Raw genomic sequence first — 144,179 nt, 5'->3', positions numbered from 1 at the left:
TTCACTTATCCAACGAAGGTCAACAAACGATTTATATAAACAGAAAAAAGGATATATTTATAATTTATAAAAGAGCTCTGCTTTAATAATGACCAAGGGAAATTGCACACAGTTCTAGAAATAAAATTAACGCGTTTAAATATTTAGAAAGAACCACAAAAGCTTTGTCATTCAAATAAAGCCAGTATTGGCTACAAAATTTACTTCCAAAAACACGTTTGCGAAGTACCTACATTCTCACTGGGCCCTGTAACATAACAGTTTCATAACAGCCAAACGACCACCCAACAAAAATATATGGAATGTAGTCCACGGAAATTATGTAAATAAGTTTAGTAAAATTTTGAAAACTACCGGAGGAATAGCTTTATTTAGAGGACATGTTTGAGGATGATTTATTGTATGGGTTTTTCTCACGTAATTGGCGGCAATAGAGAATTAGCATTCTGGCGTGACACCAGAGCAATTAGGCGTTAGATACTTTCATTAGACCTGACGCAGTGCGTTTATAAGTGTAATAAACGGTTTTAAAATGACTAGTTCAGATTGATTGGCCTGATTTAACTGCAGCTTCGTGATGGCTTAATGAGATCTGAGGCCAGCAAGAGAATAACTTATTCTGCAGTTTCCTAAGCAAACGATGGGTTCAAACCCTCAAATTTCTCTTCTCACCAAACGTTAAATTTAATCTAATTGCCAGGCAATTTCCTTAGCCTATTATGTTTCTTGTTTACTGTATGGAAGTCGTGTTTTTATCGTATTTCGTTGTGTTATTGTACACACTAGTTTGAGTTCCGTTGTCGTTTCTTTCTTATTTTCTTATACATACCTAGAAACATGTATTTATCGCTAAACAATCCGAGCGCTTGTTAGACTGCAATATAGTAGGCCCACGCCAAATGTTTGTTCTGTGTCAGGCGGCCCCCTGTAAGGGAAGCCATTGCCAACTTGGACCAGGCCAAACGGGACAAGTTTTTTCCTCATTAAATTGCTGCAATTCGAGTTTTTGACACACAGCTAGTGTCTTAATCTTTTCGAGAAAAATATATGCCCCCTAACCAAAACCACATTTTCTTATGTTTACCTACTTCCTTCGGTAGAACAAAACGTGTTCGCGTATCTCAAGTGATCCTACCAGGCGCTAAAATAGCTCCACAATTAGTGATTAAAAAATTAAATTATTATAAAGTTATTATATTATTATAAAAGGCAAGTGAGGCTCCGATAACCTCGGTGGAAGGCAAGTGTGGATTAGATAACCTCGGTGGAAGGCAAGTGTGGATTAGATAACCTCGGTGGAAGGCAAGTGAGGATCAGATAACCTCGGTGGAAGGCAAGTGTGCATTGGTATATAACCTCGGTGGAAGGCAAGTGGGGACCAGATAACCTCGGTGGAAGGCAAGTGTGGATTAGATAACCTCGGTGGAAGGCAAGTGAGGTTCAGATAACCTCGGTGGAAGGCCAGTGTGGATTAGATAACCTCGGTGGAAGGCAAGTGAGGATCAGATAACGTCGGTGGAAGGCAAGTGAGGCCCAGAAAAGAAACGGGCTCCCCATTTGAAAGCCACCCTGCAAGGTTTTTTGTTTCCAACCACCGTCTCTTTGGTAGCCTGACTTGTTGCAAGGGATTTTATTCCTATCAGGGAAATGCAGCCATTTACCTGAGACAATCCGCCTTGGAGGAGCCGGGGCGCGAACCCGGGTCCTACAAGTCACAAGGCAGGTGCTCTACCCCAGAGCCAGAATGGTAGAGCGGCGACCTTAAGTCTTATGAACACTGATATGATGTTATTCACACGTGATTATTTCTGGCAGTTGATTTAGGAAGTATGTACTTACCTACGTATGTAGGGTATTAAAAAAATCACGTGAGAGAATGTTTTTAAAACTCGCCAGTGATGTGTAACGTCTAACTTCGGTAACCAGCAAATTCATATGTTCTCATTTTGCAAATAAAATAAGAATACGAAAATCTGACGTGAAATGTAACGCAGAATTCTTTAAAATAATGCCGAGCGTGATAAATTTACACAAATGTGTTTGCATTTCTGGACGCAAATCATATGTAGTTTCCGCACCCGCGTTCCGATAAAAGCGACAATACTAATCCCGGCTATGGACCTGATTTTTGACAGTTAATTTTATTTAAATTAATTTATTAAATTCGAACAGTTAATTCTAACAATTTTCCCTTGCCATCCAACACAGTGTCGAATTTCCGTTCAATTCACGAAATTACACCTATTAAATGCCGTGTGCCGTCAGCTAAGAAGTTAAAAATCGACAGCATGAAAAAAGATTACTTACAAATAATAATTATATACGTGTTTTTAAATATATACTTTAGTGATTTAAATTGAACACTGGTCCATATAGTTAAATAAATTTATTTATTGCTTATATTAATTATATAAATTGTTTTATAAATTTTTAAATTATATATATGTATATAGATATATATGTGTGTATATATATAAATGAGGTTATGTTCCCTCGTGTACTTCAATGTCCGGTTGCTTGTAAGCTTCCATTTTCGCTGGCAGGGGGTGTCTGTGGAGGGTTTAGTAGTCGCCTGGCAGTTTTCATGGGAGTGTTTGTGAGGTTATGTTCCCGTATGTGTAATTTATTTGCATTATAAATTATTATTTAATATATAATTAGAATTAACGAATTAGGATAACATTGACATATTATTAGACTTTCAATATTAATTAAAATGTATACACATTTATGTAAAAATTTATAACTAAGTATTAATTTAACATTTTGTTACTTGAATTTATACTTTCCTAACCGTCCTATTATTATATTATTTATAATTATTATTTGCACGCAATACGAAAGTTAGTTTTTTTAATACGCCACTATACGCACCCATTTCTAAAAGTATTTTATTATTTTTAGATACGAGATTGGTTTGATGACTGTCTCTGTAGTTGGTATTTTTCAAATTTCTTTATTTTATTTGATATGTAATTTATCAATACTACACTTCATTTAAACGACTGCACAGGCTACAATTGATATATGACTTCTTATGTGTATGTGTATATGTAAACACATTATAATTTCATTATTTTCTATCAGAGATGGCAGCAGAAATATAACTTGCTAAAAAATAAAATTTTAAATATCTACTATCAACTAAATTATAATTTAAAGGTAAAATTTACTATTCTGACTACGAACGCGCCTAAATGAAATGGAAATTATATATGAATTGTCTATTTCATAAAAGTCGTTGTGGATATTTGGTTTTTAATGCAGATTTTTGTAACATTTGTTTTTCAATCATTTTCACTTCAAAAGACAGATAAAAAACTAGTTTTTGGTTTGAATCGATAATATATCAAAGTAAACCATAAATTCTGAAAAAAAAGGGCGTCTGAAATTGTTTTTAATGAATTTGTTTTTAATACTATCTGATGTAGTAACGTCTGAGAAACTCTTCACCTAACAATCGGATTTCTCACTCCAAATCTTTGTCGCATTTAGTTTTCTCAGTCTTGTAAATAGCACTAAACTAAAACCTTCACTGTTCATTTCATTGTAAACCATTTTGAATTTTGCACCATCGGAGACTTCGGAAATAATATTTTCTAAGTCTATGACAGAATCGACTTCAGTACACATGCTCGCCCTCGCATATTTGTTATCTAATTTTTTAAAGCCAACTCTGGCTTTGTTCCCTTTAGCCACTTCATTGTGGCATCTTTCTTCCCCTCCCCCCTCCAAGATTAAAACAAACGTTACCATCACAAAAATTCGCCAGTGCGCGACCCCATTTCCACTGTGACCCTAGCCGTGAACACCCTCCTCCCCCCCCCCCCCCCTCCGCCCAATTCAAGAGAGTGCCGCGACCAATCCCAGCGCGCTTCAAGGGCCAGCACGCGAGTCAACCTAGGGTTTGGAAACACGCACCCCGGTTTTTGAATCGGAGGGTGGGGGGAGTCTAAAAAGAAAGTTTAATGTGTACTTTATATATTTACTTGAATGTGTTGGAACACAAATAATTTTTTAGGGCAGATGAACTGTTTGGAAAAATAAATACACTTATATCGTCAAATAATAAAATCCATCTCAGTTTATGCTACATTTAGATAATTAATGTATAACAAATGCATATGCATAATTACTTTAGTGATATACTTAGCAAATATATCTGTTACAAATATGCATGTGGATAAAATGTTTAAAGATATGCCAAGCATATTTTTATAGTACATATTTCAGCATACGTATAAGTGTATTCACGGAGCTGGATTTTTGGGTTTCATACCTTTTGTCCGAATGACCATTTCTCCGAGCCCTGAAGGGTGGATCATGTTCCCCACCTGTCTTACCGTGCCGCATCTTTCCCCTCTTTTGGGGCCAATGAGCACAAAGGAGTCTAGCCGCGAATCAACGCTAGCATTTCTTTTTTTTTTTTAAGTTTTACTGCGAGATAAATGAAAATATTACCGCGTCATCTCCGTACATAAAGCAGCTAAGTGCAAGCAAAAAATAAGTATCGAACAATTTATATTGAATGAAGGTAAATTTATTGTGAAAAAATAAATATAATATTTATAAACACCTAAATGAGACAAAGCAGGTATTTAATCCGGCGGAAAACACTACTTAGTTCGTTGGATCTATTCTCACAAATGTTAAGTTTTTCTTGAGCATACCTAAAAAGTTACCTATAGACCAAACCATTATATTTCATGAAAAAAAAATATAATATAAATATCTGGAATATCAGATACAATACCTAAATATTATTCAGTACCTATACAATTGTGTGTGTGTGAAATAAATGGAATAGGGTGTAACTAACCTCACGTTACGCCTAAGGGCCTAAGTTTGAGTTTTTAGTCGCACGCGAGTTGGAAGTTACGTGATATTATTTCGAACAGAACGCAGTTTCGGTTTGCTGGAGCCATTCGAGTTGAGTCGTGTATGACTTAAGCGTTCGTATATGAAGTCAACTGGTCCGCACTGCGGAAAATAAAGAGAGCTGTTTCAAATAATAGATAGAAATAGTTTAAATACAGGCCAGAGTATTTTAAAAATGACAATTTGTTGAACTATTCGGCTGAATAACAGTTCTTCTACGAATTTTGTCTACGTTCTGAGATAAAGAATAGATACGATTTCCATGTTTACCCCTTTATAGTTCGTTGCATTTATATAGTTTATATCCTTAACTAATTGTGTTCTGTGAAGAATATATATTTTTTAAATATCATAATTTTTATGTTTCACCATATACGAGATCTACATTCATATTCCTTCATTCGTACGCTGAATAAAATCTGGCCCTTATGCCTATTTTACTTTTGGGAGTATTTTTTTAGAGTAGCGGCTTCTGAGTAAAATAAATGATAAAATCCCGAAAAAAAAAAAAAGGTATTTTGGAGCACTGATTATTTTTTTCGATAATTCTGTAGAGCGGCAGTGAGAGTGTTGTAGTAATTTAAATCCAAAACGATTGATATTTTTATATTTGTAAGTTATTTTAAAAACAATTATCTGGGTATTATTATATCACGTTTTTTATTGGGATCGATTTTTTTATTTGGATGATATACCGGATTTTCAAGATAGTGACCAAAAGTCAAAATGGCGGAATCTGTGTGTATGAATCACATTTACTGTCATCAGAACTGAAGAAGTATTTGAAATTTCAGCTCTCTGTTTCAAACGGAAGCGGTTTGAATTTAACTTGCAAGATTTGAACTAAACAGACAAACAAATATGTGAAGTTAAAATGAAATACTGTAAAAAAATGTTGCCTCAAAAGCTTTATAGGTGGATTTTTGTTTTCCTTGTTTGCAGCACATTGCAGTTACAGTACTGTAATTGACGAACGCGGTGGAAGACAACAAGAAAACATGCAATCAACGGCCATGGGGCAACTTGCGAGGAATAAAAGACGCTCGCCTCGCTGTGAAACAGTTTGGCCACGACATGAAAATAAAACGGGCCACACCAAGACAACTGGCTCTCGAAGACGAGTGGTGAGAGTGCCGAGCGTGGTGAGAGTGCCGAGCGTGTACTGGTTCGCGAGTTCACGCTCTAAGCGACTGGAAGCCGACGTCACATGTCCGAGACACAGGAGTTTCAACACTGGTAGCTCAGAGAGCATGTATGTCTAGTTCAAATAGCACTTTTTTGACGTGACGTCTAATAAATCAATGAAAGCCGGCTGCACGCACGAAAAAGGATGACTCATTGTCCCGTTACGATCATTGTCCCGTTACGCTCATTGTATGCTTGCGCAGCATCTATCTGTCTTCCACTCGATTGGAACAACCATCGATTTGACTTTTTCGAGGCACATTCAACTTGAAACACTCCCATTCGTTTCCTACTTTTCCTATCATCGTCCTATCCTTAACAGAATAACACAGACTGGAAGAAGTTAAATAGCAAACATGTATAAACGTTATAGTTAAAATAATCTGTTCGTTAAAGTAATAAACATATTTGAATTAATGAGTGCAAATAAAAGTAAATTTATCAATTAAATTGTAGATTTCATTTCACTCCTTCTTTGTATCCATACAAAATAGTGATAATTCAATAAAAATGATTTAATTTTATTCATAAAACTATGCAATCATTTCATCAATGTTTTGTTATGACGTTGTCACGTTTAACTATCGTCCGTAAACCGACTTTACAGACAACCAATTTTTTTAAATAGCTAAATCAATTTTGCAATCTTCTCCATTTAAATAATTGTAATAATTTTAAAATAAATTGTTATCCCATATGGCAAACAGGCTACTTTCAACCCAGCTGCAAACAGAGGCGTCGCGCGGGATGAGCGGAGACACAGAGATCAGAAGCACAGCTTCGCGCTGTGCAGTTGCATCGGTCCATCCTCCAGTTCTCGCATCACACGTGTCTGTGTCTGTGCATGTACTTAGTGCTTTTATGAGATACCTGCGCTGTGCACTCCAGGGGAAACAGTCGAAAGAATATTCAGCCAGAAAGTTTCTGCTGATGTTTATTTAACTTGGTTTTGGCTTCTATTTATGTAGTTCTTGTCTGACGAAACAACACATGACCAAGACGACTCTGTTCTAGTTCACAGTAAAATGTTTCCCTGAAAAGTCGATTTTTATTAAAGAGATGATTTTTTGTATTATATTTTACAATTTTTGGCTACATTGCTAATAAATTTACACACAGTGTGTTTTTATAACTTACCCGTACTTACATGTAAAAATACACCTATTTCAAATGTTGAAAATTTTTTTTTTTTTTTTGGCAATGTATCCAAGGGGGATAAAAGTGAGTATTAATTAACACTTGTTGATAGTGTTTTAAAAATGCACACTGTTTGTGTAAACTCACAAACACATGTTGGAGTATTAGTATAAAAAAAGTTTTATTTTACTACATGTCCTAAGTGTAATTTTAATTCACATTTTGGGTGTGAAACAATCAGAACAATCGTTGATTTACAAAGCATTTTTATATCAATGTTTCATTTTAAGAAAATACGCCTACATTTGGTGTAAAATTACACTGCATTTTGGTAATTTTGCTCAAGGAATGTGTAAAATTACACAAACTGTATCATTTTTTTTAAATACAAGACACAAGAAGTAAAAATACACCTACACAGGCTGTGTTATTTTACAAATGTTTCGGTTACAGTTTATGTATGTAAATCACTCTACATTTAAACTGTCTGATTCATCTTGTGGAGTAGCTTTTATTTTAAATGTAGAGAATAACCGCTGGTTAGATCTTGCTTAGCCTACGTACACGACCATGAAGGCTGGTCTTGAAACAAAGTAAATTTTGCAAATTGGCTGTGTCCCTGATCCAATCATCATTCCTTTCTTATTGACAACATTCCTTAAAGGGATATGTGATTTGAGAAACCTTTTACACGCTCCAGGGTCTTGGTTAAAACCTGTTCTCTCTCTGGCAGCCCTTCGTATCTGGACCACGCTATTGATTGCGGTGGTTCGCATGTTCGTGTGTTAGTGTAGTTTCTGTGGTTTTCCACCCCCCCCCCCCCCCCCGCCCCACATTAGGACGGTGGCTGGAGATCGACGTCCCCGCTAAAGTCGCTTTCTTTTCCAAAAGTGCAGATCCGGCGTCTGTTTCGTGAGCACACGTTTGGACCACAATACCACATTTCTAATATATTATTTTCCAATGCATTTTCATTTAAATTGGACGGATGTGATTTTGAAAATCATCAGGATTTGTTAGAAAAAATGTTTGGTTAAATATATTAACTTCAAATCACTACACTTGTTCTGTTACAACACAATGTAAAATACTGTTAAATCTCAAACAATACACCTATGTATGCTGCTTTACATTATTATTTTGTAATTTTGAAAATACAATATAAAATTTGTTTAATTTTAGGGAAATGATTCTAAAAAACCTAATTGTACATTAGGTTTCGGTTTAAATAAGCTAGAGTTTAACTTTTGTAACATTAATTTACGTGTTAAATTTTACATTTGGATGTATATATGTAAAATACACATCCGATGAGTGTTCAATTAATAGAAGTCTTATATTTTATGACTACACTGCAGTTTTAAAAACATTCTTTCGTCATTGTAAACGTGTAACTAATACGTCAATTTATATTTTCTACGGTAAATTAACTGTTTTTTATATGTCGCTAGCTAAACACGCAGTTTTAAAACTTTTATTGCAATTACTTAGTAATTTTTTATTGCGCGAGATATTCGAGAGATCAAGTAATTTGACTGACAATTAGTGAGTCATGGGTTGGCCGCTCCAATAGTTCACTTAGTTTATAGGAATTGTAAGGTCAATCGTTAATTAGTGATTAAATAAAATATGTTTATATTTCTAAACAACATATAATTAATAACAGTAATGTCACAATATATAAACTATTCGTTCGTATAAATTTTTAGTTTATTTTTTCTAAACAAACTAGCAGTTTTTCAGTTTTTTTTAGCTAAAACATGAATTAGAAAAGTAAATTTGTATGCCAAAGAAAAAAAATACACAAATATATATGTAAACATTAATAAAATCATAGAAATTTTTTTTAAAAGTTTTCGTGGTATTTTATTCAAACGCAGAGTTAAAAAAAACATGAATATATGTTAAAGAAAAAATACACTATGATTACTAAAAAACACATCTTACATATATAGGTCTACTTGTGCAAAACTACGCCAATTTTCGTTTTACAGTGCACAATAAGTTGTTACACAACGGGCGAGGTTTATTTGGATCGGCAGAACGAAAATAATACTTCACACAAAATGAAAATACCAAGATCCTGCTACTGTAATAATTAAACGCAGATGAAACATCAGTAGAGCCGCCTGCAAGGGATTTTTTATTCGTCAGTATCATCCTGTTTTTGATCTTTTTCTTTTTGCTCGTGTTAGGCCTGAATCTACAACTGAAAAGGGAATCGAAGCACTACTTGAAGGCCCATTAGGACGTGTCCATACATAACAGTTGGTTCACACAGGTAGTAAATCTGGGCGTGGCTCTGAAGATGTAGAATCCATCTTAACTTGTTTACAACAAGATTGTAACGTCTGGTCCTCGGAAATGGAAAATTTTCGTTAATGTTTCTTATGTAAAACTTGTGAACTCATTTAAAACTACTCCAATTCGACCGAAGTTGTTTGGGATGTTTTGGAGGCATCCGAAATACCAATAAAAACTTTACATTTAAAGGATCAGATTATTCGTGACATATTCAAGCCTGAGGAAGGTTATTTACAAATGTAACAACTAATAAAGGAATTACGGTGTTTGTAAGGAACAAGCGAATGTATATTTCAGTAACTAGTTTTTTTTTTCTCTCGCTATTAGTTTCATAAGTTAAATTTTGTTGTGAAAAACAAGGAGATTAAAATTAAAAAAAAAAAAGATTGTCACATAAGTAATCTTGTTATTTTCCATTCTTAGTAGTATATTTTTCAAAAAAAAAAAAAACACATTTTTAATGCAAAATGAAATAATGGGGGCGAGATCCGTGGCTAATAGACAACTCAGTCGCTTCCTTCTTCCTGCAGTTCTCGATCTATTGTGGCATTGCGTGCTCCCTGTCTCGATAGTCGAATTTGTTTACTTCTCTGTTATCCTTTGTACGGAACAGGACACTGCCTGCAAAGAGAAGAAATAAAGGACAGAACTCATCCCGAAAACGCCACATAACAAAAACCTACCCCCCCCCCCCCCACCATCAGCCGGGGGCGAGCCCGTTCAACCTGAACGCGCTCTACAATTTCCACCCACTTTCCTTTCACTCACTTCACGAATCTCAAACGGACTGCTTGCAGCCCCGGCCTCAATACACCGCCGAGCACAAAAAGAAATCTTTTGGACAGTTCCAGTGCGACAAGGGAGGATCAGGATTTCTAAGATAATTGGGAGCAGAGCGCGAGGGTGCAGGGGAATAAATTCTTTTCTCCGCGGCGGTTCATCACATAAACCTATGAAGTGAATTTCTTGCTTCAGATTCGTTGAAGCGATCGGTTTTATGCTCGGAGGAAGAAATTTCACGCGGATAGGAATGACGGGAGGATGCGACTGCGCGAGGGACGGGGTCTCCGCTTTAGTAAAAAACCTCTTGATTTAGAAAAGAAGGGAGGTGGAGTCGATGTTGCATTTAGAAACGGCGCGCACCGCTCAGAAACCCGAGTTATGTGCGATTTCATGAGAATATTTCATTCGCAAATCACTATGCCTGCTTGGTTACCGGATGATAACTTGAGACAGGAAAAATTCGCGGGTTAATTTCGCGATAGGCTAGAATCCAAGTGCGTGTAACTTATTGCCGCTTCAGTGATTGGAACACAGTTTGCCTGAAGGACTGTGAGCCAATGAATGACCCTCAACGTAAGAAGTATCGAATCATAAGCATCCCAGTTAGCAGGTGTCACGAGTCAGTAGCCAATGAGCTGGTGTAATATTCCCGCGCACATAGAGGATCGTGGAGTCCATCCTAGAGGTCATTCAAACCGCGAAATTTTCCAGTCCCTACATATAATCACTATCCATATTTATGAAATAATTCAATGGGCATGTGTACGTTGAGTGCATTAATATGTCTTTGAATTTTTTAAGTATGTGAATGCAATCATTTGCATGTTTACGCACATTAATGTAAAATAATTTACATGTATACAAAGGTCTGATAAAAATCTTATTTGCGTACACAATGTTTTTCTAAATATCGCTAGTGAAAATACTTATTTAAATTTTAAGCCAAATATTTTTCAGGGTTGGTGTTTTATTTCAAAATCACGACGTGTTAACATAAGACATGCGATGGTTTTGCCCTCCAATTGTAGCCTAAACATTTCAGTAACGTTACAAGCACTTCTTCAGAGTTTTAATAAGTTTCCAGATAAAACTGATCATTGACATATAATAACTTTCTTAAATTAATAATTCCAAAATGGCTGCAAAACACAGTGAACTCAAACTGGAGAGTTTTCGCATAATGAAAGGACCAAATGCAGAATATTCTTAGTTTCCCCTGAGTGTGAAAATGTTGACAGTGAAAATGGTTTCTGTGATTTAGTTTAAATTTTAAAGTGTTTCCTAACGATTTCCCTTCCAAAAACCGAAGGTATATTTGTGCTCTAATGTTAAACTCTTAAAACTTTGTATTATAATTTTAAAAAAAGTCTGCACATTAATTTTGTATTTTTTTGCTTAACCTATTGTTTATTGCTTGTTCATATGACTAAGCGCTGCATGGTTATGCAAAAAGGCTATGAACGACCGTACCTAGAAAAATTGTAATTGGAACTGAAGTATTTTTTTTTGTAAAAGTAAAAATTTGTATACAAGTTAAATTTTTTTTAAAAAATGTAAACCCATGTCTTCTGTGAGATTACAATAAAAGTGAAGGTAGTAGCAATTCAAATATATTTATTTTTGTATTAATTCAGATTTTCTTTAAGCGCTCATACCACGGTCATGGACTGGAGAAGTAGCGGTCACAGTCGATCACTCTTCATTATAAATACAAGCCAGACAATTATTGTATTGTACTTAGTATGGACTTAGTAGGTGTGACGTGTGCTTACTGAGCGATGCAATATTCTCCGGATCATACTTTAAACGATTTATGCAATAGGGAATTTTGAGTCAGTACAATTTCTTGAACATATGCCATTGCAGTTTGGCACTGTTTGTCATGGAAAAAATTCATAAAAGCAAAATAATAAATTAAAAATCAGAAATGTTAGTACATAAGGGATCGTCCATTAATCACGTGAGGCTCGAAAAGGGGGGGGGGGGGGGTCGGTAAAAATCACAAAATATCACAAGGGGGGAGGGGGGTGTAGAGAGATAACACGTGTATTTATTTTTTCGCGCGATTTCTACTAAACCAAAAAGCGATGCGTGACCTTGACTCGCCGTAGCCAGGCAACAATATCCCCGCCCGCCGCAACATGAACCACCCGGCTCGGCTTGCCAGTCGCCAGTTAGACTGTGATTTTGGCGCCGAATACATACGTAAATCGTTGCCGCGAATGTTATGCTTTAAAACAATGCAACGATGTCTAAACTAGGAAATCTGTATAAAGACCCATTTGCAGAGTATAAGAAGGGGAAAAAACCTAGCGTGGCTCAGAAAGAATTTAAAGAGTTGTGGGCTAACGCGAAACAAGAATATACCACGAAAGAAGAATTTTCGTAAGCATCAGGCAAAGAAGTTTTCCAACATTATCTATTACTGTTCTACTCCTAAACAGGTGAGTTAAAACTAGTATATATTTAAAATACAGCTTAACGTACTTATTTAAGTATTAATCAGAAAATTATTTTTTTCTATTTTTTACGTTACAGAAAAGTTTTTAGTTAATCTCTTAATAGGTTTTTAATATTTTAGCTCGATGTCGGCGCACATGAATGTATACCTCTACCTCTCACCTCTCTGGAAATTAACAAAGTAGTTATATTGAACTAAACCTCGTCTACGCGGCATGGGTTTATTAAACGTAAAAAACAAACAAAGTAAACAAAAGTAGTGGTGGTTGTGAGATAAAGGTATAGTTTTTGTAAACATTATAACGATTAATAAACACTATAAATTTCTAGTGTGCGCGAAAAAGATGCCGCCGAGTGGCTTGAGACCGACGTTGATCTTCAACAAAGCACAGTGCCAACACCTGACTTGCAAGATTCTTATCCACTTGTTTGTGTTGAAGAAAGTCTCACTAGTCCGTGGTCCGAGGACAATTTCCATTAAATATATCCATGTACCAATTTAATTATTAAGTTATATGTTTTTTCACATATAAGCCTTTCCTTTATTATTTTTATGAAAGTGATAATAAACCTGCAACCTTAATGTGTGTCTGAACTTTTTATCACTGTGCTTAATTTTCCAGAATTAAATTATACCTATATTTAAAGATAATATTCTGAAATTTTTAAAAATATTTTGTACCAAAAAATACACGTGATTTATTGGGGGGGGGGGGTGTCTAAAACCTCACCACAAATCACTAGGGGGGAGGGGGGGGGGGGTAAAAAATTTGCTAAAAAAACATCACGTGATTAATGGACGACCCCTAACACGTGTTTAGGTTTATCTGTTTGACATCAGCCGATTTAGGCATGTTTTATTTGGGTTTATGTTCTCATTTTAATTTTTTATTTTGCTTTTAACAATTTTTCCCATGATAAACAGTGCAAAACCGCAGTGGCGAATGTCCAAAAAATTGTTTTAAATCTCCGGCTCATGTTATTATATGTTTTCCTAGTAAGTATATGCCGAAAAATAAATTTAGAGTTTTGTATGCATATATTCCCATGACAAACTGATGAACCGAGCTCCCAGTACATACAAGAGAAGCAGCTTGTTCGTCATTGCCAGAAGGTTGCTCCCAGGAATGGCTTCGCAAACGATATTACCAACATAACAAAACATTGCCCGCAGAGTTCATGAGCAAGTGGTGGGCTTCACAAGTTCATTTCGAATATCATGTTCCACGGTTTGAATTTCCTGAGTTGTTTCGACAACTGAAACCATACAAACAACTTTGTGGAAATGCACCTTTCATTACCTTCGTATTTCCCCAGTAATTACCCATCACTAGGGGCATGCATATTTCGCGAAATGATTCCGCGACTAGTTGAAAGTTATAACACCGTAACATCATCTGAGTTTCGTGGTTGGGTGAGTTTATTTCAGTTCCACGTTGATCGTTACAGCACCAATAACTAGGGGCAAGCATTTTTCGCGAATAAATCTGAGCGCCTTTTAGACTGCAACAAAGTATACCCGCACCAGTGGTTTCTTCCTTGTGATTGGCGGCCGTCTGCGAGAGAAGTTATTGTCTTATTTGACCGGGCCAATCAGGACTTGTTTGCTTCCGCTTTGACTCACGGTGATTGGTGTTGTAAAAATCTACATTGACCTGAAAGAAACTCACCCAATTAAGAAACACATATTATGCTACAGTGTTTTAACTTTCAGCTAGTCTCGGAATATTTTCGCGAAATTTGCATGCCCCTACCAATAACAGTAGTTGAGTGCGGAAGCGAATGCATTCTGAGCGGCCGTGTCAAATAAGGCAACGACTTCTCCCGCAGACGACAGCTAATCACAAGGAAGAAACCGTTGGTGCAGGTATACCTTGTTGCAGTCTAGTAGACGTTCAGATTTATTCGCGAAAAATGCCTGTCCCTACGGCCATTACTGTAAAAATAAAAAATTGGAAACAGGTTTACAACATGAAATTGTACATTTTTATAATGAAAGACTAACCTCGAAACTAACTGAATGTTGGTTTCAGACCGCATTAGAACTATTTGGTTTCCAAAGCAACTGTTGTAACGATGTTATGGTCACGGCGTGCCGTAATTTGGCCAGACACTAGCTCTGCGAGCGTGGATGAAGGCAGGTGTTGCTATTGGTTCATCTCTGGAGATGGCGAGAGTAGGGGAAGGCAGAATTAATGTTTGTAGTATTTTTATTCTATATTTGTGATTTGTATTTCCTGTAATTAATGAAGACTCATGGTTTTGTAATCATTACTGTAATTTCTGCAACTCTTAATTATGATTTTGCTTATTAATCATTGGGATTGTAATTTCTGCAGGTTTTAATATTGTATATTAATCACGTTTGTAATATCCAGGGCTAATTTTTGAATTGTTCATACGATTTACTTTGTGTCTGCTGTGCAGATGTGCTCTATGTGCTGCAGCATGAGTTATAACCTGTTATCAGAAAATATGAAGCTATTTGCATGGAACCCTTTTTGTTTCCTTACAAGCAACTATGAACTAGATTGAGTCCTTTGTGGCTCATTTCTAGAGTCCCGGAAATTTCGCGGATTCCTCTGGCCTCAGGATAGAATTCAAAGTTATAGGTGTGCTCGACCCATGTTAACTTTCCCATTGGTTGATTTCTTAGCGAGAACATTTTTATCCTTGTTATTTGGCACTGCCTGATTCGCTTACTTCTCACCTAGCTGGACATCGTTGGCTCACGGTCGTAGAGGGGCGTGTCCAGATAACTGCGGTCCAATCACGAACACAGTGCGACAGTGTGGAGGTTTGCACTCTAGCTTGCGACTTAATGAATGCGCGAAAATTCCGTGGCTCTACCCATTACTATGGTTATATGTGAATCAGGGAGGGCGTTAGACTGTACTTTCGTTCTTGTTGTTTTGGCCATTAATCCCTTCGCTGGTTCAAGGCAGACAGGAACCCGGGTCTCCAAGTCAGGCCACCTCGCCCGACACAGCGGAGACACAGGACCTCTGCGCAGCCGACCAATCAGACGACTGCTAAGTGGGTGCGTGGCTGTAAGGCTACACATGGCAGCGGGGTCGTTAGCCCCCCCCCCCCCCCATTCCCCCCAAAACACGCCGAGTTGTGTCCGCACGGCAGCTGTAAGCCCAGCCAAACAATCGCTTCTTCTTCCTGCCCTTCCTTTCTTTTCTGTCGTCGTGGAAAAATAAACCCCCCCGGACACAATGCATATCGGAGCTCACCTCCAGCCTTCGCCAACTGGCGGTGTAATTTCCAGCCTGCGGTTTCCTTAACTTCCAGTTCCGCGCTCTCGCCAACATTCATTTACGTGTTCCTGTTTAGGGGAGGGGGGGAATGTTCGTGAACCACGGCTCCTCTGGCATGTGTCGTCCCACGACAGTTGTGGACTCCCGCCTCTAGCTCGCACCCGGTTATCACGAGTTCCCACCTGCCTCGCACTCTGATCTGTGGCTGCTACGCAACCCGCACCCGCTCAACTCGACCGAATCATCTTGTGTGTAGTCAATTTTACTACATTTTACACAATTCCTATCTAAAAAGCTAATTTTATCAAAACAAAAAAAAATTGGTTGTCTGTAAAGTCGGTTTACTGACGATAGTTTAACGTGACAACGTCATAAAAAACATTGATGAAATGATTGCATACTTTTATGAATAAAATTGAACCATTTTTATTGAATTATCACTATTTTATATGGATACAAAGAAGGAGTGAAATGAAATCTACAATTTAATTGATACATTTACTTTTATTTGCACTCATTAATTCAAATATGTTTATTACTTAAACGAAGATATTATTTTAACTATAACTTTTATACATTTTTGCTATTTAACTTCTTCCAATCTGTTAAGGTTAGGACGATGATAGGAAAAATAGAAAACGAATGGGAGTGTTTCAAGTTTAATGTGCCTCGAAAAAGTCAAATCGATGGTTGTTCCAATCGAGTGGAAGAGAGATAGATGCGGCGCAAGCGTACAATGAGCGTAACGGGACACAGCGTAACGGGACAATGTGCGTAACGGGACAATTTTACGGCGTTCATCGATTTATTAGACGTTGTCACGTCCAAAAAACAAACCGACTTCAAAAAAAACTATTCCTAAACAAATTAATATGCAGTAAAATATAAAAAAACTAATAATAACAACTTACTAATCAACTTACTTTTTCTACTCATCAATATGTAGGTATGATCTATGTGTTTACCACGCAAGACGGTAGTAAGTAATATAATGTGGTTACAATAGTATTGTAATTAATAATACTTAATGGAAATTTAAGACTTATATGGTTTTCTCATGGATGTCATTGTCAGAACTGGACCAAATTGAAATGGGACTACACGGGAAGCACCAGATTTCAAATAAAAAAAGAATCATCAAAATCGGTTCACTCAGTCGAAAGTTCTGAGGTAACAAACATAAAAAAAATTGTTGAATTGAGAACCTCCTCCTTTTTTGAAGTCTGTTAAAAATGCACGTTTACTGTGAACCGAAATTGTCTTGAGTAGTGGTATCATTGCTCAATTACAATAAGTAAGCACCAAGCTGTTATATATAGTTCAGGGCCCTTTTTGATCTTGAATTACATCATTGATTTTGCCTAAAATATTTAAAAAACCATAGAATCATTTAACACTTAAATAATCTCGTACGGAAAAGCAGTGAGAACTACTGTATCTGAAAAATAATATTATTTTTGGCCAAATTAAAAAGCAATCATAGTTCAAAATTCTGACACTAAAACTTTCAAATGTAACCTATAGATTTTGTTAAATTAATTATATATTACATTAAAACAATTAGTGGTAACGCTCTTAGTTTCAACTAATTATATATATAAATAATCAGAGGTTATTGACGGTGCAATTAGACCAAAACGTTACTGTATTGATGTATAAAAATTTTTAAATGGTTCTGTAAAAATAAGAATAATTGGTTTAAATATGGTTTTGCTAATGAATTTTTTTAAACACGTTTCCGCCACATGTTTATACAGATTGATTTTCAGAGGAAAAACTGCTGAATTTGACAAAACTAATTTGTAGAATTTATTTATTATTTATTTATTTTTGTTTCTTGAAGAATATTACAGTTTTAACGTTAAATTGTTAACAAAAATATACTGGCGTAAAAAACTAGAGAAAAAAATGGGGAAAAAGTATTTATCACGCGTGAACCTGTGGTGCAGCCAGTAATCTATTTCGGGAGGATCTAGGGCATTTAGCAGGGTGGGAACCAGATACTGAGCCAAACGTGGACAATGGAAGCCGTGGTAAGTCACGAGTAACCGGCGTACTCACATCCCTGGCATAAAATATTGCGCGAACTGTGTTTTTTTACAGCGCAAAGTGAGTAACGTGACGAAACTTGTTTTCTTTATTTATTGCCTGTCTTATGGTTAGAGACCGGAAAAATTCGCGGTTTCGATGGCCTTCAGGATAGACTGCACATACCCCTGTACACTCGGGCAAATAACGCAAGTTCATTGGCTGCCGACTTGTAAGTCGTCTCAGCTGGTTTGTCTGTGATTCGATCCTTCTTTGGTTGAGGGTTTATAACTGGTTGAGATTAGACCAGATGAACAGTAAGCCAATAGCAAAATAATCTAAGAGGTATATGTGTTTGAATTCTAGCCTATCACCGAATGAATACGCGAATTTTGCAGGTCTCTACTGATAACATACCTGTTCCATATCTGATACCACATGTCAAAAAAACGGCTTGAATAAATACATTCTAGAAGATGTACGCTGAAATAAACGTAGAATTACGGAATTTTCAGAGATAATTGATAATTGTAAATAATCAAATTTAAAAGAATAAACTTACTTTAAACAATCAAAAATATAGATTGACTAATTGACATAATCTTACTAATTAAAATTAGTCTACGGTTTAAAGCATGCTAGTTAAAAATATCGTTATACAATTTGTATCCCTACATACACTTTAGGAACACGATGATTAATGTTGCAGTTTTGAGCAGAATGTATGTCATTCATATGACACTCCGTAAAAAATAACCTGTTTGAATGCTATTTTCCATTCGGCCATCTTAAGCTTAACATCACAATACGAAAAAAAAAAAAAAAGTTCTTTTTCAATTTTCCAGTTCTTATTGATTGGTTCGTTTTAATTGATATGGTCAAATATAAGGTATATTTTTAACAGGACACAACTGTACGATATACAAATGGAGTTGGATCCAAGTCTAATGTGCAAAAATTACAAACAATTATAAAATCTCGAATAATTTTAATATATGTTTTAACTTGGGTAGCCTATGCATACATAACTCTTCACTGAACATGAAAAATTTTTCAAGACGTTTCATAACATTTTATTCTACAGCACGAAAATTAACCATTTTATTTATTTCAGAAATCATTTAAACACAATAAATGAAATTTATTCATGGTCTGCCAATAAATTATTAAATTAAAAAAATACCTTTAATATAACCTCCATATTTTATTTCTGATAATTTTTTAAGATAACTACACAGAACGCATAAAATTATAACAAAACTTAAATGAAAAAAAAAATCATACATTTTTAACTCACACCCGTATTTTAAAAGTTATAACTTATAAGGGACCAATATTCAACACAAAAAATGGTTCTGTCATTGTTCATGAACTCTTGGAAGTTTACCTGAAACATATCCAGTCTATTGACACTTTTATTAATTAAATTTAAAATTAAATTCTTAGGCGTCAATAAAATATATTCTACAAACAAAAATGTCATATTGAGACGCTTTAACAACCGAATTAGGAATGTTTTCTTCATAGATATCGTTAGACTCCACATTTTTATTTGTTTTACTAAACAATTTCAGTTACTTTGTATTAAAGTTGCCACTTATATATTTCAGCTTTCAGTATTTCAACGTGTAGTCTTTCTTGTGATATATTCTCTATCTCAAATGTACCAGTAAACAAAAATAATGTATTCATGTTATTTGAGATATTACTCATGAAGCTAACCCAAACTAAGACTAACGTTCTTTCAATAATTTCATTACTTTTATTTTATGTCTTTCTTCAGCTTTTCCTAATTACTGCATTCGGAAAGACTAATATTCGGGTTCTGCAGATATTATAGCCTCTAATTTTCTTTACCCTTTCTTGTATGAGTTTAGTTAATGTCCTTTTTTTCCACCTTGCTATTTTGTTTGTTCTTTTTTCTTTTACTTTTTTGCAATATTATGTTTTTTTCTACCTTTTGTCTTTTTAAATACTTCTTTCTCTTCTTGGATCGCAAATTAATTTTCTCTTTTTCTTCTGCTTTTGCTTTCTCTTCTCTTCACCCCAACAAAACGTTAAATGGGTTCAAACATTATATTCAACCATATTATTAAAATAGGATTCTTGAGTTCAAACAATATGAGAATTTGTTAAAAAAATTTTAATACTAAGTGGCTGGTTTAGTTTTGATTTTAAATTTTATTTTATTTTTTTGAAGACACATTATTAATGTTGCGAAGCTGTGCAGTGACATATAAATAATTACGTCATAATTTTTAATACTTACCTGATTCTTAGGAATAAATTTTTTGTTTGTGCTGGATTGATGATCTTATAATAAAACTGGTTCTGGTAAACAGTCTGCACATTGAATGAAATTACGTATTAAACCTTTGGAAATGACAAGAACGTAATTTATAACTTAAATACATAGTTTTATAAAATCTCACTGTTTGAATGTTTTTTCCGGCATCATTCGAAAGCTTATCACACGAGGGTCTTGAAATAAGACTAACTTCGAGGAAAATTGATTAATATGGTTTAAAAATATTTACTGATATATCTTAAACTAACAAATAGGAAATTTTTGGATTATTTGTAATAAATATACCAAAACTGCTACCCTCTTTACAAAAATTCTGCAAAATTTTGCCCTAAGTGGTGTTACAACGGGGTAATTTTGTTTTATAATATTACATAATATCTCCGAGGCAAATCAAGCAGTTGATAAGAAATGTATTTAGCATAACCTGCTTATTTAGCTTCATAGCAGGTATATAATATTTTAACATCCAGTCCAAAGGGGGTAAAGATGGTAAGTGTTTTATCTTAAATATCATATCTAAGAAGCTATTCAAGTGGAGCTAAAGTGGATCGATTGATTTTAAAACATTCAAAGTCTACCAACTATTTTTTACAATTTTCTGGAATTCTACCTCTAAGGGTGTGAAGATGTCAATTTGGTTTTATTACAAAAATGAATTTAAGGTATTGCTAGTGACACCTACGTTCTATTTTTCAACGTTTTTCCGAATTTTATTTTAAAAGTTGTAACAGGGATGTAAAAACTGGTTGTGTTTGGCTTCGTTTGTTTGGTGATTAATAACGCTGTGTTTAATTAATCTGTGGTTATGAATTTTCACATATTCATGTTTGTGAGGAAAAAGAAGTGAGAAAATTTTGTTTCTTAAATTTAAATTATGATAAGTATAACTACTTAGCTACTAATACTTAAGTAAATGAATTTCATTCTTGAATTATATATTTCAAATAAAGATAGATTTTTAAATTTGATAATAATTAGAAATATTGTGGGTATCAATAATGAGGTGAAACAGGGTAAGTTTGGTTTATATAATTTTGAGCTTAAAACAACTTATTAAAATAATTGAACCAGAAAAAGAGTTTTTATTGTGAACGATCTGTTTAAGTGATTATGTTGAGCTAATATAGCGTGGAGGGTGTTAGTGATTTGGGGGATCTCACTTTGTATTTTTGACAGTCTTGTAACAAATTGTTAAAAAAAATTATATGCTTTGGGAGTTATAGATTTATAAAAGTCTAATCTGAGGGGCTAACAAATATTTACCATGATAAATATGTCGCGCACCTTTTTTTACACAGTTCTGTAATCAAAATTTTTAATTGATATTTTATATACAATTTAAAAATGAAATTAAATATATAAAAATAAAAATGAAATAATATAAATTATAGTTATTTGAATAATTTGTTAGTAGTCGATACATTAATTATCAGATTAATTTAAGGATTTATGTAAAATTATCTAATAACCTTCAAAGTTATAAATAAATATAATCTTTAAGCTTTAGTAAAATCAAATCATTTTAAATTTGCAAATTAATATCACGTGATGAACTAGCTTAAATCCCGCGTTTTCGCACCCGCAATTAAAGAGCATATCTATAATCTTGTCATTTAAAGAAAAGTATGTGATTTATTCCAAACAATTTACTTAAACGACAGAATTAAATTTTTTAAAGTGGATATGTGAAGGACTTATTAATTTTTAGTATAATGTATAATTTTAAAACATCGGTTTTAGAATGTTCGAGTATATATTTTACCTTGATGAAATTACACTACCGTCTTTTAATTTCATGTGTTAACAATTTTAAAAAATGTTAATCAAGTACCTTTTTTAAAAACTATGTTCATGCCAAAGTTTACAGTCAAAAAATCTATGCTCAAAATAATTAAATAGTTAAATAATTTCACGTTATTACAAATGCCTCCCATTATTTAAGGATGGTTATTTATTTATCGCATCTTTGCTTGAAATATAGAGTACGATATCAAATGTTTTATTTTTCGTAATAGTTGATTCTTAGTTTACTTAGTATTATTCAAATTCACCCAATTTGTTACCCCTCTCCTCTTTTCGCACTCGAATGCCAATGTAAAAATTCATAACAAAATACATATGGCATTTACCTTTAACCAAAATAAAACCAAACTGATTACGTTTTTTCTTCTATTTTACCGCAGATGATAATTACAAAATGACTATAATAAACTTATATCTATAATGAATTAAAATTATCTCGCCAATTTTGATTTAATAGGTTTAATAATTTTTGTATTTTTTTAAAGTAATATTAACCCCTGTTGCAACTTTTAAGAGGTTAAGCTGACCCGGCAGACTTCGTACTGCCTAATTAAATTGCAATAAAGTCCTGTCAAAATGATTTGTAATGTGACATTTTTTTCCTACATATTTTATAGTCGGGGCAAAAAATTCTCCTGAACAGAACTGTCACCCTGGTGATAGGGTGTTGTGAATAAGAAATATAATTATATAAAACATATAAATAAAATGATAAATAAAAAAATAAGTAATCTCTTTATTGTTAATCATGTGAAACATAATAATTTTTATTTTCATTGTAGTGCATGATTAGATCGGTAATTAGCTTGGTTTGTAGCATTTCGGGTTCTTCTACCTAAATTGATTCGTCTAATAGGAGGCATATTTTCTAAATTATAGATTATTTTGTCACATGCAATAATTAGCGATCATAGGTAAATAATCACTGCACAAATCACTATATATGTAAGAATTTGTTTCGTGTATAAGTTGAAAAAAGCAAACTCATTAGGGTAGGTAACCTAAAATCCAAGGAAAAAAAACCACTGATATTGACAGTTTGTTGTTGTTTCAACTTTTTTTTTAATTTGATATGACTTGGAGTGAAATCCTTCAAGCCGTATTTAAAATAGGTAAAAGAAATAATAAAAACTTAAACTTATGAAATACTTTTGGTAACGCTGGTTTTGTTTGACTGATGTAATGACTTGAAAACTGATGCATTTTAAAGTAAAACAAATGAAATAATATCGCGAAGCCGACCAAATTGAACTATTCGATTTCGGTTTATTTTTTTATTTATTTATCTGTGCTCAAACGCACACTGTTTTGATAGATATAATTGAACGTTGTACAGAGGTAATAAAGTGCAATTTGACTCTTTGACGTTAGGAACATACCTACATTGTTTAAACAACAATGAGTGCTCGTTTTAGTTAGAAAACGTTTGTATGGGAAAACGAAAAGGGCTGGTTTTAGGGTTTTTCCGGCAATTATTCGAATTTTTCTCGCCGTAAAAACCATCTTTAAACTTCAACGAACATTTAAAAAAAATTGGCCAAATTGGTCCAGGCGTTGTTGAGTTATGCGTTTACCAACACATTTTGCGATTCATTTTTATATTATAGATATTCATCATTTCAAGTATATTAAATTGAGTTTAATTTGATCAAAACATATTTTTTAATGTTTAAAACGTATTTAAAATACTTCTACTTTAATAATTACAACTTTATAAATTATAAAAAAGAGTTGGTAAATATTGAATGTTTGTACGTCATACCACATAACTTACATCCTGCTTGATTATATTCAGAGATACGACTTTTAGAATCAAAAAAGTTACAGTTCTCTCACCCCTATGCGGGTGAATATAGAAAAATGGTAAACGTAATTTACGTAATTAAATATATAATAATAACGTTATCTAAGCTAAGATTCTTACATCCAGCTTTGCTTTCTATGGAGATATATATTTCTTATGATAAAACATAACCTACTGCCTTTTATCATCTGGAAAAGTTAAAAAATATATATAATTTGGATATGCTTAATGTTCATTTTTATTCTAACCGTTAGAGCTAGGAGATTCGGAAATATGCATTTTCTTCTTTAAACCAAACTTAACCCCTTTACTCCTTGACGGAGCGGAATCTTGCAAATAAGACATATAATAATGTAAAAGTTAATTTTTTACCGTTAATTTACATCCGCTTTATTAGTTTTGGATTTTTTAATTAAACAAATATATCCCGTTTTCACCCCCCTAAAATGAGAATTTAAATAAACGCAAAAAATTAGCAATACTTAACCTAGATGCAAATTTTTTTTTAGTTTCTAACTTCTTCTAACTGAATTTGGATTTTTTGATTTGTTTTAAAAACACACCTAACCCTTTCACTAACTTAAAGGTTGGAATTTTGAAAACGGGTAAAATTGTGGTTGGTAATTTTCGTATGTTTATTATTGTAAATTATTATGTTTACCCATAATAATTTACTATGTTAATTTATTTCAAAACTATAATTAGTAATCTTAAAATCATACTTACCCATTTTCACCCCTAAGGAGTTACATTTCGCAAAATGGTAAAATAATGTTATCTTTGAAAGATTTATGCAATGGGTGTGCATGACTTGATGTAGGCAATGGCGTATGTCCAAAAGCCTACATCAAGGTAAAATTATGGTTGGTAGATTTCGTATGTTTATTATTGGTCCCTTATATATTTTGCTATGCTTGGTTAGTTTAGGAGATATAATTAACTATCTACATCTTTTTACTCCTTAGGAGTTTAATTTCACAAAATGTTAATATTGTGGTTGTAAATTTTTGTATGTTCTTTATTGGTACCAATAAAATTTAAAACTTTTATTAAATTCGGAGATATAATTAATAATGTTAAAAATTTTATTATTCCTTTTTCACCCTTTAGTGTAATAATTTCAGAAAATACAAACATTTTTATTGGTAGTTTTTGAACATTTATTATTATTATCGGTAATATAATAACGATTCTTTAAAGCTATGTTAAAATGAAAAACAGGTGTGATTTCATAAAGGTAGAACATATCTCTGAACTCAATAAAATGGGGTTATAACACTATATTAAAAATCAAACAACCTTAAATATTACAACGTTGAAAATTGATACCTTATACAGGTTTTATGATCGAAAACTTATTTTTACTTTATATAAATTTTTATTTTTTTTAGAAAAACTATTTGGAGTTATTTACAAAGTGTGTTACAGTACAATATTAGCAATATTATTTAATTGCCACGAGTGAAGTCGTGGCTATTAAGCCAGTATTATATAAAATATTTAGTGATTTCAATATTACGTTTCGCTATCAGTCTTTTATTAGTTTTTTTTTTAAAGATACCGCAAACGTTTTATTACTATCCAGACAGTAAATAACCAAAATTAATATTTGGAATCAACCAATGTAAGCAATTCTTTATGAAATTGATGTTTGCACTAATATATATGTATATATACTTTTTTGAAATGTAGTATCGGTTGGATAATTGTTTTGCAAATTTAATGTATGGTTTTTGACACCCATTAAAATTCTGTGGATTTTACGAGTTCAAATACGGTTACAAATAAAATTTATTTTTGTATGGGCGCCAGAACAAAAACATGAACTTCTTCATCTGTGTCTTACTGTCTTTCCTCATGGCCGTCTCTGCAAGAATAAAGGGCGTTCGAGCTAGACGTCTGTGTGCGAAACTCTGGGATCCGTCAATACAGGAAGACTGCCGTTCCCATCTCAACGAAGCACGTTTCCGCGTTCCCTAGCAGCGGTCGATGACAAAGGCTGCTCATTCCGTTATTTACCCTCCCCCCCCCCCCCACTCGGGTCCCCTCCGACCTGACGAGGGAGCTAGAGGGGGGATTGACAATCCCTTCTCCGAGACTTAATCACATTAGCGTGTGAGCGTGCGTGTTGACCAGAAAAGATGGTATCGCCAGGAGGTGAAAAGATAAGTGATTCTCCGTGGGAAAAAAAAAATTCCCTTGCTGCTACAGTCTGTTCTCGCTACTAACTCCTTTATATTCATCTGCAAATTTGCGTTCATATTTCCAAAACTCTGGTATGGTTATTTGGAAATGCTGTTTCAAACGACATTGCAAAGATATTGGTCTTTTGTTTTTGTAGTTTCTTTTTTGGAATACAACATGTTGTTGGTACGTTAGTAAAATGTCATTATCCTAACACCTGACTTGATGACGAGCCGTTAGAGACCTGTTAGTGGATGTCGCTAGCACAGGCCACGCCAGTGATGACAGCCATGTGCTTGCAGAGGCAGGGTGGTTGCGCGAGGGGTTGTCACTGCCTTCAGCAGGATGAAGGTGAAAGGGCCATCACTGGAGAACCGAAAAAATTCGCGATTTCAAATCCCTAAAGGATAGACTCCATGATCCTCTATGCACTCGTGCAAATTACATCTGCTGATTGGTTACCGACTCGTAACACCTGTTGACTGGAATGATCGTGATTCGGTCATTCTTCTCTTAAAGATTTTTCATTGGCCCAGAGTCCTTCAGATGAACTGTGGCCCAATCACTGAAGCAAAATAATGTCAAAAGTATTTGGACTCTATCCTATCCCGAAATAAATCCGCGAATTTTACAGGTCTCTAGCCATCACAAACAGCCAGTCCTGAACCAAAGGAGAGGTTTTGAAAAATCGCCTCCCTCGGGAATCGAACCCGGGTCCCTTGACCCACCAGCCAGACCCACCAGCCATCAGACCTGACTCCAGCCGGCTCGAATCACTCAAAGCAGACAAAGTTTCTTCCCTTAATCCGTCAAGACGTGCTAAAAACTGTGATTCTTAGAAGGGGATGATTTTTCATAAATACATTACCTTAAAATATAACCTACCTAAAATATATGAAGTATAAAAATTATCAACCATATCGGATGCCAGACGATTACAGAGACCGATATTTTGAACCGACAAAACATTTTAAAACAATTCTTTTCGTTTGTAGGTTTTAACATTATATATATATATATAAATCTTCAGTTTTACTCCGAGTTTAATATAACTTTCCACTCTTGACCTTAGAAACAAGAGGAAGGCCACTATCTACATGATATTTCGAAAAACCAGCCATATTCCCCTTTTCCACCCATAAAATCTGAATTTTAACCATTCTTGATGAAATTTTGCACATGTTGTGTTCAAACTAAGGGAAAAAATACTGTCTTCAACTAACTTATGAAAAGAGTAAAGTCACTGTCTGCCTGGATTTTCGAAAAACCACGCCATTGCCCTTTCCCACCCATTAAAGCAGAATTTTGGTACTTCTTGATGAAAATTGGCACACATGACTTTTAAAATAAAATTATTTTACTGATAAAATATGATTTTAAAAAAAGAAGTATAAGGTCACTGTCTAAATGAAATACATTCTCCTGTCCATTTAAAATGTCAAAAAACCGCCCAATACCTTTTCAACCATCTCTTAAAGCAGATTTGTAGTACTACATTATGACAGTTTGCCACACTTCGTCGTTAGACTGACGAAGTGGCGTAAGCGCCAAATGTGCAAAAATTGAGATATTAAGCGTGGGTGTCTGCTATGTGTTGATCTATGACCTGACGAAGTGGCGTATCTTCATCTCCTTTCTATTACTGTGGGGGGCATTCTGGTTTTTAGCGTAAGCGCCATATTTCCACGATTCTTGGACACACCAAGGGGCGTAAGTGCCAGCAACTATATTTACGCCACTTTGTCAGTCCTCATTTGTCACTATTCTTGGACACACCAAGTGGCGTAAGTGCCAGGAATGGTATTTACACTACTTTGTCAGTCCAAATAGGTCTTATATTGGTGAATACATCACTATGCTAAATTATTTCCCGAGTAGTTAATGTTTAATTAAGAGTGTATTGTATGTGACACTTTTCTTTTTGTGAGTGGTTTGTGTCTTTATAATTATTTATAATTAATTGTGTGTATGCTTCAGTGATTGAAGAGACATAGAAAACTATGGATATATTAGAGAAGTGGACAAATGGCGAAAAAAAAACATTGTTTCATCAAATGATTTAGTTACGTGTGGAAAACACAGTAAATTAAATATAGGCGTGGAAGTGAAGATGTACTGGCCTCCTGAAAACAAATACTACTATGGAACTGTTCTTCAAATGGAAGTTGAGGAATGTGAAGGTAGTAGCTCTGAGGACATTCCATTGATACAACTTAAAATCCTCCTTTGCTGTATACGGATAACACTTCAGAAGATAGATACTTTGGCGAAGATGGAACAAATAGAGTTGACATGATACACGAAATTACATGAAGAAACTGAAAACCTTAAGGGAAATGAAGCAGGCAAAGAACATTCACCAAGTCTTGTGGGTCAGGTAGATGACAGAAGAGATGAGGTACCTGCATAGACAAAGAATGTTGAGACAGATAACCTCGAGACAGATATCGTTAAGACAGAGGAAAATGAAAGGGCTTGTTATTGGAATGAGGATAAGGTAAAAAATATGATGATGTTAAGGAAACGGAAGGAGATGACAGTATTCCATGAAAACGAAAGCGAGACATGGCATGGTGAAGAAGAAGGACGAAGCTGTTGATTCCGATCGCGATAAAACCTACATACCTACATATGACGAAAGTAAAAACGATAGTGAAGAACACCAAGTAGACAACGAAGACGATTTGGGACCTAAATCAAAACAACAACGATTTATAACTCTCCATGAAAGAAAAGCTATAGGCCTACCAGGCACCTCAGCTGCGCCAGATGTCACCATCCTGTTTCCAGTAGAATGGAGCCCCTCGAGAATAACCAAGACAAAATAAGAAAAAACGAAATAAGAAGAAAGTAGCCCATGAACTTAAGTATAGAGGACAAGCATATGTAAGCCCATGTACAGGTAAAGAAGCACCAGCTCGATGCTTAAGAGAGCGGTGCAATGGCGATGCCTGTGGGAAAAAATCTAAGCAGTGTAAAGAAATAACTGACGACGAAATTTGTTTGATATGTAATAGTTTTTATGGAACTAATTGTTTACAGTTGCAAAGAGAATATATTGCTAGGTACGTTAAGAAAGGTAAAGTTAAGAGAAAAAGGACACACAGCAGAGAATCACGAAGGTCTGCCACACCACACTACACTCTTCCAAAAGGCAATGACTCAGTTCATGTGAGTAAATCAATCAGTTCATGTGTGTAAATCAATGTTTTCGAATACATTGGGTATTTTAGAACGGACAGTGAGGACTTGTTTGGAGAAGATAAATGCCCAAGGAATGGTAAAGCCTGAAAAACGCGGTGGACGACAAGAATCATTAAAAATAAGAGATGACATTTTGAGGACCTCTGTTAAACATCACATTGACAAGTTCCCAAGGGTTGAGTCACACTATTGCAGACAGTCATCTACCCAAGAGTATATATATATATTTTTTAGTTCGGTGCTGCAAAAGTGGTAACAAAAACTAGTGCTATAGTTATGTGTTAATATTACATTTCACATATAGTGTACACATTGCTGAACTATGTTGATTTGTATTCTTCTGCATAAAAATCGTTAATTCAAAGAAAATACAAATTGACGTAACTGCCAAAATGGATACAATACCTTAACCTTCAGGACCGTCGAACTGGCGTATCTCCATTTAGGCCAATTTACAAAAAAAAATGGCGGCAGCTATTAAACTTTTAATCATATTTTCGGAAGGCGCACCAATTATACTATTTTAATGAGTCATTACTTTGCGCACAGCTCTATAAAATATTGCTCCAGTTCAGTGAGTTTGGTGCCAATTTTCTTTAAAGTGCTTTCCTGAAAAATTGTCCTTACGGCGCTTACGACACTACGTCAGTCTAACGACGACTTGACTTATAAAATAAGTGGAAATTTCTCTATACATCTTATTTAGAAAAACTACCCCATCCACCTTTTACATTTTAAAACAGAATATGGGAACGAATGTATTACATTTTCAACAATTGACATTCAAAAGAAGAGGAAAGTTACTGTCTAGACGTGATTTGGGGGAAACAAAGATAATTGTCTACATGGGATTTTGAAAAATCACTTCAAATCACCTTTCCCACTCCTTAAAGCAGAACTTCGGTAGTTATTTATGAAATTTTGCATTACTGGCTTTATACATATGATATTATAAAAAACTACCTATTTTTTTTATTTACTCCTGAAAGCAGAATTTGGATACTACTTGATAGAATTTTGCGATATTGGTGTTCAAAATAATGGGAACATAACTGTTCACATCTGACTTGGAAAAAGTTAACTCCATCCCTCTTTCTTGCAATTTCAATCAGAATTTCGTTCTAATTAATAACATTTTGCACGACTGACGTTGAAAATAAGTGTAAAATTTTGTCTACATATGATTTAAAAAAAAACTATCCATCCTCGAGTCTACAATGTGGTTCTAAAAACCACCCTATCCCTCTTTACCACACGTTAAACAGTTTTTTGTACTAACTGAAGGAATTTAGTAGACTTAAAATTCAAAATAATAAGAAAGTAAATAATTTCATATCATTTCAAAAAAATACTATCACCACGAGATTTGGAAAAATAACCCTAACCCCTTCACCTTTTAAAGCAGAATATTACAATACTTCATAAAATTCTTATACTAGAAAACCAATGTTTACATCTGATTTCGCAAAAATATATATCCATCCCGCACCCTTAAAACATCAAGTTGCGACTTAGTGAAATTTCGCACATCTGACGTTCAAAATTAAAAGAAAGTTAATGTCTCCATCTAATATGGACAAAAATAAAACTATCCCCTGTTCCTTAAATCCTCAGATGTTTATTGGAGGCTTGCAAATGAGGAATTTAAGTCTCTTTGAGGAATTATTTTAAGCCTATGTATATTGAGGTTTTTCGAATTCCTAGTTTTTGAATTTTCTATGAACTTTTTCCTTCTAAAATGGATTTATTGAATTTTCAAATTTTTTAAATATTTTTTGGTGGATTTCCCCTAAAAAAATGTAAATTTTGCCGAATTTTTGGCAATTTTTGAGTCTTTTGGGCAGCTTTTTGAAGTGTTAGGTCAAAGTTCATGGTCAAGGTTACTCAAGATGGCCCCCGTGACGTCACAATCCAAGATGGCGGACAGGGCACCAGGCACCTCGCAACAGCACCAGTAGCAGGAAATACACTCTGTTTATTAAAAAAAAAAATCCTTCATTTTCCAAAAAAAAAGTGTTTGTGGGAAGAAGTCGAAGCAAGGTGAAAAAATTCCACAATCGACTTGCAACAGTCTATGACGTAATTTACACAAATTGCAAGAGAAGAACATTTAATTTTTGCTGCTGACTGAAATATGAAATTGGTTTTCATGCGAGAAGCGTGTCGCAGATAACTGTTGTTAGGCGCTTCCGCCCGAAGAGGCCAGTCAAGGCCGGGGGAATAAAGGCCGGTTGTTCGCCGTGCGAAACAGCACGCAGTCCACTCGTGAGTGGGGCTCATGGTTACGGGCGGGACCATGGGAAATGGTTAATTCAGTAACAATCCAGCGACTTTGCCAATATTTAGTTAAAGACATCACAGACCAAAAAAGGGGGTTTCCTGTAACGTCGGTTTACGGACGATAATCTTACGTGATAACGTCATAGAAAACATTGAAGAAAAATTGCATACTTTTTAATTTTGAAATATTATTTACAGTTTTTTGCAAAATTTAATTTAAATAATTTGTTTAAATATAATCACGAACAATTAGTTATAGAAATAAACTGAAATCAAATCAATGTCAATAAATTGTTAATTTGAAATGACGAAATTGGACATATAAATCAAATTTTTTTATATTGCTGCTTTTAAAAAGCCGCCTTAACATGTTTGATATTACAGAAGATTTTCTCGCACGGTGGTTTGGCCGGTTCTTGTACGCTCGGCTCAGGCGGAACGTGACAATGAGTCATGCTTTTTCGTGCGTGCAGCCGGTGTACATCGATTTATAAGGCGTTATCATGTCAAAAAAAATGTTATTGGCTTGGAAAATCCTTCAGTTAAACTTTTCTTCTTGGCCGAACGAAAAGTACAGATGCCACGGGTTAATACGAGCAGGTTTCACACGTAGAGATTATACTGCTGAGTAATATCCTCTCGGCATTTGGTAGGAGTTATTTCATGGAAATGGAACGGAAGTCGATGAGAGGTAATGTGACTCAAAGATGGCGGACCCACGTGAAGCAAGCATAAACCCGTAAATAGACACGTAAATATCATGGTACACACCAAACGTATTCGCGTGCCAAATGAAACTTTAAGATAGTGTAACCACCCAGGAATATGTTTGGTAAACTGAAATAGTCATAGTAAATAGAAATCGCTAAGAAAATCGGCATTACAATATGTATAATATATATTCTCTTTACCTTATCTCAGTGGTGTCGGTGGAATTCTGCGTTAATGAGTGAGAAAGAGAGATTTGGGCCTCCATAGCGCAGTCGGCAACACACTGGCTCTGGGTTCGAATCCCGGGTAAGACATGGATGCAAATAGTTTTGTCTTAATACACAAACAACCACAACTACAATTTCACAATGACTAAGGTGACATAAAAATACATAGAGACAGGAAAAATTCGCGGGTTCATTTCGCGATAGGCTAGAATCCAAGTGCGTGTAACTTATTGCCGCTTCAGTGATTGGAACACAGTTTGGGTGAAGGACTGTGAGCCAATGAATGACCCTCAACGAAAGAAGTATCAAATCATAAGCATCCCAGTTAGCAGGTGTCACGAGTCAGTAGCAAATGAGCTGGTGTAATATTCCCGCGTACATAGAGGATCGTGGAGTCCATCCTAGAGGTCATTCAAACCGCGAATTTTTCCAGTCCCTAACAATAACTGATCCTACTAGAGACCCCGAAATTTCACGGATTCTTCTGGCCTCAGGATAGAATTCAAAGTTATAGGTGAGCTCGGCCCATGTTTACTTTCCCATTGGTTGATTTCTTAGCGAGAACATTTTTATCCTTGTTATTTGGCACTACCTGATTCGCTTACTTCTCTCCTAGCTGGACATCGTTGGCTCACGGTCGTAGAGGGGCGTGTCCAAACAACTGCGTTCCAATCATGAACACAGTGCGAGAGTGTGAAGTTTTGCATTATAGCTTGCGACTAAATGAATCCGCGAAATTTCCGGGTCTCTACAACGCTAACCATCTAAATAACCAATTATTCAATCGGAACCATAACTGGTGTTGGAAAATAACAATTTTTCTCATCCATAGCTGCTACATTCTTTTGATGGTGGAAAGCAACGTTTGCGATCCAGGCGGCGGGAAACTTTGTTATGTACTTGAAAAGCTAATATTTTACAAATCAATATATTTAACACTCTCGGCATTATTGACGTGACAACGTCTAATAAATCGATGAACGCCGGCTGCACGCACGAAAAAGTGTCCCGTAACGCACATTGTACTGTTACGATGTGTCCCGTTACGCTCATTGTACGCTTGCGCCGCATCTATCTCTCTTCCACTCGATTGGAACAACCATCGATTTGACTTTTTCGAGGCACATTAAACTTGAAACACTCCCATTCGTTTTCTATTTTTCCTATCATCGTCCTATCCTTAACAGAATAACACAGATTGGAAGAAGTTAAATAGCAAACATGTATAAAAGTTATAGTTAAAATAATCTCTTCGTTAAAGTAATAAACATATTTGAATTAATGAGTGCAAATAAAAGTAAATTTATCAATTAAATTGTAGATTTTATTCATAAAAGTATGCAATAATTTCATTAATGTTTTGTTATGACGTTGTCACGTTAAACTATCGTCCGTAAACCGACTTTACAGACAACCAATTTTTTTCAAGAATTCTACTAAAAACTTCGTGTCCGAGTTACATATTATAAGTTTATTTGTAACATGAACAAAATTAGAACACTTTTATGTGTTATCTTTAAAAGATTTGTGCAATGGGAGTGCATGACTTGATGTAAGTTTTTGGACATACGCCATTGCTAAGAACTTTTTCTGTTGAAGAAAAACTAATAAATAAAATAAATAAATAAAAATAAAAATACTCCAAAAAAGATACAAAAAACACACAAAATTAAGCAAACAATTGCTGTTGTCAACAAGGATATGAACACCACAAAATATTCCGAAACAGGAATATGGTCAGCAAACAAAGAAAAAACAAAGAAAAATGTACTAAGAGAACGAAAAAATCCCCACAAATGATGACAACACAAAAATATTGAAACCCAAAATAATTCAGCACAACAGTTAAATCGAGACAAAAAACATGACAAAATGAAAAAACAAACAAATACAATAGTTTTACCTAAACAGAAACAAGCGACGTTTCGGGAACTGCTATCTGCTCCCGTCCTCAGGCAGAGACGCACATGGTACGGAAACACAGGTGCGACTGAGAAGTGAGTGTTTTGACTATAGAAATAAAATGATTAGAATCTTTGACAAATGTATCTGTCTGTCCTGCTAGTGGCTCAACAATTTTCAGGAGATATTTTGATAGTTTCTGGCATGGGGAATTACAACAACTGATGATCGGGCGCAGAGGCATGTCGGGTTTATGAATCTTTGGAAGACCGTAAATGATCTTCACTGAAAATAGAAAACAATGATACCCTGGTGAGTTTTGATGTCCAAAGCCTCTTCACTAATGTGCCAGTAGCCGAAACACTCAGCATTGTCAAGGCGATATTGGAAGCTGATCCAACCCTAAAGGACAGAACTATAATACCAATCCCATCCATCATGGAAATGATTACCCTCTGTGTCACCACAACATATTTCCAGTTCAAGGATATTTTCTACAAACAGACCGATGGCATGGCAATGGGCTCTTCTCTTTCACCATTTATGGCCAATATATTTATGGAAAACTTTGAGCAAGAAGCACTTAGCAAAAGTAATAGCCCTCCAAAAATCTGGCTCCGATATGTGGATGATACCTTCACTGTCTGGCAACATGGACCTGAAACTTTGGAGGAATTTGTGAACCACCTCAACTCTCTGAGGCCATCAATAAAATTCACATATGAAAAAGAAACCAAAGGTAGCATTCCTTTCCTGGATGTACTAGTCAGCAGAAAAAACAACAGCCTGGAAACAAAAGTATACAGGAAACCTACGCACACAGGCCAATACCTTAATTTTGCATCCAACCATCCCAAAACAACAAAAACTGGCATAATTCACACACTAACCAACCGAGCTGAGATTATTTGTTCTGATGAGAAATCTATTGCGGTTGAACACAATCATATAAAAAAAGAACTCATAGCCAATGGTTACCCTGTCAACACCATCAAACAGCATTTGAAATCCAACAAAACACTCAAATCCACAGAAACTGAGAAACCTGCAGGAACCCTAGTTATTCCATATGTTCAAGGGCTTTCAGAAAAAATAAGACGCCTAGGAAATAAATATGGACTTCAAACAGCATTCCGTTCTAAATCTACTATTAAAAGTATTGTTACCAAGGTGAAACCAGCCACAGAAAAATTACAAACTCACAACTGTGTGTATCAAATCCCCTGTGAATGTGGCCACATGTACATAGGTGAAACTGGCAGAGCTCTATCCACCCGAATCAAAGAACACAAAAACAACTGCAAGAAGGGTGAAACCCTAAAATCCAGACTTGCTGAACATACATGGGAAAATAGCCACAAAATTCTCTGGGAAGACTCCACACCACTCATACAGGAATCCGATAAAATAAAAAGGAAAATCAAAGAATCAGCCTTCATTATTAGCAATAAAAATATTTTCAGCCAGCAGAGCATTGAATTAAAAAATATGTGGATCCCTTTGATAAAGAGAGAAACATCCCTGCAGCACAAAACAATAGCCAATACTCAACCCACCATAACCAATCCGCTTTAACTACATGGTGCACAGCCAATGGGGAGACAGCTCGTCTGTCATTGGCTGAGCAAGATGTAGCCCTTTCTCTGATAAATACCCTCATTTTCCAGCCCCTTCTCAGTCGCACCTGTGTTTCCGTACCATGTGCGTCTCTGCCTGAGGACGGGAGCAGATAGCAGTTCCCGAAACGTCGCTTGTTTCTGTTTAGGTAAAACTATTGTATTTGTTTGTTTTTTCGTTTTGTCATGTTTTTTGTCTCGCTTCAACTGTTGTGCTGAATTATTTTGGGTTTCAATATTTTTGTGTTGTCATCATTTGTGGGGATTTTTTCGTTCTCTTAGTACATTTTTCTTTGTTTTTTCTTTGTTTGCTGACCATATTCCTGTTTCGGAATATTTTGTGGTGTTCATATCCTTGTTGACAACAGCAATTGTTTGCTTAATTTTGTGTGTTTTTTGTATCTTTTTTGGAGTATTTTTATTTTTATTTATTTATTTTATTTATTAGTTTTTCTTCAACAGAAAAAGTTCTTAGCAATGGCGTATGTCCAAAAACTTACATCAAGTCACTTTTATGTGCTCATTACTAAAGTTAAATGTATGAACATCACTGACGAGGAATGAAAGTCTCGCTCATATTTTTTTTTTACAATCTCTGTTATTTACGCGTTCAATCTAAACTAAAATTTTTGGGTAGATTTCAAATGACTCCTTCAAAACGATAAACTTTCCTTTAAACATTTAATTTATTCACCTCTTTAGAAAAAAATCATTCTTATAAAATGGTTTTACGTCTTCGTCAACAACGTCGTCAACGGGTATGTTCATCAACGCAATTACGCTGTATTTGATAAACAAATAATTGGCCACCAACATTTTACTATGTTGAATAACAGGCCTACCTATCCCAAGATTGGGCTGGAAAGAATTCAAGTAACCACAGGTTACCAAAAACAAGAAGGCTGAACATAAATTCGGAAGAAAAAAAATTGGTTGTCTGTAACGTCGGTTTACGGACGATAGTTTAACGTGACAACGTAATAACAAAACATTGATGAAATTATTGCATACTTTTATGAATAAAATTTAATCATTTATATTGAATTATCACTATTTTGTATGGATACAAAGAAGGAGTGAAATGAAATCTACAATTTAATTGATAAATTTACTTTTATTTGCACTCATTAGTTGAAATATGTTTATTACTTTAACGAAGAGATTATTTTAACTATAACTTTTATACATGTTTGCTATTTAACTTCTTCCGATCTGTGTTATTCTGTTAAGGAGGACGATGATAGGAAAAGTAGGAAACGAATGGGAGTGTTTCAAGTTTAATGTGCCTCGAAAAAAGTAAAATCGATGGTTGTTCCAATCGAGTGGAAGAGAGATAGATGCGGCGCAAGCGTACAATGAGCGTAACGGAACACAGCGTAATCGGCTAATGTGCGTAACGGGACACTTTTACGTGCGTGCAGCCGGCGTTCATCGATTTATTAGACGTTGTCACGTCAAAAATTGGTGTGTTGAAGGACTTCTAGGATCGACACGGTGGTCTGTCCATGCGCGGCCAGGTTCCCCCTGTTCACTGGCTGCTCGTTTGTGTTGATTTATTTTTGGTCCAGAGTCCTCTACATTAACTACAGTTAGCCCATCTCAGACTAAGGCCCAGTGTAAACTCCTTGAAAGTTCAGACCTTTGCAGAAATAAAAATAATCTGTGAATTTCCTTGTTTTTTTTTCATAACTTCAGGGTGAGCACTAGTTCTTTAAAGCATTAATTCTTTATAAATGTAATTCCACGGATGTACAGGTTGTCCTTAATACAATGTCCCAGTTTAAATAGTATATTATAAACATTTAATTTAGACTAGTAACAACAAATCATGCATTGCATTGAAGGTAAACTAACCTAGTTTGTCTTACAAATGTTCAATGTGTGCACCTTTAGTTAAACGACACATACAACCTAAAGTCCAATTCATCCCACACTTTAATCAACACGTCCGGAGAAATGGAAGCAATGGCCTATTCAGTTCTGTGACTCAACTCTTGGCAAATCATTAGGTAGCGGCGGAACGATAACACGATCTTTTATAAAGCCCCAAAAGCTTTATGTCAGGCAAACGTGGAGGCCAGCGAAAAAGAGCTCTGTCGTCTCGACCATTACGACCAATCCAACTGTCAGGTACTTCGACGTTCAACCACTCTCGTGAGAAGAGATTTGCCAAATAAAGCTAATTGGGAAAAAGGGGGTTGTCTGCAAAGTCGGTTTACGGACGACAATTTTACGTGATAACGTCATAAGATAACATTGATGAAAAAATGCATATCTACTTTTTAAATTTCAAATATTATTTACAGTTTTTTCTAAATTTAATTTAAATAATTTGTTTAAATATAATCCCGAACAATTAGTTAAAAGCCAGCCTTAACCTGTGTGATGTTATAGAAGATTTTCTCGCACGGTGGTTGGCAGGTTATTGCACGCTCGGCTCAGGCGGAACGTGACAATTTTTCTTGCGTGCAGCCGGCGTTCATCGATTTATAAGACGTTATCACGTCAAAAAAAAAAACAGAGCAGTGTTATTGAGTATTTGATTGTGCCCTTGAACCAACACTCGACAAGGCTTGCAGATGATGCCAGCGACTAGCAGAGAGGCGAGGCAGCAGCAGACAGCAGTTCCGCCGACCAGCAGGCGTGACGGCGGGGTTGGCGGGCAAACCACAGTGTTCGAGCCGACCAACCAGCGTGCAACGCCGCCCACTCTTCATTAGCGGCGCTACCGGGCCCGCAGCGGGCAGTCATCAGCAGCACGTGAGTCGTGAGTCGTGAGTCCGTGTCCTGGCGACTGTCTCCCTCCCGTCACCACACTTCCTGTCCGCGCCGTCACAAGCCGCGAAGCGAGACGCCATAGCCTCCACCAGCCTGTGCCTGCTCTGTCACATGCCACCTGCTCATTGCCAGCTGACTCGAGAGTCGTCTCGACCGGCCACCATAGCCTCCACCAGCCTGTGCCTACTCTGTCACATGCCACCTGCTCATTGGCTGCTGACTCGAGAGTCGTCTCGACCGGCCACCATAGCCTCCACCAGCCTGTGCCTACTCTGTCACATGCCACCTGCTCATTGGCTGCTGACTCGAGAGTCGTCACGACCGGCCACCATAGCCTCCACCAGCCTGTGCCTACTCTGTCACATGCCACCTGCTCATTGCCTGCTGACTCGAGAGTCGTCTCGACCGGCCACCATAGCCTCCACCAGCCTGTGCCTACTCTGTCACATGCCACCTGCTCATTGGCTGCTGACTCGAGAGTCGTCTCGACCGGCCACCATAGCCTCCACCAGCCTGTGCCTACTCTGTCACATGCCACCTGCTCATTGGCTGCTGACTCGAGAGTCGTCTCGACCGGCCACCATAGCCTCCACCAGCCTGTGCCTACTCTGTCACATGCCACCTGCTCATTGCCTGCTGACTCGAGAGTCGTCTCGACCGGCCACCATAGCCTCCACCAGCCTGTGCCTACTCTGTCACATGCCACCTGCTCATTGCCAGCTGACTCGAGAGTCGTCTCGACCGGCCACCATAGCCTCCACCAGCCTGTGCCTACTCTGTCACATGCCACCTGCTCATTGGCTGCTGACTCGAGAGTCGTCTCGACCGGCCACCATAGCCTCCACCAGCCTGTGCCTACTCTGTCACATGCCACCTGCTCATTGCCTGCTGACTCGAGAGTCGTCTCGACCGGCCACCATAGCCTCCACCAGCCTGTGCCTACTCTGTCACATGCCACCTGCTCATTGCCTGCTGACTCGAGAGTCGTCTCGACCGGCCACCATAGCCTCCACCAGCCTGTGCCTACTCTGTCACATGCCACCTGCTCATTGCCAGCTGACTCGAGAGTCGTCTCGACCGGCCACCATAGCCTCCACCAGCCTGTGCCTACTCTGTCACATGCCACCTGCTCATTGCCAGCTGACTCGAGAGTCGTCTCGACCGGCCACCATAGCCTCCACCAGCCTGTGCCTACTCGGTCACATGCCACCTGCTCATTGCCTGCTGACTCGAGAGTCGTCTCGACCGGCCACCATAGCCTCCACCAGCCTGTGCCTACTCTGTCACATGCCACCTGCTCATTGGCTGCTGACTCGAGAGTCGTCTCGACCGGCCACCATAGCCTCCACCAGCCTGTGCCTACTCTGTCACATGCCACCTGCTCATTGCCTGCTGACTCGAGAGTCGTCTCGACCGGCCACCATAGCCTCCACCAGCCTGTGCCTACTCTGTCACATGCCACCTGCTCATTGCCTGCTGACTCGAGAGTCGTCTCGACCGGCCACCATAGCCTCCACCAGCCTGTGCCTACTCTGTTACATGCCACCTGCTCATTGGCTGCTGACTCGAGAGTCGTCTCGACCGGCCACCATAGCCTCCACCAGCCTGTGCCTACTCTGTCACATGCCACCTGCTCATTGGCTGCTGACTCGAGAGTCGTCTCGACCGGCCACCATAGCCTCCACCAGCCTGTGCCTACTCTGCCACATGCCACCTGCTCATTGGCTGCTGACTCGAGAGTCGTCTCGACCGGCCACCATAGCCTCCCCCAGCCTGTGCCTACTCTGTCACATGCCACCTGCTCATTGGCTGCTGACTCGAGAGTCGTCTCGACCGGCCACCATAGCCTCCACCAGCCTGTGCCTACTCTGTCACATGCCACCTGCTCATTGGCTGCTGACTCGAGAGTCGTCTCGACCGGCCACCATAGCCTCCACCAGCCTGTGCCTACTCTGTCACATGCCACCTGCTCATTGGCTGCTGACTCGAGAGTCGTCTCGACCGGCCACCATAGCCTCCACCAGCCTGTGCCTACTCTGCCACATGCCACCTGCTCATTGGCTGCTGACTCGAGAGTCGTCTCGACCGGCCACCATAGCCTCCCCCAGCTTGTGCCTACTCTGTCACATGCCACCTGCTCATTGGCTGCTGACTCGTGAGTCGTCTCGACCGGCCACCATAGCCTCCACCAGCCTGTGCCTACTCTGTCACATGCCACCTGCTCATTGCCAGCTGACTCGAGAGTCGTCTCGACCGGCCACCATAGCCTCCCCCAGCCTGTGCCTACTCTGTCACATGCCACCTGCTCATTGGCTGCTGACTCGAGAGTCGTCTAGACCGGCCACCATAGCCTCCACCAGCCTGTGCCTACTCTGTCACATGCCACCTGCTCATTGGCTGCTGACTCGAGAGTCGTCTCGACCGGCCACCATAGCCTCCACCAGCCTGTGCCTACTCTGTCACATGCTACCTGCTCATTGGCTGCTGACTCGAGAGTCGTCTCGACCGGCCACCATAGCCTCCCCCAGCCTGTGCCTACTCTGTCACATGCCACCTGCTCATTGGCTGCTGACTCGAGAGTCGTCTCGACCGGCCACCATAGCCTCCACCAGCCTGTGCCTACTCTGTCACATGCCACCTGCTCATTGGCTGCTGACTCGAGAGTCGTCTCGACCGGCCACCATAGCCTCCCCCAGCCTGTGCCTACTCTGTCACATGCCACCTGCTCATTGGCTGCTGACTCGTGAGTCGTCTCGACCGGCCACCATAGCCTCCACCAGCCTGTGCCTACTCTGTCACATGCCACCTGCTCATTGCCAGCTGACTCGAGAGTCGTCTCGACCGGCCACCATAGCCTCCCCCAGCCTGTGCCTGCTCTGTCACATGCCACCTGCTCATTGGCTGCTGACTCGTGAGTCGTCTCGACCGGCCACCATAGCCTCCACCAGCCTGTGCCTGCTCTGTCACATGCCACCTGCTCATTGCCAGCTGACTCGAGAGTCGTCTCGACCGGCCACCATAGCCTCCACCAGCCTGTGCCTACTCTGCCACATGCCACCTGCTCATTGGCTGCTGACTCGTGAGTCGTCTCGACCGGCCACCATAGCCTCCACCAGCCTGTGCCTACTCTGCCACATGCCACCTGCTCATTGGCTGCTGACTCGTGAGTCGTCTCGACCGGCCACCATAGCCTCCACCAGCCTGTGCCTACTCTGCCACATGCCACCTGCTCATTGTCTGCTGACTCGTGAGTCGTCTCGACCGGCCACCATAGCCTCCACAAGCCTGTGCCTACTCTGCCACATGCCACCTGCTCATTGGCTGCTGACTCGAGAGTCGTCTCGACCGGCCACCATAGCCTCCACCAGCCTGTGCCTACTCTGCCACATGCCACCTGCTCATTGGCTGCTGACTCGAGAGTCGTCTAGACCGGCCACCATAGCCTCCACCAGCCTGTGCCTACTCTGTCACATGCCACCTGCTCATTGGCTGCTGACTCGAGAGTCGTCTAGACCGGCCACCATAGCCTCCACCAGCCTGTGCCTACTCTGCCACATGCCACCTGCTCATTGGCTGCTGACTCGAGAGTCGTCTCGACCGGCCACCATAGCCTCCACCAGCCTGTGCCTACTCTGCCACATGCCACCTGCTCATTGGCTGCTGACTCGTGAGTCGTCTCGACCGGCCACCATAGCCTCCACCAGCCTGTGCCTACTCTGCCACATGCCACCTGCTCATTGGCTGCTGACTCGTGAGTCGTCTCGACCGGCCACCATAGCCTCCACCAGCCTGTGCCTACTCTGCCACATGCCACCTGCTCATTGGCTGCTCACTCGTGAGTCGTCTAGACCGGCCACCATAGCCTCCACCAGCCTGTGCCTACTCTGCCACATGCCACCTGCTCATTGGCTGCTGACTCGAGAGTCGTCTCGACCGGCCACCATAGCCTCCACCAGCCTGTGCCTACTCTGCCACATGCCACCTGCTCATTGCCTGCTGACTCGTGAGTCGTCTCGACCGGCCACCATAGCCTCCACCAGCCTGTGCCTACTCTGCCACATGCCACCTGCTCATTGGCTGCTCACTCGTGAGTCGTCTCGACCGGCCACCATAGCCTCCACCAGCCTGTGCCTACTCTGCCACATGCCACCTGCTCATTGCCTGCTGACTCGTGAGTCGTCTCGACCGGCCACCATAGCCTCCACCAGCCTGTGCCTACTCTGTCACATGCCACCTGCTCATTGCCAGCTGACTCGTGAGTCGTCTCGACCGGCCACCATAGCCTCCACCAGCCTGTGCCTACTCTGCCACATGCCACCTGCTCATTGCCTGCTGACTCGTGAGTCGTCTCGACCGGCCACCATAGCCTCCACCAGCCTGTGCCTACTCTGCCACATGCCACCTGCTCATTGGCTGCTGACTCGTGAGTCGTCTCGACCGGCCACCATAGCCTCCACCAGCCTGTGCCTACTCTGCCACATGCCACCTGCTCATTGGCTGCTGACTCGTGAGTCGTCTCGACCGGCCACCATAGCCTCCACCAGCCTGTGCCTACTCTGCCACATGCCACCTGCTCATTGCCTGCTGACTCGTGAGTCGTCTCGACCGACAACCATAGCCTCCACCAGCCTGTGCCTACTCTGTCACATGCCACCTGCTCATTGCCAGCTGACTCGTGAGTCGTCTCGACCGGCCACCATAGCCTCCACCAGCCTGTGCCTACTCTGCCACAGGCCACCTGCTCATTGCCTGCTGACTCGTGAGTCGTCTCGACCGGCCACCATAGCCTCCACCAGCCTGTGCCTACTCTGCCACATGCCACCTGCTCATTGGCTGCTGACTCGTGAGTCGTCTCGACCGGCCACCATAGCCTCCACCAGCCTGTGCCTACTCTGCCACATGCCACCTGCTCATTGCCTGCTGACTCGTGAGTCGTCTCGACCGGCCACCATAGCCTCCACCAGCCTGTGCCTACTCTGTCACATGCCACCTGCTCATTGCCAGCTGACTCGTGAGTCGTCTCGACCGGCCACCATAGCCTCCACCAGCCTGTGCCTACTCTGCCACATGTCACCTGCTCATTGCCTGCTGACTCGTGAGTCGTCTCGACCGGCCACCATAGCCTCCACCAGCCTGTGCCTACTCTGCCACATGCCACCTGCTCATTGGCTGCTGACTCGTGAGTCGTCTCGACCGGCCACCATAGCCTCCACCAGCCTGTGCCTACTCTGCCACATGCCACCTGCTCATTGCCTGCTGACTCGTGAGTCGTCTCGACCGGCCACCATAGCCTCCACCAGCCTGTGCCTACTCTGTCACATGCCACCTGCTCATTGGCTGCTGACTCGAGAGTCGTCTCGACCGGCCACCATAGCCTCCACCAGCCTGTGCCTACTCTGTCACATGCCACCTGCTCATTGGCTGCTGACTCGAGAGTCGTCTAGACCGGCCACCATAGCCTCCACCAGCCTGTGCCTACTCTGTCACATGCCACCTGCTCATTGGCTGCTGACTCGAGAGTCGTCTCGACCGGCCACCATAGCCTCCACCAGCCTGTGCCTACTCTGTCACATGCCACCTGCTCATTGCCTGCTGACTCGAGAGTCGTCTAGACCGGCCACCATAGCCTCCACCAGCCTGTGCCTACTCTGTCACATGCCACCTGCTCATTGGCTGCTGACTCGAGAGTCGTCTCGACCGGCCACCATAGCCTCCACCAGCCTGTGCCTACTCTGTCACATGCCACCTGCTCATTGGCTGCTGACTCGAGAGTCGTCTCGACCGGCCACCATAGTCTCCACCAGCCTGTGCCTAATCTGTCACATGCCACCTGCTCATTGGCTGCTGACTCGAGAGTCGTCTCGACCGGCCACCATAGCCTCCACCAGCCTGTGCCTACTCTGTCACATGCCACCTGCTCATTGGCTGCTGACTCGTGAGTCGTCTCGACCGGCCACCATAGCCTCCCCCAGTCTGTGCCTACTCTGTCACATGCCACCTGCTCATTGGCTGCTGACTCGAGAGTCGTCTCTACCGGCCACCATAGTCTCCACCAGCCTGTGCCTAATCTGTCACATGCCACCTGCTCATTGGCTGCTGACTCGAGAGTCGTCTCGACCGGCCACCATAGCCTCCACCAGCCTGTGCCTACTCTGTCACATGCCACCTGCTCATTGGCTGCTGACTCGAGAGTCGTCTCGACCGGCCACCATAGCCTCCCCCAGCCTGTGCCTACTCTGTCACATGCTACCTGCCCATTGGCTGCTGACTCGAGAGTCGTCTCGACCGGCCACCATAGCCTCCACCAGCCTGTGCCTACTCTGTCACATGCCACCTGCTCATTGGCTGCTGACTCGAGAGTCGTCTCGACCAGCCACCATAGCCTCCCCCAGCCTGTGCCTACTCTGTCACATGCTACCTGCCCATTGGCTGCTGACTCGTGAGTCGTCTCGACCGGCCACCATAGCCTCCACCAGCCTGTGCCTACTCTGCCACATGCCACCTGCTCATTGGCTGCTGACTCGAGAGTCGTCTCGACCAGCCACCATAGCCTCCACCAGCCTGTGCCTACTCTGTCACATGCCACCTGCTCATTGGCTGCTGACTCGTGAGTCGTCTCGACCGGCCACCATAGCCTCCACCAGCCTGTGCCTACTCTGCCACATGCCACCTGCTCATTGGCTGCTGACTCGAGAGTCGTCTCGACCGGCCACCATAGCCTCCCCCAGCCTGTGCCTACTCTGTCACATGCTACCTGCTCATTGGCTGCTGACTCGAGAGTCGTCTCGACCGGCCACCATAGCCTCCACCAGCCTGTGCCTACTCTGCCACATGCCACCTGCTCATTGGCTGCTGACTCGTGAGTCGTCTCGACCGGCCACCATAGCCTCCACCAGCCTGTGCCTACTCTGTCACATGCCACCTGCTCATTGGCTGCTGACTCGAGAGTCGTCTAGACCGGCCACCATAGCCTCCACCAGCCTGTGCCTACTCTGTCACATGCCACCTGCTCATTGGCTGCTGACTCGAGAGTCGTCTCGACCGGCCACCATAGCCTCCACCAGCCTGTGCCTACTCTGTCACATGCCACCTGCTCATTGGCTGCTGACTCGAGAGTCGTCTCGACCGGCCACCATAGCCTCCACCAGCCTGTGCCTACTCTGTCACATGCCACCTGCTCATTGGCTGCTGACTCGAGAGTCGTCTAGACCGGCCACCATAGCCTCCACCAGCCTGTGCCTACTCTGTCACATGCCACCTGCTCATTGGCTGCTGACTCGTGAGTCGTCTCGACCGGCCACCATAGCCTCCACTAGCCTGTGCCTACTCTGTCACATGCCACCTGCTCATTGGCTGCTGACTCGAGAGTCGTCTCGACCGGCCACCATAGCCTCCCCCAGCCTGTGCCTACTCTGCCACATGCCACCTGCTCATTGGCTGCTGACTCGAGAGTCGTCTCGACCGGCCACCATAGCCTCCACCAGCCTGTGCCTACTCTGTCACATGCCACCTGCTCATTGGCTGCTGACTCGAGAGTCGTCTCGACCGGCCACCATAGCCTCCCCCAGCCTGTGCCTACTCTGTCACATGCCACCTGCTCATTGCCAGCTGACTCTTGAGTCGTCTAGACGGGCCACCATAGCCTCCACCAGCCTGTGCCTACTCTGTCACATGCCACCTGCTCATTGGCTGCTGACTCGAGAGTCGTCTCGACCGGCCACCATAGCCTCCCCCAGCCTGTGCCTACTCTGTCACATGCCACCTGCTCATTGGCTGCTGACTCGAGAGTCGTCACGACCGGCCACCATAGCCTCCACCAGCCTGTGCCTACTCTGTCACATACCACCTGCTCATTGGCTGCTGACTCGAGAGTCGTCTAGACCGGCCACCATAGCCTCCACCAGCCTGTGCCTACTCTGTCACATGCCACCTGCTCATTGGCTGCTGACTCGAGAGTCGTCACGACCGGCCACCATAGCCTCCACCAGCCTGTGCCTACTCTGTCACATGCCACCTGCTCATTGGCTGCTGACTCGAGAGTCGTCTCGACCGGCCACCATAGCCTCCCCCAGCCTGTGCCTACTCTGTCACATGCCACCTGCTCATTGGCTGCTGACTCGAGAGTCGTCACGACCGGCCACCATAGCCTCCACCAGCCTGTGCCTACTCTGTCACATGCCACCTGCTCATTGGCTGCTGACTCGAGAGTCGTCTCGACCGGCCACCATAGCCTCCACCAGCCTGTGCCTACTCTGTGACATGCCACCTGCTCATTGCCAGCTGACTCTTGAGTCGTCTAGACGGGCCACCATAGCCTCCACCAGCCTGTGCCTACTCTGTCACATGCCACCTGCTCATTGGCTGCTGACTCGAGAGTCGTCTCGACCGGCCACCATAGCCTCCCCCAGCCTGTGCCTACTCTGTCACATGCCACCTGCTCATTGGCTGCTGACTCGAGAGTCGTCACGACCGGCCACCATAGCCTCCACCAGCCTGTGCCTACTCTGTCACATGCCACCTGCTCATTGGCTGCTGACTCGAGAGTCGTCTAGACCGGCCACCATAGCCTCCACCAGCCTGTGCCTACTCTGTCACATGCCACCTGCTCATTGGCTGCTGACTCGAGAGTCGTCACGACCGGCCACCATAGCCTCCACCAGCCTGTGCCTACTCTGTCACATGCCACCTGCTCATTGGCTGCTGACTCGAGAGTCGTCTCGACCGGCCACCATAGCCTCCCCCAGCCTGTGCCTACTCTGTCACATGCCACCTGCTCATTGGCTGCTGACTCGAGAGTCGTCACGACCGGCCACCATAGCCTCCACCAGCCTGTGCCTACTCTGTCACATGCCACCTGCTCATTGGCTGCTGACTCGAGAGTCGTCACGACCGGCCACCATAGCCTCCACCAGCCTGTGCCTACTCTGTCACATGCCACCTGCTCATTGGCTGTTGACTCGAGAGTCGTCACGACCGGCCACCATAGCCTCCACCAGCCTGTGCCTACTCTGTCACATGCCACCTGCTCATTGGCTGCTGACTCGAGAGTCGTCTCGACCGGCCACCATAGCCTCCACCAGCCTGTGCCTACTCTGCCACATGCCACCTGCTCATTGGCTGCTGACTCGAGAGTCGTCTCGACCGGCCACCATAGCCTCCACCAGCCTGTGCCTACTCTGTCACATGCCACCTGCTCATTGGCTGCTGACTCGAGAGTCGTCACGACCGGCCACCATAGCCTCCACCAGCCTGTGCCTACTCTGTCACATGCCACCTGCTCATTGGCTGCTGACTCGAGAGTCGTCACGACCGGCCACCATAGCCTCCACCAGCCTGTGCCTACTCTGTCACATGCCACCTGCTCATTGGCTGCTGACTCGAGAGTCGTCACGACCGGCCACCATAGCCTCCACCAGCCTGTGCCTACTCTGTCACATGCCACCTGCTCATTGGCTGCTGACTCGAGAGTCGTCTCGACCGGCCACCATAGCCTCCACCAGCCTGTGCCTACTCTGTCACATGCCACCTGCTCATTGGCTGCTGACTCGAGAGTCGTCTCGACCGGCCACCATAGCCTCCACCAGCCTGTGCCTACTCTGCCACATGCCACGTGCTCATTAGCTGCTGACTCGAGAGTCGTCTCGACCAGCCACCATAGCCTCCCCCAGCCTGTGCCTACTCTGTCACATGCCACCTGCTCATTGGCTGCTGACTCGAGAGTCGTCACGACCGGCCACCATAGCCTCCACCAGCCTGTGCCTACTCTGTCACATGCCACCTGCTCATTGGCTGCTGACTCGAGAGTCGTCACGACCGGCCACCATAGCCTCCACCAGCCTGTGCCTACTCTGTCACATGCCACTTGCTCATTGGCTGCTGACTCGAGAGTCGTCTCGACCGGCCACCATAGCCTCCCCCAGCCTGTGCCTACTCTGTCACATGCCACCTGCTCATTGGCTGCTGACTCGAGAGTCGTCACGACCGGCCACCATAGCATCCACCAGCCTGTGCCTACTCTGTCACATGCCACCTGCTCATTGGCTGCTGACTCGAGAGTCGTCTCGACCGGCCACCATAGCCTCCACCAGCCTGTGCCTACTCTGTCACATGCCACCTGCTCATTGGCTGCTGACTCGAGAGTCGTCACGACCGGCCAACATAGCCTCCACCAGCCTGTGCCTACTCTGTCACATGCCACCTGCTCATTGGCTGCTGACTCGAGAGTCGTCTAGACCGGCCACCATAGCCTCCACCAGCCTGTGCCTACTCTGTCACATGCCACCTGCTCATTGGCTGCTGACTCGAGAGTCGTCACGACCGGCCACCATAGCCTCCACCAGCCTGTGCCTACTCTGTCACATGCCACCTGCTCATTGGCTGCTGACTCGAGAGTCGTCTAGACCGGCCACCATAGCCTCCACCAGCCTGTGCCTACTCTGTCACATGCCACCTGCTCATTGGCTGCTGACTCGAGAGTCGTCACGACCGGCCACCATAGCCTCCACCAGCCTGTGCCTACTCTGTCACATGCCACCTGCTCATTGGCTGCTGACTCGAGAGTCGTCACGACCGGCCACCATAGCCTCCACCAGCCTGTGCCTACTCTGTCACATGCCACCTGCTCATTGGCTGCTGACTCGAGAGTCGTCTAGACCGGCCACCATAGCCTCCACCAGCCTGTGCCTACTCTGTCACATGCCACCTGCTCATTGGCTGCTGACTCGAGAGTCGTCACGACCGGCCACCATAGTCTCCACCAGCCTGTGCCTACTCTGTCACATGCCACCTGCTCATTGGCTGCTGACTCGAGAGTCGTCACGACCGGCCACCATAGTCTCCACCAGCCTGTGCCTACTCTGTCACATGCCACCTGCTCATTGGCTGCTGACTCGAGAGTCGTCTAGACCGGCCACCATAGCCTCCACCAGCCTGTGCCTACTCTGTCACATGCCACCTGCTCATTGGCTGCTGACTCGAGAGTCGTCACGACCGGCCACCATAGCCTCCCCCAGCCTGTGCCTAATCTGTCACATGCCACCTGCTCATTGCCTGCTGACTCGTGAGTCGTCTCGACCGGCCACCATAGCCTCCACCAGCCTGTGCCTACTCTGTCACATGCCACCTGCTCATTGGCTGCTGACTCGAGAGTCGTCTCGACCGGCCACCATAGCCTCCACCAGCCTGTGCCTACTCTGTCACATGCCACCTGCTCATTGGCTGCTGACTCGTGAGTCGTCTCGACCGGCCACCATAGCCTCCCCCAGCCTGTGCCTACTCTGTCACATGCCACCTGCTCATTGGCTGCTGACTCGAGAGTCGTCACGACCGGCCACCATAGCCTCCCCCAGCCTGTGCCTACTCTGTCACATGCCACCTGCTCATTGGCTGCTGACTCGAGAGTCGTCTCGACCGGCCACCATAGCCTCCACCAGCCTGTGCCTACTCTGTCACATGCCACCTGCTCATTGCCAGCTGACTCGTGAGTCGTCTCGACCGGCCACCATAGCCTCCACCAGCCTGTGCCTACTCTGCCACATGCCACCTGCTCATTGCCTGCTGACTCGTGAGTCGTCTCGACCGGCCACCATAGCCTCCACCAGCCTGTGCCTACTCTGCCACATGCCACCTGCTCATTGGCTGCTGACTCGTGAGTCGTCTCGACCGGCCACCATAGCCTCCACCAGCCTGTGCCTACTCTGCCACATGCCACCTGCTCATTGGCTGCTGACTCGTGAGTCGTCTCGACCGGCCACCATAGCCTCCACCAGCCTGTGCCTACTCTGCCACATGCCACCTGCTCATTGCCTGCTAACTCGTGAGTCGTCTCGACCGACAACCATAGCCTCCACCAGCCTGTGCCTACTCTGTCACATGCCACCTGCTCATTGCCAGCTGACTCGTGAGTCGTCTCGACCGGCCACCATAGCCTCCACCAGCCTGTGCCTACTCTGCCACAGGCCACCTGCTCATTGCCTGCTGACTCGTGAGTCGTCTCGACCGGCCACCATAGCCTCCACCAGCCTGTGCCTACTCTGCCACATGCCACCTGCTCATTGGCTGCTGACTCGTGAGTCGTCTCGACCGGCCACCATAGCCTCCACCAGCCTGTGCCTACTCTGCCACATGCCACCTGCTCATTGCCTGCTGACTCGTGAGTCGTCTCGACCGGCCACCATAGCCTCCACCAGCCTGTGCCTACTCTGTCACATGCCACCTGCTCATTGCCAGCTGACTCGTGAGTCGTCTCGACCGGCCACCATAGCCTCCACCAGCCTGTGCCTACTCTGCCACATGTCACCTGCTCATTGCCTGCTGACTCGTGAGTCGTCTCGACCGGCCACCATAGCCTCCACCAGCCTGTGCCTACTCTGCCACATGCCACCTGCTCATTGGCTGCTGACTCGTGAGTCGTCTCGACCGGCCACCATAGCCTCCACCAGCCTGTGCCTACTCTGCCACATGCCACCTGCTCATTGCCTGCTGACTCGTGAGTCGTCTCGACCGGCCACCATAGCCTCCACCAGCCTGTGCCTACTCTGTCACATGCCACCTGCTCATTGGCTGCTGACTCGAGAGTCGTCTCGACCGGCCACCATAGCCTCCACCAGCCTGTGCCTACTCTGTCACATGCCACCTGCTCATTGGCTGCTGACTCGAGAGTCGTCTAGACCGGCCACCATAGCCTCCACCAGCCTGTGCCTACTCTGTCACATGCCACCTGCTCATTGGCTGCTGACTCGAGAGTCGTCTCGACCGGCCACCATAGCCTCCACCAGCCTGTGCCTACTCTGTCACATGCCACCTGCTCATTGCCTGCTGACTCGATAGTCGTCTAGACCGGCCACCATAGCCTCCACCAGCCTGTGCCTACTCTGTCACATGCCACCTGCTCATTGGCTGCTGACTCGAGAGTCGTCTCGACCGGCCACCATAGCCTCCACCAGCCTGTGCCTACTCTGTCACATGCCACCTGCTCATTGGCTGCTGACTCGAGAGTCGTCTCGACCGGCCACCATAGTCTCCACCAGCCTGTGCCTAATCTGTCACATGCCACCTGCTCATTGGCTGCTGACTCGAGAGTCGTCTCGACCGGCCACCATAGCCTCCACCAGCCTGTGCCTACTCTGTCACATGCCACCTGCTCATTGGCTGCTGACTCGAGAGTCGTCTCGACCGGCCACCATAGCCTCCACCAGCCTGTGCCTACTCTGTCACATGCCACCTGCTCATTGGCTGCTGACTCGTGAGTCGTCTCGACCGGCCACCATAGCCTCCCCCAGCCTGTGCCTACTCTGTCACATGCCACCTGCTCATTGGCTGCTGACTCGAGAGTCGTCTCGACCGGCCACCATAGCCTCCACCAGCCTGTGCCTACTCTGTCACATGCCACCTGCTCATTGGCTGCTGACTCGAGAGTCGTCTCGACCGGCCACCATAGCCTCCCCCAGCCTGTGCCTACTCTGTCACATGCTACCTGCCCATTGGCTGCTGACTCGAGAGTCGTCTCGACCGGCCACCATAGCCTCCACCAGCCTGTGCCTACTCTGTCACATGCCACCTGCTCATTGGCTGCTGACTCGAGAGTCGTCTCGACCAGCCACCATAGCCTCCCCCAGCCTGTGCCTACTCTGTCACATGCTACCTGCCCATTGGCTGCTGACTCGTGAGTCGTCTCGACCGGCCACCATAGCCTCCACCAGCCTGTGCCTACTCTGCCACATGCCACCTGCTCATTGGCTGCTGACTCGAGAGTCGTCTCGACCAGCCACCATAGCCTCCACCAGCCTGTGCCTACTCTGTCACATGCCACCTGCTCATTGGCTGCTGACTCGTGAGTCGTCTCGACCGGCCACCATAGCCTCCACCAGCCTGTGCCTACTCTGCCACATGCCACCTGCTCATTGGCTGCTGACTCGAGAGTCGTCTCGACCGGCCACCATAGCCTCCCCCAGCCTGTGCCTACTCTGTCACATGCCACCTGCTCATTGGCTGCTGACTCGAGAGTCGTCTCGACCGGCCACCATAGCCTCCCCCAGCCTGTGCCTACTCTGTCACATGCCACCTGCTCATTGGCTGCTGACTCGAGAGTCGTCTCGACCGGCCACCATAGCCTCCACCAGCCTGTGCCTACTCTGTCACATGCCACCTGCTCATTGGCTGCTGACTCGAGAGTCGTCTCGACCGGCCACCATAGCCTCCACCAGCCTGTGCCTACTCTGTCACATGCCACCTGCTCATTGGCTGCTGACTCGAGAGTCGTCTCGACCGGCCACCATAGCCTCCCCCAGCCTGTGCCTACTCTGTCACATGCCACCTGCTCATTGGCTGCTGACTCGTGAGTCGTCTCGACCGGCCACCATAGCCTCCACCAGCCTGTGCCTACTCTGTCACATGCCACCTGCTCATTGGCTGCTGACTCGAGAGTCGTCTCGACCGGCCACCATAGCCTCCCCCAGCCTGTGCCTACTCTGTCACATGCCACCTGCTCATTGGCTGCTGACTCGAGAGTCGTCTCGACCGGCCACCATAGCCTCCACCAGCCTGTGCCTACTCTGTCACATGCCACCTGCTCATTGGCTGCTGACTCGAGAGTCGTCTCGACCGGCCACCATAGCCTCCACCAGCCTGTGCCTACTCTGTCACATGCCACCTGCTCATTGGCTGCTGACTCGAGAGTCGTCTCGACCGGCCACCATAGCCTCCACCAGCCTGTGCCTACTCTGTCACATGCCACCTGCTCATTGGCTGCTGACTCGAGAGTCGTCTCGACCGGCCACCATAGCCTCCACCAGCCTGTGCCTACTCTGTCACATGCCACCTGCTCATTGGCTGCTGACTCGAGAGTCGTCTCGACCGGCCACCATAGCCTCCCCCAGCCTGTGCCTACTCTGTCACATGCCACCTGCTCATTGGCTGCTGACTCGTGAGTCGTCTCGACCGGCCACCATAGCCTCCACCAGCCTGTGCCTACTCTGTCACATGCCACCTGCTCATTGGCTGCTGACTCGAGAGTCGTCTCGACCGGCCACCATAGCCTCCCCCAGCCTGTGCCTACTCTGTCACATGCCACCTGCTCATTGGCTGCTGACTCGAGAGTCGTCTCGACCGGCCACCATAGCCTCCACCAGCCTGTGCCTACTCTGTCACATGCCACCTGCTCATTGGCTGCTGACTCGAGAGTCGTCTCGACCGGCCACCATAGCCTCCACCAGCCTGTGCCTACTCTGTCACATGCCACCTGCTCATTGGCTGCTGACTCGAGAGTCGTCTCGACCGGCCACCATAGCCTCCCCCAGCCTGTGCCTACTCTGTCACATGCCACCTGCTCATTGGCTGCTGACTCGTGAGTCGTCTCGACCGGCCACCATAGCCTCCACCAGCCTGTGCCTACTCTGTCACATGCCACCTGCTCATTGGCTGCTGACTCGAGAGTCGTCTCGACCGGCCACCATAGCCTCCACCAGCCTGTGCCTACTCTGTCACATGCCACCTGCTCATTGCCTGCTGACTCGAGAGTCGTCTAGACCGGCCACCATAGCCTCCACCAGCCTGTGCCTACTCTGTCACATGCCACCTGCTCATTGGCTGCTGACTCGAGAGTCGTCTCGACCGGCCACCATAGCCTCCACCAGCCTGTGCCTACTCTGTCACATGCCACCTGCTCATTGGCTGCTGACTCGAGAGTCGTCTCGACCGGCCACCATAGCCTCCACCAGCCTGTGCCTACTCTGTCACATGCCACCTGCTCATTGGCTGCTGACTCGAGAGTCGTCTAGACCGGCCACCATAGCCTCCACCAGCCTGTGCCTACTCTGTCACATGCCACCTGCTCATTGGCTGCTGACTCGTGAGTCGTCTCGACCGGCCACCATAGCCTCCACTAGCCTGTGCCTACTCTGTCACATGCCACCTGCTCATTGGCTGCTGACTCGAGAGTCGTCTCGACCGGCCACCATAGCCTCCCCCAGCCTGTGCCTACTCTGCCACATGCCACCTGCTCATTGGCTGCTGACTCGAGAGTCGTCTCGACCGGCCACCATAGCCTCCACCAGCCTGTGCCTACTCTGTCACATGCCACCTGCTCATTGGCTGCTGACTCGAGAGTCGTCTCGACCGGCCACCATAGCCTCCCCCAGCCTGTGCCTACTCTGTCACATGCCACCTGCTCATTGCCAGCTGACTCTTGAGTCGTCTAGACGGGCCACCATAGCCTCCACCAGCCTGTGCCTACTCTGTCACATGCCACCTGCTCATTGGCTGCTGACTCGAGAGTCGTCTCGACCGGCCACCATAGCCTCCCCCAGCCTGTGCCTACTCTGTCACATGCCACCTGCTCATTGGCTGCTGACTCGAGAGTCGTCACGACCGGCCACCATAGCCTCCACCAGCCTGTGCCTACTCTGTCACATGCCACCTGCTCATTGGCTGCTGACTCGAGAGTCGTCTAGACCGGCCACCATAGCCTCCACCAGCCTGTGCCTACTCTGTCACATGCCACCTGCTCATTGGCTGCTGACTCGAGAGTCGTCACGACCGGCCACCATAGCCTCCACCAGCCTGTGCCTACTCTGTCACATGCCACCTGCTCATTGCCAGCTGACTCGAGAGTCGTCTCGACCGGCCACCATAGCCTCCACCAGCCTGTGCCTACTCTGTCACATGCCACCTGCTCATTGGCTGCTGACTCGAGAGTCGTCTCGACCGGCCACCATAGCCTCCACCAGCCTGTGCCTACTCTGTCACATGCCACCTGCTCATTGGCTGCTGACTCGAGAGTCGTCTCGACCGGCCACCATAGCCTCCACCAGCCTGTGCCTACTCTGTCACATGCCACCTGCTCATTGGCTGCTGACTCGAGAGTCGTCTCGACCGGCCACCATAGCCTCCCCCAGCCTGTGCCTACTCTGTCACATGCCACCTGCTCATTGGCTGCTGACTCGAGAGTCGTCACGACCGGCCACCATAGCCTCCACCAGCCTGTGCCTACTCTGTCACATGCCACCTGCTCATTGGCTGCTGACTCGAGAGTCGTCTCGACCGGCCACCATAGCCTCCACCAGCCTGTGCCTACTCTGTGACATGCCACCTGCTCATTGCCAGCTGACTCTTGAGTCGTCTAGACGGGCCACCATAGCCTCCACCAGCCTGTGCCTACTCTGTCACATGCCACCTGCTCATTGGCTGCTGACTCGAGAGTCGTCTCGACCGGCCACCATAGCCTCCCCCAGCCTGTGCCTACTCTGTCACATGCCACCTGCTCATTGGCTGCTGACTCGAGAGTCGTCAAGACCGGCCACCATAGCCTCCACCAGCCTGTGCCTACTCTGTCACATGCCACCTGCTCATTGGCTGCTGACTCGAGAGTCGTCTAGACCGGCCACCATAGCCTCCACCAGCCTGTGCCTACTCTGTCACATGCCACCTGCTCATTGGCTGCTGACTCGAGAGTCGTCACGACCGGCCACCATAGCCTCCACCAGCCTGTGCCTACTCTGTCACATGCCACCTGCTCATTGGCTGCTGACTCGAGAGTCGTCTCGACCGGCCACCATTGCCTCCCCCAGCCTGTGCCTACTCTGTCACATGCCACCTGCTCTCTGGCTGCTGACTCGAGAGTCGTCACGACCGGCCACCATAGCCTCCACCAGCCTGTGCCTACTCTGTCACATGCCACCTGCTCATTGGCTGTTGACTCGAGAGTCGTCACGACCGGCCACCATAGCCTCCACCAGCCTGTGCCTACTCTGTCACATGCCACCTGCTCATTGGCTGTTGACTCGAGAGTCGTCACGACCGGCCACCATAGCCTCCCCCAGCCTGTGCCTACTCTGTCACATGCCACCAGCTCATTGGCTGCTGACTCGAGAGTCGTCTCGACCGGCCACCATAGCCTCCACCAGCCTGTGCCTACTCTGCCACATGCCACCTGCTCATTGGCTGCTGACTCGAGAGTCGTCTCGACCGGCCACCATAGCCTCCACCAGCCTGTGCCTACTCTGTCACATGCCACCTGCTCATTGGCTGCTGACTCGAGAGTCGTCACGACCGGCCACCATAGCCTCCACCAGCCTGTGCCTACTCTGTCACATGCCACCTGCTCATTGGCTGCTGACTCGAGAGTCGTCACGACCGGCCACCATAGCCTCCACCAGCCTGTGCCTACTCTGTCACATGCCACCTGCTCATTGGCTGCTGACTCGAGAGTCGTCTCGACCGGCCACCATAGCCTCCACCAGCCTGTGCCTACTCTGTCACATGCCACCTGCTCATTGGCTGCTGACTCGAGAGTCGTCACGACCGGCCACCATAGCCTCCACCAGCCTGTGCCTACTCTGTCACATGCCACCTGCTCATTGGCTGCTGACTCGAGAGTCGTCTCGACCGGCCACCATAGCCTCCACCAGCCTGTGCCTACTCTGTCACATGCCACCTGCTCATTGGCTGCTGACTCGAGAGTCGTCTCGACCGGCCACCATAGCCTCCACCAGCCTGTGCCTACTCTGCCACATGCCACGTGCTCATTAGCTGCTGACTCGAGAGTCGTCTCGACCGGCCACCATAGCCTCCCCCAGCCTGTGCCTACTCTGTCACATGCCACCTGCTCATTGGCTGCTGACTCGAGAGTCGTCACGACCGGCCACCATAGCCTCCACCAGCCTGTGCCTACTCTGTCACATGCCACCTGCTCATTGGCTGCTGACTCGAGAGTCGTCACGACCGGCCACCATAGCCTCCACCAGCCTGTGCCTACTCTGTCACATGCCACTTGCTCATTGGCTGCTGACTCGAGAGTCGTCTCGACCGGCCACCATAGCCTCCCCCAGCCTGTGCCTACTCTGTCACATGCCACCTGCTCATTGGCTGCTGACTCGAGAGTCGTCACGACCGGCCACCATAGCATCCACCAGCCTGTGCCTACTCTGTCACATGCCACCTGCTCATTGGCTGCTGACTCGAGAGTCGTCTCGACCGGCCACCATAGCCTCCACCAGCCTGTGCCTACTCTGTCACATGCCACCTGCTCATTGGCTGCTGACTCGAGAGTCGTCACGACCGGCCACCATAGCCTCCACCAGCCTGTGCCTACTCTGTCACATGCCACCTGCTCATTGGCTGCTGACTCGAGAGTCGTCTAGACCGGCCACCATAGCCTCCACCAGCCTGTGCCTACTCTGTCACATGCCACCTGCTCATTGGCTGCTGACTCGAGAGTCGTCACGACCGGCCACCATAGCCTCCACCAGCCTGTGCCTACTCTGTCACATGCCACCTGCTCATTGGCTGCTGACTCGAGAGTCGTCTAGACCGGCCACCATAGCCTCCACCAGCCTGTGCCTACTCTGTCACATGCCACCTGCTCATTGGCTGCTGACTCGAGAGTCGTCACGACCGGCCACCATAGCCTCCACCAGCCTGTGCCTACTCTGTCACATGCCACCTGCTCATTGGCTGCTGACTCGAGAGTCGTCACGACCGGCCACCATAGCCTCCACCAGCCTGTGCCTACTCTGTCACATGCCACCTGCTCATTGGCTGCTGACTCGAGAGTCGTCTAGACCGGCCACCATAGCCTCCACCAGCCTGTGCCTACTCTGTCACATGCCACCTGCTCATTGCCTGCTGACTCGAGAGTCGTCTCGACCGGCCACCATAGCCTCCACCAGCCTGTGCCTACTCTGCCACATGCCACCTGCTCATTGGCTGCTGACTCGAGAGTCGTCTAGACCGGCCACCATAGCCTCCACCAGCCTGTGCCTACTCTGTCACATGCCACCTGCTCATTGGCTGCTGACTCGAGAGTCGTCTAGACCGGCCACCATAGCCTCCACCAGCCTGTGCCTACTCTGTCACATGCCACCTGCTCATTGGCTGCTGACTCGAGAGTCGTCACGACCGGCCACCATAGTCTCCACCAGCCTGTGCCTACTCTGTCACATGCCACCTGCTCATTGGCTGCTGACTCGAGAGTCGTCTAGACCGGCCACCATAGCCTCCACCAGCCTGTGCCTACTCTGTCACATGCCACCTGCTCATTGGCTGCTGACTCGAGAGTCGTCACGACCGGCCACCATAGCCTCCCCCAGCCTGTGCCTAATCTGTCACATGCCACCTGCTCATTGCCTGCTGACTCGTGAGTCGTCTCGACCGGCCACCATAGCCTCCACCAGCCTGTGCCTACTCTGTCACATGCCACCTGCTCATTGGCTGCTGACTCGAGAGTCGTCTCGACCGGCCACCATAGCCTCCACCAGCCTGTGCCTACTCTGTCACATGCCACCTGCTCATTGGCTGCTGACTCGTGAGTCGTCTCGACCGGCCACCATAGCCTCCCCCAGCCTGTGCCTACTCTGTCACATGCCACCTGCTCATTGGCTGCTGACTCGAGAGTCGTCACGACCGGCCACCATAGCCTCCCCCAGCCTGTGCCTACTCTGTCACATGCCACCTGCTCATTGGCTGCTGACTCGAGAGTCGTCTCGACCGGCCACCATAGCCTCCACCAGCCTGTGCCTACTCTGTCACATGCCACCTGCTCATTGGCTGCTGACTCGAGAGTCGTCTCGACCGGCCACCATAGCCTCCACCAGCCTGTGCCTACTCTGTCACATGCCACCTGCTCATTGGCTGCTGACTCGAGGGTCGTCTCGACTGTCCACCATTGCCTCCACCAGCCTGTGCCTACTCTGTCACATGCCACCTGCACATTGGCTGCTGACTCGAGAGTCGTCTCGACTGTCCACCATAGCCTCCACCAGCCTGTGCCTACTCTGTCACATGCCACCTGCTCATTGGCTGCTGACTCGAGAGTCGTCTAGACCGGCCACCATAGCCTCCACCAGCCTGTGCCTACTCTGCCACATGCCACCTGCTCATTGGCTGCTGACTCGAGAGTCGTCTAGACCGGCCACCATAGCCTCCACCAGCCTGTGCCTACTCTGTCACATGCCACCTGCTCATTGGCTGCTGACTCGAGAGTCGTCACGACCGGCCACCATAGCCTCCACCAGCCTGTGCCTACTCTGTCACATGCCACCTGCTCATTGGCTGCTGACTCGAGAGTCGTCTAGACCGGCCACCATAGCCTTCACCAGCCTGTGCCTACTCTGCCACATGCCACCTGCTCATTGGCTGCTGACTCGAGAGTCGTCTAGACCGGCCACCATAGCCTCCACCAGCCTGTGCCTACTCTGCCACATGCCACCTGCTCATTGGCTGCTGACTCGAGAGTCGTCTAGACCGGCCACCATAGCCTCCACCAGCCTGTGCCTACTCTGTCACATGCCACCTGCTCATTGGCTGCTGACTCGAGAGTCGTCACGACCGGCCACCATAGCCTCCACCAGCCTGTGCCTACTCTGTCACATGCCACCTGCTCATTGCCTGCTGACTCGAGAGTCGTCTCGACCGGCCACCATAGCCTCCACCAGCCTGTGCCTACTCTGTCACATGCCACCTGCTCATTGGCTGCTGACTCGAGAGTCGTCTCGACCGGCCACCATAGCCTCCCCCAGCCTGTGCCTACTCTGTCACATGCCACCTGCTCATTGCCTGCTGACTCGAGAGTCGTCTCGACCGGCCACCATAGCCTCCACCAGCCTGTGCCTACTCTGTCACATGCCACCTGCTCATTGGCTGCTGACTCGAGGGTCGTCTCGACTGTCCACCATTGCCTCCACCAGCCTGTGCCTACTCTGTCACATGCCACCTGCTCATTGGCTGCTGACTCGAGAGTCGTCTCGACCGGCCACCATAGCCTCCCCCAGCCTGTGCCTACTCTGTCACATGCCACCTGCTCATTGGCTGCTGACTCGAGAGTCGTCACGACCGGCCACCATAGCCTCCACCAGCCTGTGCCTACTCTGTCACATGCCACCTGCTCATTGCCTGCTGACTCGAGAGTCGTCTCGACCGGCCACCATAGCCTCCCCCAGCCTGTGCCTACTCTGTCACATGCCACCTGCTCATTGCCTGCTGACTCGAGAGTCGTCTCGACCGGCCACCATAGCCTCCCCCAGCCTGTGCCTACTCTGTCACATGCCACCTGCTCATTGCCTGCTGACTCGAGAGTCGTCTCGACCGGCCACCATAGCCTCCCCCAGCCTGTGCCTACTCTGTCACATGCCACCTGCTCATTGGCTGCTGACTCGAGAGTCGTCTCGACCGGCCACCATAGCCTCCCCCAGCCTGTGCCTACTCTGTCACATGCCACCTGCTCATTGGCTGCTGACTCGAGAGTCGTCTCGACCGGCCACCATAGCCTCCACCAGCCTGTGCCTACTCTGTCACATGCCACCTGCTCATTGGCTGCTGACTCGAGAGTCGTCTCGACCGGCCACCATAGCCTCCCCCAGCCTGTGCCTACTCTGTCACATGCCACCTGCTCATTGGCTGCTGACTCGAGAGTCGTCTCGACCGGCCACCATAGCCTCCACCAGCCTGTGCCTACTCTGTCACATGCCACCTGCTCATTGGCTGCTGACTCGAGAGTCGTCTCGACCGGCCACCATAGCCTCCCCCAGCCTGTGCCTACTCTGTCACATGCCACCTGCTCATTGGCTGCTGACTCGAGAGTCGTCTCGACCGGCCACCATAGCCTCCACCAGCCTGTGCCTACTCTGTCACATGCCACCTGCTCATTGGCTGCTGACTCGAGAGTCGTCTCGACCGGCCACCATAGCCTCCACCAGCCTGTGCCTACTCTGTCACATGCCACCTGCTCATTGGCTGCTGACTCGAGAGTCGTCTCGACCGGCCACCATAGCCTCCACCAGCCTGTGCCTACTCTGTCACATGCCACCTGCTCATTGCCAGCTGACTCGAGAGTCGTCTCGACCGGCCACCATAGCCTCCACCAGCCTGTGCCTACTCTGTCACATGCCACCTGCTCATTGGCTGCTGACTCGAGAGTCGTCTCGACCGGCCACCATAGCCTCCACCAGCCTGTGCCTACTCTGTCACATGCCACCTGCTCATTGGCTGCTGACTCGAGAGTCGTCTCGACTGTCCACCATAGCCTCCACCAGCCTGTGCCTACTCTGTCACATGCCACCTGCTCATTGCCAGCTGACTCGAGAGTCGTCTCGACCGGCCACCATAGCCTCCACCAGCCTGTGCCTACTCTGTCACATGCCACCTGCTCATTGGCTGCTGACTCGAGAGTCGTCTCGACCGGCCACCATAGCCTCCCCCAGCCTGTGCCTACTCTGTCACATGCCACCTGCTCATTGGCTGCTGACTCGAGAGTCGTCTCGACCGGCCACCATAGCCTCCACCAGCCTGTGCCTACTCTGTCACATGCCACCTGCTCATTGGCTGCTGACTCGAGAGTCGTCTCGACCGGCCACCATAGCCTCCCCCAGCCTGTGCCTACTCTGTCACATGCCACCTGCTCATTGGCTGCTGACTCGAGAGTCGTCTCGACCGGCCACCATAGCCTCCACCAGCCTGTGCCTACTCTGTCACATGCCACCTGCTCATTGGCTGCTGACTCGTGAGTCGTCTCGACCGGCCACGATAGCCTCCACCAGCCTGTGCCTACTCTGTCACATGCCACCTGCTCATTGGCTGCTGACTCGAGAGTCGTCTAGACCGGCCACCATAGCCTCCACCAGCCTGTGCCTACTCTGTCACATGCCACCTGCTCATTGCCAGCTGACTCGAGAGTCGTCTCGACCAGCCACCATAGCCTCCACCAGCCTGTGCCTACTCTGTCACATGCCACCTGCTCATTGGCTGCTGACTCGAGAGTCGTCTCGACCGGCCACCATAGCCTCCACCAGCCTGTGCCTACTCTGTCACATGCCACCTGCTCATTGGCTGCTGACTCGAGAGTCGTCTCGACCGGCCACCATAGCCTCCACCAGCCTGTGCCTACTCTGTCACATGCCACCTGCTCATTGGCTGCTGACTCGTGAGTCGTCTCGACCGGCCACGATAGCCTCCACCAGCCTGTGCCTACTCTGTCACATGCCACCTGCTCATTGGCTGCTGACTCGAGAGTCGTCTCGACCGGCCACCATAGCCTCCACCAGCCTGTGCCTACTCTGTCACATGCCACCTGCTCATTGGCTGCTGACTCGAGAGTCGTCTCGACCGGCCACCATAGCCTCCACCAGCCTGTGCCTACTCTGTCACATGCCACCTGCTCATTGCCTGCTGACTCGAGAGTCGTCTCGACCGGCCACCATAGCCTCCACCAGCCTGTGCCTACTCTGTCACATGCCACCTGCTCATTGGCTGCTGACTCGAGAGTCGTCACGACCGGCCACCATAGCCTCCACCAGCCTGTGCCTACTCTGTCACATGCCACCTGCTCATTGGCTGCTGACTCGAGAGTCGTCTCGATTGTCCACCATTGCCTCCACCAGCCTGTGCCTACTCTGTCACATGCCACCTGCACATTGGCTGCTGACTCGAGAGTCGTCTCGACTGTCCACCATAGCCTCCACCAGCCTGTGCCTACTCTGTCACATGCCACCTGCTGATTGCCAGCTGACTCGAGAGTCGTCTCGACCGGCCACCATAGCCTCCCCCAGCCTGTGCCTACTCTGTCACATGCCACCTGCTCATTGCCTGCTGACTCGAGAGTCGTCACGACCGGCCACCATAGCCTCCACCAGCCTGTGCCTACTCTGCCACATGCCACCTGCTCATTGGCTGCTGACTCGAGAGTCGTCTCGACTGTCCACCATAGCCTCCACCAGCCTGTGCCTACTCTGTCACATGCCACCTGCTCATTGGCTGCTGACTCGAGAGTCGTCTCGACTGTCCACCATAGCCTCCACCAGCCTGTGCCTACTCTGTCACATGCCACCTGCACATTGGCTGCTGACTCGAGAGTCGTCTCGACTGTCCACCATAGCCTCCACCAGCCTGTGCCTACTCTGTCACATGCCACCTGCTCATTGGCTGCTGACTCGAGAGTCGTCTCGACCGGCCACCATAGCCTCCACCAGCCTGTGCCTGCTCTGTCACATGCCACCTGCTCATTGGCTGCTGACTCGAGAGTCGTCACGACCGGCCACCATAGCCTCCACCAGCCTGTGCCTACTCTGCCACATGCCACCTGCTCATTGCCAGCTGACTCGAGAGTCGTCTCGACCGGCCACCATAGCCTCCCCCAGCCTGTGCCTACTCTGTCACATGTCACCTGCTCATTGCCTGCTGACTCGAGAGTCGTCTCGACCGGCCACCATAGCCTCCCCCAGCCTGTGCCTACTCTGTCACATGCCACCTGCTGATTGCCAGCTGACTCGAGAGTCGTCTCGACCGGCCACCATAGCCTCCCCCAGCCTGTGCCTACTCTGTCACATGCCACCTGCTCATTGCCTGCTGACTCGAGAGTCGTCTCGACCGGCCACCATAGCCTCCACCAGCCTGTGCCTACTCTGTCACATGCCACCTGCTCATTGCCAGCTGACTCGAGAGTCGTCTCGACCGGCCACCATAGCCTCCACCAGCCTGTGCCTACTCTGTCACATGCCACCTGCTCATTGGCTGCTGACTCGAGAGTCGTCTCGACCGGCCACCATAGCCTCCACCAGCCTGTGCCTACTCTGTCACATGCCACCTGCTCATTGCCAGCTGACTCGAGAGTCGTCTCGACCGGCCACCATAGCCTCCACCAGCCTGTGCCTACTCTGTCACATGCCACCTGCTCATTGCCAGCTGACTCGAGAGTCGTCTCGACCGGCCACCATAGCCTCCACCAGCCTGTGCCTACTCTGCCACATGCCACCTGCTCATTGCCAGCTGACTCGAGAGTCGTCTCGACCGGCCACCATAGCCTCCACCAGCCTGTGCCTACTCTGTCACATGCCACCTGCTCATTGCCAGCTGACTCGAGAGTCGTCACGACCGGCCACCATAGCCTCCCCCAGCCTGTGCCTACTCTGTCACATGCCACCTGCTCATTGCCAGCTGACTCGAGAGTCGTCACGACCGGCCACCATAGCCTCCCCCAGCCTGTGCCTACTCTGTCACATGCCACCTGCTCATTGGCTGCTGACTCGAGAGTCGTCACGACCGGCCACCATAGCCTCCCCCAGCCTGTGCCTACTCTGTCACATGCCACCTGCTCATTGGCTGCTGACTCGTGAGTCGTCTCGACCGGCCACCATAGCCTCCCCCAGCCTGTGCCTACTCTGTCACATGCCACCTGCTCATTGGCTGCTGACTCGAGAGTCGTCTCGACCGGCCACCATAGCCTCCCCCAGCCTGTGCCTACTCTGTCACATGCCACCTGCTCATTGCCAGCTGACTCGAGAGTCGTCTCGACCGGCCACCATAGCCTCCACCAGCCTGTGCCTACTCTGTCACATGCCACCTGCTCATTGGCTGCTGACTCGAGAGTCGTCTCGACCGGCCACCATAGCCTCCACCAGCCTGTGCCTACTCTGTCACATGCCACCTGCTCATTGGCTGCTGACTCGAGAGTCGTCTCGACTGTCCACCATTGCCTCCACCAGCCTGTGCCTACTCTGTCACATGCCACCTGCTCATTGCCTGCTGACTCGAGAGTCGTCTCGACCAGCCACCATAGCCTCCACCAGCCTGTGCCTACTCTGTCACATGCCACCTGCTCATTGGCTGCTGACTCGAGAGTCGTCTCGACCAGCCACCATAGCCTCCACCAGCCTGTGCCTACTCTGTCACATGCCACCTGCTCTCTGGCTGCTGACTCGAGAGTCGTCTAGACCGGCCACCATAGCCTCCACCAGCCTGTGCCTACTCTGTCACATGCCACCTGCTCATTGGCTGCTGACTCGAGAGTCGTCTCGACCGGCCACCATAGCCTCCACCAGCCTGTGCCTACTCTGTCACATGCCACCTGCTCATTGGCTGCTGACTCGAGAGTCGTCTAGACGGGCCACCATAGCCTCCACCAGCCTGTGCCTACTCTGTCACATGCCACCTGCTCATTGCCTGCTGACTCGTGAGTCGTCTAGACGGGCCACCATAGCCTCCACCAGCCTGTGCCTACTCTGTCACATGCCACCTGCTCATTGCCTGCTGACTCGTGAGTCGTCTCGACCGGCCACCATAGCCTCCACCAGCCTGTGCCTACTCTGTCACATGCCACCTGCTCATTGGCTGCTGACTCGAGAGTCGTCTCGACCGGCCACCATAGCCTCCACCAGCCTGTGCCTACTCTGTCACATGCCACCTGCTCATTGGCTGCTGACTCGAGAGTCGTCTCGACCGGCCACCATAGCCTCCACCAGCCTGTGCCTACTCTGTCACATGCCACCTGCTCATTGGCTGCTGACTCGAGAGTCGTCTCGACCGGCCACCATAGCCTCCACCAGCCTGTGCCTACTCTGTCACATGCCACCTGCTCATTGCCTGCTGACTCGTGAGTCGTCTCGACCGGCCACCATAGCCTCCACCAGCCTGTGCCTACTCTGTCACATGCCACCTGCTCATTGGCTGCTGACTCGAGAGTCGTCTCGACCGGCCACCATAGCCTCCACCAGCCTGTGCCTACTCTGTCACATGCCACCTGCTCATTGGCTGCTGACTCGAGAGTCGTCTCGACCGGCCACCATAGCCTCCACCAGCCTGTGCCTACTCTGTCACATGCCACCTGCTCATTGGCTGCTGACTCGAGAGTCGTCTAGACGGGCCACCATAGCCTCCACTAGCCTGTGCCTACTCTGTCACATGCCACCTGCTCATTGGCTGCTGACTCGAGAGTCGTCTCGACCGGCCACCATAGCCTCCACCAGCCTGTGCCTACTCTGTCACATGCCACCTGCTCATTGGCTGCTGACTCGTGAGTCGTCTAGACGGGCCACCATAGCCTCCACTAGCCTGTGCCTACTCTGTCACATGCCACCTGCTCATTGGCTGCTGACTCGAGAATCGTCTCGACCGGGTATGATTGAGGGTCTGTGATTGACCCGCTGTTCTCCACACTTAGAATGAACCAACGGCAGAAGCAGGAGTACGAAGTTATAAATATTTTACTGTTAGCGTATCACGAAACGAATACGCGAATATTCCCGGTCTCTTAACTATTGCCACGACTGCATTAGTAGAGACCTGCAAAATTCGCGGATTCATTGACCTCTAGGATAGACTCCACAGTCCTTTAAATACTCGCGGAAATGACACCTGTTCATTGGCTACTGACGCGTGAGACGTCTCAACTAGGCTGTCCGTAATTCGGCACTTTCTTGGTTTAGTGTTTCCCATTGGCTCACAGTTCCCCGGATAAAATGTGGGCCAATCGCAGTAGCGGTACGAAGGTATAGTTGTTTTGATGCTAGCCTTTCGGGAAATGAATCCGCGAATTTTGCATGTCTTTATGCATTAGGAAAACAGTTTCAGCGGGTATTTTTCATTGGTCTCTTAGTGCCTTCACAAATTTTCGGATTGACGAGATAGCATAGGAAGGCTTTAATGAAATAAATAAGGCTTCTGTACAAAACCATTAACAATGGATCACAATATTGTTTTACCTTTACGCTGAATTAATTTTAATAGGTACCATTAGCAATTGCCGCATTTTGTCAACTGCATTGTCAGCGACGTATTTTCGTTTTTTTTTTTTTACCTGAAAACGCAATACACAGCGTTTAACTTAAAGCGTAGAAGCCTACCATTTGATATTTTGTGTTTATAATATATATTAAAATTTTAACTGCGTCAAACATAGCTAAAAATTTAATTATTGTAACGAATGTGTGTCTATTAAAGTTCCAATCGTAAACAAAATATATTGGGTTTGTTAATATATTGTGATTTATAATTTATTTAAATATATTATGGTTAAATGAAATACCTATAGTTTTTGGCATAGGCGCAATTTGGCGAAGACAATGGGTGGAAGTTGCCACCACAAAATTGTTTTTGTTTATTTATCCACCCAATTCTGAAGTAAAATCATCAATAATTTACAAACAATTGTAAAATTAAATTTTACATGCATGGTAATTTCATGAATACCTAATTATTAAACAAGCCTGATTGTGTAAACGATATCTACATTAAAAAGATTTTGGATATTAATAAAAGTAATTAGCAATGAATCTTGTAGAGCTACTAGAGAATGCTAGCAATTTTTTTGTGATTTGTTTTAAAAAACAGTCTTAAATTTCTTAAAAAACTAACAATTAAATGCTAGTTTTTTTTTAATTTTATCGCGGCAGGACTCCGGACCTCCTTACAAGTGGGGGCATTCCACACCCTCACACCCCCCCTTACAGATGGGGGCATTCCACACCCTCACACCCCACTTACACGTGGGGGCATTCCACACCCTCACACCCCACTTACACGTGGGGGTATTCCACGCCTCCAGACCCTCCTAACACGTAGGCGCATTTCACAAGTGACATCTGTTGGCAAGAATCGCTACTACTTGCAACAGATTTCTTGCATGTGATAAATTAACTCTCACTGACGAAATATGTAAATATGCACATATAGAAGCAGTAATATTGCCGAACAATTTTCACATGTAAGAGTGTTGGATATATATCGGTTTGGATTATAGAAGAAGATTTTGATGATATACCAAACACAGTCAGTGTGGTTCCAAAAGCAGTAGAATCATCTTCACCATATATGTGTCGGTACTGTGGCATTTCGTTCACTAAAACCTACAATGATCGACGTCATGAGAAAGGCAATTGTGCAAACAGACCACTTCAGAAAATGTGAAGTTGTGGAAAGTGTGGCTTTTAGTTTGGACGAAGTGATAATTAAAAAAACACACCAAAACCTGTGACAGTATACTTTTTTCTTGTACTGAGGAAAAGTCAGTGTTTGGGTCGAATGTGTGTGGAATTGGTATAAATCATCACACTTGGACATCTGCGTTGCCTACATTGAAAGTTAATGAGATTCCAGCGTTGAAGAAAGAAAACAATATATCGCACTACAGAAAAAAAATGTTGAGAAGTTTCCAAAGATGAGTAATGAAGGAATTAATCTTTCTACAGAACTTTCTGATGGATTTTCTGTTACGAAAGCTGAAGGATTAAATAATAATACTGGACAAAATGACAACAACCACAGCTTTACAGAAAATGACAGCAATATAGAAGAATTTGAAGCTACCTAGACAGAAGATTGTGATGATGTCCTGAGAACAAAACGATGAAACGACGTGATAAAAAAATTATTCTAATAAAGCTTATGATCAGGGGTGCAACAACTAAATTTTCAAAGGGGGGGCAATATACCTTTTTATAAATAATCATCGATCCCCCCTATTGAAGCGGGGGGTCCGGGGGTTCTCCCCCGGGAAAATTTGTATTTCAAGGTGGAAAATGGTGCTATTTAAGCAGTTTTATTATCTAAAAATTGATTACACAGCACTTTCTTTTCCCCCGTTTGCCCCCACTTCAAGGTTTCAGAGGGTGAGGGGGGCAAAATACCCTTGCCCCCCTGTTGTTGCGCCCCTGCTTATGATGATGGTCACTGGAACTATGACGATAGTGACTTTGTGGATGGTGTTAAAACGGAAGACCTCAGAGATCTTAATAATACTGATAATAAACATGCAAGTAAGATGCCAGCAGAAGAAGAGATTGACTACTCATCATGGGAAGATCCTAACATATAGGTGGAGTGTCTGATGCTGCTGCTGGCTTGGTGGCTTAGTGCAGGAAATAATTGCACATCAACGAAATAGTCTCCTTTCTCGAAGAACTAAGAGAAGCTGGCTACTTAATGACTTGTTTTACCTGCATGTGTACAAAATATTTGCCATTGTTTTTTAGGACTGCCAAGACTCTGTAAAAACACTATGGATATTTTAAAAACTATGGTGTCAGAGAAACCCATTTAATTTACGTTATTTTACGAAAGTTGCATTCCCGCTACCCTATTTATTAGCGTCAATGATGAATAAGATGTTAAGGTGCTAATCTAACAGTTTGAAAGTCATGTGTTCTGTTCTTCGCTGATTCACATAGAAAATTTGTAATATTTTTTGATCAAATAAAGGTGAAGAGATTTAAAATATCTCTTAATAAAACATTGTTCTTTAACAGTTTTAAGCAAGAAAAACTTTAAATTTATGGAAGTTGTGAAAATTATCTTATTCGTTGTTAAATTTACTCAACAATGCTTTAAAATAAATTAAATTTGCGGGGAATATACACATGAATTCATATAAAAACATTATATGGCACGGAATAAAAAAAACACTAATAGCTATAACATGTTTACCAAACTATTGTAACTATTCACATATTTGATTTTTTTTTAATTGAGCACAAGTGTACTACATCAACACCCGTAGGTGTACAATTACACTAACATCAGTGGAGATTCTGCTTCGAAATACCTTTGTATCAAATCACACAAAATGTTGCTTTAAAACAACCTGAAATATATACTTACAAGCCAGTTAACATGTTACTTTAGGCGTTTATTAAAAAAAAACTTTTTAACAAAAAGAAAAAGAAAACATTATTTTTAAAGTTTCTGTCTCTAATTTCTTGCCACACAGTAGGTACCTCGTTTAAGTTACACTTCTAGCTCCGAACATGACTTAACTGTTGGAGAAGAAATATTTGTCATTTTAAACTAAAATAGTGATTTCTGTCATCTGAAGAAGCTATCCCAGAAATGAAATCTCCCAACAAATAGCGTACAGAACATATTCCATTGAAATATAAAATATTTCAGTTTCAGTTTATTTACTTACTAGTTGTTATTTGACGTGATAACGTCTTATAAATCGATGAACGCCGGCTGCACGCACGAAAAATTGTCACGTCCCACCTGAGCCGAGCGTGCAAGAATCGGCCAACCACCGTGCGAGAAAATCATCTATAATATCAAATAGGTTAAGGCGGGCTGTTTAACTAATTGTTCGTAATTATATTTAAAAACAAATTATTTAAATTAACTTTGCAAAAACTGTAAATAATGTTTGAAAATTAAAAAGTATGCAATTTTTCATCAATGTTTTCTTATGACGTTATCACGTAGAATTATCGTCCGTAAACCGACTTTACAGACAACCCCCTATTTTTGACGTGACGTCGAATAAATCGATGAACACCGGCTGCACGCACGTAAAAGAGTCCCATTACGCACATTGTTCCGTTACGCTGTGTCACGTTACGCTCATTGTTCCGTTACGCTGCGTCCCGTTAGGCTCATTGTTCCGTTACGCTGTGTTCCGTTACGCTGTCGGCGAGTGCAGTAATATTAGGTTATGTTACAATTGACTAAAAATTATGGTGATTCATATAATGGATGATAGATATTTGATTACAGTTTATTTATATGAAAACTTGTTCATAATTATATTTAAACTTTATAGCTAAACGCCAGTTTTTAAAATTAATTACAAGTCATCTACACGTGAACTGTTTCGTCGACTGTTTATAAAGTGAAGTGAAAAGTTAATGTGGTTTTCATTGCTTATTACAACAACAATTTCGGCAATAAAGGTTAATTATTCTTGCATTTTAAAAATCTGATTACTAGTATAATTTCAAGAATGTATTATTTTATTGTTAAAATAAAAATGATTCAATTTTATTCATAAAAGTATGCAATAATTTCATCAATGTTTTGTTATGACGTCACGTTAAACTATCGTCCGTAAACCGACTTTACAGACAACCCTCTTAGTTAAATAATTAATCTGAGGGAGGAACGGCGGTGCGGCGGTAGGCATGCGGTGATGGCAGTCACTGAGAGAAGTGCTGATGAGAGCCGCGCTGATTGGACAGAGGACGCCGGGCCGGACGACATGCAAATGGCTGACGGGCAAGTGTGACCTCCAGGGCCCAACGAGGAGTGACAGTTGCCCCGACTGTGACCCCGGCAAGCCGCCACCGGACAAAGCGTCGTCGAGCGCCGAGCTTTTTCCACGTCACTTGCTCGCGGCGAACCCCAGTCAAGAAGGCCGCAGTTATCAACTGCAAACTGTTGGCTCGAGGTCACAATCGAAGAGCAGCTCAGAAACAGTTTTGCGAGTACTGCTTTTGTGGTTTTCTCGCTTGCGGCGCCACCTGTGTTGAGAGCGAACCTGTGAACTTTATTTGGAAAATTCCCCATTGGAATCTCTTGGCACGAGAGTGGTTGAACGCCGAAGTCCCTGACCGTTAGATCGGTTCTAATGGTCTCCTGACATAACGCCATGCAGTTTTTTTTTCGTTTGGGGCTTTCGCCGCTGCCTGATGATTTGCCAGAGTTGAGACACATAATTGAATATGCTATTGCTTCCATTACTCCGGACTTGTTGACCAAAGTGTAGGGGGGATCGGACTTTAGGTTGGATGTGTGCATATTGAACATTTGTAAGAAAAACAAGGTTTTCCCCCCTTCAATTTGATGTATGATTTGGTGTCTAAATTAAAATGTTATAATATATAATTGAAACTCGGAAATTTTTTAATGGACATCCTGTAATTTAAGGTGAAATGTGAACCTAGGTGGCGCAGTAGTGAAACACTGGACTCGTATTGCAGAGGACACGTGTTCAGTCCCGTTCTGCCCAGCCTCATTGGGTTCCCTGTGGTTCCCCTGCATCCTTCCAGGCAGTTGCTGGGATGGTTGCCGCTGCTCATTCCTGTATATAGAGACCGGAAAAATTCGCGGGTTCATTTCGTGATATGCTAAAATTCAAATAATTATACCGTTGTGCTGTTTCTGCTATTCGTTCACTGTTAATATGTAGGACTCTTGGCCAATTAGAGACAATCAATCAAAGAAGTATCCAATCACAAGTTACCCAATTGAGACGCCTCAAAATTCAGTACCCAATGAACGGGCGCCGTTTGCCCAAGTAAGCAGAGGATCGTGTAATCTATCCTGGAGGTCATTGAACTCGCGAATTTTTCCAGTCTCTAAGCATTTCTTTTGGTTTCAAGTCAGAATGCAAACCTTAACACTCCCTCGCTGGGTTCATGATTGGACCGCAGTTCTTGGGACACGCCCCTTTGCGACCGTGAGCCAACGACGCCCGGCCAGGAGAGAAGCAAGCGAATCAGGTGGTGCCAACTGACAAGAATAAAAATGTTTCCGCTTGGAAATCCATTGTGCTATAACATGTGAAATACCTATCGCACCAAAGAAATTATGGAAGAATTTTTTTTCCCTAATTGGACTTTGTATCAGAATTCTTATCAATGTTTTTGACGTGATAACGTCTTATAAATCGATGAACGCCGGCTGCACGCACGAAACAGCATGACTCATTGTCACGTTCCGCCTGAGCCTAGCGTGCAAGAACCGGCCAACCACCGTGCGAGAAAATCTTCTATAATTTCACAAATAGGTTAAGGCGGGCTTTTTAACTAATATTACGTGATTATATTTAAACAAATAACTTAAATTCCATTTGCATAAATTGTAAATAAAATTTGAAAATTAAAAAAGTATGCAATTTTTCATCAATGTGTTCTTATGACGTTATCACGTCAAATTATCGTCCGTAAACCGACTTTACAGACAACCCCCCCTTTTTTTGAGGATGAAATTTCTTTTCCATAAATATCTTAATATGGCTGGTTTACATATGTTCGTAGCCTTGTAACAAGTTGCACTGAAGTGACCGCGACATGTACTCCCAGCGCTCTGGAGTCGGGTGGATGACACTCGAAACAGTTTAGTGTGGTGTTGTGGTGTTGTGGTGTGTGGTGCGTGGTAGTGGCAGTGGCAGTGGTCATCAGCTGACGCCGGTCAGAGCGGGGCGACAGGGCCGGCGGGACGGTAAATCAGCCAGATGCCGCAATTGTTTTGTAGTCGGGACGCTAATGCGCGCGAAGGAAGCGCTTGTGGAAGCGTATGAAGGCTTCCTGGAAGGACACAGGGTTTTATCCCCGGCTTGCCATGGCCGCCCCCGCTCTGCGACAATAAATCTCCCGCCGCCGCGCGCTGGACATGCCTCATTGTGGCCTGGCCGCCGCCAAGTAATTTGTCATAAAATTGTCTACACACCATGCAGACATGCATCGTCTGGCACTCTCGTTGTCACTTCGCCAGCGGAATCATTTACATATCTTCCTTGCGCAGCGGGGGCGAGCTCAGCGCAAAAACCGGCCATGTCGCCCTCCAGGCGCGCGCGGTTCGCCAAAAACACCCCGAGACCAGCTGAGAGTAAACACACTGTAGCGCCGTCTGTGTTCCGTCATGGGGTGGGGTTCTTTCAGGTGCAACACCGACCACAGTGACTCGGTGCGGAAGCAAACGCGTCCGGAGTGTCACGGTCAAATGGGGCAACGACTTCCCTCGCGGACGGCTGTGGGTATACCTTGTTGCAGTCTAATAGGCGTTCAGAAATTTCTCACGAAAAATACCCGCCCCTAGTTATCAATAGAGACAGGAAAAATTCGCGGGTTCATTTCGCGATAGGCTGGAATCCAAGTGCGTGTAACTTTATTGCCGCTTCAGTGATTGGAACACGGTTTGCCTGAAGGACTGTGAGCCAATGAATGACCCTCAACGTAAGAAGTATCGAATCACAAGCATCCCAGTTGGCAGGTGTCACGAGTCAGTAGCCAATGAGCTGGTGTAATATTCCCGCGTACATAGAGGATCGTGGAGTCCATCCTAGAGGTCATTCAAACAGCGAATTTTTCCGGTCTCTAGTTATCAATTATTATCAGGGGGAAGGCATTTTTTTTAGCGAAAAAAAAAATATGAATGCCTATTAGACCGCATTATGGTATTTCCGCGCCAGCTGTTTCTTCCTCGTGATTGGCGTATTCTGCAAGACGAGCCATTCCCTTGTTTGACCGGGCCATTCAGAACGCGTTTATTTCTGCGCCGAATTATTGTGATTGGTGTGCTGCCATTAGACACGGACCTGGAAGAAACTCGACCAGTCACGAAGCACAGGCGCAGCTACAGTGTTTTAACTCTCAGCTAGTCTATAAATATTTTTCGCTAAAATTGCATGGCCTTAGCTATTTTTCTAGTTTATCACGATATTTTGTAAGTGTACAAAATACAATCAAAACGCCAAAAAAATTTGTTTAGTGGTAAATAAATTACCAACTATTATTTAAAATATATTTTGATTTTGTTTGTAATATAAATACTTGTGTTCTAATACAGCGCATGCAAACAACATTACGTAAACAAACATTACCAGTAACTAGTGAAAAGTGTACAGCATGAGATAATTTGGTGGGTCGCTACTAGGCGTGGTCGCTACCATGTTCAGTCGCGCGTCCAAGGTCAGCGAGGCTGCATCACTTTCTTCACTTTCATCACTCTCATTTATAGCAGCGAGTCGGTTCCTCAGTGCATCACAGAGCACCAATACGAGATCTCTGAAGCCAACCCATGCCTCAAGCTTCACTTTCAGTTCACCGTGAACCGTGAAGTGACTACTGTCAGAGTCCTTGGAAATGTAGAAAAGTTAGATTTGATTTTAAGAATTATCTGAGTATTCTTTGGCATTATACTTACTTTTTCATAAAGTTAATTTTATAGCATTAGATAAAGACACTATCAGAATTCATTTTTTAAATGTTTCTCTCCTAGTTTTGATATTAAAAGATAGCATTTTAAATATTTTTTGAAATAATAAAACATTACGTCAGTGAATCACGTGTGGTTTCACTACTAATACAATTATTCTGGTGTTTACATTAGTCAATTGTGTGACTTCATTAAAGCCGAAGAATTAGATGATATTAACATTTTTCCAATGTATCTATAGTTGACTTAAAATTTTTATTTTTTTAACATGCTTGGAATTTTACTGGCTGATAAATAATAACTATTTAGAATTGGCGGCGAGGCAGTAGAACGAAAGTAATGTTACCTTCAGGCAGTTGACAGACAGACCTGGAAACAAAATGCACCAGACCGTCAGGCGCTAGACGAAAGTCAAATAGAAAAGTCACGTGACTGACAGTCGTTTCTCAGACATTTCGGTCAAATGGCTTCAGGTCTACTGCCTACTACACTTAGAATTCACGTTGCTTTCGATGGAACAAGACATTTCAAAGTAAATTTGCACAGCAAAGAAATATTTTGTGGAAAAAAATTATTAAAATTACTTTAAATTGGATGGCCTACGTTTTAAGTTAGGTATATAGTAAAATCATTGTTTGGATTCAGCGTATTACATAACTACTATACACTTGTTGTATTGGTTGAATGACATTGGTGAGCAAGCCACTATCCAAAAACTTTATTAAAAAATGAATTAGTTATGTGAAACTTATTTGAGATAACACGTTTCTTTACAGACACGTAGAGAAACGGCAGCTTAACTTCATGTAGCAGTTTGTGAACTCGTTGGATTGATCGTCAAAATATTACCACAAATCCTCTGGGAGTTCTATGGCGCACTTACCTAATCATCTCTAGCATTTCAAATACTGCGATAACAAGCTTACAAAAACGTTTGAATGTAAACAATTAAAAAAAACTTTATAATAGTAAAATATTATTTTAGGTCCGTCTGCCTAATTGTACAATGTCATCTATGATAATCACAGAATATGATTTTTAATTTATATTATTAATTAAATTAAATTAATTAAATTCCTAAATTAATTAAGTTAAAATTTACACTTATATACAGATATGCGAAATGCATATAAATACATTCATATATAAGCATATACCTACACATAAATATAATTATATACATGTACACATATGTAAGATGCATAAACACATATATTAATTTATATTTATTAATTATTAATAAATTAATTAAATTTATCTGAAAAATTGTTTTCTGGGTGGGAGAATAATTTTTCAAACTCAATTAAAACTTATTGTTTCGTCTTTTTTTTCTTTCTATAAAATGAAGCTATTGCAATCAGCACCCAAATATCGTTATTGAATGTTGAAGGTGTGGCATGTTTGAAGGAACAAAGTGTTGCGATGACCGCAGAGAGGCTGAGCGGGCGGCAGTTGGGATGTTGTTGCCGCAAGCTAGCCAGCTCCGCTGGTGCTGGCCGCCCCTCCCCGCCGGCTTTTATTGCTGCTTTTGAGAAGCGAGCGGACGCTGCGGCGCGCACACACGCGCACACAGCGCACACACGCGCACACACGCGCACACACGCGCACACAGCGCGGTGCCGTCGTGTTCCCGGGAAGTTGCCAGCTTCCTTCCGCTCCCGCTGGGTCGGGGGTGCGTCGCACGCGCTCTCCCCCCACCCCTTCATCCCTTCTCACCCCCCCCCTACACACCCTCCCCTCCACCCCCCACAAACCCTCCCTCTTCGCCGTAACCCCGCCCGCTAACAGACAGCAATCAGGCGAGACACTGCTTATTAAACATGAGCCGACTGATTAGAAAACTGTTCTTATGTTCCTTTCCCCCCCTCCCCCTCCCACCCCTGGTTCCCTAATTGGCCGCAAAAAAAAATAAAACCACCCCACCGAGCTGCGCTCTGGTTAGGGAAAACAGTTATTTTTTTTAATTAATCCGCGGAATGGAATCAAGTTGCTTGTTTTGGTGTCGAAACACGAAGGGGTTACACCCCGAGAGTTCTGGAACCCTTTCTCCCCCCCCCCTCCCGGGCGGAGATTCCATATGCACTTGACAGTGTGGTGAGGTATACCAGAACAACCTCCTCCCCTTCTGTAGCCTGCTTTCTCCACCACCACAAACTACATAAGTATGTATTTATCTATACGGATAATAAAACTGTTCGACGTAGAGAGCCACAACTGAGTAAGCCACCAAGCCGTAGTCCCATAACAATAACATTGCACCAGAATCCCCTATTTCCATCTACTCACGACGTCGAAGAGTCTGTAAATGATGGTATTTAAAAAATACCGTCGCAAAGAAGAAGCATGCCAGGGAAAAGGTAGCGGATAGACACTTAGCCATGTGGATCAATTGACATTGCAAACGAGAACACGCAGTCTCTGCTCACTGATGGAATAACATTTATTAATTAGCTTTTTTTATCATGTATTAGAGTAAAATTGACATTGACCTAATAAAGAATGATTGTAAGCATGTGTTGTTTTTTCTTGAACCTGGAACATCGACTCTTATTCTAAAATATAAAATTGAAGTTAAGTTTATATATTTTTTAGTCTAAATCACATTTTTTACATTGATCAAGGATCTAACCAAGGACAGTAATCGGATAAATCAATAAATATATAATTTGGTTAATTTTTGAATGAGTTTTGAATTTCTTTAAATTTCTTTGTTAATAATTACAGATATTCAATATAGCGGTCAAGATGGCCGGCCAGATATCGGATGCTAAGAAAGTGATGATCTGGTGATTGACTCTACTGGACTCTAGAAAGTAATTAATAAATTAATATGGTGGCAGAGAACTCTAGCAGACGAAATAAACATTGCGGATCTAAGATGGCTGTCATGGCATCATCATGACCCAGAGGCTTGAGTTTTGGCCATTTTAAGAAATGTTAACCTTTGCGAGGAAAGTTATGACTCTCTGATAAAAATAAACCCCTCTAAGGAAAATTAAGCACCTGATTTTTTCGTTGCAAATATTTCAAAAATTTTTCCTCGAAAAGGGAATTTAACTCAAAATACGGTATATTTTTAGTAATTTTGTATATATTTTTTGTTGTTTTTGAGGAAAAATTAGAAATTTTAGAGCAAGATGCCGCCGTGACGTCACAATCCAAGATGGCCACCGGTTCCACATCTCCACAGCCTGAAGCCTACTCCCGGACATAATGTACATATCAATATTACTGAACTACAGTGCTTACGTAGTTTATTTCTAAAGATATGTCTTATCTAACGCATAGCTAATCCACACTACAAAAAATATATATATATTACATGAATGAAACTTTACACCAATTAACTAAAAACTACGTTTAAAATATTCACTTTCTCTTCTTAAAATGTCACAATAATGTAACAATGCCGAAATAAGCGCGTAAAAATGTCATATTTATAAAGATTAGCTATTTCTACAACAATATATACAAAAAGTAGTCTGTACTTAAAATTTTTGAAATATCTATTTTATTCTAAAAACCAGTAAAAAATAATTTCTTAAAATTATTTAAATTTATGTCTTGAGAAAACATTTTACAGCTTTATGATACACAGAAATATAATGTACTCTTAAATACAAATAAAATGTATTTGTTGAAAGTTCCAGTTGTTCCAGTTGTTCTTTGATAAAAAAAAATACAAATATTGCATTCCAGTTTTCGAACCGTTAGAAAAAAACATTTTAAAAATTGTGCACCAGCGACCTTTTTTTTTCCTTTTTATTCCTTGAATAATTAGCTACTAAGTCATTATTTATTCATGTATTCCTATACATATTTTTTTTTGTTTTTTGAAAAACCAAGCCAATAAAATACCTTTGAATTTATGTGCGATTAAATTATTCAAATAATATCATTGTAGTCAAAATTGTATTATCTTATTTTGACCTTTTCAGGTTTCATTTTTTTTGGTATTAGTTTAATTTATGTATACAATTTGATAGCTATGTAGATAAATATATAGGTAGGCCTACTCTTTGTTTTAAAATCACGAATTTTAATACTTAAAGCACAAAATATTGCCCAACTGCTTTTATGTGCCCACAATCCTCCCAGTTAGTTTTGTTAATTACGAAACCCGGAGACTTGGGTTTGGGAGAGGGTGGGTTCAAGTCCTCTATTATAAAGCTTTGGAAGATTTAAAAAATTTGGCACACAATATAACTATATTTGTAACATTATGTCTCACATGCCAACAAAGAGTCTATTCTTTTGCTTTTAGTTATGTAAATAATTATTTCGAAAAATATTTTCTATATACTTATGGATTGTAATAATTTCCAGTGGTTACTTATAACGTATCTTGATTGTATTTAATTAAGAAAAAAAATTATTGGTCCAAAATAAGTAGACATTCTGAAAATATTAACAAGTTTTATCAACATTTTTTAAACATACCTACTTTTTTTTAGAATATTTAATATACGTTTAACAATCTAAACTAAGCCATTTCTGGTAAAATATTGGTTGAAATACCAATGAACCCAACCAAAAATATACCTATTTAAATTACATATCCATTAAATTATTATACGTTATGCAGACATGGCGGTAGAGGGTTCTTTCATCGTGCCTACTTCCTTTGATTAAACATTTGGCAAACCAACTCTAGACCTCTTCCTGTTTCCTGTTGCTTTGGAAGCTGAGACGGGAAATGTCACGGAATCCATTATAATACAATACAAGGGGTTAACGTATTGTAATACAATGCAAGGGGTTACCAGGGGTTGACATCGAGATGTCATGAGCTATTCATATTTGAAGGATCTAGGATGCCAACGTAACGCGATATCGCTGAGGCTGTTCAAACTGAGCGACGCGTGATCTCTGGCCGGCTATAATTAGGCGTCCATTGGTGGACTTCCTTTTATTTATTCTCATAATTGTGCATGAGCTTAGATCGTCGAAACGAAAGTCTCACAGAAAAAATTCCGCAATAGGTGCAAGCTTCGCACTGCATTGCAACTGACGTTTATTGAGAAAAAATGTCTATTACAAAACACTGAGATTGTAAATTAAATATTTCTCTAATAAGTATGCAATCCTGAAGATTTTTTTAGTATTTTTTTAAATTGAAAACATATCAATGACCTATTTATTTATGGTGTTGTGTTACCTGTGTGTTTGTATAAATACATAAATATTTATATTGAATCAATACAGTAAAGGTTAAAAAGAATTCTTTAAACGTAATGAGAAAAATAAAGAAGGATATTGCTAAATATCCAAGCGATTTAAATATGTCTATGGCTATAAATATTTATAAAATTCCACCAATAAGTGGGTGAAAAGGGGTAAAAACCATTTTAAGATTGTTAAATTTATCTTTGAAACTATGTAATAAAACATAAGAAAAGATTTTTTGTACCAACAATAAACATACGAAAACTACCAAAAACAATTTTACCATTTTGCGAAATTCAAAACCTAAGAAGGGTAAAAGTGGTATATATGTTTTTAAAACGACAAATGAACACATTCGATGCCATATGAACTAGAAGTAAGAAACTAAGAAAAAAGAGTTTACACGTAGGGTTATGTAGTGCATATTTTTTTCATTTCTTTGAAATTAGTATTTTAAGGGGGTGAAACAAGAATAAAGTATAATAGTATAATATATCATTTGTGAAAAAATATAAAAATTGTAACGGCTTGTCTTCGCTGCCGTTGTCGGGTCCTGGTCACCGTGCCTCGGCACAGTGCTACCGCCCCTGGTGTACCGCCCGCCCCCAACTGACAAGGGGAGGGGGGTGTGCCGTTTATCGGGGATTACCGAAGGCGAGTGAATAATAACGCGCATTACGTACTTTTTATCCCATTTATTAGGATTTCTCCTAAACACAAACACCGCGTGTCGCGCGACTGTGGGTCCACCCGCGAGCGAGGCGTCATGAGCGCAAGTCCTTCCTCTCTTAGTGGCTGCCTCCTCCCGACTCCCCCGGCACCACGCCGACACCACAGTTTTGCGCCGCGCGGCGACCACTAGCCAATGGCGTGCAGGGAGCTACCGGGTGGGACTACAAGAACGACCCACTGGATGCACACAAGACCTTACAATATGGTTTTTACATTAAAAATTAATATCTTCTAACAAAATCAAACTTAATTTATGATTTTTCTGATAAAAACACATACCTTAAGCTAAATTCTTTTAAGCAATTTTCTCCGAGTTATCACTTCTTAAATTGAAACATATTTATAATATTATTTGAAAATAAAAAATATTTGTACTCCACTAAATTGGCATTGGAAGATAAATTTCAAATCAATAATAACATTGTTTTATTATAATAATAATGAAGTTTACATCTACGGTAAAAAGACGGGATGAGTTGGTTTTATTTGATTAACATATTTTGTCATAATTACTTTGTTCTGAATTTCAAACATAGGAATCCCTGTGGTAAATAAGAGAGGTGTAAGATTTTTGGAGATATAACTCAAGTTTATATATAATGGAGGTATTTGCTGTAAAGTGAAACTATTTAAATAATCTAAACACAGCTTTAACCATAATAAATGAAATTGTAAGTGTATACAGTAACAAAAAATCAGTTAAAATAAAATAGGTGCACGTTTTATGATTTTAACAAGATATTATACGAGTGTATCCTTGAACACGAGAAATAGAGGTATATAAAATCAGATACTAATCTATAATAAATATAAAAACATGTAATTCCTACAAATGACCACTTAAAAATTTTATTCTTAAATGATTTTGCTAGAAATAGAATTATGCACCTGGTAATTTATTGTGTACCTATATTTCTTTTGAAAAAATGTTTGGAGTTAATGACATACCTGTCTATAAATGGCAAGATAACGGAAATAATCTGAAATTGCGCGAAGTAAGTCGGGGGTTATTAGCTAGTTGAGAATACGAGAGTTTCGTTTTTGTGCATCTGTACCTTTTGTTGGATGATCTCACAAGAAATTCGATATGAGCAGAAGACACACGTGACTCGGCTCGATGTGTCGACTTGATTCGACCCAAACAATGATCGCGCTTAGTGTTTAGTCGTCCATTTGCTTGTTGGAAGAGATGATAAGCATTTTGGTCCTCGGAAAGGTAATAAGGAAATGCTTTTATAAAAATTTTGACCTATAAATATTTTATAAACCCAACCAATTAAAGATTAATATTTTTTACTAAAAATATTTCCTTAGTTTTGAAGACCTAAGGGCCAGTATCATTATTTTAAGAAAAAATAATTTTTAATATTGTATGGAGTGAAGTCAATTTTAATGTTAAATTTTTAACTCTATAGTTAAATTTTTTTTTTCATAAAGTTGATAAGTCCAATTATCATAATTACATACGTATCACTTCAAATAGTTTAAGTTTCACAACTTCTAACATATATAATGTATACGTAAATTAAATCAAAATGTAATATTTCAACGTAAGACACTTGAATAAACACTATGTTTTAGCAAACAAAGCCACCGTTTCATAAACACGTAAAAAGGTTTTAGGGAAAACACACATTAATTATATACCATTTGGAAAGAAAAAAATAATCTTAATAATCAATAAGTTTATTAAAGAATTTCCTTTGTCTATTATTGTTTGGGAAACTAATCATACCCTTAGGATATTTCTTCATTTCCTGTGAAAGTTTCTGCACATGTGGCATGGCCTCGGAAGTAGCATATTAGCGATGTTCTCGGAAGCCATTCGAATCCACTGAGCTTTTGACATCTCTACCTATTCAAGAGCGTACGCAGAATTTCATTTATTGTGGAGAGGGGGTGATTTGTGAAGGGGGGGGGGGTGGTTGTCAGAACCAATTTACCTGCTGTTTCCTTTAAAATTCTTTCTATTTGTTGGTATTAATCATCGATTTTTATGATTTATGAAGGAGGGAAGGATGTATCCCACCCACGGTTCCCTTTGCTGACAGTGAGGAATAATTGGTAGTCGGTCTGAGTACGAGGAAGCTGTCTCCTCCAAGACGTCCACAAAGTGATACGCTCCTCGCACATAGCCCGCCGTGTGTTTTATATCATCCGCCAATAGCATTTCGAGATGCGTTTCCTCTTTTTAGTTAGATTAAACCCCTACCATACTCTAGGTAAATATTTAATATATTTATTTATTCAATTACTTTAATAAAATAATTAATCAATTAATTTACACCTTCAAGGTATTTTTGGCCCACTTATTTATACAGGCATGTGGAGATAATGAATGCCCACTGAAATAACTACATTTTATTACTGTAGATAGTTAAACGGTCTCCATTAGTATTCGCAGATTTAACTGCTTGGAAAACACACAATGCTAGATTTTACTCATGTAAGCCTTGTCGGAAATCCCGTAGCTTATCGTCTTCCATTTCTTTTTCTACATGATTTAGGATCACTTAGATCACTGTTTGCGGTTGTAATTGGTGCTCAAATATCGCAATGTAATAGTGTGACGGTTAACAATCAGCCTAACCTGAAGGCTACACAGCTGATGCATCACTCACACGGGGCATGTGTCGTTTAGCCTAAAGGCTTTTGCCTAATTTTAGGCAAAACGCCGTTTAGCAAAACGCCGTTAGGCAAAATGCCGCTAGGAAAATCGCCGTTAGGCAAAACGCATTTGGCCAAATAGGAGTTAGGAAAAACGCCGTTAGACAAAACGCCGTTAGGCATAACGCCGTTAGGGAAAACGCCGTTAGGCTAATCGCCATTAGGCAATTCGCCGGTAGGCAAAACGCTTTTTCCTCTTTTAGGCAAAACGCCAATAGGCAATTCGGCGTTAGGCAAAACGCCGTTAGGCATATCGCGGTTAGGCAAATCGCCGTTAGGCAAACCGCTTATAGGCAAAACGCCGTTAGGCAAAACGCCAATAGGCAAAACGCCGTTAGGAAATTCGCCATAAGACAAAACGCCGTTAGGCAATTCGCCGTTAGGCAAAACGCCGTTAGGCAAATCGCCGTCAGGCCAAACACCGTTAGGCAAATCCCCGTCAGGCGGAACTCCGTTAAGGAAAACGCCGTTAGGCAAATCGCCTTTAGGCAAATCGCCTTCAGGCAAATAGCCGTTAGGCAATTCGACGTTAGGCCAAACGCCTTTAGGCGAAATGACTTTAGGCAAATCGCCGTAACGAATTCATGTTCAGGCAAACCGTCTTTAGGCAAATCGCCTGTTACTCCTCACGCGGGCAAGCAGTCTCTGTGTGAATGGCGCGCTCACACGCGCTATGCTAGTGGGCTTGGACACCGCGCGCTATCTATCGATGACGGCGATAACTACAACGACAGCGGTACTACGTCTCCATTGTTACATGGAAACCGGGTGAAGGTTTATTTTTAATTTTTTAGTGAGTGCAATTTTGGTTGGACGCCTGAAACATTAACTGAAGGGTAGTGTTTGCATTGAAGAAACGGTATTCCTTCTCCTGACAATTCCTTACTCCATGCGTAAAGCACATCGCAGCCACTTTATTAATTTATTACTGTATAGTATTGTGCACATAGAGAATCATTCTGGTCACAACTTGGTTTTATAAAAAAAATTACACTTAGACCTTTTTTACTCGAGGTACATATTTTTGGATTTTTTTTTTCAATTGTTTTTGACAGGTCTTTACAGATTTTCCGTATAGTAGCGGCTGATAAGAAATGAATGAACTTGAGAAGTGTCCAAGTGAACTATTTCCGACAATCTGAAATTTATATCATATTTTGATTTTTTTTCCCCTAATTTTCCAGGTAATTATTTATATTTTTACTAAAACCTACAAAATATTAGGCGTTGAGCTGTCTAAGGTCACATATTCGGAATTGTATTTTCTTTAAAGATGGAAACCTGTTGAGGCCACCATTATATAATTCAGTTAAAATTTGGGACGGAAAAAAAATTCAAAAATCATTTAAGAAACCTGTTAAATGTTGAATTATTAGATTGAGTACTGTCCTTGGTTCAGCATTGGTTAGTGAAAAAAATAAAAACATTTTAGTTTTTAAAAATATTTATTAATTTTTTAATGTATTTTACGAAAAGTACACTCAGAGACGTTAATGTCTTCCAGCTACTAGTATGCCGACGATATATTTACAACCATCTTAAAAATCTAAATTTTTCAAACCATAAATTCTGATCCATGGTTTGATCCTTGGTATGTGCTAAAGTATTTAAATCATAAAAATATTATTTAAATTAATTTTTTCCCATTACTTTTAGATTAGCATACTAATGATCCTCACTATGAACAATGACTCTATGCATGTTAACTGTCAGGGAGAATAAATATGTCTGCCATTGAGGTTATATTCGGAGCACCTTATAACAACTACAGTAACCACTGCAAGAATACAGGTCTAGCATATGGGGCCATATTTTATACTTGGCATGCCTTTCAAACAAGACATGACACACATCGAGCAGTTAAGAAGGGTGTTTTATAACTGCGCTTAACGAATACTATAAGCGTATTACAAGCATGTAGCACAAATTCTACGAATTACAAGGCCTACTCAGCATGTTTTAATATCACCATTGGACCAAGGGTCTGTGAAATATGTTTTACGCTTACTAAGGGGCTACTAGACCCTGAACCATGAAATATTTAGTACTTATTAAAGATTTGATTACGATAATTGATTCAAAAAGAAAACAAGTTAATACAAAAGGAATCAATTTTGGACGCACTTTCATAAAAAAAACACATTTATTTAATATAAAAGAATGCTCCTTTAGCATAAAAGACGCACATTTAGACTAATATTTACTATAAAGGACGCATATTCATCAAGAAGGACGCACATTTGGACGAACATTTAATTTATAAGAATACACATTCATAAAAAAATGAATATTTATTAAAATGGACGCATATTTGGACGCAAATTCATCACGGAGAATGTACATTAGACTCATATTCAAAAGAAAATTATGCATTTTTTGACGCAAATTCATCATTATGGACATCATCATGGACAAACATAATGTTTCGTTGGATAATTAAGAAACATTTATCGCAAATATAAAAAAATCATAAAAGATTATTCAACCATAATATCAATATTTTATTTAAGAAACCCACTTCTTTCGGTACTTCAAGCATAGAGGACATCTAGTCTCCTGCACATAGAGAATCAATCAAATGTCTCAGGCAGTCAAACAATTCGCGTGGATCGTCTACTGCCGCTTTCATCTTCTTTACACCTTTACCGTCAATAACACAGGTCTGCGAAATTTTATTTTAAAAGTTTTTTTGTTTAATGGTTAATATTTGTTTGAATTGTCTTAAAAGTAATAGAAAACGGTATTCATATGGTATATACCACGTCACATTTATCAGATTTAGATGATATAGTATTTGAATACGAAAAAGAACAAAACAAAAATTTAATAAAATGAATGAGAATCATTTTAGAATATTTTATAAAGTTTTATTGAGTCTATAGATATTAAAATACAACATTAATAATAAAGTTTTCTTTGTGAAAAAAAAAGCTGTGTTTTGTTGGTTTTCGTTTATGATTTTTTTATTTCATCTCTGTGTATCATCCAGCAATAGTCCGCCATCATATTAACGTCCCGACGGCCTTCATATCTTCTTTCCATCTCTTTTATGTCCTGATGAAACCGTTCACCTTGTTCTTCACTGTAGTCGCCTAGATTTTTTGGGAAACAATCAATGTGAGACTTCAAAAAATGAATTTCCAGACTCATATTACAGCCTAAATTTTTATAGGCGTTTAACATTTCCTGGACAATATTTTTATACGCAGGATATTTTGAGTTGCCTAGAAACTTAGATACGACATTTTTAAAGCCATGCCAGGCATTTCGTTCCAAGGTTGTCATCACTTTTTCAAATTCTGTATCCCTAATCAGTTTCCTGATATCAGGTCCCGTAAATATTCCCTCTTTCAACTTCGCATCAGATAAGCTAGGGAAACATGAACAAAGATACTTGAAAGTATTTCCATCTTGCGGTAATGCCTTTACGAACTGTTTGATCAAACCAAGTTTGATGTGAAGTGGTGGAAGCAATATTTTTTCGGGATCCATCGAGCTCGGATTGATGACATTTTTTACTCCAACTTTCAATTCCATTCTAATTTTCCAATCAGTTTTTTTCCAATGTAAATTTCTTGCTCTACTGTCCCATTCACAAATAACCATTTGTGTTCGGTGTATTTATTTTCTCCAAAACATTTTTCAAGTTTTCGTAAGTTTCTTTAAGATAAACTGAATGAGCTACAGGTATCGATGCAAATTTATTGCCGATATGAAAAAGGACAGCCTTTAAGCTTCTTTTTGAAGAATCTATAAATAGTCGCAATTCTTGTGTATTGTATTCGATATTGAATTTTTGTATTAAACCGCCAATATCACAGCAAAATACTAAATTATCCTCTTTCTTAAAATACTCCACAAATACTTTTTCTCTGCTTCGATACCAGTAAAATGTAGTTGCAGCATCTAATAAATTGTTTTCTTTTAGTCGAGAACCGAGAAGTTCTGCAGCGTCCTTAGGTAATTCAAGATCCCGTACCAAATCATTGAGTTCTTGCTATTTTAAAGGTCGAGGGTCATTGGTAGGGTGAAAAATTTTCACCACTGCTTTGCAGATGATCAATTTGTTCTGAGTTTTGTGATAAAGGTGTTTCGAAGCTGTTAGTGTTAGTAGGAACTGGTATGGGTAATTCGGGTCCATGTGGAACTGCTTTGTTACAGAGGAAACATCAGGATATACAATTTTGACGCGGTTTTTAGAATTATATCATGTTACATTGGTCAAGCAAAAATAACAATCATCTGTATGATTTTTTTGTTCCCGCCACAACATAGGAATACCGAATGACAATTATTTTGATTTACCGTAAGTCCACTGTCTTAACACTTCAACACATAGCCGGCATACTGTATGCGGAACCCGCTGTTTCTCTTGGTAACATAACCTCATTCCGAAGTAAGCATAATAAGCATTTTTTACAAAGTCTGTTATTTTTAATCTTTGCTTAACTATTGTATATTGTCCGCAAATATACCAAAATACATTTGGATTGTTTTTGCAACTCCGAGGTGCCATAGTTACAGATTTAATAAAACAATCTTTTATTACACTTTGTTTGCAGTTTAAACCACTATGATTAGTCATAGACTACATAAAACTTTTTTGATACTTCTTCTCACAGGGGAAAGACAGGTTTTTAACAATAGACCATAGGATGGTTGGTCATAGAGTATAGAATAGAAATATAGAACATGGAATCAATTTTGTAAAAAAAAAAAAAAGAACTTACCGATCTAACGAACTATTATATATTTATCTATATGCAAAAAGAATGTGACGTGATACGTTAAAACAAAGTTTATATTTGCTATATATAGACCAACATCTACATGTTTGTGATAAATTTATTTAAAAAACGTTTTCATCGCAGACCTGTGTAATCTGGAACTGTGTAGTTTTCTGCTTTGAAAGCAAACTTATAGTCATTATCGTTATCATAATCACAGCTATTAGCAAACTCCTTTTTTTTCATTTACTTTGCTTGAACTAAAGACAGGAATTGGTCTTTCCAATCAAAATTTCAAAAGTAGATTTTTCTAACAATTTTTAGAAATGTTTTCCGAAAACGGATTTTCAATATGGCGACCTATATTGTCAACAATCTGGTAATTACCTCGAGTGTGCTCTAGCAAGTTTAGCTTCTAGTAGCAAGCATTGAAAACAAAGATTACAGTAGTGCACTCTAGGCGAAGACGTTTACAACACACGACAGTTTAGTTAAGACCCTGCGCTCCCCTGATCTTGGGGAGGTGCGGCGAACCCACCAATCAGCCAGCAGTAATTGGAGGCCAAGCCACGACACGCCTTCCTCAACTCCTCCGACCAGAGCTGCAGGTAATGAGCTTGCGGTTTGCGGAACCGAAAAGTTAGCAGATAAAACACAAACATTTACGAAGAGGAAGGAAAGCTTATATAAAAAAAATACTCACCAGTAGTATATCATAGTAGGTCCTGCTACAGGGTTCAGGGAGTCGGTATCCACCATCTTTGATTGTGACGTCACATCATCTTGAATAACCTTGACCTGATTACTTTGTCAACATTTGCCCGAAATTCGCCAAAATGTCCCATTTTTAGGGAAAAAAATCTCTCAAAAAAATAGAAAATGCAAGAATTCTATTTTTGAGGGAAAAACCGCATTAAAAATATTAAAAAAAAATTGGAATTCCAAATATCTCAAAATATTTTAGCCTTGAAAAAAAAACGAAAATTCCCCAAACCGACTTAAATTCCCTGGCGATTAGCCGCCCTAAGCCGCCGAAGTCATATACTCGATCATTAGGATTGTAACATAACCGTTGGAATTATCGTGATGGTCACCATCTTAAAAATCCGTAATTATTATCCAAAACATTCGCGGAAAATTCCAAAAATTATAAAAAAATTATTCAATTTTAATAACATTTTGATTAAAAAACGCACTCATATCATGGAGATCTGATTCCTCGTTTCGAACCCGATGAGGACAATATACAAAAGGTCACGGATCCTTCCTCCACGGAGGCCACTGGCAGACTGACCTCCCACCACTTAATACCAATTTATATATTATGGCAGCTAATGTTATTTCACGTCCGCCATCTTGTTTTCATTTCTTGGAAGCCGCCATATTGGATTATGACATCATAGACACCATATTGTTTTCGTCTGCTGGAGGCCGCAATCTTGGACCCACCATATTGTTTTCATCTGCTGGAAACCACCATCTAGGATTAAGACATCATAGTCGCCATCTTGTTTTCATCTGCTGGAAACCACCATCTAGGATTAAGACATCATAGTCACCATCTTGTTTTCATCTGCTGGAAACCACCATCTAGGATTAAGACATCATAGTCACCATCTTGTTTTCATCTGCTGGAAACCACCATCTAGGATTAAGACATCATAGTCACCATCTTGTTTTCATCTGCTGGAAACCACCATCTAGGATTAAGACATCATAGTCACCATCTTGTTTTCGTCTGTTGGAGGCAGCCATCTTGATTTTCAGTATTTGATACGAGGAGCGCTAGAGTCACACCATTTACAAGAGTGCACTGTTGTCATATTGGTTTCATTTTTACCCACTTGAGTGCGTTAGTATGCCGTGTCATCCGCCATCTTGTGGTTCGTATTGGCCGCTATCTACAAATCTGTAATTATTTAGCTACAATTTCAAGAAAAATTCCAAATTTCATCAAAGAAATCACTCATTAATTTTCTGATTGAATCGATTGATTCCTGTCCTTGCTTCAATCCTTGATAAATGCAAAAAAAAAAAGTAATATAATTAACTATCACATCAATTTACCATAAAGTGACCGGTTCAAGAAATAAAACAAAAACGAGTTTACAGGTAGAAAAAGTATTCCATAGATCCAACACTACTAGGATCGACACTGCGGGAGCAGACATGGCCAGTCTTTATACACGTTGATTCACTCAAACGTAAGCAGTATAGTATTATTTACAAAATTTCAGATCTCATATAATAAAAGTAGCAAAAAAATTTCCTAGTTCTATTACAACCTCCTTTTTTTTACTAGAAATACCCATTTTTTTACATGTTTGCTATTTTATCTTAGCGTTTTAATATTTTATTTCGTCATAATTACCTTCCTTAAGAAATATATATTTTTTTTAATTTAAAGCTATCAATATTTCAGATTGTTTCGTTTTGTTTTAACTTTTAAATGCCATTATGTGTTTTCATTTATTTTTTTTATTAAAATTTAAAAAAAATATATGAGGCAGTCGCATCGACATCTTTATACAACTAATGTAAAGGTTCTTAGGTTATCTTTTATACATTTATTCCTCAGTTATTATACATTTACAAATGTTTACAATCGTAAAAATACCGCATGTGCCTAATTTGAGGTGACTAGATGCACTCACATACAAGCTTGCTTTCGTGAGAGTGCTAAATTTCCTGGTTAATTAAAACTAAGCGAATATTGTTATCAAAGTGAAAAAAATGGGAAATAAATTATTATTATTATTATTATTAGTAGTAGTAGTAGTAGTAGTAGTAGTAGTAGTAGTAGTAGTAGTAGTAGTAGTAGTAGTAGTAGTACCACTTGCTCGCCGAGTCACGGTCGATGGTAGCGGCCCGCCTGCCGCCGCGTGTCGGCGCCACGTGGGGAGGAAGTGGTCCCCGGACAGATCTGGAGGCGGCGGGGGCGGCGGAGGCGGCGGAGGCGGCTAGGGACCGCCCCCGGCGCCCCCGGAGACCCGCAGACTCGGAGACTCGGTGTCGCGACGGCCGTTCCGGGCCCGCGGGCCGCGACAACGGCCCTCTTCAGCGCTGCGGCGTCTGCCGCTCCGGAGGAACACCACACCTCTGTCTGCGCTCCCTTGTCGCCGGCGCCAGTGATAGCCGCCGATATCCCCGATAAGCCCGCGCCCGCCCCTCGCGCGCTCAGCCAACCAGAGATGCTCAATATGTGCTGCACACGTCCGACCTGGAGTGCAATTCCTCCCGCACTTTGGTCAACAAGTCCGGAGCCAGTCTGGCTAACCATTAGTAGAGTCCCGGAAATTTCGCGGATTCCTGTGGCCTCAGGATAGAATTCAAAGTTATAGGTGTGCTCGACCCATGTTTTCTTTCCCATTGGTTAATTTCTTAGCGAGAACATTTTTATCCTTGTTATTTGGCACTACCTGATTCGCTTACTTCCCTCCTAGCTGGGCATCGTTGACTCACGGTCGTAGAGGCGCGTGTCCAAGTAACTGTGTGCCAATCATGAACACAGTGCGAGAGTGTGAAGGTTTGCATTCTAGCTTGCGACTAAATGAATCCGCGAAATTTCCGGGTCTCTAACCATTAGGTAGCGGCGGAACGTAGACGCGATCTTTTAAAAAGCCCCAAAGGCGTTACGTCAGATGAACGTGGAGTCCAGCGAAGCAGAGCCTCTGCCGTCTCGACCATTACGACCAATCCAACTGTCAGGTACTTCGACGTTCAACCACTCTCGTGCATGGAGATTCCAATGGGGAGGGGCTCCATCCTGTTGCACATATAAAGTTTGCAGGTTCACCCTCTGCTAACTGGGGAAAGAGCCATTCTTTCGCGCTGCGACATTTCCTACCATTTCCACAGCACTGGATACTTCAATTAATACAGTTTTACGGTTTTATTATGAAATAATTTTTTCATGCACCTGACCAATTTATTGTGTCTATTAATTTATTTAAAAAATGTTCGGAAATAATCACATTATTTTCTTTAAATGGTAGAAATATTTTAGTAATACTCTGAAATTGCACGAGCGAATCAGCAGGTTTTAAGCTGGTCATTGATAAAAGTCTATGTCCTATCAATATTAACGTTGTGTAAGTAGTGATAAGAGCGATGCATTACATATTTTTGACCTGCTATATTTTCTTGCCATATCCCCGCTCTCCGAATTATTGGCAAGTTATTTCCTTTGTTTTCTTTTCGTTCACTGAAAATATTTTTTTCATAAATTGCTTCATATCTTGCGTGGTCTCTAAAGACCACATTTATAACTATAAATGTCAAGTTAGGTTATTTAAACCCTCGTACTCTTTGGTATCTCTTTCTGAGCGATCCTATGATGCAGCACGAAAGCGGTGTTTATTTTCCGATACCAACACGCTTCTCTCGCAGACCTGGGAAATACAGGCTTCTTTCGTTGACAATATCACTATGTCTTTCAAAATAATTTCGCAGTATAGGTTAGGCAGAAAAAAATGTTAAGTTATAATAATTTGTCACAGGTTTATGAGTTGGTGCTTTATTCTTCAGCCATAACCTTAAATGTTCAATGTAACATTAACAAATCGTTTAAAATATCCCCAACAACGTTGAAATGTCACGGAAGTGGCTCATACTATGATCAAAAAAGTTAAATTCATACTAGAAATTTATTTAGTTTTCTAGTGTCCTTTAGAAACATGCATATATGTGCAACAATTGAAAATGATGCACTTCCATGTTCATTGTGAGAGCAATCCCCAGGATCCGTTGATTGATTAGTAGAGACTGGAAAAATTCGCGAGTTCAATGACCTCCAGGATAGATTACACGATCCTCTGCCTACTTGGGAAAACGGCGCCCGTTCTTTGGGTACTGAATTTTGAGTCGTCTCAATTGGGTAACTTGTGATTGGATACTTCTTTGATTGATTGTCTCTAATTGGCCAAGAGTCCTACATATTAACAGTGAACCAATAGCAGAAACAGCACAACGGTATAATTATTTGAATTTTAGCATATTTCGAAATGAACCCGCGAATTTTTCCGGTCTCTATTGATTAGTAGGAGAAAAAAGGAAGAGGATTAGTAAACAGTGATAGGTGTTTTAACTTACATAACTGGCTATTGGAAACAAAGTTTCGAAAATTCATTCATCATTTACTAAATTTTATTTGCAATAAATACCGGTTACCCTGCATACTGTGAATGAAATATGTATAAAAAAACGTTTGTTGGGGGTCACTGTTGTAATATTTGTAGGTCATTAGAATATTTGTAGCAAGAAAGCTACTGAAGTAAAATTCACTTGTTCCAAGTAATAAGTTATTTGCATTGGTGTTCACAAAATCCCTACCAGCTGTATCATTTATGATAATTATTGTTACAGTTATTATTAGTTAAGAAACTCGTGATACGTCTAAATTGGTCACCGTCAGTCATTCTATGCATATGTAGGCCTATCTAAAAAACGATGTTTACTTATGTACGCGTGTTAGAAGTTTGACTTCTTTTTGATTTAAAACACTGAACTATTTTGAAATATATTGTAACGAAACTTAAATTATATATATGTGTATAAAATATGTATTTGATTTAGTAAAATATTCGAGATAAAGTTTAATTAATAATGAAAATCAATAAATATGCTGAAAGTCTATTCTTATTCATTAATTCTAATTATTAATTAAATAATAATGAAATCAATTTTAATATTATTTACAAGTTTCTATAAATAATATTGAATAAGGCGTGTTTATTTTCATTGAAGTTATTATTAAAATTAATATTGTTATTGATATTTATTTATTTATTCTAAATTATTTGGGCACATGGTGCGTGCTTCTTAGATATGGTTGTTACAAGCTTGTTTTTCCAAAATTCCCTGACTTTTACAGTTTTTCCAGATCTGAATCGACAAGTTTCCCTGACCTTCCAGACACAAATTATCCCACGGCTCTCTTGGTACAGCTTTTTTCGAGGGAAAAAAAGGTGCTTTCAAATCTGTCATTCAGGAAAATTAACGCAATTTTAAATTGTTACACGTGTTTGTATGTATTTTCTGTATATTCACCTAAAGCTATTGAACTTTTGTGTAGGCTTCCGGAAGTTAGTTTACCCCCATTGCATTCACAGTTAAAAGACCAGTGTTTCAGGAAAAGTAAAATCAACCAAATTTCGTGATTAGTAAACAGTTGAGTAGTTTTTGAGGCACCTGAACGTTGGCGAAAATAGTATTTTCGTTAAAATTTTGCTGTCACAAGAAATAATTACAGAATTATTTGTTGATATCCCTGAATTTTCCAGATAATACTTTACCATTTTAATTTGCCCAAATTTTTCCTTCTATCCCTGTTTTTATACCTGTAGAAACCCAGTTTAGTTTAGTACGTCAAAACATCCTGTACATAACCAAAACTGGAATAGCACAAAACAAACAAAACCATGTCAGGTCTTGTGCAATTTTTTTTTCTTTCGTATACATTTTTCAATCATAATTCATTGATATATCCCAAGTTTTTGTAATGTTCAGGATTCAAAGTTTCCAGCCCCTTGCATTGTTACCATTTCTGCCCGGAGCAACTCTTCATTTGGACCATCTATATTCTCCGACACTATTAATGCATTCATATTGTCCTCTGCATAACTGTGCCCGAGGATTTCCCTGCGTGAATGAAGGTTTTATATGGGACGAAATTAACTTATTTTTGACGTGTCAACATCTAATAAATCGATAAACGCCGGCTGCACGCACGAAAAAGTGTCCCGTTATGCACATTGTTCCGTTACGTTGTGTCCCGTTACGCTGTCGGCGAGTGCAGTAATAATAGGTTATGTTACAATTGACTAAAAAATTATGGTGATTCATATTATTGATGATAGATATTTGATTACAGTTTATTTATATGAAAACTTGTTCATAATTATATTTAAACTTTATAGCTAAACGCCAGCTTTTAAAATTAATTACAATTCATATGCACGTGAACTGTTTCGTCGACTGTTTATAAAGTGAAGTGAAAAGTTAATGTGGTTTTCATTGCTTATTACAACAAGAATTTCGGCAATAAAGGTTAATTATTCTTGCATTTTAAATATCTGATTACTAGTATAATTTGAAGTATTTATTCAGTTCATTAAAATAAAAATGCTTCAATTTTATTCATAAAAGTATGCAATCATTTCATCAATGTTTTGCTATGACGTTCCATAAACCGACTTTACAGACAACTAAGTTTTTTAGCCTATATTTAAGTTAGGGGCGTCAGTTACGGCATAAATTGCTGCAATGGCTAACCAATCCCCGAACAAACAAATTGTGCATGCGACTCTCTCACTGCGAGGCATATCCCTAGCATGACTAAGCCTATAGAGTTCGGCCTGAGACGCAGCTAGGCCCCTCCATACCCTGGACTCCTCCGAAAAATACGTTAAGTTTTTATACACGTTAAGAAATAACAAATACAATAATGCAGCTATCGTTAGTAAGTTAGTGAACATGGACTCTGAATCGTTACGCGCAGTGGTAAAGAAAGGTTTTGATGAGGTTTTTGCAGCAAGGAGTGTCCATTAAGAAAATATTATAGGCTAATATTCTTGAGACGAAATGTGTGTTTTGCATTCTAACAAAATCCATTTAGTTGCAAACCAGTGTCAGAAACTTTTGGTTGAAAATTTATCGCAAGAAATGAATAAATAAGGCAAATGATAACAGTAACGAGGAAAGCTTCAACTTCAGAGAAGTGTAATAAATTAAAATATCAAGCGAATATTATAAATTCAAGGAAGGTGAAAAAAAGTTAAACCTAACAATACTTTCTCAATTCTTATTAATTATTTAAATATTTGATCTGGCGGACACATAAGAAAGACAAATGAATAAGGAAGAAGAATATACAAAGAAAAATGAAAATATCTATAGTCATACCAATTTCTGGACGTCTCCACGAACTTGATAATAAAACAAAAGCATCGAACGCTCACATGATAGTAGTATAGGCCTATTGGTTGCAACTGAAGCAGGCTGCTGGGTGTAGATTATGATAGTCGTGTTCAACATATTGTATTGTGACATATAGGCCGTCATCTTGGATGATACTGATCTTTTACGGAGACCTTGATACCGGTAGCCACATTGTATGACCTTGACCTGGGCTGCCATATTCGATTCCAGAAAATTCCACCATTTAGGATTCTAGAACATTCCACTTTTTTTAATCCCACCACATTGTATTCTATAAAGCTCCACCATTTTGTATAATAAAACATTCCGCCAATTTGATGACGTGTCGGCTGCCATCTTGACTGCCTTCTTGAATATTCTTACTTATAAAGCGGAACATATACAGTGGAACATAGAAAATGGAAAACAAATGTATTGTCTCTAATAAGGGCTTATGATAAAATATTATACTTCTTTTCTTCTATGTACTCCAAACTTCGTTTTTCCTATTTAAAAATTTTTAAAAATAAACAAATAATAATATATTGAAACATAATATATTGACAAGTTGATTTTTCACATTTAAAATATTTTCAAAAGCGATTGTATTGATAAAACCACGAAGAAACGGTTAAAGGTTATTCGTTTTCCAGCGGACTATTAATGAGTAATTATGATGTAGAATATATTTAACACAATGTAATTAAAATGAAAGGTAAGTAAAAATAGTATACGCTTGGTTGTATCTGCCAAGGGTAGCTAAAGCTAATGACTTAATGAGGAAGAGCAGGTTTGAACTGTTAAGGTATTTTTAAAACCAAGAAAGATCGAACTTGAAATTGGTTTCTTTTATCATCAAGCTTTGTAGACGGAGAGAAAATGTGAAAATATGTCACTTAAAATTTGCCTAGTAATTATTTTACTATAGATACTTATAAAAATTTTCACCATAAATTTACGAAGAACACTGGTAGAAATTATTTATGGATATTCGTAAATTTTTCGTTATCTTCGTACATTTACGGGTACTAAGTTCACTTTCTTTGAACATGAACCCGCAAGAGTAATCTTGGTATATAAATAACTATTCCAAAAGTGGTTAAGAATACTGCTAAAAACACACTTCTTTCTCAGACGTGTGGATTTATACTGTTTATACCGAAAACAGAGCACAGAAGTCTAAGTACGGATAATGTTTTACGAACATACAGCTATATGAAATTACGAAGAATTCTTATTTTATTTTATTCGATTTCTTCAATGAAAAGTCATTATTTTTATTGTAATTCATAGCAGTGTAGTAGGCGTACAGATACCTTTTCTGTACGCAATAAACTTCGTTGTTTGGAATAACGTAATATGCAGAGCTATGTATGGAATCTTGTAGCTATGTTAAATTTTAAGTTTTTAATAATCGTGAGTAAATACAACTTTACGTTACGTAAAACTTTGATTAAGTGCTGAGATTTTATAATAGGCTTATATTTTGTCGTTTTTGGGCCTCGTATTACAGAATCGTTTCTGCCTGCGTACATGTAGCTTTATTTACCCTTAAATTAAATTTTTTTGCTGCGTTGAATAATCTTTCTATCAGTGAAAACTTTAACTAGATTGTACAATAAAGTTACACATAATTATCCGTGTCGAATAAAACGGAACTTTTCTCTTTATTAAATAAAACATATTAGGGGCCTAATGTTGCCAGTTGCTTTCCAGAATGAGGTAGTTCACTGCCAAAACTACATTAAAAAGGCTTCCCCCAGATATTTGTGCTCTGAAACATAAAAAAAAATTTCAAACAAACTGTTTTAGATAGTTATTTTTTAACGCCAACAAACCATAAAACATCTTAAATGTATTGATAATATTCATATAAAATACTTAATAAATATAAACTATATATCAGAATGACACCTAGTGTGATCGACTCGTACTGTTTTTAATAGTTTTGAAATTTCAATCACTTAATATTTAAAACTTATTACATCTTACAACGGTTACCTTAACTAAACTGTGTAAATGAAATTGTTAGTTTTACTTTATAAAATGTTACAATGTTTTCCAAACAAGATGCGTAGATTAAGTAAAAACTGTCTGATGATTTTCATCAAATCTGTAGGAAATTCAGTATTCTTGTCGGCATGTTGGTGTAACTGTGCAAGAACACTTAATATTTAACTTGGAGATACGTGAACCGAGCACATTAAATTTTAATTAAATTTTTAATTTATACAATTTGTTTTAATTCCATAATAATGAAGGTCAGTAACAAATAATATTTTATGTTTATAAAAAATATAATAATATAATGGAATGTGGCAAATGAAAATATAAAAAATGTTGTAGAGTTACTTGTAATGATTTGTTTATTTTTTTTTTATTTCGACAGTCGTACGAACGGTTCACACACTGGTCAGGTTTAAAAGGAAAAGTGATTCGTTCAGGGTTTATTTTTGAAGGTCACGGAGATACCACGAGCCGGTGGGTGAGTTCCCACATTCCTCCGCCATTGCAAGTGCCTGCTCGATCCTGCTGCCCGGACTCTTTGTGTTCAGCCGCCGGCGCGTCACCTCCGACGGGAACAAGATACAGCCCCTCGCCCCGTCATGCCGAGTCGTGTATCGACACGGCGTGGACCTGGTCGGCGCGACCAGATAACAGCCGGCCGCGGTGGCGACAAAATCTTCCGCCGGGGCGAAGGACGCGCGCAGAAGAATGGGGGGGGGAGAGAGGGAGTGGGGGGTTGGATGCGCGCCGAGCCGGGCGGGCCGCAGACGAGAGAGGCGGCGGGAGGGGAGGGGAAGGCATGTTAACTGGAGGTCCCGGTGGTCCCGCATCTCCACCTGTCCGGCCGGACCCGTCTCCCAGGAACACTCCCCCCACCCCTCAGAACCCTCGCGCTATTAACATATCCGCCTGCGAGCAAGGCCGGCGCCGCCCCCGACACCTGGAGCAAGGCTGGCGCAGACTTGTTGCTCAATCAGCCGCCAGAGTTGCTGGCGCGTCGCGGACTGCCTTTCTCTCGGACCCAGTCGCCGCAGCAAAGTTACATACTTACAGTGCAAATGGTAGACGAACAATTACAAGAGTTGTAGAACACACCAGTAGGGGCCGGAAAAAAAATTCGCGGTTTCGACGGCCTTCGGGATCGGCTAGAATACAAGTGCGTGTAACTTATTGCCGCTACAGTGATTGGAACACAGTTTGCCTGAAGGACTGTGAGCCAATGAATGACCCTCAAAGTAAGAAGTATCGAATCATAAGCATGCCAGTTAGCAGGTGTCACGAGTCGGTAGCCAATGAGCTGGTGTAATATTCCCGCATACATAGAGGATCGTGGAGTCCATCCTAGAGGTCATTCAAACCGCGAATTTTTCCAGTCCCTACAAATAACGCACGTTCATCGGCTGCCGACTTGTGAGTCGTCTCAGCTGGTTTGTCTGTGATTCCATCCTTCTTTGGTTGAGGTTTTGTAATTGGTTGATATTCGTCCTGTTGAACAGTAAGCCAATAGCAAAATCATTATAAAGGTATATGTATTTGAATTCTAGCCTATCGCCGAATGAATCCGCAAATTTTTCCGGTCCCTACACATCAGTGACTACTAACATGAAAACCCACTATCAGCTATAGCAGAACACTCCATGGAAACCAAACACACCATTGATTTCGACCGATTCCACACCATATCCCACATCCGACAATACAAGAAAAGATACATTCGAGAATCAGTAGAAATATTAAAACACCCAGCAAACATTAATAGAGCAGATGGCTATAAATTAAGCAAAATATGGAACCCACTCTTTAGAAATCCACAAAAAAATAGCTCCACAGCCAACATCAGACAAATCGCCCTTGATTGGCCAAATAGCCCAGCCAACCAAAAGAAAGAAAGGCTCTGATTGGCCCACAGCAGCAGCCAATCAGGAAGCACCTTCCCCTCAGGCGAGAGTATATAAAGGCAGGACAACTGGTCAGTAGGTAAATGCTCCCTGATGATGGCGACTGCAATGTCGACCGAAACGTTGGTGAATTATTTGCCAAGGACACGGCTACAACCCAGAAGCCAAGCTACTTCAGAAAATGTCCGTGAAAGCCTGCGAACATTATTAAATAAATGAGGTTCAGAATCTTGGGTTCGAGTCCCAGAGGAAGCATTTATGCTGTGCTGCCTCCCCGTTACTCTCGTGATATGTTCGTGGGTATATTGCTGCCTTTAGAATGTCCAGAACCTTGTGGGACGTTCTAGAACATTCTTGAACACTCTAGAACCTTCTCGAAACTTCTGGGAAAGAAATTATAATATTATGGAACAATTTAGAACATTCTCGTATCTTATGAAATATTCTATAACATTCTACGAAATTCACGAACATTCTATAAATACTAGAATATTCAGGAACATTCTCGACAGTCTCAACACCTGCGGTCCGAACCGTAACCGTCTTCATGCATGGAGAATGGAGGGCTACCGTAACATATAACCCACATGTGACTGCGGGGGCGGGTAGTGGAGTTATAGCTGCACACTCGGACAAACCACGCTTACATTTATTATATATAGAGATACGGAAATTTCGCGCATTCATTTAGTTGCAAGTTAGAATGCATACCTTCACACTCTGGCACTGTGTTCAAGATTTAACCGCAGTTATTAGGACACGCAACTCTACGACCGTGAGCCAAGCTAGGAGAGAAGTAAGCGAATAAGGTAGTTTGTCAATTAACAAGGACAAATATGTTCTCGCTAAAAAAATCAACCAATGGGGAAGCAAACATGGATTGAGCACAGCAAACATGGGTTGAGCACACCTATGACTTAGAATTCTATCCTGAGGCCATTCGAATCCGCGATATTTCCGGGTCTCTAATTATATATAATGATTAATTCTAAATGCATAAACTGCCGCTATATATATACATAAATATCAAATCTAAATGATTAACTATATACGAATGATTTTCTAACTTCCAGCCTGAAACTGTACAAACCGCCGCCATAAAAAAAACAAAATGAAGAGTAATAAGAAAGCTTTTCGAACAAATTGCAGCAATTGGAGCAAGTGAGACTAGTTAGAGCCAAAAGCAAATTAAGCCAGTTGTAGCTAGGTGCAACCAGTTTGAACTAAAAGTAGCCAGTTGGAGCCAAATGTAGTCAGTTGGAGCAATAGTTTATCAGTTGCATCCAAATTTATTAAGCTGGAGCAAAAAGTACTCAGTTAGAACCTTTTGAGCCAGTTGGAGGCAAATTAATCCATTATTAACCACATTCTAAATGAGTAAAATATTATAGGTTCGAGCATAAATGTTGTAAGTTAGTGCCATTATAGCCAACTATAGCAATATTCAAATATGGTTGGTTAGTTTTCTTTTCTTAATATTCATACATATAAGCTGTAGCATATAAAAAAATGTTATTTATAATAAATGAATATGGCTGTTATTTTAGTCACATATTATAAAAGTCATTTTGAGCATGTAAGCTAGGCTCAGGAAAGCATGGTCTTCAGTTCACCTGTTTTTTTTGACAAGTTTGAATCAACTTTCTTTGCTTCATGTTCGAGAATAGAGTTTATGTTGAGTGAACTGGTGCACCGCTAAGCAACTCGAACACACCCCTGGTATGGCTGCGAGGAACTGATATAGCAGTGTATTTGTTGGCAAAAAAAACTCTGACTGAATTAGTTTCTTTCAGTAGCCTGCACAACCTTGGAACCATATGAAATAGTGCAATACACGTATTTTTAAGACAACAAAATATACATACAGCACTAGATTTATAAACAAATTACATGTGAAAATTTGTGCAAATATGACCAATCAATCACACATTGGCATATCAAAACATGCGTTAGAGCCTTTATATTTCATGACGGTACACGGTTTCTAGTGCATATAAACAATAACTGGTCGCTGTCAGTTTAAGTTTTAAATTTTTCTTTTAATTCCGGGTTGGGTGGTTAACGAATATCAAATAGCCTACTGATATTTTGTTTCATAAAAAGTAATAAACTATACTTCTCTTTCCAGGCTAATTTCAGAAGAGACGTTTTATCCAGGGATCACTGGAAGCAGCCAGTCACACAAATTAATTTTTACAACATTATTTTAAAGTTCTTCATAAAAAAGTAAAACTCAGCATAAAAATGCTTCTTATGCACTCAATTAAACAAGCACTGTTTGTGCAGCCATTTTCTTGAATATCGACAGTGGTTCGATCATATGTAGCATAGTTTATGTTCACAATAGTAGCCAGTTGGCTAATCCTGCCCGCACTATTTCACAGTAAATTTTATTTCTTGACACTCAATATGTAGCATCACACAAACTATAAGTCATTTTATTATCCTGATTTATTTTATACATTCCTCAGTCATTGATGAACGGGAAAATGGCCGAATATTTAATCTTAAATCAGGAAATGTTTTCGAGACTGTCAATAATTTTTTATGATCAAGCCTAAAACGCCAAAAAATATTATTTAAACTATTTTTGAATTCATACTTCCTGACAGAAAAAATGCCAAAGGGCGTAACTTTAAAATGGAACCAAATTTCATTTAAAAATTAGAATACCGTGCCGCTGCGATGGTTACGCAAAACGTAAACAAAGCAGCCTGAAATACAGATGACAGAAAAAATACTAATAATCCTCCAATAATTTCACAGTGCTTATAGTAATATTTTATATTCAAAACAAAACCCTGAAATGTCTGAAGATACTACTAGAGTTGTTAATATACTGACTACCCATAGTGACATCAACAACTGTCATAGAGAATACAACTTATCGAGAGTACCTCTTCAAGTTGGCGTTCCAATGCTAATAAAAAATTTTATAAATACAAGGAATAACTTTATAACATGCCTGTTGATTTACAATGGTAGACTAAACTTCGAAGGCAAATCACATTTATTCGTTACAACATTTCAGGACTTCACTCTTGCTTTCTAGCTGCGAGTTAACTGACTAATTGCACACGACAATAGTTGAACTAATTCAAAAACCCTGTACATAAAACTAGCAGTACAATATTGACTAGGTTTCAAATATCTCTGAAACTTTAGTTCTTTTTATCCAAAAAAAAAATGTTTATTCTAAGTTTGGTGCAGTGTAAACACAGCGAAATTACAGTTGTCTTGCGAAAACTGCATCGTAAGTCGAAACTAATAATTTCAAAGCAATGCCTACAGAAACGAAAATTTCTAAAAATGCAGCGATTTGCTTGAACGAAGGAAAAGATTTTGCTTATTTGCGCATTTTGGTAAGTATTTTTTTATGTAATGATTTGTGTGGCAATTTCGTGTGGGTGAATGTGTCAGGAAATAAATGCGTGCATTAAAGAAGACTTAATTGAGCATTAAATGGCCGTAAAAAATCAATAAATATGGGTGTATTTTTTATCTTCAGACACGTCTTGCGAATGGCTTGACTATGAATTTGCGATGTAACGTTCTTAATAGGCTATAAATGTGATAGTTCAAAATATATAATACCAGTGCAGTATAAACCATCATCATTTATGTATTTAAATTTAAAAAAAATTGAATACGAAGTCGGGTTTTCAGGACGTTTTAGGAACGAGAGGTCACATGGGCCATGACCGCCGCGGGCTTGCTTCTAGTCACACCTGAAAGTATGTAATTAAACCTGTTACAATTTATTGTAACATTCCTAAAAATCGTGTAAAGATTTTGGCTGAAACACTTTTTCTTGAGACAACCAACTACTGCAAAAGATTGAAAAAATCGGGTTTGAAACTAAAAAATTTCAAAACTTCCTTGCTACGAGCACTATTAATTTGTTAAAACGTCGTCTTAAAGGACTTCTTATAAGTACAAGAAATGAAAAATATTTCTGAAATATTTTATTAGGAATAGTATATAATTTATTTTAGGTTATTAAATGTTGGATGCATTGAATTAAAATCATAATCGCTCCATGGAATAGGATAAAATGTTTAATCTATAATTTTGGACTATTGAATAACATAAGAGTGTGTTATGTAAATGAAGTTTGCAAAATGTTACAGAAGTTTTTAGAAGTTCCCATAACATTTCTGAAGAAGGTACTTCGTTATGTACCTGCTCCTGTAGACTGGGCTAATCTACAGTTTTATTCCGAGCTTCAAACAAAAGAAGAGGAATGTTACTATCTACATATCAATGTCAAAAAAAAGACACCCCACCATATTTTACCACTCTTAGAATTGGTACTTTGGTTGTTCTAGTGAAATTTTCTACAACTAACTAAAAAAAAGAGGAATTTTACAGTCTACATCTGATTTAGGAAAAATAGGAAGATCACTGTCTACGTGAGATTTCTGAAAACCACCCCACCCCCCTGTTCCACCCCTTATAGCTGGATTTTGGTGCTTCTTGAATGAGATTTTCACACTCAACCAATCGAGGAAAACCAACACTTCCCTTTTTCCACCACAAAAAGGAGACTTTTAGTACTTCTTGATGAAGCTTTGAAAACTTGACAAAAATTCCTATCTCCATTTTATTTCGAATAAAGAGTAATGAAGATCACTTTATACATAATATATAAAAACAGCCCATCCTACAATCTCAGCCCTTAAATAAGAATTTTTGTAGGTCTTTATAAAACTTCGCACACTTTAAATTCAAAATAAGGCTAAAATTACTGTCTACATCTAAATTCGAAAGAAGTAAAAAACATTTTTATAACCAATCAGCTATTGATAGAATTCTTTAAATAAAACATTAAATTATTGTATTTTAAATAGTCTGTATAAAAAAAACTCTCAACATTATTTAAATCCAGGGAAATACATAGTTTCAAATTTCATATTAGTATATTGTAGACGTATTGTGTACGTGTGGTGAACTACGTATTGTGTACGTGCGTTAGACTACGTACTGTGTACGTGTGTTGGTATTGTGTGCGTGTGTTGGACTACGTATTGTGTACGTGTGTTAGACCACGTATTGTGTAGGTGCGTTAGACCACGTATAGTGCACGTGTGTTGGACTACGTATTGTGTACGTGTGTTAGACCACGTATTGTGTAGGTGCGTTAGACCACGTATAGTGCACGTGTGTTGGACCGAGTATTGTGAACGTGTGTTAGACCACGTATTGTGTAGGTGCGTTAGACCACGTATAGTGCACGTGTGTTGGACTACGTATTGTGTACGTGTGTTAGACCACGTATTGTGTAGGTGCGTTAGACCACGTATAGTGCACGTGTGTTGGACTACGTATTGTGTACGTGTGTTAGACCACGTATTGTGTAGGTGCGTTAGACCACGTATAGTGCACGTGTGTTGGACTACGTATTGTGTACGTGTGTTAGACCACGTATTGTGTAGGTGCGTTAGACCACGTATAGTGCACGTGTGTTGGACCGAGTATTGTGAACGTGTGTTAGACCACGTATTGTGTAGGTGCGTTAGACCACGTATAGTGCACGTGTGTTGGACCGAGTATTGTGTACGTGTGTTAGACCACGTATTGTGTAGGTGCGTCAGACCACGTATAGTGCACGTGTGTTGGACTACGTATTGTGTACGTGTGTTAGACCACGTATTGTGTAGGTGCGTTAGACCACGTATAGTGCACGTGTGTTGGACTACGTATTGTGTACGTGTGTTAGACCACGTATTGTGTAGGTGCGTTAGACCACGTATAGTGCACGTGTGTTGGACTACGTATTGTGTACGTGTGTTAGACCACGTATTGTGTAGGTGCGTTAGACCACGTATAGTGCACGTGTGTTGGACTACGTATTGTGTACGTGTGTTAGACCACGTATTGTGTAGGTGCGTTAGACCACGTATAGTGCACGTGTGTTGGACTACGTATTGTGTACGTGTGTTAGACCACGTATTGTGTAGGTGCGTTAGACCACGTATAGTGCACGTGTGTTGGACCGAGTATTGTGTACGTGTGTTAGACCACGTATTGTGTAGGTGCGTTAGACCACGTATAGTGCACGTGTGTTGGACCGAGTATTGTGTACGTGTGTTAGACCACGTATTGTGTAGGTGCGTTAGACCACGTATAGTGCACGTGTGTTGGACCGAGTATTGTGTACGTGTGTTAGACCACGTATTGTGTAGGTGCGTTAGACCACGTATAGTGCACGTGTGTTGGACCGAGTATTGTGTACGTGTGTTAGACCACGTATTGTGTAGGTGCGTTAGACCACGTATAGTGCACGTGTGTTGGACCGAGTATTGTGTACGTGTGTTAGACCACGTATTGTGTAGGTGCGTTAGACCACGTATAGTGCACGTGTGTTGGACTACGTATTGTGTACGTGTGTTAGACCACGTATTGTGTAGGTGCGTTAGACCACGTATAGTGCACGTGTGTTGGACCGAGTATTGTGAACGTCATAGGTGACGAGGTAGACAGATGAGAGCTGGTGGAAATGAAGTCGCAGCTTTGATACGGGCAAGCAAGGTCCGGACTTGTTCGCGTGACCTGTGACGTCAGACGCGGGGGGAGGGACTGTCTGACCAGACCTGAGCAACTTTCAGGGGAAGCCTTCATTTCACAGACGAGAGAGCCACACCCGAAGTTCCCCGAACTTCATGCTCGCTTTTTTTTTTTTTTCGTTCTATCTCATTGTATAAACCGGTGTGGCATTAAATTTTGCGGTCGATTAGGATAGGTAAGCTACATTATAAATACTTTAAAACATTGTGGATGGTTGGTTATATTAGGTAAGTATAGCTACTTTAAAAATACTGTAAAATCAATTTATGGTTGCTTAGCAAATAAAGTTTTAATATGTAGCTATCCAGAGCTAGGAAACCGTTTACATGATTTCACAGTATCTTTAATGTAGCTATCCTAACCAAATCAACCATCCACAATGTTTTAAATTATTTATAATGTAGCTGACCTAACCTAATTTACCATTAGTTATCATGAGTTACAATGAACAAAAAAAAAACGAAGATGCACGATCGGACTTTTGGCTCTCTCGTCTGTGAAAAGGCTTCCCAACTTTCAGGGCCACGCCGTCTGCACCTGACGTCATCAACCATAATCGCAAACGAGGATCTTGATGAATGCAAACAAACTGTAAACTCGTGCGAAAATAAATCCAAACAATCATCACAGTGTAAGTTGCAATAATTTTGTCTAGTGCACCAGTTTGTTATATTTGTTCTCCGTCGGAAATTGAAGTAACTAAAATTCAAATAAAGAGTATTTGGGCATAAAAATAAACGGTTTGCCCATAATGTATTTTAATTTCTTGGTTAAATATTCCATATAAGTTATTTGTCGACATTTCATTAGAAAAAATCATTAATATAATAATAAATAATATATAGAGCTCTCAAATAAAGCCCAATTATCTATGTATACTAATGTACCATGCATGCTCCCCTACCTGAATTATCTCGTGAACCATGCTCAAGTGCCAAGTCGTCTCTATACACTCTGTGTGAGAATGTGACTTTATAGTTGGGAAAGTACTAAACAAATATGAGAAGGAAACCTATAATGAACTGTAGCAGTTCATATATTGTTATATATAAAATATTATTGTAAATTTTAAATATAGGTCTATAACTTATATTTTAAGAGATAGGATCAGCTCACTCCGAAAGCATGTCTTCAGTACTCGCCAAAGATGTGTAACATCTAATCTCGGTAACAAGCGAATCCTGGTGTTTCAAATATACTTTTAATACGAAATTAAGACACAAAAATTAACGTAGAATTCTTTAAAATGTGTCTTTCAAATACATGTTTTGGTACAGTTATATTATACAAAATTTAAAAAAAAAAAAAAAGATTTTTTGCAAAACTCGGCGACCCCGGAGAAACCCCGGATGGCCTCCGCATGGGGAGCCTAGAGAAGAAACGGGCTCCCCATTTGGAAGCCACCCACCGTCTCTTTGGCAGCCTGACTTGTTGCAAGGGATTGTGTTCCTGTCAGACAAATTCCGCCATCTGCCTGAGACAATCCGCCTTGGAGGAGCCGGGGCGCGAACCCGGGTCCTACAAGTCACAAGGCAGGCGCTCTACCCCAGAGCCAGAGGGTAGAGCGGATACTTGCAGTCTTCTTAACACTGACAAGATGGTATTCCAAGAGTGTGGTATTGTTATTAACACTTGTATATTTCTGGAAGTTAATTTTGGTATTAAAAAATATATGTGGGCGTGTCTTTCAGCAAAATTCATGTGTTCTCATGTTGCAAATACACTTGTAATACAAAATTCGGACAAGAAATTTAACTTAGAATTCTTTAAAATAATGTCGATCTTGATAAATAATATTAAGCTAATATTTCAGCTTTTCAAAATTACTAGATGCAAATCACACACACATACTTTCTACGCACGCCGCTATAATTCCTTGCCTGAATCATAAACGTAACATTCCTCCACACAAACGCAGATAGCATTTAGCAGCACATAAATTTGAAACTATTTTCGACAATGAATTTTATTAAAATATTGTCTAAACAGTTTTTTTCCCACACGTTTTAATTCATACTTCCATGCATGGCTTTACCTGAAATATTTTTACACACATTTCATAACACACTGAATAATTTTGTACATTCGTTTTTGCTTAAACGACTAATTTCATTTTCGAAACCATCATCCTGTAGACACCTATTTCAAGATCTCAAAATTCTACCTTTTTACAGTCAATATTTTATCCAGCTATTGATTTTAATGAAAGATAACATACATCTACACAAAACAAATAGTGACATACACCCGTATAAAACAAGAACTACACTCGACCTCAGAATACCATCTCACTCCACCAGCCAATATGCCAAAACCTGCAATTATGTGGGCATCTGCTTGTATAATAGTCTACCTCAGCATGTTAAAAATATCAATACCTAATAAAAGAAATTGCAATAGAGTTAAAAAAAATAGCAGAAAAACTGTTTTTCTATTCCTTCAAAGATGTTGAAGACTTTATAAAAAAAAATAATAGTAAATATTTTATAGGGTAATTTCAAACCTGCTACTAGTAATTTATGCTATTACTATCTTTATTGCATACTAATTATGTGTTATATGTTCTGTTTCACTTTTAATTATACTTTCAGTAGTTTCATATGCTGTAATTAATAACTTATAAGTAAAATGTAATTGTATATATTTTTTACTTTTTTTTGTGAAATTGTATATTTTGTGTTTTTGTTTTTTGTGAAATTGTATTTTGTGTTTTTTTGTGAAACTTTATGTATATTTTTTTCTATATGTATCTACTTGACATGTATCATACCCCAGAAATGGGGTCAAAGAATATGAAATAAAAAAAAAAAAAAATAAACGACTGCAATCAGTTTTTAAATAAATTAATATTCCAGGGTAGTTTCACTATCATGAAGATTCAATTGGTAAGACAACACGTTTGATATGTCCCCTACTATTTACGAAAGTGAATGTATACGGGTCTGTGTTGATACTCGTGGGTCCACAATCATTCTGTTCATCGACTTCCATTCCAGGTTCACGAAATCACCCCCACCAACTGCCGTATGACGAGAGCAGAGATGGTCAAGTCTGTGAGCAACCAGGCCGGGTGTCGAACTCGAGACCTCGGATTGCTTCGGGGGAGGGAATTGGGGGGGGGGGGGGGGTTGGTGGGTAAAGCGCTCAACATAACGCCAAGTACTGACATAGATTATAAGATATTACTGTAATATAAATTATACGTATGTAATACTGTATTATATATGTAATACTGACATATATTATTATTATAGATTTATTATATAGGCCTATTATTGTTAATTTGATCAATAGTATAATATTTGTTTTGTTAAAAGGTCAAAAAATTAATATAAATAAAATTTTCAGCGGTGGGCTGCAATTTCAAGTACAAAGAGCGGCACACTTTACCAGTTTTTCTTCCGACTGATGCCAGTAAATTGTAAGAATTTAATGTGTGTTACATTCTGAGAAATTTAAAGACAGACATTGGTAAATATTCTGGGGGGGGGGGGGGGTTCTATACAATCCTTTACTGAATTTTAACATAGTTTATATCCCATTATCTTTACTAAGCAATTTAATTATATAATAATTCCCTAAATGGAAAATGGAAACTTGTGAAATTCGTTACTCAACAAAATGTGTGTCGATAGGTTTTTACAACACAATGCTAGTATGAGCATATTAAATGTTCGTTAAGTGTTTAGAACGAACACATTGTTTTTATATTTAATAATTCTTCTCTCTAGTCGTCGACATCAAAATTCTGATTTTTTCTTCTTCAGATTTACATTAAAGTTTGTATTTGTGTATTTTTGAGTTTGGGTAATTTAAGTAATTCAATATGTAATAGAGTCGCTTGAGTGTTAAAAACTTCATTTAACCAACTTCTGAAAAAGCCCAACGGGTCGTTACCACAACGCCGAAATACCATAAAGCCGAATGTCAAAATTGACCACAACGCCGACAGCTAGAAAACTGCTGTGTACCACAACGCCGAAATAACAACTGAATGAATTTGTGTGTGTTTCTTAAATGTACTTTAACGCCGAAATACCACAATCAAACCTAACCTTACCCAACCCAACCTAACCTAGCGTAATATAACCTAACTTAACTTAACCTTGCCTATCCTAGCCTAGCCTAACCTAACCTAACCTAACCTAACCTAGTCTAACCTAACCTAGTCTAACCTAACCTAACCTTTGTGGCAGTCCTGCAATGACATTTTTCGGCGTTGTGTATTTCGGCGTTGTGGTAATTCGGCGTTGTGGTATTTCGGCGTTGTGGTGCGTCCCCAGCCCAACAGTATAAAATGTAAGTTTTAGATGGGGCGGGAGAGTTAGTGTTGCGTGACCTCTACGAAGGCCTCCACAATCCTGTGCCTACTATGGCTGCTGACTTGAGTCGTCGCGACTGGCTAGCCTGTGATACCATACTTCTATCATTGAGGATCTGAGATTAGCTCGCAGTAAATCAGTATAAAAGTGAACCAACGGCAGAAGCAGCAGCACAAAGGTATAACTAGTTGAATGTTAGCATATAATGAAATTAATACGCGAATTTTTACGGTCTCTAGACCAGCGGTTTCCAATTATATTTTCTTGGTCTGGATACCCTATGATCGAAATTTCCTTTGGCGAAACCCCAACTCCTTCAAAGCAAAAAAATTTGACGATACTCGTGCCTGCTTTACGTGACATTCGTCCTGACTCACGGAACCACAGGGTTCGCGGAACCGCTGGTCCAGACTAATGCAGCAGGCGGGTGTTGCAGCGTCACCGCCCCGAGACTCAACTCGCCGTCAAACAGCCGAGCTGTCGCCGCTAGAGACTCAACTCGCCGTCAAACAGCCGAGCTGTCGCCGCTAGAGACTCAACTCGCCGTCAAACAGCCGAGCTGTCACCGCTAGAGACTCAACTCGCCGTCAAACAGCCGAGCTGTCGCCGCTAGAGACTCTACTCGCCCTCAAACAGCCGTGCAGTCGCCCCGAGAATCAACTCGCCGTCAAACAGCCGAGCTGTCGCCGCTAGAGACTCTACTCGCCCTCAAACAGCCATGCAGTCGCCCCGAGACTCAACTCGCCGTCAAACAGCCGAGCTGTCGCCGCTAGAGACTCTACTCGCCCTCAAACAGCCGTGCAGTCGCCCCGAGAATCAACTCGCCGTCAAACAGCCGAGCTGTCGCCCCGAGACTCAACTCGCCATAACAGCCGAGCTGTCGCCGCTAGAGACTCAACTCGCCGTCAAACAGCCGAGCTGTCGCCCCGAGACTCAACTCGCCGTCAAACAGCCGAGCTGTCGCCGCTAGAGACTCAACTCGCCGTCAAACAGCCGAGCTGTCGCCCCGAGACTCAACTCGCCGTCAAACAGCCGAGCTGTCGCCGCTAGAGACTCAACTCGCCGTCAAACAGCCGAGCTGTCGCCGCTAGAGACTCTACTCGCCCTCAAACAGCCGTGCAGTCGCCCCGAGAATCAACTCGCCGTCAAACAGCCGAGCTGTCGCCCCGAGACTCAACTCGCCATAACAGCCGAGCTGTCGCCGCTAGAGACTCAACTCGCCGTCAAACAGCCGAGCTGTCGCCCCGAGACTCAACTCGCCATCAAACAGCCGAGCTGTCGCCGCTAGAGACTCAACTCGCCGTCAAACAGCCAAGCTGTCGCCCCGAGACTCAACTCGCCGTCAAACAGCCGAGCTGTCGCCGCTAGAGACTCAACTCGCCATCAAACAGCCGAGCTGTCGCCGCTAGAGACTCAACTCGCCGTCAAACAGCCGAGCTGTCGCCGCTAGAGACTCAACTCGCCGTCAAACAGCCGAGCTGTCGCCGCTAGAGACTCTACTCGCCCTCAAACAGCCGTGCAGTCGCCCCGAGAATCAACTCGCCGTCAAACAGCCGAGCTGTCGCCCCGAGACTCTACTCGCCATAACAGCCGAGCTGTCGCCGCTAGAGACTCAACTCGCCGTCAAACAGCCGAGCTGTCGCCCCGAGACTCAACTCGCCATCAAACAGCCGAGCTGTCGCCGCTAGAGACTCAACTCGCCGTCAAACAGCCAAGCTGTCGCCCCGAGACTCAACTCGCCGTCAAACAGCCGAGCTGTCGCCGCTAGAGACTCAACTCGCCGTCAAACAGCCAAGCTGTCGCCCCGAGACTCAACTCGCCGTCAAACAGCCGAGCTGTCGCCGCTAGAGACTCAACTCGCCGTCAAACAGCCGAGCTGTCGCCGCTAGAGACTCTACTCGCCCTCAAACAGCCGAGCTGTCGCCGCTAGAGACTCAACTCGCCGTCAAACAGCCAAGCTGTCGCCCCGAGACTCAACTCGCCGTCAAACAGCCGAGCTGTCGCCGCTAGAGACTCAACTCGCCGTCAAACAGCCGAGCTGTCGCCGCTAGAGACTCAACTCGCCGTCAAACAGCCAAGCTGTCGCCCCGAGACTCAACTCGCCGTCAAACAGCCGAGCTGTCGCCGCTAGAGACTCAACTCGCCGTCAAACAGCCGAGCTGTCGCCGCTAGAGACTCAACTCGCCATCAAACAGCCGAGCTGTCGCCGCTAGAGACTCAACTCGCCGTCAAACAGCCGAGCTGTCGCCGCTAGAGACTCAACTCGCCGTCAAACAGCCGAGCTGTCGCCGCTAGAGACTCTACTCGCCCTCAAACAGCCGTGCAGTCGCCCCGAGAATCAACTCGCCGTCAAACAGCCGAGCTGTCGCCCCGAGACTCTACTCGCCATAACAGCCGAGCTGTCGCCGCTAGAGACTCAACTCGCCGTCAAACAGCCGAGCTGTCGCCCCGAGACTCAACTCGCCATCAAACAGCCGAGCTGTCGCCGCTAGAGACTCAACTCGCCGTCAAACAGCCAAGCTGTCGCCCCGAGACTCAACTCGCCGTCAAACAGCCGAGCTGTCGCCGCTAGAGACTCAACTCGCCGTCAAACAGCCAAGCTGTCGCCCCGAGACTCAACTCGCCGTCAAACAGCCGAGCTGTCGCCGCTAGAGACTCAACTCGCCGTCAAACAGCCAAGCTGTCGCCCCGAGACTCAACTCGCCGTCAAACAGCCGAGCTGTCGCCGCTAGAGACTCAACTCGCCCTCAAACAGCCAAGCTGTCGCCCCGAGACTCAACTCGCCGTCAAACAGCCGAGCTGTCGCCGCTAGAGACTCAACTCGCCGTCAAACAGCCGAGCTGTCGCCCCGAGACTCAACTCGCCGTCAACAGCCGAGTTGTCGCCCCGAGACTCAACTCGCCATCAAACAGCCGAGCTGTCGCCGCTAGAGACTCAACTCGCCGTCAAACAGCCGAGATGTCGCCCCGAGACTCAACTCGCCGTCAAACAGCCGAGCTGTCGCCGCTAGAAACTCAACTCGCCGTCAAACAGCCGAGCTGTCGCCCCGAGACTCAACTCGCCGTAAACAGCCGAGCTGTCGCCCCGAGACTCAACTCGCCGTCAAACAGCCGAGCTGTCGCCGCTAGAGACTCAACTCGCCGTCAAACAGCCGAGCTGTCGCCCCGAGACTCAACTCGCCGTCAACAGCCGAGCTGTCGCCCCGAGACTCAACTCGCCGTCAAACAGCCGAGCTGTCGCCGCTAGAGACTCAACTCGCCGTCAAACAGCCGAGCTGTCGCCGCTAGAGACTCAACTCGCCGTCAAACAGCCGATCTGTCGCCGCTAGAGACTCAACTCGCCGTCAAACAGCCGAGCTGTCGCCGCTTGAGACTCAACTCGCCGTCAAACAGCCGAGCTGTCGCCCCGAGACTCAACTCGCCGTCAAACAGCCGAGCTGTCGCCGCTAGAGACTCAACTCGCCGTCAAACAGCCGATCTGTCGCCGCTAGAGACTCAACTCGCCGTCAAACAGCCGAGCTGTCGCCGCTTGAGACTCAACTCGCCGTCAAACAGCCGAGCTGTCGCCCCGAGACTCAACTCGCCGTCAAACAGCCGAGCTGTCACCGCTAGAGACTCAACTCGCCGTCAAACAGCCGAGCTGTCGCCGCTAGAGACTCAACTCGCCGTCAAACAGCCGAGCTGTCGCCGCTAGAGACTCAACTCGCCGTCAAACAGCCGAGCTGTCGCCGCTAGAGACTCAACTCGCCGTCAAACAGCCGATCTGTCGCCGCTAGAGACTCAACTCGCCGTCAAACAGCCGAGCTGTCGCCGCTTGAGACTCAACTCGCCGTCAAACAGCCGAGCTGTCGCCGCTAGAGACTCAACTCGCCGTCAAACAGCCGAGCTGTCACCGCTAGAGACTCAACTCGCCGTCGAACAGCCGAGCAGTCGCCCGCTCCCAGTCTGGAGCGTCCTCCATCAAATCCTATTAAACACAAGATAGCAGAACCGGGTTAGCAGCCGCCCCTTGATAGGCATCACGCACGGGCAGCGGGAGGGGGGGAGGGCGCGTTATAGGCAATAAAATAAATAAACCCAAGGGTGTAGCAGGATGCACGGTCGAGTGCCAACTGCGCAGCCTTGGTTTTATTTCCGGCTTCGGTGGCGCCGCCTAGGAATACCATTTCCTCATCGCGCCGTCTGTCACGCTCCTGCGACCGCAGCTAGCCCGGGTCCGAGGTCTGTACGGAGGCTTCGCGCCTCAGTCGCCGGGCCTCGTGAGCGGGTTCAAGCACCGCCATCCTCCCATTGCAGGTCAACATCTTATGTTTACAGTAATTACACATAAACTTGTAGACTTGTTTAACTTTCACGAAATGAAAATTATATGACTTGATGTAAGCTTTTGGACATACGCCATTTCTAAGCACTTGTATGTCTGTAGAAGAAAACTACAAAAAACCCTAATGAAGCAAAAAATTGCTGTTTTCAACAGGATATAAACACCACATAATATTCCACAACAGGAATATGGTCAACAAACAAAGAAAAACAAAGAAAAATGGACTAACAGAACGGAAAAATCCCCACAAATGATGACAGCACAAAAATATTGAACCCAAAAAAATTCAGCTGTGCTGAATTTCTTTTGTTTCAATACATCATTTGTGGGGTTTATTCCCGTTCTGTTAGTCCATTTTTCTTTGTTTTTTCTTTGCAAGTTCTCCTGCATTTTTTTAATACTCTCGCCTGAGAGGGAAATGTTTTTCGATTGACTTTCTCGATTGGCCCAAAGATGCAGCCAATAAGGAAACACTCCTCTCAGACGAGCGTATTAAAAGGCAGAAGAACTTGTGAAAAACCCAGTAGGCAACTCTAACCTGATGATGGCAACTGCAACGTCGACCGAAACATCTGTCATTTATTCGCCTTGGACGCGGCTACAACCCAGGAGCCAAGAAACTTCAATTCCTATACTTCTTGGCAAGTAATTAAAAAAAAATTGCAGATTCGTTAAACCTCATTTAACCCAATTTTCGGGACGCGCGTCAAAGAAGTTTTGCGCCGTTGGCGATGGGAAAAATTCATAAATGCAAAACAAGAAATAAAGATTAAAACAGAATCCCCACAGAAAACAAAGATAGAGCGATGTCGAGCAGATCAATCCTTCACTCTAAAAAAAAATTGTACTTTTACAAGGGAAATTCTTGGAAACCCTGTTGCCAAGGATATTTCTTGCAAAACTACACGGCAGAGCCTTGCAAAATCGCACATGGTACAAAGCTCTGCCTTGTAGTTTTACAAGTAATATCCTTGGCAACAAAGTTTCCAAGGATTTTCCTTGTAAAATATACAAAAATTTCTTTCAGTGTTCGATGTACCTAAACAGGTAATATGGACAACACAACGACAGCACAGACGAACACAATCAAACAGAAACATCAGACAACACAATAATTCCGTGGAAGGAGTTAAGTCATAAAAAAACAGCACAGACGAACACAGTGGGATAACAACGACGAAAGATTTTTAAAAAATATTAGTAAATGCAGACAAACGACGAAAACTGGACAACGCAGCAAATATACGGAGACAAAGATGATGATAAACAGCTATCATGGAAATCTTAACGATAACAACACCGGCGAACACAGTATTTTTCCTGTGACAGAACAGTTGCGACGTTTCGGGAAATGGCATCCGTTCCCATCATCACACACAAACATCGTTGGGTTTGTGTGTTTGATATCAGCTGATTTAGTCTTGTTTTCTGTGGGTTCATGTTTTCTTTTTTATTTCTTATTTTGCATTTAGGAATTTTTTTTCCCCCATGAAAGACAGTGTCAAACTGCAACAGCGTTTATTCAAGACATTGTATTCAACAAAAATTCAGCATTCCATGAATCATTAGATGATCGTAAAAATTCAGTTTTTTTACTCAAAAACTGAAGAGTTGTTACATTTTTTAAACTTTTATCTCGGATAAAATTTTCGTCACAAATCGGGCATTACAGGCTGATTAATCCAACAGCACAGTTAAAATAATTTTAGAAAGTAATCTGCCTACAAAAAGTAAACAACCCTGCATTTGCCTGGATTGATGTCGGAAACCAGGAAACTGAAATCAGAATGGGCGTACCGGGATTCAAACACGGGTTCTCTGGAATGCAGGTACAATGAATTACCGTTGCGCCATCTTGCTACATTTATGCAGTTTTACTCAAAATTTGCATTCAATAAATACTTTAATGGCAAATGATTTCAATATGATTAAAAAACATCACATTTACAATATAATAAATTTCAATTCATATATTTAAATATATACAATACTATTGATAAGAAATAAAGTAGCTTCAAATCAACAGTTTATCATTATATAAAGGTAAATTTTTGCAAACTGTTGAAATAAAACAATTAAGTCATAACATTGTAAGTCATTTTCATATCATGCGAGATATTAAAAGCAAATTAACAATTGTTTCTAACATCGGCCTAAAATTTTAAATAAATACCAATCAAAGTAACACTCAAATTAAGAAATAGTAGTTGTCGTTGATTTAATTACAAGACTGACACAACCTGTGTTGAAACTGTGGGGCCTTTCTTCAATTAACACCAGCCTAATAGGCGTCTCCCTCGAAGCCTTGCTTAAGGATGTGTCCAGGACAAGAAATTTCTCCTTCCTTTCCTTGTTGAAAAACAAACGTTAAGTCATTGCGCCGTTCGTTTGTTCCTTATCGAATAGGTAGGTGTGTGGGCGTTAACAACGCCTTGCTAGAGAAAACAGAATAAGGGGAAATTCGGGAAAGCACATGTGGCATATTTGAAATCATTAACTGTTTTTCTCCGTTTCGCTACGATTCGGTACTTTTTTTTGACGTGATAACGTCTTATAAATCGATGAACGCCGGCTGCACGCACGAAAAATTGTCTCGTTCCGCCTGAGCCGAGCGTGCAATAACAGGCCAACCACCGTGCAATAAAATCGTCCATAATATCAAACAGGTTAAGGCGGGCTTTTTAACTAATAGTTCGTGATTATATTTAAACAAATTATTTAAATTAATTTTTCAAAAATTGTAAATAATATTTGAAAATTAAAAATTATGCAATTTTTCATCAATGTTATCTTATGACGTTATAACGTATAATTATCGTCTGTAAACCGACTTTACAGACAACCCCTTTTTTTGGGGGGGCTTTGGTATGTTCGTATTAGTGACTGCTGTCTCCCTGCGACACATCACGCCCGCCGACGAGAGAACCGATGGACGTCATCACCTGTTACTCTCACCAGCCAACTCACTGCGCTGGCTGAGAGGCCTCGCCTGGCGTCTTTGGCCGAGTTTCTGGCAGGAGACCTCACTTGTGGCAGGAGACCTCGCTTGTGGCAGGAGACCTCGCTTCTGGCAGGAGACCTCACTTGTGGCAGGAGACCTCGCTTCTGGCAGGAGACCTCGCTTCTGGCAGGAGACCTCGCTTCTGGCAGGAGACCTCGCTTGTGGCAGGAGACCTCGCTTCTGGCAGGAGACCTCACTTGTGGCAGGAGACCTCGCTTCTGGCAGGAGACCTCACTTCTGGCAGGAGACCTCGCTTGTGGCAGGAGACCTCGCTTCTGGCAGGAGACCTCACTTGTGGCAGGAGACCTCGCTTCTGGCAGGAGACCTCGCTTCTGGCAGGAGACCTCGCTTGTGGCAGGAGACCTCGCTTCTGGCAGGAGACCTCGCTTCTGGCAGGAGACCTCGCTTGTGGCAGGAGACCTCGCTTCTGGCAGGAGACCTCGCTTCTGGCAGGAGACCTCGCTTCTGGCAGGAGACCTCGCTTCTGGCAGGAGACCTCACTTGTGGCAGGAGACCTCGCTTCTGGCAGGAGACCTCGCTTCTGGCAGGAGACCTCACTTCTGGCAGGAGACCTCGCTTGTGGCAGGAGACCTCGCTTCTGGCAGGAGACCTCGCTTGTGGCAGGAGACCTCGCTTCTGGCAGGAGACCTCACTTGTGGCAGGAGACCTCGCTTCTGGCAGGAGACCTCGCTTCTGGCAGGAGACCTCACTTCTGGCAGGAGACCTCGCTTGTGGCAGGAGACCTCGCTTCTGGCAGGAGACCTCACTTGTGGCAGGAGACCTCGCTTCTGGCAGGAGACCTCGCTTCTGGCAGGAGACCTCGCTTCTGGCAGGAGACCTCGCTTCTGGCAGGAGACCTCACTTGTGGCAGGAGACCTCGCTTCTGGCAGGAGACCTCGCTTCTGGCAGGAGACCTCGCTTGTGGCAGGAGACCTCGCTTCTGGCAGGAGACCTCGCTTCTGGCAGGAGACCTCGCTTCTGGCAGGAGACCTCGCTTGTGGCAGGAGACCTCACTTGTGGCAGGAGACCTCGCTTCTGGCAGGAGACCTCACTTCTGGCAGGAGACCTCGCTTGTGGCAGGAGACCTCGCTTCTGGCAGGAGACCTCACTTGTGGCAGGAGACCTCGCTTCTGGCAGGAGACCTCGCTTCTGGCAGGAGACCTCGCTTGTGGCAGGAGACCTCGCTTCTGGCAGGAGACCTCGCTTCTGGCAGGAGACCTCGCTTGTGGCAGGAGACCTCGCTTCTGGCAGGAGACCTCGCTTCTGGCAGGAGACCTCGCTTCTGGCAGGAGACCTCGCTTCTGGCAGGAGACCTCACTTCTGGCAGGAGACCTCGCTTCTGGCAGGAGACCTCGCTTGTGGCAGGAGACCTCGCTTCTGGCAGGAGACCTCGCTTCTGGCAGGAGACCTCGCTTCTGGCAGGAGACCTCTCTTCTGGCAGGAGACCTCGCTTCTGGCAGGAGACCTCGCTTGTGGCAGGAGACCTCGCTTCTGGCAGGAGACCTCGCTTGTGGCAGGAGACCTCGCTTCTGGCAGGAGACCTCACTTGTGGCAGGAGACCTCGCTTCTGGCAGGAGACCTCGCTTCTGGCAGGAGACCTCGCTTCTGGCAGGAGACCTCGCTTGTGGCAGGAGACCTCGCTTCTGGCAGGAGACCTCGCTTGTGGCAGGAGACCTCGCTTCTGGCAGGAGACCTCGCTTCTGGCAGGAGACCTCACTTGTGGCAGGAGACCTCGCTTCTGGCAGGAGACCTCGCTTCTGGCAGGAGACCTCGCTTGTGGCAGGAGACCTCGCTTCTGGCAGGAGACCTCACTTGTGGCAGGAGACCTCGCTTCTGGCAGGAGACCTCACTTGTGGCAGGAGACCTCGCTTCTGGCAGGAGACCTCGCTTCTGGCAGGAGACCTCACTTGTGGCAGGAGACCTCGCTTCTGGCAGGAGACCTCGCTTCTGGCAGGAGACCTCACTTGTGGCAGGAGACCTCGCTTCTGGCAGGAGACCTCGCTTCTGGCAGGAGACCTCGCTTGTGGCAGGAGACCTCGCTTCTGGCAGGAGACCTCACTTGTGGCAGGAGACCTCGCTTCTGGCAGGAGACCTCACTTGTGGCAGGAGACCTCGCTTCTGGCAGGAGACCTCGCTTCTGGCAGGAGACCTCACTTGTGGCAGGAGACCTCGCTTCTGGCAGGAGACCTCGCTTCTGGCAGGAGACCTCGCTTCTGGCAGGAGACCTCGCTTGTGGCAGGAGACCTCGCTTCTGGCAGGAGACCTCGCTTGTGGCAGGAGACCTCGCTTCTGGCAGGAGACCTCACTTGTGGCAGGAGACCTCGCTTCTGGCAGGAGACCTCGCTTGTGGCAGGAGACCTCGCTTCTGGCAGGAGACCTCGCTTCTGGCAGGAGACCTCGCTTCTGGCAGGAGACCTCACTTGTGGCAGGAGACCTCGCTTCTGGCAGGAGACCTCGCTTCTGGCAGGAGACCTCGCTTCTGGCAGGAGACCTCGCTTCTGGCAGGAGACCTCGCTTCTGGCAGGAGACCTCGCTTCTGGCAGGAGACCTCACTTGTGGCAGGAGACCTCGCTTCTGGCAGGAGACCTCGCTTGTGGCAGGAGACCTCGCTTCTGGCAGGAGACCTCGCTTTTGGCAGGAGACCTCGCTTCTGGCAGGAGACCTCGCTTGTGGCAGGAGACCTCGCTTCTGGCAGGAGACCTCGCTTCTGGCAGGAGACCTCGCTTCTGGCAGGAGACCTCACTTGTGGCAGGAGACCTCGCTTCTGGCAGGAGACCTCGCTTCTGGCAGGAGACCTCGCTTCTGGCAGGAAACCTCACTTGTGGCAGGAGACCTCGCTTCTGGCAGGAGACCTCGCTTCTGGCAGGAGACCTCACTTGTGGCAGGAGACCTCGCTTCTGGCAGGAGACCTCGCTTCTGGCAGGAGACCTCGCTTCTGGCAGGAGACCTCACTTGTGGCAGGAGACCTCGCTTCTGGCAGGAGACCTCGTTTCTGGCAGGAGACCTCGCTTGTGGCAGGAGACCTCGCTTCTGGCAGGAGACCTCACTTGTGGCAGGAGACCTCGCTTCTGGCAGGAGACCTCGCTTCTGGCAGGAGACCTCGCTTGTGGCAGGAGACCTCGGTTTTTAGCAGGAGACCTCACTTGTGGCAGGATACCTCACTTGTGGCAGGAGACCTCGCTTCTGGCAGGAGACCTCGCTTCTGGCAGGAGACCTCGCTTCTGGCAGTAGACCTCGCTTGTGGCAGGAGACCTCGCTTCTGGCAGGAGACCTCGCTTGTGGCAGGAGACCTCGGTTTTTAGCAGGAGACCTCGCTTCTGGCAGGAGACCTCACTTGTGGCAGGAGACCTCGCTTGTGGCAGGAGACCTCGCTTCTGGCAGGAGACCTCGCTTGTGGCAGGAGACCTCGGTTTTTAGCAGGAGACCTCACTTGTGGCAGGATACCTCACTTCTGGCAGGAGATCTCGCTTCTGGCAGGATACCTCACTTCTGGCAGGAGACCTCGCTTGTGGCAGGAGACCTCGCTTCTGGCAGGAGACCTCACTTCTGGCAGGAGACCTCACTTCTGGTGTTCGAGTGAGGCCATTCGACCCTCTTGCCAGCCTCGGCTCTGTCCCCGGGCTGAGTGTGAAGGGTTCTCAACCCAGTCATACCACCGCCTCAGAACGCCCTGCAAAATAATTAAAAAATTACAGTTTATTTTTTTTTTAATTTTACCTAATTTTCAGTCTGATTTTTCTCGCTGTTCCTTAAAGCAGATGCCCCGAAAAACAGAGATGAATTATCAGATACACAAAATGTAGGTATGGTAAGAACCAAAAGCAATCATCTCTTTAGAAGAAATTACGCAACTAGAAAATACGTTCAACACTTTATTCATAATTTACTTTGAGTTTGAACAAGGTTCCTGTAGCATGTAATAGATAAGCCCGCACTCAATAATAGCTACAAAATATTTGCTAATACGGGTGCTTTTTTTTATATATGTACTGCACTTACAGCTACCGTAAATATATTCATACAATTCAGCCTGGTTATCATATTTAGGCCTCTACACATTGAGAATACTTAAAAAAAAGGATTGTCTGCCACCTTGTCCACGTATTTTAGGCCACACATAAACTACATGTTACACTAAAATCAACAAGATATCTTAAAAATAGTTCATCTAAAAATGCAATAAAAACATAACGTAATAAAAAAACAGGCTGGAAATTTACCCAAAAATAACTAGACAGTTGTTTTAATTATGCGTCAAAAAATTAACTAAAATTAATTTATTATGTTCAACTAAAAATTACTTAAAATTTACAACCAAGCAATAAACAGTATTAACAAAACTAACAATCTAAAACAAATTTCCTAGGGTAGATGCCGGTGACGTATCTAAAGTCGTTTGGCCACAGCGAGGCTGGCCACGTGAGGCTGCGACTGCGCGCCTCTCAACTATCGATTCCTCTGTGAAGCTTCTGCAAAACTCTCTCCCCGTGACAGTCACATTGTAGCGGTAAGCACCTACACAACACGGCACTAGCTCAGTGGTCTGCCTGCAATCAACATTATCCTAACCCTTCAGTTGCTTGATTATTTTGGTTGTTTTAGACCTCAAAAAATTATGTTGCTGTAGTTGATAATGTGTAATTATCGGGGAAAAATTACAATTTACAAGGATAAATTCCATAATGACACAGGAATCGCAAAAATAAACGCAGATATAAGTTTTTTTCTCCTTCAGGAATTGGACAATTATTTTTATGGCTGAACTCGATTGTTCTAACAAAATTTTAAAAAAAATACTCGAAACCAGCTAGTTAACATAGCATTTTCTTAATAATTAAAATAAGTTATCAAATGTCTATGTAGTATAATTTTCAGAACTTCTGTTTGGCTGGAAAAAAATATATCATGGTTTTAGTAATAACGTATTATTAAACGAAAGTTAAACCCAGTGCGAACACTATACTTGTATTATCTTTGAAAGATTTGTGCAATGGGAGTGCATGGCTTGAAGTAAGCTTTTGGACATACGCCATTACTAAGCACATGTATGTCTGTAGAAGAAAACTACAAAAAAACACAAATTAAGCAAAAATTGCTGTGGTGTATATATCCTGTTGACAACAGCAATTTTGGCTTAGTTTGTGTTTTTTGTCTTTTGGTTTTTTGTAGTTTTCTTCTACAGACACACATGTGCTTAGCAATGGTGTATGTCCAAAAGCTTACTTCAATTCACTACACTTGTACTGGTTCTTCACCGTCTATTGCTGGATAATCCGAGTAGCCGTCGTCCAAATCTGAGTAAACTTCCACAGCCCTCCGGGTCTACTGCGCGGCTGACTTCTTGCTGCCTGGCGAGTTGTAGCCAGTGCCCCTGCTGGTCGGTGACCGGTCACACTCAGGCGTCTAGCGGGTGGCCGGTCGACCAGGCGCTACCGCCTCTCACTTCCTTGCTGACGCTGAATAGTGGCGACTAGAGGCCTTTGTCCCTGCTGCTAAATATGCAAAATAAAATTGCGTCCTAATGGTTTTATGTTGCGTAAATATTCTGAGTGTAGCAAGCCAGGAAATTAAAAAAATATACGATTATGTAAACATACAAATTTTTATTTTATTTATTTTTTATATAAAAAAGGCAAAGGCTAACAATTTAAGCTTACCACTGCTTATAAAATACACACCTATAACAACACTGTAACGTCTACAAAGAAACTTTTGATTTACTTTATTTTGCAAACATTTTTTTGCGATGTAATTTTTATTGTGACAAACAAAGTAGTTTGTAAGCGATTAAAATATGTTTTGAATTTAAAGATCAGCCATTTTATGTTCCTCAAAGAAAACCAATTTTCTGTCTCTACAAAGCATTTCGTGGTACAAATTTCTAAAATAAATGTGTACTCGCCATATAATTTCCGTATTTTTTTTAAACCTTTGTTTATAAAATACATTTCACAAAATATGGTTAAGTGTCTTTACATAAATAATTCGGGCGCATGTATTAAATATGACGTGTGCAATAAAGCGCAGTAAATAAATAAAGAAATTTCCATTTGTTTCGGTGTTTCATATATTTTTTTTTTCAAAATCATAAATAATAAATGCATAAATATATAAATATATACCTTCTTTAATAATGACGGCCAAACAATCATATAGTTACCTTTTTAATTATGTATTTGATTAGTATTTGTTATGAAGTTAGCGTTTCTCTAACAACAAATAGGCCTACATGAAGTAACTATTGAAGAATTTAATAAAACAACTTTTGATAGTGAAAGTTTTTATGCTATTACCAAACACCGTGTGACACGACCGAATTGTATTATTACTTACATTGTTTGATATAATCAAGTGCATAAATGTCATTACAATCATTTCTCAAAATGTAGGTAATTGAGTTTATTAAAATATATTTTTTTTATTTTGTTGCCATAACACATTACCGCTCATAAACTATATCTAGATGATACTCAATTATCGTTTGTTACGCAAAAGTAAGAGTGTTTTTTATAATGTTTTTTAGAAAGAGTCTAGCTGATTGGCCTGTGTTTCACACACCGCATGCAGAAAATAACAGATTCGTAGTTATTTTAATAATGAAGGAATGTGTAAGTTGTAGAAAGGAAGCCACAATTGCAGTGCATAGTTTTCACATAGCAGTTGTTCATTGTAAACGATGAATGTCCGAAAAAATATAGACAGGGAAAAAACATATTATTGAATGTACGTATTTGCTTTGAGCAGTTCTTCTAAACTCACTTTATTTGTAGAGCAGTTAAAAAGTTTCTGTCCATAACTTCTTAAAAGAGCTTTTTGTTCGCCATCCTTGTTTGCGCCGTCTCCTTCCTTGTACTGCGAGATTGTTGCTGTGTAGGTAACAATTAAGTTGTTGAGAAGCGAATGCAGGTATGACCCGACCACAAGATACAACTTGAATGATATGGTCGTGTAACACTGAATCCTTCTCATGATCACTGTTTACCTTGTTAACAGGCAGACCTCCACCAAAACACAGATGGAGCTAGCAATTAGGCTTCCCATTCACTACCATCCAGACAGAAAGGTCGAAAATGGGCTACGAAAAAAAAACCACTACAAGAAATGAAAGAGAGAAGAAAAAGAGATTTAAGGGCTCTGTTTTTTTTTCTCTGAAAAGCGAGAGGCAACGAAACTATTATAATCGTAGGAAAACCTGTTTTTTAGTGCCAACCCAATGATTTGTGTTTCAAACAAATGTATAAAATAATTAAACTGATGAAATTTGGTTGAAAATTAATTTTATTAACTCATGGTTTCATTTATTGTAATAGAAAACAATACCTTTATATTCTGCAATTTTAGTTTGTTTTTATGACAGGATTGCTACTAGTCGTATTTGGGAATATTAACACTTATATGATAAATTTCGCTCATCGATGTAGACATTTACTAATAAAAAAATATATTTATAGCTTAGAATAACAATAATTATCTGGTATACGCCACTTTTTTAATAAATGCTCTAAACGTAGCTTATTCTCCAAAATTATTGTTTCAAACTTTAAAATAAACACATTAAATAACTTGTGCAAATAATTGTTTGTATAAATTTTAGTTTCTTTTATTTTTTCTATTTTTTTCTTGCATTATCTAAGACAAATGCTCTGTAATTTTTCAGAGTTGATTTCTATCTTCATCATGACATATTTGTTTGTAAATTTTAATTAATCAAATGCATTTTTTGTTGGTTTTGACAAGTATGGTATTCGTTTTTTGGCTGCATTGGTCACATGCATCATTAATAATATTATTTTGTATTTTGAAAAGGTTTAACTTCTAAATTTTTCTACTATGCAAAACATAAAATTTTAAGCAAACGCTTGCATAAAAATATAAAAAAGAACGAAATTTATCCTAGACATTCATATCCAACTAAATGCAAACAATGGTAACTCTTAGAGATATAATATGATTTCAAACGGAGAATAGAGCTTTCCCGGAAACACTGTTTTTTTTTTTTTTTTTACAGAAATCATCACTTAAGACTTCTTTTTAAAATAAATTTTAACTCAGCATATTTCTGCATAAAAATGAAAATGATGGATGTGATATAACTTTATATAATAAAACAAGCAAAATAATACGTGTCATCTTGAGCATTCCCGTGAATTTGCGACCAAAAATTAATTTAATGTGTGGTTTATTCGGATCACGGATTGAATTATGAGACAAGCGCACCATGCCAATATGTGTAATTGTTGTTGTTTACCGCCCGAGCTGGGGCAGCGGCCGGCGGGGCAGACGCATTCCCGCAGACAGGACGCAAGTGTTCGACGATATCGGCGCTCGCCCTGGGGATGGGATGATTCATAAACTGGGCTGCGTGGCGCCGCTTAGGTCCTGAAGGGGGGCAGGGGGCAGGGGGGTGCCTGGAAAGTGGCGAGATCGCCGGTGGTCCCTGACCGACCTCCCCCCGCCACCCCCTCCCTCCCCTCGACCACGGACCCACCCCTATAATTACACCAGTCGTGTAGCTGCTGAAACAATGCCGGGGCGCTGGGCGCAAGAAGGCGCCAAGCGCCGCTCTACCGCCGGCACACGTCGACAACTCACTCTCCTCCGCTGCCTTGTTTGTCTTCCTCGGCTGATTACAGGTTGCGCTATACGCTGCCCAACATTATCTTCACGTGCGGGACCGTGTGCACCCAAACTATGTATACGCCTTCCCTCTGCGTAGGTATCTCACACAGTTTCTTTCACGAACACGCGTCTCACTTCTTCAGTCGCGCTAAGGGAGGGAACTAGGCATGCACCACGCCACGGAAGTCCGATGGGTTCAAGTGTGCATGCTCTCAAACACTGGAAAAAAAAAGTGTAAATCTTTGTTCGCCTGGTGATCATGCAGACGTTTTCAAAGAAGTGCAAAACAATGCGGTTTTGCGGTTATCTCTCACGACCACGCCGTGTTCGGTTGTTGGATTAAATTTTTTTGTTTTCTTTGCTGTGGTTCGAATCGTTTCATGTAATCACGAGTATTTCAACGGAACCGAATGTCAGTAGGATTGACAATAAGTGGCTGTGCTTTGACGGGGAGCATAGTTCCACGTCGTGACACAGATGGAGGGAAGATCGTATTTCTATCTTACTTCTCGTCTCTCGCCGTAACACCATAAACTGCTCACAATAAAGGAATGAAAGATAGACAAGTATCACTCAATAAAATAATGCAAACTTTCGCTACGATCCCTCGCTGTTTAGTATTACGAGCCTGTAAATAAAGTCAACATCGTCTATGTACTTTTCCGCGCATTGGTTAAATTCTTTCATTTTTTGGTTATTTGTAAGTAGAATCTTTTTGTAATTTTAAGCTTCCGTTAACATAATGCGGCACATTTTTAACTACACCAGTAACAAGACTGTTCAACGTAAAATGTCTGTACTTTGTACGTAATTATAAAATAAGACTATCCAGACCGGCTTTTAACATTATTTACAACACTAAAATATAGTTTTGTTCTTTTTCTCTGTTTGTCTATTTGTCGAAAATTACTTCACGAATATTTATGAAACATTTTTATTTAATATGTTAAGGACTTTGGCTAACTTAAAACATCGGCTTTATATAATAAAAGAATTCCACCTCTAAGAGGTGAGAGGGGGCAAATATGTTTTCAAAACAAAGCCGTTAAGCTAAGCAATCATAAGAAACGATTTAGGGATCAATAACAACATACCAAAACCACCTACCATAATTTTAACATTTTGAGAAATTCAACTTCTTAGCAGTGTAAAAAGAGTAATTATGGATTTAATAAAAGTTCTTACTTCCAGATCTCTTTGAACTTAATGTGAGAAACTCAGAAATAATACACTGCATATACATGTACATATAGTATATTTTCTATTAATATAAATTATTTCTTTGGAGGGTTGAAAAGAGGATTCCTAAATTTTATTTTCTTTAAAAATTCGTATCCCTGAACTATTGAAGTAGGATGTTAAGAATTTGGTAAGACTAGTAACAATAATTGTCAACGCATTTTTAAACCATTTTTGGTGATTGAACCCATAAGAGTTGTAAAACCTGTATTTTCGGTTTTAATAATCTAAATATCCAAAAGTAAGAAACTGAAACTAAACATTATGCATAACGAGTTAAGATTTTATTTTCATTTTTCTAAATTCAACTTCAAAGGTGTTGAAAATGTTAAATTTTTTTTTGTCATAAAGAATCATATATTCGAAGAAAATCCATTGTAACGTGAGATAATGAGCACGAAAAACATATTTAATGAGCTACCTTGCAACATTTTTAAATCTTTTCTGAAGATTCTAATGTAAGGGGGGGGGGGGGGGGTATAAAGAAAGCGAGAAAAGTTTTATAGTAAAAACATATCTCCAAATATAACTAAGCGAGAGGTAAGAAACTAAGCACGAATAAACTAAATCATTAGGGTGTTTTTACCATTTTCCAAAATTTGACCCCAACGTAGTGAAACAGGGTTTAGTTAGTATGTAGTTAGTTTTTATAGTAATTAATCATATTTCCAAGTTAATTAAGCAGGTGGTAATAAACTGAGCAAGAATACATTTTATGATTTCAAAGCATGTTTTTTTTAACATTTTTCGTTATTCGAACACTAAGAAGTTGAATTTCTATTTTATTGTAAAGATCGCACTTCTGAAGCGAATCAAGCCGGTGGTAGGGTATTCGGTATTATTTATAAACATACAAAATCTACCAACTCTTTTGGACTACTTGCTGAAATTCTACCCCATAAGTGGTAGAAAGATGACTTAATGGTGTTATTATAAAAATTATATATACTTATAATTAACTGAATTCCAGATAATGACAATATATTATTATTATACTTCAAACAACCCTTATTTTATCGGTTTTCGAAATATCACATTTTCAGTTGTACCAGGAATAAAAATGTGCATGTACTTACTTCCGCGCGTTAGAATTTATACTTATCTTTATTTAAAACACAAAACTATTTCGAAATCAATTGTTACAAAAAATTATAAAAAAATTCATTCATAAAACTCTTTGGCTACATTATTCCGCGAGGTGAAATAATCATGGACCATGAGAAGGTATTGCCAGACGTAATCATGCCAAGGGATAAAAATATCAAGGGAGTGCAAAATTTTGTGGGAATGTTAGGGTATTGCGGTCGGTTTACTGACAATGTTTCTCAGCTAGCCGAGCCCTTAAACAGTTTAAAATGAAAGGGCCAAGCATTTGAGTCGGTGAGGAGTAGGAAAAAGTCTTCAAGGTTTTGAAGAGTAAAATGGCTGATTCTTCGGTGCACGTGTTTGCTGGACTTGGACAGGCATTTCGCTCTGCCAGTGAAGCCTCCTCCATGGCGCTTGGAGCAGTGCTGGGGAAAATGAATCAGGGCAATTTGCGTCCCAATGCTTTCGCGAGCCGAAACCTTGTCGATAGCTGAGCACAATTTAAGTGCGCACGATAAGGACACTTTTACACACGTCTGTGGCGTGGGAAAATTCCACACATTTATCTAGACTGCGCAGAGTTTTACCTGTACTCTTATGATCAGGATTCTGAACCACCCTCAACAACTGGGGAAGTTGGGACGTTGGGAACTCCACTTGTCTCGATTTAATTTCAAAATGCATCATATCAGGGGAGCGGGAATCATGACTGCGGACACACTCCATGTTCAATCCAGGCAAGCTTGAGGCCATTGACCTGCTGGTCATTCCGGAAGCGAATATAGTGGCGTTGCGGGTGTGCCCGAGTCCGTCGTGAATTTGAAAGAAATGCAGTCACGGTCAGGGCCGCAACTAGGGGGGAGCAAGCGGGGCATACGCCCCGGGCGCAAAGCTGTGGGGGCGCCGAAATCTCTTGCATTGTAATTCCTACTAGTGGGTTCATGCATGGAAGTTACAGTAGCACAGAAACTGTTACATGTAGGTATGGAAAATGCTTAAATAGCACCATTTTTCCGTGGGAGGGCCCCCGGACCCCCACTTTATTGGTGTGGTATGTGCAAAAAAAGAGGAGGGGCGGGGGCGCATGAATCCATTCATGCCCCGGGTGCCAGAGACTCTAGTTGCTGCCCTGGTCACGGTGAAGTGAATTCACCATTATCATCTTAAGACGTTTCGGCGTGGCCATCACCTTCCTCCCCTCCCCTCCCCATATTTTTCTTGTGACGTCATCCCTTCCCCTTGCTCGCCTTTGACCTCCCTCCAGGGTTCTCGCGCATGCGCAGTGCGCTCTAGGCTCATGTATTTAAACCTCCGAGAGCCCTGCCTCCTTCTCATTTCGGTTCTGTACTTTGTTTAGTTTCTTAGTCTGTTCATTTACTCTGTTCATTTGTTACTCATTTGTTCTGTTCATTTACTCTGCCATCAGTGTTTTTTGACGTGATAACGTCTTAAAATCGATGAACGCCGGCTGCACGCACGAAAAATTGACACGTTCCGCCTGAGCCGAGCATGCAAGAACCGGCCAACCACCGTGCGAGAAAATCAATCTATAATATCAAACAAAACAGGTTAAGGCGGGCTTTTCAACTAATTGTTCGTGATTATATTTAAACTAATTATTTAAATTAAATTTGCAAAAACTGTAAATAATATTTGAAAATTAAAAAGTATGCAATTTTTCATCAATGTTTTATTATGACGTTTTCACGTAAAATCATCGTCCGTAAACCGACTTTACAGACAACCCCTTTTTTTTAAACTGACAGTTACACAAACAACTCGCATTCTCTGGTCTTTATTCCAACATAGAGCCTTTTTTTTTTAATTTATAATTCTTTTTTGTGTCTGCGTTGCTACAACGCACAGTTGCAGGTTGCTCGAACCCAGCACACTTCAACAGGATCCCTGGTGTTTGGATATCAGAGAATATAGAGAGAGATGAGGAGATACCCTACTGCTATCATAAGGATTGCTATGTTTGACAGGCAAGAATGCCAAGTCCCGCGAAGATCTAATTTACGCCAATTTGCGCCCTATGTTTTTAGTTTATTCTAGTATTCATTTAAGTATGTGAGGAGTAAGCCCCCAAAACAATTGCTATACCTACATTTTGCATGATCTACCATGCACAATTATGTAAAAGAGCTTGTTACGCATTGCGAAGGCTGTCAGAGGTGTAAGCCACCATGTCATGCAGCTGATTCAACTAAAGAACCGTGGTACACAGGCCCATTGATATATTTGGTCCTCTGGATGGATACCATAAGAGGAACAATTTTCTGTTAATTTTTAATGTGAAATATGTACGTGAGATTCTGGTTATTTTTAATCTTGTGTGTATGACATAACAAAAATATTAAAAGAAATTATAGAAAAATATGTGTTAAGTTTATTTTTTAAAAGTTATAGTATGTGTAGGGCAATATTATATATTAATATTAATACAAAAAACTATAAATAAATAAACTTAAATTTGAGTATAATAATCATACATTATGACAATTACTGGAGAGCTATCACTGTAAGACAAAAATGTATTCCAATAACTGAAGGTGATAGAATTGTTACATATGCTGTCTTTCTCCTGGTAGGAATATGTTATTAAACAATACTTTTTATTTAATTAGCAATATAATGTACTATGTCTATAAATGAGAACTGGCACTCTCCTTACTTATAACCCTATGAATAATTATCCAACAGCAAATTAGAAAATATTTAGTAAAGACAATAAGACAAAACTTCAGTCTACCTGTAAGCATATGTATTACTTTAGACCATTTTATTTAATAACAAGTTATGTGTTATAGGAGAGCTATCACTAAAGTTTTGTATGTTTTTACTTTATTTACAACTATAGAAACTTAATTAAACAATTGATGGCTAGTATTATAGAAATATGCAGGTTTCGTCATAATGAAACTTCGCTTATTGTGATATAATTAATATATTTCTGTAAATCTTTTTTACAAAGAAATCTATCACTATAGGTAGAGTCCCGGAAATTTCGCGGATTCCTCTGGCCTCAGGATAGAATTCAAAGTTATAGGTGTGCTCGACCCATGTTTACTTTCCCATTGGTTGATTTCTTAGCGAGAACATTTTTATCCTTGTTATTTGGCACTACCTGATTCGCTTACTTCTCTCCTAGCTGGGCATCATTGGCTCACGGTCGTAGACGGGCGTGTCCAAACAACTGCGGTCCAATCATGAACATAGTGCGACAGTGTGGAGGTTTGCATTCTAGCTTGCGACTAATTGAATGCGCGAAAATCCCGTGGCTCTAACTATAGGACTTTGAGCTACATTTCTTTTAGTAAACATACTATGCTTCTTATTACACCACTCACTTAAAAGTACGCATACCACTATATATACTACTTTACTTATATACTTTATACTGGATCTGAAAGAGTATCCTATATCAACCACTACAACTATAAGCATATGTATAAGGACTTCAAGAAGGAAATTTACGATGCATGATTCTAATGTACATAAAAGATTGTATCCTTGAGTGCATAATGCTTACACTTTTCCAACCAAGATGGCGTCGATTTGAATCCAAGGTGGTGGGCGATATAGCGCATTGCTTGAGCACTCTAACGAGTCCTAGCTGACGAAAAGCACATCCAAGATGACGCTTCCTAGCAGACAACGCTTTCACTCAAGATGGGGGCGCTCTCTGCCGAATAATTTTAGAATTTCAAATATGGCGCCCTCTGGGAAACTAATTTTGGTCTTAGAATGTGGCATGCTCTAGCAGACGACATGGCCGTTCAAAATGGCCGAATATGGTGTCCTCTGAAAGTCTGAGCTGGAATTAAAGATGGCACCTTCTGAAAACTGTTTTGACACTTTCTATGTGGCGCTCCTTAACATGCATCACAAGTACTATTGAATTTAAGGCATACTTTGTAAGCATATTTTCCTTTTTATTTCTCTATTCTCCAACTGACCTAATAGCCACGTTGCTTAGATCTTTGCCTGTCAACCTCAAATTGTTTGCATCTCGGGACTCACCCGCCGCAAGAATTTTGTACAAAAATAAATACCATTGCGCCACCGGCCTTTAGGCTGCTGGACCAAGATGGCCGCTGCCAGCAGAATACGTCACCATCGTCATAAACTCCACTCCACGAGTGGTTTGAATACAATCATGGCACATGTTTGTCAACAAACTGAGGACATTATGTCACTGACCCCTCACTTCTGGGGGCTAGGTTTGTTTACACTGTCCCAGAACCACGCCGCTTTCCCTACTAGTGTTTTGAAAACGTGTTGACACAAAAGTTATGAGTGATGTACCACCATCTGTAATTTTAGCTGTTATTTTGATGATGTCGCCTTGAACTCGGTAAGTTGTACTTATCGATTAGCTCGAAATTATTTTTCTTGTTGAGAGTTGCAATAATAATAACTTTTAATAACTTTTAGCAGTAAATTTAAATTATTAAATGTTAAATTAATTTTTGCACTTAATTATTGCGTGGACAAAATTATTAATCATGTCACTGAGGCTAGATTTTTAAGTATAAAAATACTATAGTACCAAGTTGCTGCTGTAAATACATTCTTAGGGCCAAGCTATAGTACCAGATACGTTTTTAAACGCTTCCTATTTCCAAATTCAGGGACAAATAAACATTTCAAACAAGTAGTATTGCACGCAGCCTACATCAACAATGACGTTATTGTTATACATAATTATTAGAGTCCCGGAAATTTCGCGGATTCCTCTGGCCTCAGGATAGAATTCAAAGTTATAGGTGTGCTCAACCCATGTTTACTTTCCCATTGGTTGATTTCTTAGCGAGAACATTTTTATCCTTATTATTTGGCACTACCTGATTCGCTTACTTGTCTCCTAGCTGGACATCGTTGACTCACGGTCGTAGAGGGGCGTGTCCAGATAACTGCGGTCCAATCATGAACACAGTGCGACAGTGTGGAGGTTTGCCTTCTAGCTTGCGACTAAATGAATGCGCGAAAATTCCGTTGCTCTAATAATTATTTTTAAAGATGAACAGTTTCGGTGGAACAAGATGCTACCAAATCTGGCGTGATTCTAATTAGAATGCATGATGTCTGAAATAATCGATAGCTGCATGAAAATATAAATGAAATGAAGAGACCCAAAATATATTTTAGAAGCACAAGGAAAGAAAATAATGGAAATTAAAACTATGTTAAAAAAGGAATATGTTTTTTATGTAAATAAGTGAGCATAAGGCCCTTCTACCAAAAGTGTATGCTATATTAAGCCCAGTTCTTTACAAAATAAAAAATTAATAATTACAAGCAACTGATTTATCATTGAGTGATTATAATATTTATGTTTAATTAGAGCAAATAATGGTTTTGTTACAAGGGGTATTACATATTTCAAGACTTGTGTGTATTTTTTGATCTACTACCATGAAAATTCCAGCCATATGTACATTTTGGCAAATAGTTAATTTTATTTAATAGTAATTTTGCTTGTACATTTTCATATATTTCATTTATGAACTGCGTTATGTTCATAAAATGTTTACATTAGCGAAAATATGTGAAATTACGTGTTATCTCTTTAATTTATCTCGTACGTTACTTAGCCTCCTGTTTTAACATGTACGAGATGATTATTACATGTAAGGTTTTATATAGTGTACTTGAGCTGTATGTTAGTATGACTGACTATATTGGTCTCTTTTTGGTATTCTGGCTGCGCAGGCAGTTTACATGTAAATTAATTAAAATTTTGGGCTTGATTTACAGAAAATGTATTTTTATGAATTTCTACATGAAAAAAATACCATACTGATTTTATGTTAGAATCTTGTCTGTTTAGGCACTTGTAATTTAAATTTCTTACAAATATGTGCGAAATTTGTAAGGAAATGTTTCTGTTTGCTCACGAGGATATACAAATTAAGCTGGAAAGTATGCGGATATGATTACTTTGTATGCGTATACACAGTAAAAATAATTTAATTACCTATGTGTTTTTTTTCAAACAATGTTTGAAATCTAGTTCCTAAAAATATTTAAACATTTTAGATTAAAAAACACACTTCTGTAGAGTATATGAAATTCATGTTGCAATTCTACAAAATAAATTGGATATACTACTAGAAAAAAAACTGTTTTGCGATATCGTAAAATGTAACTCTCATATTTAAGTTCAAAATTAACAAAATTATGCTTGCTTACTAGAAAAAAAAACATTTTGGGCATCTAGTTCCCAAAAATAGTATACTTTGTATACATTTCTTCGCGTTAGTGAGTTCTCGCAATTTCAAAATCTTGCACATTTGGAGACATTCAAAGGCATAGGAACCTTACATGTACTGAAATACTATGTGTTTAATACTGTTAACCAATAAAAATATTGTTTATGGAAGCAATATAACAATGTGTTTTATATTATTTTTGGGGTGCAGTTATTTAGTCACATTAAACTATTAAAAAAATTTAAAAAACATGTTTATTTTTTTATAGACATATCTAAATTGTTAATTTTCTTTAATAAAATGCATCATCATATACGGTCACAAGCAAGCTACTGTTTTTCTATGATTCTTTTGTTTAAACTAACTTTACAGTTAATCATTTTTCTCCAATTAATATGCGCTATGTTAAGGTTATGCTTGGACTTTCAACTCTCTTTTTTGCGATCAATCTTTTATCAAAAAGTTATTGTTTACTCATGATTTTACAAAAATACAGCCGTACAAAGACTTTCCGAAAATAAATCTTTTGTCACTAACAGCGCATGTGAGGCAGTTTAGACTGCACACTCACTACGTTAGTATATTTTAAATATGAATTTATTTATATTTGTTCATCTTTGCTGTAACATAATATCCAGGTTGAAATAGTTTGAACGTGTTAATTTACTTTGCCTTATTTTATTTTTCTTCTGGTACATGATTGAATTGCCTGCACAATATTCGTCTCAAATCTTAACGATATTAAAAAAATAAATAAAAATAAAAAATTTTCCGCGAACTCTTTTTCTTGTGACCACGTTCCATTTCAGTATGAGGGAGTGCTAGTTCACATTTTTTTTATTAATTGTTGTTAGGATTAGGAAACACCTGTATATTAAGTGTTGCTCATTTGAATTTCGTGCAGCGGTGCTTTGATGACCGATGTGTAGAGGCCGGAAAAAATTCGCAGATTAATTTCGCGATAGTCTGAAATTCATATGCATATACCTTTAAGCTGCTTTTGCTACTGGCTCACTGTTCGTCTGGGCGACTCTGGGCCAATGAGAAACCCTCCACCAAAGAAGTATCGAATGACTAGGGACCGGAAAAATTCGCGGGTTCAATGAATTGCAGGATGAACTCCATAGTTCTACGTAAACTCGGTCAAATGCCACCCACTCATTGGCTGCTGTCTTGTGAGACGTCCCAACGTAGCAGCCTGTTATTCGATAAAGCTTTCGTCGGGCGTTTCTCATTGGCCCAGCGTCATCCAGGTGAGTTGTGAGCCAATAGCAGAGGCAGCACTGAGGTATAACTATTTGTATTTTAGCATATCGCGAAATGAATTCGCGAATTTTTCCGGTCTCTACGAATGACGGACAAACCAGTTGAGACGTCTCGCAAGTCAGCAGCCAACGAACTGGCGTTATTTGCCCGAGTGTGCAGAGGACTGTGTAGACTATCCTGGAGGTCATCGAAACTGCGAATTTTTCAGGTCCCTACCGATGTGTAGAGACCGGAAAAATTCGCGGATTCATTTCTTGATAGGCTGAAATTCAAACCTGTGTATAATTCTGCTGGTTCTGCTATTGGCTCGCAGTTTAACTGGAGATCTCTGGGCCAATGAGAGACTATCGACCATTGAAGTGTCGAATCACAAGCTACCCAGTGGAGACGACTCACAATTTAGTAACCAATGAACACGCGATTTTACTTGAGAAGTAGTAGAAGTAGTAGAAGGCTATCCTAGAGGTCATTGAATCCGCGAATTTTTCAGGTCCCTAGCGATGTGTAAGTTGGCTGCCCTGCGCGGTGCTGGGGTTCACCTGAATTCTGCAGCGGAGGCGTCAGTGCGCGCTGACTCCTGGTCAAGTTGGTCGCCTGTTTTCAGTGACACTGGACAACACTGCAGCTATTCCTGCTGGAGAGGACAGGCACAGTGCAGTCGCGACCTAGAACATTGCAACCTCGCATATACCCGACTTACCGGCAGGTTATACGGCCTTAAGTATGAAGGTCACCAACATCACAGTCCAAGATGGCGCACCCCGATAATCTCATCCCACTCCCTGAACCCTGCCGTAGGACATGCCAATATTTACTATCGTGTATATATTTCATGAAATTATAACTATGTATTAGCAATGGACATAAGTTTATTTTTTAGGACATTCAAATCAATTTTCACTAAAATCATTTTTATTAAATATAATGCTACTTATTTTTTAAAATACCTAATATTAATTTGCAGTTAACATAAAATACAGCGTATTTGTAATTTTTCGCGAAGACATGAGGATTAATCAATAAATTTTATATATATATATATATAAAATTTTATCTTATAGTTTAATCACGATTTTTTTTAATACTGAAACAATGTTTTTTATGTCCACAAGATTACTTATTTAGGTAACTCTCGATGCTATTTTCTCTATGGTTTAAAATAATTATGTTTTAGAATTTACTTTCAATGCAATATGTTTAAAAAAAATTAACCAATATACGTTTCACGTTGTATTTAATGAAAATTATGAGAAAAATAACTTCATTTTTGTACAGACATAATTTGAACTTACAGGCATGCGTTTTATAAAGTTACAAAAGTGGGAAGTTTTGATAGAAAATTAGGGGGTTGTCTGTAAAGTCGGTTTACGGACGATAATTTTACGTTATAAAGTTATAAGAAAACAATGACGAAAAATTGCATACTTTTTAATTTTTAAATATTATTTACAGTTTTTTGCAAATTTAATTGAAATAATTTGTTTGAATATAATCAAGAACAATTAGTTATAGAAATAAACTGAAATCAAATCAATGTCAATAAATTGTTAATTTGAAATGACGAAATAGTACAACTAAATTAAATTTTTTAAATTGCTTCTTTTAAAAAGCCCGCCTTAACCTGTTTGATATTAGGTATATAAGATTTTCTCGCACGGTTGTTGGCCAGTTCTTGCACGCTCGGCTCAAGCGGAACGTGACAACGAGTCAAGTTTTCTCGTGCGTGCAGCCGGCGTTCATCGATTTATAAGATGTTATCACGTCAAAAAAAAGAATTATTTAAAGAAACGTCTTATTTGTAGACACCGGAAAAATTCGCGAATTCATTTCGCGATAGGCTAAAATACAAATAGTTATACCTCAGTGCTGCCTCTGCTATTGGCTTACAACTCACCTGGATGACTCTGGGCCAATGAGAAACACCCAACCAAAGCTTTATCGAATCACAAGCTGCTACGCTGGGACGTCTCACAATACAGCAGCCAATGAGTGGGTGACATTTGGCCGAGTGTACGTAGAACTTTGGAGTTCATCCTGCAGGTCATTGAACCTGCGAATCGTTCCGGTCCCTACTACTTATTTGTAGAGACCGGAAAAATTCGCAGGTTCATTTCGTGATATGCTAAAATTCAAATCATTATACCGTTGTGCGGTTTCTGCTATTGGTTCACTGTTAATATGTAGGACTCTTGGCCAATTAGAGACAATCAATCAAAGAAGTATCCAATCACAAGTTACCCAATTGAGACGCCTCAAAATTCAGTAGGTACCTACCCAATGAACGGGCGCCGTTTGCCCAAGTAGGCAGAGGATAGTGTAAAATATCCTGGAGGTCATTGAACTCACGAATTTTTCCAGTCTCTACCAATGGGTAAGAGAGAGGGCGCAGCTATGAGTTTGAATCCTACCCTGATGAGGACACTACGACGTAGGGACTAGAAAAATTCGCTGTTTGAATGACCTCTAGGATGGACTCCACGATCCTCTATGTACGCGGGAATATTACACCAGCTCATTGGCTACTGACTCGTGACACCTGCTAACTGGGATGGTTATTTTTCGATACTTCTTACGTTGAGGGTCATTCATTGGCTCACAGTCCTTCAGGCAAACTGTGTTCCAATCACTGAAGCGGCAATAAGTTACACGCACTTGGATTCTAGCCTATCGCGAAATGAATTCGCGAATTTTTCCAGTCTCTACTTATTTTTTAGTTCCCCCCCCCCCCCCCCGGTTCATCCGAGATCAATGAACCAGAGGCGGGAGTGTCCGTGGCCTGCCCGGAGTATGTGAACCTCAGCGCGGCTAAACGACGCAAGCCTCGGGTTGATTCGCTATTCCGGCCACGATCGCCGCGCATTTGTGCAGACCTGGCGGCCGCCGGTCTGAGATTTGAACAAAGGGGACCCGTGGGCCATGGTAATTGACTTGAGCCGACCAGCGGCTCGCAAACATGTCGGCTGCCCCGCCTGGAGTCGCCTGCTGCATGACAAACAGGCAAACAGACGGGACCCTTAATGACGGCATGCGATTACGTTTTACTTGAACAGGGCTTAAGCAAAGATGTGTAACATTCTCAAAGAGATCCCACGCAACTATGTTTTCTTTCGCTGAAACTCTTTTGCCGATGATCTTTTACGTATAGAAAGAGATATATTTTTTATACAATTTTTTTTATTTGTTAGGAATTTTCATATCTTTACATCTTCAAACAACATTTGTTTTCTATTTTGCTAGATTTTTACAATCTGAAAACAAAAATGAACATTTAAAGTGTCAATATGTGAGTGTCTATATATCTATATAATAGTTTTTAATCCAAATAGACAAATGTTTCGCCGTTAAACATGCATTCTTGAAAACAGTATGTATAAATTAACGTGTTTCAGAAAATTTTAAATAAAATGAACCAATTATTATCGACATGACAAAAAGACGATTAAGAAACCAAATAAATATACTTTTAAGACAAATAATTATGTATCTGAAACTATTCAATTTTAATAAAATAAATTTTGTACCAATAATTAGCATGAAAAAACTACAAACCACAATTTTTAAATTTTGTAAAATTTAACGTCTACGTTGAAAAGAGGGTAAGTATGTTTTATATACCTATTAATTATTTATATCTTTGAATTTAAATAAACTTAGTAAATAATTTTGTGTACCAATAATATAAATACAAAACTACCAAACACAATTTTTATATTTTGCGAAAATCAAACCCTAAGGGGTGAAAAAGAATTAATTGTGTTTTTAAGATTACTAAATATATCTCCGAAATTAGTATACCTTAATAAATGATTTTAGGGAACCAATAATAAATCTACAAAAAATTATTTTATAATTTTGTAAAATTCAGCTCCTAATGTCTGAAAAAGAGGTGTGTTTTAAAGATTAATAATTTTATCTCTGAATTTAATGAAGCATAACTAATGGTTTTAGGTACCAATAATAAACATATGGAAACCACAAACCACAATTTTTTATTTTGCGAAATTCAACCCCTAAGGGGTGAAAATCGGGTAAGAATTTTTTCAAGATTAATAATTATATCTCCGAATTTAAGTAAGCGTAGTAAATGATTTTGGGGAACCAATAAAAAACATACGAAAACTAACAAACATCATTTTAGTATGTTGCGAAATTCAACCACCGTAGGGGTGTAAAAAATACAAGTATGTTTATAAGATTAATAATATCTCCAAATTTAATTAAGCATAGTAAATTATTTTGGGTACAAAACAACAAACATCTGAAAACTACCAACCACAGCTATTATATTTTGTGAAATTCAACCACTTATAGGTGAAAATGGGTAACTATTTTATAATATTAATAATTATATATCCAATTTATTTCAGCGTTGTTGATAATTATAGGTATCAATAATAAACATACATAAAATACTTACCTCAATTTTTATAATTTGCGAAGTTTAACCCCTAAGGGGTGATAAAGGGATAAGTATGTTTTAAAGATTAATTATTATACTAAGAATTTAATTAAGCGTAATAAATGATTTTGAGTACTAATAATAAACCTACTAAAAATACCAACCTTAATTTGGATATTTTGCGAAATTCAACCACCTTAGGAGTGTAAAAGAGACAAGTATGTTTATAAGATTAATAATATTACCAATTTTAATTAAGCATAGTTAGAGACCGGAAAAATTGGCGGGTTCAATGACCTTCAGGATAGACTCCAATATCCTCCACACACCCGGGCAAATGCCAACTGTTCATTGGCTGCTGACTTGTGAGTCGTCTCGACTGGGTGGCCTGTGATTCGACACTTCTATGAGTGAGGGTCTCTAATTGGCCCTCAGTCCTCCAGATCAACAGTGAACCAATGACAGAAGCAGCACTAAGGTATATTTATTTGAATTTTAGCATAACACGAAATGAATCCGCGAATTTTTCAGGTCTCTAAGCATAGTTAATTATTTTGGGTACTAAACAACAATCATACGAAAACCGCCAACCACAATTTTTATATTTTGCGTAATTAAACCCATAAGGGGTGAAAAAAGATAAATATATTTTTATGATTAATAATTATATCTCAGAATTTAACTGAGTGAAATAAAGTATTATTAGAGACCGGAAAAATTCGCGATTCCACTGACCTGTAGGATGTACTCCATGATCCTCTATGCAGGCGGGAAGATTACATCTGCTCATTGGCTACTGACTCGTGACACCTGTTCACTGGGACGCTAGGGATTCGATACTTCTTTTGTTGAAGGTTTTTCATTGGCCGAGTGTCATTCACATGAACTGTGGCCCAATCACTGATGCGGTAAAAAGGCAAACGTTTTTGGATTCTAGACTATCACGAAATGAATCCGCGAATTTTTCAGGTCTCTAAGTATTATGGTTACAACAATTAACATACGAAAAATACCAACGAAATTTTATGAATTTTGCGAAATTTAAACCCTAGGATTGGTAAACGTTGTAGGTGTATATTTAAAACCAAAAACTAAAACTTCCAGTTTTATTGGAAAAATATTTAAGAAACTAAAAAATTCGCATATAGAGTTGTGTATTGATTATTATTTTCGTTCATAAAAGTTTTCTTTTAAGATTGTGAAAAGGGAGCAAGTTTTGTTTTATCATGAAAAATGTTTATCTCCACAGCAAATTAAGCTGGATTTAAGAACATAGCATAAATAACAGAAATAATTAATTACATAGAATACTTTTACCATTTTTCGATATGCGACCCCAAAGGCAGTGAAACTGGCGCACGTTTGGTTTTATAGTAATAAATCATATATACAAGCAAATTAGCATGAATGTAAGAAACTAAGCAAGATAACATACAAAATTAAGATTTAATGTAATGTTTCATACTGTATCTTTTTTCTTTATTTGACCGCCAAAGGGGTTAAAATGCGGTCAATTTAGTTTAATTATAAAGGTCGTAGCTCTGAAGCTAATCAAGCGGAATGTAAGTTACGAGGTAATTATTATAAACATGCAAAATCTACCAACTCCATTTTCTTGCTGAGGTACTATTTTTTAAACGGTAAAATATCGTGTATATTTTTTAATATTTAAAAATAATATGCTCTGATCACTTGATGTAAGCTTTTGGACATACGCCATTGCTAAACCACATGTAATGTCTGTAGAAGAAAACTACAAAAATCAGAACAGACATTTTAGCAATGGCGTATGTCCAAAAGCTTACATCAAGTCATGCACTCCCATTGCACAAATCTTTCAAAGATAATATGTTTTGATCAATTCAAACTTAAATAAGAGATTGGAAATAATATATCAATATACCTTAAGCTACATTCCCTTATTAAACGTTCTCCGAAATATCATCTGATAGGTTGTATTATTATAAAATCATATAAAGCTACGGAGTTCATTAAATCAGTACTGGCAAGAAAAATGTATACTCAATATAAATATAAGTTTATTGTAATTATTTTGGAGTTCACATCTGCGGTAAAAATAAAAATCGGCATTAGTTTGGTTTTTGTTTGGTTAACAAATATTACCATATTTACTTAGTTCTGAATTTTTATTTGGGCATCCGTGTGGGCAAAGAGGAAAGGGGTGAAAAATTTAGGGATTTTGTTTACTTAATTCTAATCAGATTAAGTATAAAGTAATACGTTGGACAATAAATTCAATATCTGTACCAATTTTTCAAACAAAAATGCGATTGTGTGAAATACTTATATTTAAATAATGGGCGGTATTGGTGTAAAGGTGAAATTATATAAATAATCACATCATAGTTTTAACCTTAAGTATTAAATTAACGTGTTACTGTAAATTATGGAATAAACTTAGTTAAAATGAAATAGACGCATGTTTAGCAATTTTTTTTAATGCTAGCTCATGAAATGAAAAGTAGATAAGTGTGATTTCATCAAGTTAAAATGTATTCTCGAAAACTCAAAAACAAAGTTTTAATATCAGTTCTATAATATATACTAAAAATAAAAAGGCCTACGTATAGCCACTTTAAAAAAATATCATTCTTAAACTGACATTTATTAATTAAATTGTTATTTACCTGAAGATTTATTGAACCTGTTTCTTTGATATAAATTTTGAAGAAAATAAATACATACATTTCTTTCAATGGTAAGATATAAAAATACTCTGTAACTGCGCGAGAGAAGCCGATAGTTATTAG

This window comes from Bacillus rossius, chromosome 2 (genome assembly GCF_032445375.1).
Source record: "Bacillus rossius redtenbacheri isolate Brsri chromosome 2, Brsri_v3, whole genome shotgun sequence".
Lineage (NCBI taxonomy): Eukaryota > Metazoa > Arthropoda > Insecta > Phasmatodea > Bacillidae > Bacillus > Bacillus rossius.
Note: the sequence above shows the minus strand (reverse complement) of the source record.